The 136,266-nt window shown below is 33.0% G+C and overlaps 1 protein-coding gene across 1 annotated transcript; it reads left to right on the plus strand.

Annotated features, from left to right (window-relative positions):
* Positions 1 to 37,271: 37,271 nt before the first annotated feature.
* LOC118187858 (uncharacterized) lies at positions 37,272 to 119,407 on the plus strand. The gene is made up of 10 exons (XM_035358141.2): positions 37,272 to 37,574; positions 50,785 to 51,096; positions 66,135 to 66,519; positions 66,620 to 66,718; positions 68,885 to 69,119; positions 73,955 to 74,108; positions 83,173 to 83,258; positions 83,831 to 84,014; positions 101,114 to 101,292; positions 112,374 to 119,407. Exons 1-10 carry the CDS (start codon positions 37,400 to 37,402, stop codon positions 113,178 to 113,180), a joined length of 2,616 nt encoding a protein of 871 aa, XP_035214032.1. The 5' UTR covers positions 37,272 to 37,399; the 3' UTR covers positions 113,181 to 119,407.
* The last annotated feature ends 16,859 nt before the right edge of the window (positions 119,408 to 136,266 follow it).

Here is a 136,266-nt window from a genome sequence, read left to right on the forward strand (position 1 = left end):
AATTAACAAAACGTTAGGTTAGAATATCCGAAGGATGTTTGTGTTTTGCTCTAGGAAAAGGTAAGCATCGCAAAGAGAAAAAAAAAGGCTTAATATATATTTGTTTACTTTATTAAACATTTCTTTCAACGAGCGCATGCGTAAAGCATACATTACGCATAGTCGAAATTAGAAAATTGCAACCAGAAAACTATTTGATGTGTATTCGTCATATTTATAATGACGAGGAATTTGATTTAAATCATATCAAAGACGGAATACATCAAGATGAAATACTGCATTTAGTAAGGAATTATAAGCCGAACAAAATAAAAACATCTGCCCTGAAGATAAGGATAGTGCTGACACATCAACTTCCAGTTCATTGCGCGCAGCGACGTCCCCCCCCCCCGCAGAGCAGCGTGAAATTGATAAACAGATTTCGGAATGGTTAGAGATATGCCTTTACCCATTTTTTGCAGCAATTACCTTTATATATAATGATATGCCTTTACCCATTTTTTGCAGCAATTACACTTTTTGTTTGATGGATATCGAAACATGTTTTCGCTTTGTAGATCCTTTGGCAGCTCCAGAATCGGAAATTCTTTTTGACATAATCGAAAGTTCAAGCTTACTTTTATAAAATCGCTCTAACAGTGTGTAAAAAATAATAAGCCGGATCCAATTCGAAGATTAAGGAACAACGCAATCTGCAACTTTAACTGAAATAGATAATTAGATAATTTTAGCTTAGCTTATACCGTCCGTTATACATTAAACGCGCATGCGTGAACGTATTATGCACATGCGTTGACGCATGCGCAGAAAATTCGGAGCTTTGAAGTCCGGATTATAGATTATTCTGGATTAAAGACTTTTGACTGTATATTGGTCAGTCACAGAGGACTTCAACAAGTAAATATTTTTTCCGTTGTACATGCAGTGAATCTATGGATAAATCAGCAGTTTTCCTTTAAAATGCTAGTTTACAGTTACACAGATTTGAATGCTTAACTAAATAAAGCATATTAGTTGATTAATGATATTTCAATTATAGTACTACGGTTATAGGTATTTATAATGAACAATTCCATACGCTCTGTTGGCAATATTTGGCTTATTATTCTTTACTACTTAAAAAGAATCATGCATTTACCACAAATTGAGGCTTGTTGGTCCTTGGTATTTTTATATCTGCTCTCTATTTTAACCTTTATCCACAGCACTTTTTTTTCCAGCTTCTTAAGTATGGATCTTTGGTTATGCTTAAGTAATAAAAATGGAAAATATCTGCTTCACTACGATTAGTTTATGAATTTCAAGTTTACAACATCTATTTTTCCAGAATTACGGCATTGGTTTCCAGTGCTGTTACAAGTATTATTTGCATTTTCAGATTAAATCAAGAACTGACCTCCTTTGTTTGAGTGATCTCTGGTTTAATTATACTATTGAAAAGAGGGTCAGTTTGAACACCTAGCAAGCCCCGGGCTACGATTTAATTATACTAATAATATCTTCGATTCGATGATTATTTTCATTACATCCGTCCGAAACATATACAATCTCATATCTAATTTAATAAAAGTTCCCCCCTCCAATGTAATAAAATTTTTCTTCTGTTTAATTATTTTTAACTTTTTGCAGACAATCCTTTTATTTATTTATTTTTCTTTTCAAAGAGCAGTCAATGATTGAGAACACGGTCAATGACTTAGCAGTGTTTTCACAGAGATTTACTCTATGATTCAAAAACAAGAAATTGCAGAAAAGAAGCTGAAGTGTGGAAGCAGATAAGTAGAAGCACAGCAAGCTAATTATTCAAAAATTTTGAACACTGCAGTTTATAGAAACTGTGATTAAGGAGTTGAAATTTTGTAACTTTCGAGCAATAAAAGAAATTGCACGACGAACAAAATAGTAGATACTGAATCCTCGTTAACTGAGAACAAACACAAAATTAATGAAATATACAGGACAATTATAAATTCTTTTACAAATTAAGAGGGGTGATAGTATTCATCCAGATAAGCAATAATTACCATAGAACATAGGGTTGCATTCCCCTCTGAGAGGCAGAAAAGAGGAATATTAGAATTTCAACTTGAACTTACAACAGTGTTGGGAGAGCGAATGAGCGAGACCAAAAGTTGCGCAATCAGTTTAGTGAAAAACTCAGTGCACAAAAGGGATAAAACGGAAAACTTGGCATTGCAGTGTTAATTCGAGGTCAGACTTTGATGGCAAACACTCAAATGCACATCTTTGGTTCGCAAGGACTCAACCTCGCAAATAATTGGAGCAAGTTAATTATTTAATCAAGGACTGAATATTATCAACTAACTCCAACTTCCGCTCTACGCCGAGATTAGCATGAAAACTTCATGCTGTGTTCTGGCTATCCGAAATTCGTGTGCCGTTGAAGGGCGCTTCAAGTAGAATGAGCGCAGCACAGTAAGTCAGGAGGACAGGATAGAAGATGGCGAAGGAAAAAAAAAACTGTCACTTTGATATCAAAGCAGTTTAAATAGGTAAGTAGTAGTGATATCAAAGTATCAAAGTAGCAGTTTTTTTCCCCTTCGCCATCTTCTATCCTGTCCTCCTGGACTTACTGTGCTGCGCACATTCTACTTGAAGCACCCTTCTATGGCACACGAAGTTCTCACAGCCGGAACACAGCATGAACTAATCTCGGCATACAGCGGAAGTTGGAGCTAGTTGATAATATTGAGCCCTTGATTAGAAAATTAAGTTGTTGCAATCATTTGCGAGGTTAAGATCTTGCCAACCAAATATGTGCATTTGAGTGTTTGCCATCAAAGTCTGAGCTCGAATTAACACTCGAACGCCAATTTTTCGGTTTTATCCGTTTTATGCACTCTCTGTGTTTCACTAAACTGATTGCGCAACCTTTTGTCTCATTCATTCGCTCACTGAACACTGTTGTAAGTTCAGGTTGCAATTCTAATATTCCTCTTTTCTGCCTTTCAGAGTGGAATGCGACCTTATGTTCTATGGTAATTATTGCTCATCTGGCTGAGTACTATTACCCCTCTTAATTTGTAAAAATAATTTAGAATCGCCCTGTATATGAAAATTACCTGTGCCAATGTAAATTGTGATCAAAAGTACAAAAATATGTTGATGTCTTACGTGAGACAAAACAGCATGTGCATTTGCTACGGATGATAAAGCCATGTGCAGCTCAAGCATTTTCAGATCCTAGGCGGTCAGTAATGTTGACATCCCATATAAATTAAATTAAGTAGCTGGTTTCTTTTAAAAAATGGCACACTAGGTTACTTAGTGTTGGTTGCCTATCCTTAGAGCCCTCTAATACAATGGCCAGTGGTAGTTAAACTATCAAAAAAGAGTACAGAGAGAAGTATTAAAGAGTTTTAATAAAATAATTTTGTTGTTAGTATGCATGAAATATTAAAGAAATTAAGTAATTTGAATCATAAACACAAGCTTTAGCACTGTGTGACAATGTGCTTTAGAACCATGTGTAAATTCTAATTAAGATATGTCCTTAATGTAGTGATATCAACTTAACAGTTTTACTGTCATGGTTACATGTTCGTCAACAGAACCTACTATACTACCACAAGGGGCTTAATTTTTTAAATTAGAAGTGCTGGAGTGCTGTGGGAGACTATCAAGAAGCAGGAACAAGAATAAATAAATAAATAAAATGACTAATAAAATAATTAATTATTAAAAATTAAATAATTAATTATTAAAAAATTAAATAATGAATTATTAAAATAATTAAAGAAGGAATTATTAAATAATTACAAATAAAATTTAATAAAATGTAAAAAGATAAATAAAAATTTAAGAAATTATTTAATCAATGTTAAATAGTTAAATAATAAAATCAAGTACTTGACCTTGACTTATCTGGCGCTGCGGCTGGAATTTAAATTTCACACAAAAACCGAGAAACAGCTCAACCAAGGCTTAAATTACATGGAGCTCGGCTCCGGTACTTCTTAGTTTTGGGGATAATTCATAATTCCAGTCGGAACGCACCAGGCCCTAAATAAGAAGGCTCCGGCACTTCTTTTATATAACTGGAACAATAATTTCAGTAGAAATTTGATCTTGAAAATTTTATTTTTAGTAATAAAGTTATATTAAAAATTGCTTATTAAATTTTATTTAATTACTTTAATCATTAATAATTTTAATAATGAATTATTTATTTTTTTAATTATTAATAATTTCATAGTCATTTTATTTATTTATTTATTTATTTATTCTTTTTCCTGAAGTTCTTCTATAGGGCTCCGGTACTTCTACTTTTAGAAATTAAACCCCGAGCTCAACTGTTCTCCGGTTGAATTTAAGCCCTGAATATAATATACTATTTCAAGGGATGATAGAAATAAAGCCCATTGCTTTTTCGAGCACACCTATGAAAAACGCTAAAAATGGTGAAAGAGTCACTAATGAGACTAAAGATACTACTATAAACAGCAACAGAATATACAGATGATGTTGTAAGTATGAAAACAAAAATAATAATTCATATGAACAGAGAATTACACATTTGAAGTTACCAAAGAAGAAAATTTCAAAACTCAAACTGCCAGTTATTCACGAGCCACATGCTACATGACTGAAAATATAAACTTTTCTATAAAATTAGATAGAAACAAAACAAAATTGCCAATGGTACTCAGACGAGGTTTCAATGGCACTGGAGAAGGATATTTATACAGTGTAGATGATGAAGATAAAGAAATAAAACTCATAGAAATTTTATACATTTCCTAACCACGAAGAAAGAATAATATCCATATGAAAAAAGGGGGGAAAGGAATTTACAATTGCATTTGAAGAAAATACTTCCAAAATAAAGAAGAAAAATAAAATCATTGGAATTGCTAAAACAGAAGGAAATTCATATAAGATAATAGTATCACAAATGAAAAACGGCCCAAATTGCAGTTGCAAAAAGAAGTGAAAATAGCATGATCTTAGGCACAAAAGACTAGAAAACAGAAATCATGAAACAGTCAAGAGGCTGAAGAATGATGACCTGGAAACTGGAATAAGAATCAACCAAGAAATTAAAAAAGATAAAGAATGTGAATGTTACTTGTATCCCAAGCTAAATAACTACAGAGAAAAATCAATTCTGGACTTGATACATTCGGACGTTTGCGGACTGATTAGTATAAGATCACTACGCAGAAAGAAATACTTCATTTATCAATGATTATTTAAGATACACAACGGTCTACTTACTAGCTACAAAAGATGAAGCTATCTCCAAGCTAAAGGGATTTGTAACTAGAACAAAGAACAAATTTGGAAAGAAGGTAAAAGCCTTAAGAGTAGACAAGGAAGAAGAATACACAAACAATGAAACTGAAGAATACCTAAAGAAGAGGGAATTGAACATCAAGCCTCCATAGGCTATCCACCACAACAAGACTAGTCAAGCAGAAACAAAACATTAATACACAATAGAAATAACAAGATGCCTAGTACTCGATTCGGGATTCAAAAGAGAATTTTAGGATGCCACCTACCTACAAAAGAGACAGCCATCAAAATCAGTCGAAAAACCATTATACAAGCTTTGGAATAATAAAAACCCGAACATAAGCCATATCAGATTTTTCAGCAGCACAGATTTTTGCCTAGTTCCAAGGCAAGAAAGAAGTACACTGAGAGCAGAAAAATGAATTCTTGTTGGACACAGTGACTACATACAAAAGATATAAAACTTAATGCCATATACAAGCAGCGTTCTCATCAAAAGAAGAAGAATATTTAATGAAAACAAAAAGGAAGCCATACCTCATTAAATGATCAGAATGAGGAAATACAATGGCCTTTTAAAGAAAATGAATCAAGAGTATTATCTCCAAATACTACAATAGAAGGAAGAATTAACACAGAGAAAACTCCCTTATTACCAAGAATATCCCAAAGAATAACTAAGGGAATTTCACCAAACAGATTCTCATGCATGGCAAAAAATGAAGAAATCAAAATTCCTAAAGATTGGCAAGAAATGCAAACTTTTCCAAACAAAGAAAAGGAACTGTGGTTGAAACCTGTAAAAGAAGAAATGGAATCACTAAACAGAAATAAAACATGGGAACTAGTTTATCTTACAAAAGAAAAAAAGCAATTGGAAATAAATGGACATTCAAAACAAAATCCAATGCTTCAAGAAATATTATCAGATGTAAATTACATCTTGTAGCTAAAGGATATTGTCAAACATTTGGGGATGATTATAATAAAAAATTTGCACCAGTCGTAAAATACACTACCATAACGACTATCTTGGCAATAGCAGCTGAAAAGCACATGTATGTAAACCATTTCGACATAAAAACAGCTTTTCTATATGGAGACTGAAAAAAGGAATATATATGAGGCAACCAGAAGGTTACATTTCATCAGCAGAAGTAAATAACGTCTGTAAATTAGACAAAAGTATCTATGGACTAAAACAATGTAGCCAGAAACTGGAATCACAAAATAGCTGAAATCGTGTGCAAACAAGGATATACTCAACGAAGAGCTGATTCATGTTTCTTCGCATTAAACAAGCAAAATACAAGAACGTGTATAATCGTGTATGTTGATGATAGAGTAGTCGTAAGCGACAAGCGTGAATCAATTCAAGATATTGAATGAATTCTGAAAGAATATTTTGACATCTGAAATATTGCAGAATTACCTACATATATATTAATCAAAATTGAAAGAAGAGGAAATTATAGAAGATTCAAACTTTATCAAGCTAACAATGTTAAGAGTATAATTAAGAAATTTGATAGAAAATCAGGGAAAAAAACTAAGTTACACACAGGGTTCGTACATATATCTGTAACTAAATTAAATACTTTTAAGGAATTTTAAAGAGCATCAATGACAGAAGTTAAGCACCTATCAAGCAAATAGGAACTGAATAAACTAAATCAATTATCTACATTCAAACTTCACTTTTGCAGTACCTCTTTTGTAATTTGTAAGAAGAAAATAAATCTGTAAGTAAGATGCATTATTATTAAACATATTCTAATATTTAACTTAATTCTAAAACAAATTCAAGAATAAAATTAACTTCAATTTTTTTTTAAATCATTAGCATTAACTTATAAAATTTCTTGAAACATTTATATTTTAAGATTATAATAGTCCCACATATTTTAAAGCAGATTAATGACTTATTTAAACTTTGCTAATAATTAGCTTTACATTGCTACTTCCTTTTACGTCCCATTGCATCACCTACTTACTCGGTCCAGAGGTTTATGCAAATTTTATGTCAATCCACAATAAGGATTAAGGGAAGCCCATGTTCTGGCGATAATTCACCAGAACATAGACAGATAACTTCTAAGGGTGAGCAGTTCTAATAAATTTTGTGCATCTCCAAGTCAGATAATGGTGGTTCAGTGAGTTCACTAATTTTAACACTTTTACATTTTTAACAATATTTTAATTACTATATACAGAGCGTATTCTTAGGCCGCCGCCTTCAACATGAACAAACTTTATTCTCTTACAACTAAGCGAGCAACAACGCCCTCTAGCATTTTTCTTCAAATTACACAACACTCCCCACCTGAACTCGGTGGAGAGTTCATCTTTCAATAATATATTCTAGAATATTCAATTAATATTTCGACAATAAATCCTGGAGAAATGGTTAAATATAACAAACATGCATACATAATTATAAGCACATAAAATTTTACAAAACATTAAATGATACCTATCAGCAAGGTCAGGAGAATCAAACCTAAAAATACAAAATACAAACATTAGTTAAGTTCCATATTATATAACAATTGTATAGGCCTTTTTAAGGTACCAGTAGGTGTTTTAATCATGCAAGATCTTATTTTACCATCTCTGCCTGGCATTAATTCCAAAATTTGCCCTATTGTCCAGAGATTTCTGGGATGTTATTTGATTAGCAGGGCAGAGATAGTAATTGTCTACCAACCAGAAATTGAGAGGGCGTTAGTGGAGAAGATTTATTGAGATCGGTAAACACGTAGGTAATTGGTCTACAATTAATCATTGCCTGGATTTCAAGCTCTTTCACAGTAAGAGATGCTCGACCAATAATTTTGCATAAGCTGGATTTTATGGTTCGTACCATACGCTCCCAAAACCCTCCCCACCATGGACCCCTCTCAATAATAAAAATAATAAATTTCCAATTTATGCCTCTAGCAGAAAATAATTCTTTCACAGATGAGTCACTCAAAGTTTTAAAAATATGTTTTAGTTCTTTATCAGCTCTTTTAAAAGTCTTGGCATTATCGGAGTACACGGTGGTAAACAGTCCTCGGCGAGCTAAAAATCTTCGGAAAGCTAGCAAAAAACTTTCAGTGCTGAGATCAGTTACTATCTCTGTATGTAAGGCACGAGTGACCGCACACGTTAACAACAGAATGTAAACTTTACTTTGCCTGTCTTTCGTAAAAAATGGACCGGCGAAGTCCAACCCGGTCACAGCAAATGGAGGCGACTCTTGGATTCTGTCTGGAGGAAGTGGAACGATATCCTGTACCCAGGATGAGCACTATATCGTTTGCATATCCCACATTTGCTGATGATAGTCTTAACACGCTGTCTTCCCTTAATGATCCAATATTTGTCTCTGATCTGAGTTAGTGTCAAATTAACTCCAGCATGGAATACTCTTTCATGCGAGTCCATGATGATCAACTCTGTCCATGATGTCCATGATGATAAACTTGCATTTTGAGGGTAATAGAATAGGATGTTTTAAATTCTCGTGACAGTCTGCAAATTGAATGCGACCTTTCAACCGAAGAATTCCCTCCTCATCAAGCCTAGGATTAAGGGAGTAGATGGAAGAATCGAGAATTGATTTTTTATTTGATAACTTAATTATTTCCGCTTGATACGATTCTCGTTGCGTAATTTTTACCCAATAATGTTCAGCTGCTTTAATCTCAAAAGCACTTAAAGGTCCATTCCCTGTAGACCTTTTCCGAAGCCTCCCAATAAATCTAAATACATAGGCAGTAATTCGAAGTAATTTTCCTAAAGAACTGAATTTTTCTATATGCAAAATTGGGGATTCATTGTTAATTACAGGTGCAGTCAAAATAATACTTTTTCTTAACTCCAACGATTCTGAATTTGGTTTTAATTTCTTTTGTTTTGGAAAGTTTTCAGTAGGAAAACGTAACCAGTGTGACCCATGCCACCACAGATCATTCTTAATTAGTGACTGAGCACTAATTCCTCGAGTTAGTAAATCGGAAGGATTTTGTTTTCCTTCGCAGTGGTTCCACAATTTTTTGTTGCATATACTCTGTATTTCTGTAACACGATTGGCGATAAATGGTTTCCAATTATTTGGCGAACCTTTAATCCAAGTAATGGCGATTTCGGAATCACTCCAAAAATAAACATCTTCAATTAAATCACCAAACAATTTTTTTCAAATATTTATACATTCGAGCAGCCACGAGTGCTGCCATTAACTCTAAACGAGGAAGAGTGATTGCTCTTAAAGGTGCAACCCTGCATTTTGACATGATAAAGGAAGTGTCACATTCTTGCCACTAGGTGGCGGGCATCTCTTCCTTTACTTTTGCTGTAATTAAGTTCCGAGAAGCAGTCGAGATTGGAACCGCTCGGAGGAGCGTAAAGACTCAGAGTTAAAAATGTACTGTCTTAAAATAATTATCACTTACCTTGTAAATAGTGTATATTAGCTTTTCTTTTCAATAAATAATTAAAAGACAAGATGGCCTGCTAATTGTAATAGAAACTCTTACTGGAAAACGTGATTATTAGAAGCCTGGCGTCGAGAACACTGAAGATGCAGCAGGTAAGGAATTTTACATTAAATTTATTGTAAATAGAAGAACCTGATGCAACATTTTTATGGCGCCCGAACAGGGACGCCAGGTTTTTTGAAAAGTTCTAATAAAGTGAATTCAAAAGCTGAATATTAAAATTGAAGATTTTAACACTTGTTCTTGAAGTATTCAGCAAAAGAATAATTTTGTTTTCTAAGTAAGAGTTAAATATTTGTTTTTCATGAGACGTATATTTTTTGTGTAAGTGTTTGAATCTAAGAAAGATAATGGCTGAAGTAGAAAAATTAAAAAAGAAAAGAAGTATCTTAAGAACTGCCGTTACAAAACTATTTAAGAAAATCGAAAGTGAATTAAATAAATCTGAAGGTAGTATTAATGAGCTCGAAGAATTGTTAGAACAGCTTAATGCTAAAACCGAAACGCTATCTAATGCCGATGTGGAAGTTGAACCAATTCTGAGTGTAGATGAATTCGAAATTACAGAACAATATCGCGAGAAGATAACGTTATGGAAATTCAGGCTTAAGAAACGGATTAAGGAACTTATTCATGACTTAAGTGCACCGAACACACAGCAAAATATAAAAGATACACCTAATGTTAAATTACCAAAACTTTCGATTCCCGTATTTTATGGGAACAGTAGTCAATGGCTTACTTTTTGGAATAGTTTTGAGTCCTCAATATATAATAACGAATCATTGAACAAAGTAGACAAATTTAATTACCTGAAAGCATATTTAGGAGGAACAGCTTCTAGCTGCGTTCAAGGACTTCCGTTATCGCCAAAACATTATGATTCAGCAATTCAAATCTTACACGACCGGTTTGGAAGGAGAGACATTCTTATTAATGCGCACATGAATAATTTGCTGAATATTGAATCATTAAAAAATGCGAATGACATAAAAACATTTCGTAACTTGTATGATAAAGTACAAACGCAGATTAGATGTCTCGAAGCGTTAGATGTTGTATCGGAATCTTACAGCGTTTTGCTGTGTCCGATGATTTTGAAGTTATTGCCTTCAGAATTAACGCTTGAATTTCATAGAACACAAAATGTTGGCACCGATTATAACATAAAAGATTTAATGTCATTTTTACACGCAGAACTTTCATCCCGCGAACGCACAAGGTCAACGGTTTCGCAACAGCAAAAAGTATCAGATCGGCGACAGTCTTCTTCCCCCCCTGCAACGAAAAGCGCATATGGTCTCTCAAATAGACATAATAAACCAAAGATTCCGACCGCTACAGATTTGTTTACAAAATCCGAATGCAGAGAGGAAAATATGAACTGCGTCTTCTGTAATCAATTTCACAAGACTTATGACTGTAGTTTCGTTTCCGGCTTATCATTACAAGAAAAAAGGGACATTTTAAAAAGAAAATGTGCTTGCTATAAATGCCTAAAATTACACCATTTGGCTCAAAACTGCAGAACAAAAATAACTTGTTCTATTTGTAAAAAACAACATGCAACTATTATGTGTAATAAACAAAATCCTTCTGTCGAGGTTTCGGAAATTAAAAAAGACGAACAGATAGAAAATAAAGTACTTTCAAATCAAGCAGGATGTTCAGAAGTATATTTGCAAACTTTAATTGTTCGCATATATGAAAGAGGGAATAACCAATTTGTTCGAGCGATAATTGACACCGGAAGTCAAAACTCATACATAAGCAGGTATGCAGCAGAAAGGTTACAATTAAGAAGCTTAGGTGAACAAAGTGTAACCCACGGACTTTTCGGTGGCATAGAAGTTTCGGAAAAACATAAACGTTATAGAATAAAATTGGGTAGCGTAGATAAACGGTATAATTGCGAAATCAATGTATTGGATGAAAGAAAAATATGTTCTTCGGTCCCTAAAATCAAAAATATACACTGGATTAGGGAACTTAGAAGAAGAGGAATTTACGTCAGTGATGTTTTTGAAAATTGCAGATTATTTCAGGAGAACCCCCAAGAGATTCATTTGTTGTTAGGGGCAGATGTTGCTGCAAATTTATTTACAGGTAAAATCGAAGTTCTTCCTTGGGGAAGATTAGTTGCTGTAAGTACAAGACTTGGGTGGACAGTCATGGGGAAAGCGAACACTGACAATTATGAAATAGAAAATTCCTTTTCCACGCTTTCGTTATCTTTACATATTTCTGATGCCACTCTGTCAGAACTGTGGAGGCTTGATGTTATCGGAATAAAAGATCCAGTTACAAAGAAGGCTAGAGATGAAAGGGATTTGCAATCAAAATTGCAGTTCGAAAATTCTGTATCTCTAAACGAAGAGGGGCGTTATGAAGTCGCACTTCCGTGGGCGGAGAATCATGTACCACTTTCCACCCACAAGGATTTAGCGTTGAAACGTCTACAATCTACCACCCAGAAACTTTTATCTCAAAATTTATTTTCTTCATACAATGCAGTTTTTAATGACTGGTGTAACTTAGGAGTGATCGAAGAAGTTAAAGAAAATATTGCGGTTGACTATGGACATTATTTACCGCATAGACCGGTGATCAAAGAAAATAGCTCAACACCAATTCGACCGGTGTTTGATGCGTCTGCGAGGAAACAATCGTCTCCTTCTCTAAATCAGTGTTTGGAGTGTGGACCAAATTTGATAGAACTAATTCCATCTCTTTTGTTGAGATTTCGGGAAGGCAAGTTTGCTGCTATAGCAGACATTGAAAAGGCTTTCTTACAGATCAGTGTAAGGCCTCAAGATAGAGACTGGCTTCGGTTTTTCTGGTGGAATGATGTGGAAGAAAGGAAAACGAAAATATTTCGTCATACTAGGGTAGTATTTGGGGTTAAGAGTAGTCCTTTCCTTTTGGCAGCTGTTATAGAATTCCATCTACAAAAGTACATGAAAAATTCTTCATATGATACGGAGATAATAGCTAAACTCTTGCGTAGCTTCTACGTAGATAACGTTGTTGCCAGTTTTGACAAAGAATCCGAGATGATTCAGTTCATCGAAAAATCTCGAGAAATAATGAATGAAGGAAAGTTTAATCTTCGAGGTTGGTTACATAATGGAGATAACCTGAAACAGGAAACTATTTCACCCGTATTGGGTCTGTTATGGAACTGTCAGAAAGATAATTTAACTTTGAATCTGAATTGGCTAGAAGATTTTGAAATGGGTATAATAACGAAGAGAACAATTCTCGCTGTAACACACAAAATATTTGATCCTATTGGTATTGTGAGTCCTGTTCTCTTGTATCCTAAAATATTGTTGCAGAACCTATGGAAAACAGGAATTTCTTGGGATACTGAAGTTGACGAGAGTACAAAACAAAATTTTGTGAATTGGTATAAAAGCCTTTTTCTCTTAAAAGAAATATCCCTCCTACGTTGGATACATTCCAGCAAGGACAATAGGAAGTTCTGCAGCATTCACACATTCTGTGATGCCAGTAGTAATGCGTATGCTGCTGCAGTTTTCTTGAGAACTGTGACGAATTCTGGAGTTGAAGTTCATCTGTTGGCATCGAAGTCTAGAGTAGCTCCCGTAAAATCTATTACGATCCCTCGTCTGGAATTGATAGCTGCCACGATAGGTGCCAGACTATGCTCTTCTGTTTTAAATGGTTTGCAATGGCAAAATATGGAAACGCATTTTTGGACGGATTCTACAACAGTTTTGACATGGATTCAAAGGGAAGAGATTGTCTGGGTTGTCTTTGTGGAAAACAGAGTCAGGGAGATTAGGAAACTGACGGATCCAAAAACGTGGAAACATATTGCTGGAACAAAAAATCCAGCTGACCTCCCATCAAGAGGTTGCACCGCCAAACAACTTTTAGTAGTTAGATGGTGGGAGGGCCCCGACTGGCTGAAGAAAAATCAGGAAGAATGGCCAAGACAAAGGGAAATACCGGACATGGAAATAGTAAATTCAGAAAAAAGGAAATCAGTCATTTCTGCACTAAATACGCAAAGGGTAGAACATTTTTTTGAGAAATATTCATCTTACCATAAAATGTTAAGAATAACTGCTTGGATATGCAGATTTATCAACAACTGCAGAAGACCAGATTCTAAACAATCAGGAGAACTCACGGTCCCTGAAATAGAAACTGTAGAAAAGAGAATATGCAAGATAATACAAATAGAAGCATTTGGCAAAGAACTTAAAGTTAGCAACCTTTGTACCTTTTTTGACTCAGATGGCCTTATTCGGTTAAAGACCAAGATTACTAGAAGAAGAGAGGAAGAAGAAAATTTTCTCTGTCCAATTGTATTGCCCTCAAATCATGACTTAGTTCATAGGTTAATTTTAGATTACCATTTGCGACTATCCCACGCTGGTGTGCAATTCGTACTAGCCAATATTCGACAGAAATTCTGGGTCCTGAGAGGAAGAAAAACAGTACGTAAAGTTCTTATGAAGTGTGTTCGCTGTAGAAGATATAGCGCAAAGAATATAGAGACTGTTCCAGCACCTCTTCCTGAAGATCGAGTTCGAGATGCTCTGGTGTTTGAAGTGACCGGAGTCGATGTAGCCGATCCTCTTTATTTAAGAAAAGGAAAAAAGGCATGGATCTTGCTCTTTACTTGCGCGGTTTATCGCGCGATACATCTTGAACTGATAGAAAGTTTATCAACAAATGCGTTCATCTTGGGATTAAGGAGATTTATTGCCAGAAGAGGTCGTCCAAGTATTGTTTACAGCGACAATGGCACTAATTTCGTTGGAACTGAAAATCTTTTAAGATCGATAGATTGGAAAGAAATAGAATGTAATTCAACTAGTATGAGAATACAGTGGAAGTTTAATCCCCCAACTGCTTCATGGTGGGGCGGTTGGTGGGAGAGGTTGGTACAAACAGTGAAGAAGATGTTGAGAAATGTTCTCGGCAAGTCCTGTGTCTCTTATGAGGAAATGTTGACTATACTTTGTGATATCGAATCAGTAATCAACTCAAGACCCCTTACGTACCTTTCAGAAGATCCAAATGATCTTACGGCACTAACTCCTTCAATGTTTCTACAAAATGTGCACGACGTCGGAGTGCCTGACTTAGACTACCTGGATACCATTAATCTGACAAAAAGATACAAGTTCTTGCAGAACTTAAGAGAACATTTCCGCAAAAGATTTCGTGATGAATATTTAGCTATCCTAGTGCAAAAACCATCTAAACGATCTACTCGGACTATCAACAAAAATGACTTGGTGTTTGTCGGCAGCGACAACAAGAAGAGAATAGATTGGCCAATAGGTCGTGTTGTAGAACTATATCCTGGGAAAGACAACGAAGTACGTGTTGTCAAAGTGAAAACTGCAACGGGTGAACTCCTAAGACCTGTGAAACGTATTTATCCTCTCGAACTTGATAGACCTAACTTGTTTAGTAACTTCACCATGAACATAAAAAACTCTGCGGATAAGTGTTACAGTGATATGAACTATCAAACTAGATATGGACGTAAAACTGTAAAACCTCTTACATATTTTTAAATTGCTATACTAATTTTTGTTTCTTTTCAGTATTTTAGAAATTTAATTGTCCTAACAGTTGTCAATTGGAACATGTTATCTGGATATGGTATGAATGTAATGCAGAAAATGTTTAGATGTGTAATCCTTCTTTGTAAGTATTAATTTTAGAGCATTAGTTACTTTTCATATTTGTGAAAGTTGTACTTGAATTTTTGTTTGATTATTGATAAATTTTGTTTTGATTTTCCCATCTTATCGAGGTAAAATCAAAAGGTGGGAGGATGTCACATTCTTGCCACTAGGTGGCGGGCATCTCTTCCTTTACTTTTGCTGTAATTAAGTTCCGAGAAGCAGTCGAGATTGGAACCGCTCGGAGGAGCGTAAAGACTCAGAGTTAAAAATGTACTGTCTTAAAATAATTATCACTTACCTTGTAAATAGTGTATATTAGCTTTTCTTTTCAATAAATAATTAAAAGACAAGATGGCCTGCTAATTCTAATAGAAACTCTTACTGGAAAACGTGATTATTAGAAGCCTGGCGTCGAGAACACTGAAGATGCAGCAGGTAAGGAATTTTACATTAATTTTATTGTAAATAGAAGAACCTGATGCAACAGGAAGTTTTAATTTTAGAATCACTCGTACAATATCTGAAATATGCGATGGCCCCATATGCTTTAGGACTAGCGTCCGAAAATAGGTGAAGGCTTATATTCATTGGATCGTCATCAAAGAAATTTCGCTGTATCGATATTTCAGTTAAATCATTAAGTTCCTCCCGCCAAATGTTGAATTTGTCCTTAATCTTTGCAGGAAGGATCTCATCCCAGTCAGAAACGGAACATCAGATTCCTTGCATAATAATTTTCGCCCGAATAACAAAGGGTGCAATAAATCCAAATGGATCGTATATTTGGGCGATGCTTTGCAAAAGTTTCTTTTTTGTAGCAAAATCGTTTCCAGCAGAAATGTCAATTAATTTTTTTTAATTTAACTTTATATCGTCTTCAATGGAATTCCAAATCATGCCTAAGAAATTCGATTCACTAGTTAATTTTTTGTCTGATTCCTTAATCCCATCTGAGACCCATAAATCGTTTAATGCTTTAGAATTAGTTCTTAATTTTCTGAAATTCATCCCAGCATCCTTAAATATGTTAACCGCATCTACAGATAACCGATATGCATCTTCAACCGTTCCTGCTCCAAAATATAGGTTCCTGCTCCAAACATAGACAGAAGAATTTAACATTTGGAAACTGTCCTGCATTTTATCTTTATATTTTCGAATGTGATATTTTATAGTGGCGGCCAAAATGAAAGGAGATATAGTCAAACCGAAAGCTACGCGACACATTTGCATAATCTTAAAGGAGTCATTATTTTCATTAAACCAAAGAAATTTTAGAAATTTTCTATCACCTTCAGCAATTCCAATCATCAAAAACGCTTTTTCAACGTCTCCACAAAATGCTATCTTAAACTTACGAAAATTTAACATAATGTCCAGTATATTTGGATTTAGATTAGGTCCCGATTCAAGGCAGTCATTTAACGAATTCGTGTCCTCTGTCCTTGAGCTAGCATCGTACACAATTCTTACCTTAGTAGTTTCACTAGGTCGTATCACTGCTCGGTGAGGCATAAAATATCCCAAATTTGTATCATTATTCGGACATTCCTCCACAATTCCTTCTAATATCTGGTTCTCAATTATATTTTTATATTCCTGAAAAATCTCCGGAGTTTTAATTAGTTTATTGTGAAGGTTTGCGAATCGCTTCTTAGCTACCTCAAAATTATTTCCTAGATTATTCGGACTGTATTTCCAGATTAAATTTGCCTCATATCTTCCGTTTTTAAACTGCAAATTTCTTTCAAACTGGTCTACTATTTCGCAGTCAATATCGGAATAATCATCAGAATCATTAATTCCCATATGTTCTAATTCCCAAAAACCTCTTAAATCTTTCAACACAACAGTGTTTGTCATTACCGCTAAATTTTCAGAACAATTTTTGTTTGTTTTATTTTTCTCGATTCCTGCGGCAACCCAACCAAACACAGAACTGACTGCGTACAACCCTTCAGATATTTTAATTCTTTCAGAATAAACTACATTCCAGAATTCATCCCCCCCAATTAATATCTCAACATCTATGTTATTTTTTCTTGCGCAATCGGCGATCTGCAACCCCATATGCTCCATGAAGTCTGCAATTTGTTTACTAGGCACACTAATGGACGCCGAGGAAATAACATCCGAGATCAAACATTCAATTTTTATTTTATTATTTTGTTTCCAATTCTGAATTTCGATTTCAACGACCGGATAGGAATGATTCATTGCCTTCGTCGCACCAAATGAATAAACAGAAAGTCTTTCATAACGGATTGGAGTAAGTTTTAAATGGTCGGCCAATTTTTTTCGTTATAAAGGATTTGTGACTGCCTTGATCAAGAATTAATCTAGTTAATTTTGATTTAACTTAGAACAAGCATAAACTGTACAAATTTGTAATAACATTTCCGTGGCATTACAGTCATTATCATTATCACCTTGAGGAACAGAAGCAATCAATTTTAAGTTTTCAACTTTATTTCTTTCCTCAGAATTCAAAGTTAGAGATTCAGTTTCATTTTTGGAATAACCTTGTTCCGACGTTTTGTTTACAAGGGATTTATTAGTACAAATCGATTCATTGTGATACATACCGGCACATTTATTACATTTAGTTTTATTTCTGCACCTTTTCATGTATGGAATTTTTTAAAACAAGAATAGCAGCGGTTTTCGGATCTTAGTTTCTTTAATTTATCAGAAATTTTTTCGCATTTAAATGACTCGTGCAAATTATCACAAAAGATGCATTTTCGGTTAACTGCAGTATGAAATGCAGCCATGGGTGTATTTTTTACATATTTTCTAGTTTCATATTTTGATCGATCGACTCGCGGAGGCACAGGATTTTTCTTTTCGCTTAATACTAGATTTGAAACTTCCCTGCATTCTATTTCCGTTTTAATAAATTGTGTGAATTCCGAAACTTCAACTTTATCTTTCGATCCTCTTTGCCGATTAAATTCCAAAACTAAATCGTCCGGAATTAATTTTAATAATATTGGAATTAATAAATGTCCATATGAGCCAGAAGTTACTTCTAAAGTTTCCAAATTACGAATCGAAACTTCTAATTCGTCATATAATTTACGTAAAGCCTTTACGTCAGCAGAATTTTTAACAGCTTCTAAATTGAGAATTTTATTCATGAATGAATTAATGATCAGGTCTTTTCGACCATATCTGTCCTTTAGTAATGCTACACAACTATCATAATTACTTTCTGTTAACTCAAAGCCTGACACAACATTCGAAGCTTGTCCCGTTAAGAATGTTTTTAAGTATACAAATTTTTGTATTTTTGAAAGCGTTTCGTTTTTATGTATCGAATTTTCGAAACTATTCCAAAATTCATTCCATTGTTTGGGGTCTCTCCAAAATTTATCAATCATTAATTTTGGTAATTTCAGCGTACTACTCCCACTAGAACTGGAACTTACATGCAAAATTCCATTACCACTAGACTGGTTTAAATCAGAACTTTGGGGATTCCTCGCTGGCGGTACTGCGGTAACCGCACCTAGAAACTGCTTAATTTGACTACAAGCAATTATACATTTGTCATTGTATTCTTCGCTTATACTACAATCTTCTTCAATTAAGTTAACATCAATTAACTCTTGTATTTCATCATCAAGAGTTCTCAAATTATTTTTCTTTTCGGTTAATAATTCAAACAATTCTCGGAATTCTTTAATCGAATTTTCCTCTCCTTCAATTTTTAATTTATCTTCAATCACTTTAATTAACCTAGTAATAGACGATCTCAATGTGGAACGTGTACGTTTCAATCTATCTAACTTCTCTTCCATTTTATTTAATTTAAATACACCCACGACAGCAATAATAAATACTTACTAATGTACTACAAATAATCACTAAATAATTAATTTAAGATTTCCCTAACTTTATTTGGAATTCCATTGTTCCTTGAATATGAAATATCCATTGAAATCGAAACACTTGGATGGAACACCTAAAATCTTCACAAAGCCTTAATTCCTTACGCCGATGCACCATCTAATAATATTGTGCTTCTCCAAGTCAGATAATGGTGGTTCAGTGAGTTCATTAATTTTAACACTTTTACATTTTTAACAATATTTTAATTACTATATACAGAGCGTATTCTTAGGCCGCCGCCTTCAACATGAACAAACTTTATTCTCTTACAACTAAGCGAGCAACAACGCCCTCTAGCCTTTTTCTTCAAATTACACAACAGCAGTTAGTAACAAATAATTAAATTATGTAGTTAATCAATACATTGCATGGTTACAATTACAATTTTTTTATTTTTAAAAAATATTCATTAAAAAAGAGCTAAGAATATTTCACAGCAGTTATAATTTATGATATTTTTATGATACTGTTCCGGATTCAGAAATGTATGAATATATTGTGCGCGTGTATGTATGTATGTGTATATGTACACACACATACATTCATGCTTACATATATACATGAACACATACATCCATACATTTCTGTATCCGTTTTTCATATTAATTCTAAATTAATATTAGTAAAATTATAAGCTATAAAATTACAACAAACAAAATGTTTATGCATCTTTCTGAAAATTTTCCAGATATTTTAGCCAATTTACACGAATTCCCTTGTTTTTAGCATCTTTTCTAAGTTTATTTGTCTCAAAAACAAATCAATGTCTTACTAGTTTCTGCTTCATCTCCTAATTTATAAATGTTTCAACCATGCACCTTTGAAGAATAATTTTCTCTCTTTTTATAAAATCAATTTCTTCAATGTGTTTCTTTCTTTTAGAATTTTCATATTTAATTAAAGATTTCTGCTTTTCTAAAGAACTGATCATACTTAGAATGTATACGAAAAAACTGCTAATTTTATTTCTTTAATAATATGAGTACTAAGAAAGAATATATAATATAAGTACTGAGAAATTATATATAATGCGAACTGAAATTATATATAATGCTAACTGAGAAATTATATATAATTATTATAAATGGTGCTAGAGCCAGTGTGACAGAATTTTTTGAATTTAGTGAAGCACAGAGCAACAAAACTTAAGGATGGCAAAATTTTTAGAATTTAGAGCAGGCACTGAGACATATATGATAAATATTTTAATAAATTTTTTATTTTCAATTTCTTTGATTTCTTCAATGTTTGTGTCTGTCAGAAAGATTAAAAAATAAAGGAAAGCTAAACATGTAAAAAAAAAAAAAACTTCTGAGATCAAAAGGAGAAATTCATATTTTATTTTCACTGTTTTCTAAAAATTTTTCTAAAGATGAGATTCATCACAAATTTCTTATAAAACATGTCCATTACATGTTAATACAATGAAAATGCTTTTCATTTCATCACATTTTTCAGGAAAGCATAGGTCCAAAAACCTTGCCTTGAAATCCATCTAAATTTTCCAAGGTGCAAATCTAAAATCCGAAAGAAAAATAAAAAAAAAAGAAAAAGAAAGAAAGAAAGAAAAAGAAAAAAAAAGAAAAGCGTAAACATTTATCTTAATTATTTTTCAGAATCAAAATATTCCAAAGTCACCAAAATGGAAATTGTCACTTAAAAATATGGCAGGAGGGAAAAAAAATGTTTTACTTTAATTTCATTTCTTAGATATAATTTTAATATATTAACATTATTTTTAAGATATATATCAATGTTATTACGCTTGTAAAAAAATCATAAAACAATTCACAAATATCTGAATAAAAAATCTCGAATACAAACTGCTATTGAAATCACTAAAATGTTGATAAGCCACCAAATAATAAAAGAATTCATATCCCATAGAGGGAAAATTTGTTTTTGATGTAATATTTTATGAAAGCTTCATTTGCAAAAACAAAATTATTTTGAAATGTTTGTTTCATTTGAGGCAAGGTCTTGTATCAAGTCTCTACAGTTAACATTAAGTAGTAGTAAAGACTTCAAACATTAACCCATCAAATACATATTTATCAATACATCGCTAAAAATATTCCTCTAAAATATTAATTCAAACTCAAAATGGCAGTTAAAAAAAAAAAGACAGAAATGTAAAATGGGTAAAATTCAGGAACTTTTGCCAATTTTTCCTAAAATTCAGGACTTTTAAAGACCATGTGAACCCTGTACACACCCATGACAATGAATTTTATGAAGAAGAAAACAAACAAAACAGTTTTCCTGATAAGCAGAAATACAGGAAAGCAGTGGGAGCATTTTTATATTTAGCAAAAGTAGTATTAAGATGATATAGCGAATTCTGTGGGAACAGTTAACTGAAAAGTAGAAAATCTATCAACATTGGATTGGGATGGTATAATTAAAGTTGCATGATATTTAAGAGCTACATTACTTGCAAACTACATCTCAGATCTAATGGTGAACCAAAGGTTACAAAAACACTGGTTCGAAAGGAGACCTATATTGGAGAAAATCCACATCGAGATATATATTTCATATAGGAAACAGTACAGTATCATAGAGAAGCAAGAAACAAAATTACACAGCCTTATCTTCGACAGAAGCTCTAGCTTTAACTACACATTGATTCAAAATATCACTACATCAGCGATTTACTAAACCAAGGAACCGTTGAATACAAACAAGTTCACAAATTCTTTGCCTAGACCACAACTAGAATTTGTATTAAAAGGAATAGGTCTTACTTCAGATGGCGCAGCTCATAGAGTGGGATTTTATAAACCTCATTGAAAACAGAAGCAATTATGCTGCTAATCCAAAGTTGCTTTCCCTCATCCCCCTTAACTGAAAGTAGACATGATCTAAAAAAAAAAAAAAAAAAAAACTTTCTCTTCACGACTCAGTACACACTCTGCCATGGACAGCTGGTAATGATTGTACCATCGCTACATATTATTTCCTTTTTATAGCTAATCAATAAATTTGTACTTTCTATGTTTTTTGTATTTGGTAGTGTGGATTGAAGTGTCTGGTGTGCAAATATAGAAAAATAACACTTCTCTGACTCCTATGGAACCAATATTTTATTCCTTACGATGTTATACATTCTTATTCATAAGATTTATTTACATTTTACACGCACGTAGCATCGCGTGACAAAAACTCGAAGTTTGTTTACTTCGTTCTTCGCGGAGACTAGAAGGTGTTGCCATTCCGCTTTAACAAAATTTCATTAGAAACTTAACGGAACTGAAGCGACACTACACACCCCCTTCCTAGTGACAGCGATTATGGAAGATAATCTTTAAAGTGACTGGGGAACTTCACATGTCTACCGGTTCTAGTAGTCTTGGTTTCATGATGAGTTTCTGAATTTTCTTCAGTGTTCTTGAGTGCAGGTGTTTTCCCAAGTTCCGCTTTCTTGGAATGGGAGTTTTGAAAAGGAATATCAGAATCTTGCACTAGGAAACATGGCTTTAGTCTGTCTATAGAAACTCTTTTAACTTTTCCTTGGATTTCAATATCGAAGTACTTATCCTTTCTTGCTCTTACAGGATACGGTCCAAGATAGACAGGCTGTAGCGACGAATTATTAATGTTGTATAGGAATACGTGAGAACAGTTGGAGAGATGTTTAGAAACAAAGACTGTTCTATTTCCATGGGTGGTGGTAGAACTTGGCTTCATAGCTCTTATTATTTTCTGAAGGTTTTGAGAAAATTCAGACTGTTTCATATGAGGTACTGTTGAAAAGAATTCACCAGGTAATGCTAAAGGAGTTCCGTATACAAGTTCTGCGGATGTGCAACCTAAGTCTTCCTTGATGGCAGATCTTATGCCTAAAAGAACGAAAGGCAATGCTTCCAGCCATGATTTTGATTCGAGTAGATGACATTTGAGACTTGCTTTTAAAGTTCGGTAATGTCTTTCGATCAGGCCATTTGCCTATGGATGGTATGCAGTTGTAGTGTTTGTATGAAAACCAAGATATTTTCCTAAAGCTTGAAAAAGTTGGCTATCAAATTGCCGACCTTGGTCAGATGTTATGCGATTCGGAATTCCAAAGCGTGAAAACCAAGTATAAATCAAAGCTTTAGCAATAGATTCTTCTGATTGATCTTCTAACGGTACCGCTTCGATCCATCGTGTATAACGATCGATGATGGTTAGAAGGTATTTGAATCCTTTGCAAGGAGGTAGCGGACCCACCAGATCTATGTTTAAATGCTGGAATCTGTGTGGAGGTACTTTGAATTCTCCCAAAGATGAATGTGTATGTCTGTGAACTTTAGATCTTTGGCAAGATAAACATGCTCTAGTCCATAGTTGGCAGTCTTTATTCATATTGGGCCATATGAAATGTCGTGTTATCAATTTTATCGTGGATCTTATTCCCGGATGAGATAAATTATGGATTGAAGAAAATATTTTCTGCCGAAACTTTGCAGGGATGTATGGTCGATTATAATTTGTAGAAGTATCACAGTAAATTTTCTTGTCGCTGTCCGGTATAGGGATCTGTAGGATTTTTAAGTTTGGGTTGTTTTTTTAGTGTCTCCAAGTCGTCATCTTCTTGACAGTCTACTATAGTTTGTAAGTCTATTGCAGATGGTACATAAATGGTGTCTATGCGAGAGAGAGTGTCAGCGACGGTATTTTCATGCCCTTGTATGAATCGGATATCGGTTGAGAACTGGCCAATATATGACAGTTGTCTAGCTTGTCGTGGCGAAGCTTTTTCCGAATTTTGTTGGAAGGCAAATGTTAGTGGTTTGTGATCCGTGTATATTGCAAAAGTTCGCCCTTCTAAGATGTATTTGAAATGTTTTACTGCTGTATAGATGGCTAAGAGTTCTCTGTCGTAGGCACTATATTTTTGTTGTGCTGATGTCAAATTTCGGGGAAAAAAACTTAAGGGTTGTTTTGCATTATTCACAATCTAATGTAAAACGGCTCCAATGGCAGTATCGGAAGTATCAGTTGTTAGCGATATTTCAGCCTTTTCGGATGGGTGAGTTAAGTTTGTGGCATGAATAAGTGCATCTTTTAAGATCTGGAAGGCGTTTCTTGTTTCTGCCGTCCAGGCTATTTCTTTCCTGCAGTTCTTTTTAATACCACTGAGGAATGTTGTTAAAGGTTGTTGCAATTTCGCACAATTTGGTATGAATCTATGATAAAAATTCACCATACCTAAAAATCGTCTTAAACTAGTAAATGACTTTGGTTCTGGGAAATTTTTGATGGCATCAACTTTCGTTGAGAGAGGTTTAAGTCCTTTAGCTGACACTTCGTATCCCAGGAATGCAAGTTTTGTTTGACCAAATTTACACTTTGCCGCATTAATACACAGGCCATATTCGTTTAGTCTCTCGAGGACTGCTCGTATATGTTTTCGATGAGTTTCTTCATCTGGAGAGGCTATTAGAATGTCATCCAAATAGCAAAACACGAATTCTAGTCCATTCAACACACTGTTCATGAAACGTTGGAACGTTTGGGCCGCATTTCGTAGGCCGAACGTCACGAATGGGAACTCCAATAAGCCAAAGGGAGTGAGAATGGCCGTTTACGGTATATCTTCTTCGCGAACTGGAATTTGTTGGTACGCTCTAATGAGGTCTATGGTTGAGAAAACTTTTTTTCCAGCTAAAATGGAACTGCAATCTGTTAAAAAAATGGGAGAGGGTATCTATCAGGAATCATGACGTTGTTTAACGCTCGATAGTCTCCACAAGGTCTCCAATCACCTGATTTCTTCATAGCGAGATGTAGTGGGCTCTACCAGTTACTTTTGGATGGCCTGCATAAACTCGTTTGGAGCATAAATTCAAACTCCTTTTTAGCCGCTTTAAGTTTCTCAGCTGACAGTCTCCTGGCTTTAGCGAAAACTGGTGGACCTCTGGTTTCGATATAATGTTCGATGTTATGATTTTAACTTTATTATTAACTACATTCAGTTTTAACAAATCCGGAAAATCGTTAATTATACGTTTATATGGATCATTTACGGCATTTAAAATCGGAATATTATTATTGTTATTTTGAAAAGAAGGAGTTCATTGGTTGTTAAGAATGTAGTACCATCAATCAAGGTGCGATTTTTAGAATCTACCAAAAGGTTAAAATTTGCATGAAAATCCATGCCTATTATCGGTTTGTTTACGTCCGCAATTACAAAAGGCCATGTGAATGATCGTCTGAGTCCAAGATCAAGCTTGAGTAATTTTTGGCCATATGTTTTAATTTTCGTACCATTTGCAGCAAAGAGTTCTAATTTTGAGATGTTTTTTTTATTTGCAGGCAAGGGAGGAATGACAGAAATTTCTGCCCCAGTATCTATTAAAAATTGGGTAGCCGATTCTTTGTCGCTGATGAAAAGACGACTCAGCTGCACTCCTTGTCCCTCCGTCGTCAATGAGAGACGGGGAGCTGGTTTTCCGGACTATTTGTCTGTGATGTTGATGAGTAGTTGCAGGGTTGTTTACACTTAAATGACTTATCACCGAATTTTTTATGATAGTAACAAATATCACTAGATCTGTTACCACTGTAACTCCTATCTCGTGATTTGGATCAGTTACGACAATAGGGACGACTGTGGCGTTGCTTGTTTAAAGCAGAAACTTGTAAGCTAAGTTCACTAACCTGTTTTTGTAAACTTTCAATCACTTCCGTTTTTACCGTTATGGATGACGCAGCAGCTATTTGGGGAGTAACTGGGTTTAATTCGCAAATCTTATCGGCCATTGTAGCCACTTTTGACAAATCTTCACTACTAACAGATATAATGCTACGCATATGAACGGGTAAACGTTGTAGCCACAACGTTTTTAGGAAAGTATCTGTTACTTTATCGCCAGCCAAATTACGCATCTCACACAGTAATTGAGATGGCCAGTTCTAACTCACTCAGTAATTTTTGGGTTTTCTGAGTCTCTGAATCAGCATATAATGAAATTAGTCTATTTTTAATTGCCTCATATTTATTATCTTGTGGTGGACTTAGCAAAATATCAGATACCTGTGACAAAATATCGGGTTCAATGGACTTATAACATAATCATATTTTGTTTGATCTGCACTAATTTTTGCATTTCTAAATTGTGCTTCTAGTTGAATAAACCATATTTTAGGATCTGGCTTCCAAAAAGGAGGAACTTTAACGCTTACCTTGGCGACAGATGCAATTGTTGCTTTAATTTCGGTTTCGTCTTCGTCAGCCATTGTAGAATTCGATCACGCCGGGATACACCAGTGAAGTATCTGGTGTGCAAATATAGAAAAATAACACTTCTCTGACTCCTATGGAACCAATATTTTATTCCTTACGATGTTATAGATTCTTATTCATAAGATTTATTTACATTTTACATGCACGTAGCATCGCGTGACAAAAACTCGAAGTTCGTTCTTCGCGGAGACTAGAAGGTGTTGCCATTCCGCTTTAACTAAATTTCATTAGAAACTTAACGGAACTGAAGCGACACTACATGGATTATCCATTAATAAGGTAAAGAGACTCATTCTATTTCAATATTTGCACTTTTTACATCTGATGAATGAACTGTGCATTCCTTCAACAGCACACACATGTAGTATATAATCTAATTTGACTCTGACAACTCTTTCTTGGTGTTCAAATTTTCAATACAATAATATAAATACCCCACAGCTCATAATCATCCTTTAAACTTGGAAATCAAAGACACCAACAATTACTTTCGTTTAAAAAATTATCAATCAAGATATCTTGAGACAACCAAGTTTATGAAAATACCAAATCTTGAATAGAATTTAAACCAAGTGGATCATAAAACTGAAACATTTTATTTTGAATTCCTACTGCCAGTAAAGCTCAATGATTATCATTAATAAGAGCCAGGGAAAAAAATCAGTAGATGATAAGTCATCTCTTATCCATACATTTTGATGGAGGACTACTACAATGTGTATAAAAAGAAAAGCATTGATAACAATGTAATTGATTCAACCAGTCTGAAAAATAGAAACTGCAGCTTTCAATGCTACAATTTTCTTACTTAGAACATACGGATCCAGAAATTTTTATATAAAGAAATATTACAGGGATTTCTCCAACATGCAGAACACACTTTCATATATCTTCAACAATAAGTTTGGGAGTAAAAGTACATTTGTTAATTATGCATACTAAAAAACTGCCTTTATTTACATTTCAAAATTTTAGTTACAGTATCACTTGGTGGTAGCTCAGCTACATCTATGAATAGGATATTTGATATGCCTAATAAATCTTTTTTATTTTAAAAATACTAGGATAATTTGAAATGGACATATTATTCCATCGGCTGGCCCAGTAGCGTAATTTAATACTAGTTATGGATGGCTCACTTCTTTTAGAATTCCGCAGCAATGATTGCTGACCATTGATGAAATTTCTGCCAATAGTCGATAGAATAATACATAAGTACCCTAAAACTTTATGTTTTGTGTCTTTTAAATGATGAGTTGTATGAAACAAAGTCCAACATGATTATTTTTAATTTGGATACTTTTTCGTTATGCACCTACAACACTTTTGTTGCTTGTGATAGAGAACACAAATACATGCCGAGATCCAACGATAACACTATCTGTAGACCACGAGCATATCTAAGCAATAATAATTAAACACATGTATGCACATACTATTACAATACTACTGAAAAATGTGTGACACTGCACAACAAAAAAGTACCGTGAAACTGAGCAATATACGCATATGGTATATTTATCTGGAAATTCATTCAGATTGCTTGATTCTTTACACATTTATCATTAAAAATGATTTCTTTTAAACTTTTTGTTATATTAGCAATTATATCTTATTAACTGCTGGATTAGACAGCATAACTAGACACTCAGATATTAAAGATTTACAAACCAACTTTACATTCTAAGTTACATGGTGTGCTTGGAGTAACAGATTTTATAACCATTCCTACAGCTGAAGAAGAACTTTTAATTTTAACAGTATTATGATGGAGGATGGATCTCTGCCTAACTGAATGTAATTTACAGATAAACAATGGGCTGTAATCTACACATTTATAAAAATGACAGCATAAATTAAGATAAGCTAATATATTGAAAGTAAAAGGATTTAACTTTGATGACATAACACATGCAAACATTTAATCACATATTGAATTACATCACTATCCAATATTTTTAATTTGGATTCACATCACTTGCTGTAAGTTAGTGGACTGCTTATAAGTTGTTTTAATTTAGACATACTGCTTTGCCTCATTTTTTGCAACTTTTCGGCAGATGTGTAGGTACAGAAAAGATATCGCCAAAAAGTATTTATGTAGCAATGTACTTATAAGTGTAGCATATCTGTTTCGGCCAGCAAGCAATGATGAACTAAACGGATGCCAAGTTTGTGCAATTCAATGATGTTTTTCTAAGCGAAAACAGATCGTCATGTACATGGGAAGAACACACAAAAAAATATTTCTGAAAAAAAGGTTTTAGTTTTAATTTTATTGGTTGACTGTTCTTGTATGGAATTCTTAGTCGCTGCTATCTTAAAAGTGGTTGCTGCTTTTCATGCATAAGCTTGGCAAAAAATTAGTCGGCAACGAGTTTGCTCTCCAAGATGTGAATAATCAGCACCATTCCTTATCTGAAACCATTAAAAAAAGTACTGCAAAGCTTAATGCACATGCCATTTATATAATAAATGTGTAATAATAAGACTAAATTTTTTTTAGAAACACAGGATGGGTAAATTTATCATCATTCATCAAAAGACAATTAACATGAAGTTCAGATATTAAGCACAAAAGACAATTAACATACTGTTCAGATATTTGATACTGAGATAAGTAACTTGTAGGATACTTCACTATATCCCAATCTAATTGGTTTGTAATGAAATTAAGTATATGATAACCATTGATAAACTCATCAGGAACTGAGGTATATGACAACTACTGATAACTCATCATTCAGGAACCATTAAATTCAACAAATAGAAATCATACTACTATGTTTTGTGAGTAGAATAAATACATAAAATTCTTTAATAACATTTAATCATCATTTTCTTCTGCTCTTTAATCTGCAGTCTTAAAGCAAAAGACTTTCATGAAGTTCATCAAGCCCTTTTAGATCAAACATGTCAAATTCAGTATCTCATATTGGCTAAATAACTGTCAGTGTACAAAATAAATCACAAGGAGTAAAAAAAAAAAAAAAAAATTTCACACTTCATGATGTATTTAAAAAAATGCATAAAACCTTATCTGAAGCTGTAGTTTTTGAAAACATAAAAGTAACGCAAGAAAATCTGGATTCTCGAACACCTGGCATCTTTTTCTTGTAACCATATAACCTTTCGGCACAGCTTAGTATTAGTCCTTTTTGGTGAGAAATGTTTTTGGCGTGATAAATGAAAGATTATGATAACCTTGTTACTTATGGTAACCCTAAATACTGAACTGAAAAACATGCCGCCATTTCTGTCCACGTAACTTTTAACGAATTTGGTCAGAGCTTTGATGGCAGGAGGGAATTGCATGTTTTTCTTAGTTTCTTTCATGTTAGTAAAGCACAACATTTAAAATATTTTTATATGAGCCAAAATTTGATAGTTAAAACTGAATGTGAATATTACATCACATGAAAGACTCGTGATGTAATATTAAAAGCATCAATTTTAATATTACATCACATGAGTCTTGATAATTTTTCATATGTCAACTCTGCATATTATAAATTCCACCCCCCCCCAAAGAAAAAAAAAAAAAAACATTTTTAGTAACATGAGGTAAACTCTTGGTGTTTACTTTACTAAGGAACCACATGCAAATTTAGACTTTTTAAAGGTTTCTTAAAATGGGCAATGATCAAAATTACCATAGTCTAAAAATACTTTTTTGCCTCATTTCTTAAATTAGAACTATAGGGATATGTAATTGCATGAATTCATAGACCAAAATTAGGTTTCATTATTGCTTTTATAACATTTTTATAATTTGACTATAAAAGTATAATGTTGCTTAGATTATGGAATATATTGCTTATAATTTACAGTTCTGAAATTTTATAAATCTCACAGTCTAATAGCTACATATGAATAACCTTCACTGACAGTATTATTACTTTTATTAATAGTATGTTGACATAACATTCGACTTTTTATTTTAAATTTTATGCAAATTTTTTACATTACTTAAACATTTAATCTAACAAATCTGAATTTTTTGTAATAAAAATTCTATAATAAAAGTAAGTGTACAATTTACATATAAAATTTGACTACATGGCAAGCAATCAGATACTGATTTTAATGTCTTTAAATGTAATTATTATAAAGTTTAGATATATTTTTATTAAGTTAAGATATACTCTTATTCTATTAAAGAATTTACATGTACTGAACAAAAGGCACACTTTGTGCTTACGACTCAGTCAACCACTTGTGGCAAGATAACTTATGATAACAATAAAGTTCAAATGTAAAATTTTAATTCAAATAAATTTGTAGCCAAAGGCTACACAAATCAATTTAATGCAAAGTTGGTTCAAAACTTAACCGGCATGGAATTCAACTATCAGCAATTATAAAGCAGGACCGAAGACTACAAATCTTATCTCATCTAGCAACCTAGTAACATGGCCTCTAAAGGCAAAACACGGTTTGTTTTACAAACTAAAAACTTCATTTGGATTTTGGTGGGAAAGCGGATGTGGAAATTGACAGTAAAGATCCCAAACATAAAAAAACTCTGGTTACAAAATAAAAGAACGTTACATTTTACTTTGTTCCCTGATTAATTATTCACTACATGAAATAGTGTAATGCATTTTTATTTGCATCATATACAAATTATTTATTTTATTTAAATGCTGTCCAAAACTGAACAGGATTTTGCAAACATATTGACCATATTTTTCGACCTATAGATGCAACACTTCAGAAGTCAGAATTAGAATTAAGAAATAAGAAGAGAGAACAGTATTTATGAATAAAATATATATATATATGCTGGCTAGCAGAAGGGTGCCTTCATAAAGGACATTTTAAGAAAAACTGGCTCAGATTCACATTGCATGTAAGGAAAACCACAAAAACTCCCATATAGCCAGCCTGAACTACCACTGTTCAGTGGCTTATCACTCCACCTCTAGTGGATTCCAATGACTGTTCCAATCTTTCACAGAAATCTTCAGTTATGATGATTGTTGTTGTGTATGATTACCATTGGTACAAAACTTACTCATTATGATAATTTAATTTTAGCATTTAAATTATAATCATAAATTACTTGTAATAAATTGAGTGATTAAAAAATACACACTTCTTAATATTTTTACCATTTACAAAATTTAATCTTAAAGTATTTCTAATACTGATGCAGCCAGCCTGAACTACCACTGTTCAGTAGCTTATCACTCCACCTCTAGTGGATTCCAATGACTGTTCCAATCTTTCACAGAAATCTTCAGTTATGATGATTGTTGTTGTGTATGATTACCATTGGTACAAAACTTACTCATTATGATAATTTAATTTTAGCATTTAAATTATAATCATAAATTACTTGTAATAAATTGAGTGATTAAAAAATACACACTTCTTAATATTTTTACCATTTACAAAATTTAATCTTAAAGTATTTCTAATACTGATGCAAAATTTATTCATTATAATTTAATTTGATTTTGAAATATTTTTATTTTCTTTTAATAACAGAATCTAAGGAACTAAAGTAACATATACTAGTTTGAAATGCATTTATTAACCTTTTGTAAATTTCATTATTCATAACATAAAAATTAACCTTTTGTAAATTAAAAATATTAGCTAAATACTAATATAATATAATATAAATATTAACTAATTACTTAAAAATTAATATTTAATACATTAATATTATATTTTGTAATTTAAAATATTTAACTTTTGTAAATTTCATTACTCATAACATATTCACTGCCATAAATACATTTACGGTAGTGTTTCAAGAATTTATCATAGCAGTACTAGAAATGTTGAAAATTAGAGAAAGACTGTTTATTCTAATTAAGAGCTTATTTTTTAAGATTGTTATTTAGTCTAGATCGGGTTTTGTTGAGAATCCGCCATTTTTTCCGATTTTCAACGCCGGCTCTACCTTGGCGACCGAAGTTTGTTGCCAAATCAAAAAATCGCCAAAAGGACCAATACTAAAGCTGTTCCAACCTTTCTTTTTCTTTCATATTTTTGGAGACATGACACTCCTATTAGCAATTTTCAGAATACAAATCAGATGATTATCTATTAACATGGATCTAAATGGAAAAATTTTCCTACTTATAAGTGAGAAAAAGTTGCTCACACAGATCCATATTACCGAAGATGGAAATCCCGTTCAGCGCAATTTTGAGATTCTAGGAACTTTCAAGCAAATATTTGTAAAATTTGTAGATATTCTTTTCACTGAACTTTTGCATTAGAACTGAGTACATTTTGAATTTCTATTAATTCTATCTGTAAATGGGCTGGTACCTTCTTGGTGTCAATTTTAAACAAAAAGGAAACAAAGAAAATTTATCTTTGATATATCCAATATTGTGGAAACTTTCTTCGAATCCAGGCTTCAAATGCTGAAGCTTCTTAATACACATTTTGTACAAACCAAGCTCTCTTGAACTTGTTTTGTACCAAATGCAAACTGAGAAGAGTGACAAGTCTTTCTTTTTAACAGCTTCTTCTACGACAGTAAATAGAACTTGAATGTTTTAATTCGATCACTCCTTTTCATAATAATTATAAATTTTCTTTAGTCTCAAGTCTGTAAAAGAAAGATCTCATAACCACAGAGAACCCTTTAATTGGCTGGTGTCTTGTTCTTTCATTACCATAAACTGGTGAATTTCATCTCTTGTGTTCTAGAACATTTCGAGAAATGTAGAGCAAGAAACCTAGCACAATTCTGTGTAATAGGGAAGCTCAGAATATTTGAATTCTAAAGCTTCCAGGAAAACAGAAAACTGTCATTAGTTTAAGCCATGAAATCTTATGAAGTTGATTTTTTTCAACTATTTCATAACATTTCCAGTGAATATAATACCTTTTGCTATATAATGCAGAGGACATAATGATCCAAAGCATATATCCACTGCTATGTAATGCAGTAAACTCACTACCTGCCTTTTATTGTAAGAGTTTGTGATTCTTCAAGTTACAAAAGCATCTTTATCATTTAAGTCCTTTCAGTTATCATGTAGACCACTTCCATCTCTAATAAATTCTTGAATTTGATCTGTAAATATGCTAAGCACATAAGATTTAATTTTATTGTGACAATCCTGATTAAATTGTTGGAACATGCTGTTTTAAAGACAATTCAAGATTACAGCTTGATAAAATATGACTGTGGCAAGTTGAAGTTCCTCAAAAACTAAAATTTTTGACCGACACTTACAACTAGAAAATAAGGTATCTTATTTTTTTTTTTTTTTCAATTAGAAACTGGTACATATTTTTATTGCATAGCATTAGTTCCCAAGAATAATGATGAAACATTATATCATTCCTAAATGCAGTTCCAGAAGAATTTTTAAAATAACTGCATGTTTGCTTATAATGTAATTCTAACCAAAGCTAAAATTTTTCCATTGATGAAAATATACTTTCTTGTACAGCCATCTGATAACCATGATATTCAGTCGAATATTTACTACATTCACGAATAGAATAAAAAGATTTCTTAAAAATACCTGTCTTACATTTATTATATGCATGATGTTTGAGTAATACGATACTTTTAATGAAAGTTTATTACCAGTTTTATAGTCTTTCTCACAATGGTTGCAAATGTATGACTTTCGAACAAATTCAGTTGAAGGTGCTTTGCAGTTATTTTACAACAGAAAAATAACTGCACTGTAGAGTATAACTTAACTTCACACACTGAGATAGTTGATTTCTATAACATCTTTACAATTATATATATGACTAGATAACAATTTTTAGATTTCTTATAGCTAGGACACATTTTAGACTTGCAGTCACAATTTTCTTTTGCATAATCAATGCCACATTTACTCTCATTGCTTACATTATACATATTACTTTCGCATTTATTTTAAAAGTTACCACCTCTAAACTTAAAGTTAGAACATTGACCATCATCAAAAAAAAAAAAAAAAAAAGATATATTAGAAACTGGTGCAGTAGCATTAAAACTGCGTGAAGTGAAACTGACAGAACAATGTTAAAGAACTGCAAGGTTTGACAAAAAAAAAAAAAAAAAAAAACTGAATCAATGACAATTCAAGGAGTAGAACATAAAGAACTGGAAACTTAAGAGTCAGGTGCAGATGCAAAAACAGTAAATTGAAAACCAAATGCAACAGCTTCAAGATTATTTGAAGCAGTGCTGATAAAGCATTCAAAAAATGAAAAATCTGAAAGGTGGTATGAGAGGCAGAATGAGAAGCAGTAGTAGTTAATAGCAAGTTCAGGAACAACTGGAACAGGACTCGAAGAGCCAGATGACTGAAAACTGGATAACAGAAAACCAAGAAAACAGTGCAGTATTTACCTACGGAGAATTCATAGTCAAAACACTCTTTATGTCCTTAAGAAAAATTCTTCCAAGAAATATATTTCATTGTTAATTACTTTTTAGGAATAAATATTTTTAATTTATTATTCTGTGCATTATTTTTGCACAATCTAAACAGAAGCCTAACAATCCTCCACAGAATGTGCATACATAGCAATACTTTCTATTTGGTTATTTGGCCAGTATTTGATCTTGCCTATTTATTCCTGTTATGTCAATATTGCATTATTTTATTAGTAGTAGTTTTAATTTCATTTCATTTCTTTGCTTTGAGTTTCAACCATATCATTTTTCTATTCATTAATGATGTAAAAAACGTCTCTTATCTTTTAATTTTCCAATCATTACACCACTGGCATATTTTCCTGTAGTTTCCCCCTCTTTTTAGCTTCTTTTGGTAGAATTTTTCCATTACTTCTCATAGTACCAGTCTTTCTTTCAGCAAGGTATTTTGCAAGTTTAAAACAGTTATAATAACTGTCTATATACATACCAATACCATTATCTAAAATATCCAGTAAATCCATTAAAACTTTCTCAACATGCAGTGGCATAGCTAGGGTGGGGCAAGGGAGGACATCTGTCCCCGGGCGCAGCATTCAGGGGGCGCCAAATTGATGTACGAAATTTTAGAATGAAACGTTTTCCGTTCTTGGCACAGAGGAAAGGGGCGCAAAATCTTCAGTTGTCCTCGGGCACCCAAAACCCTAGCTACGCCTCTGTCAACATGCCCTTTTCCCTTAGAATCATCCAACATAGATGTATACACCAGACATTTTAAAACATTGCCAAGAGATGTCATGACCATGTACACTGTTATGCTCTATTTACGACATTCAGTAAATATAGTTGAAATGAAAGATTTGGAATATGGTAACAGGTAGTTTGGCGAAATTTTGGTAAGGCGATAAAAGTTACTAGCTAGGACTTTAGTATTGTACATGGATAAAGTCAAGAGTGTGCGCAATGCCATTTTTGTGTAATTCTGGGATGTTTTTTTAAGTGAAAATAGGTCAACGGGTACATGGATGATACCGTTTATGTGCAATTCTTAAAAACGCGGCAAGCAGTTTGCGATTCTGCACTTTCTTCCATTTTTGCACCTAATCTTTGTCATGATTAAGCATTTTTGTTCCATAAAAGTTCTAGTATAAGTGTAATTCGGCTAGCAGATTGTTGGAAAAAATGTTGAGTTAAAAAAAAACATGCCTTTACTTCGTGAAAACAAAATGGTGTCCAAAACAAAACTAGCAGGTTGCTGTAGCAGGGTAGGTTGCCAAATTTTGGCCAAAAAATCACCAAGTTACCATAATCCAAAGTTTAACCAAAAGGGCACCCTACCGTATCATAGATTCATTCAAGCTAACTTCATATCCTGGATAATACATTTTAGACATTCTTTACTTGGACAGATTTATTATATTCCTAATTTTATACAACTGATGAACTGGAGCTTCATCATTGTTTAGACTTTTTTGGAAACTGCAATGCTCACATTATTAATAAAAAAGCAATTTCTGCTCATGTTAGGGCAAAAAATACATAAACCAAACAATGAATTGTTTTCCCAGTAATTTTGTGTACGATTCAATCTTATTGTTCTCATATGCAAAATCAGTTCAAAAAATGCAATTTCTTCTTTGGTGATGTCTTTTCATGCAGTGATCATGGAATGTTGCATGACAAAACAGTATTTCACTAGTATAAGCATTTGCCTAAATAATTACTCTATTGAGAATATCATCTGTCAGTACACGTAAAAAATAATTCACAAGATCATATCCGGTAACAGATTGGAGTAATTATTCAGATTTTATAAATGCAAACTACATAGATGATGATTTGTCATCGCAAACTACATTTCCTAGCGTAAGTTTCTTTGCATTTTCGTCATATATATCCCTATCCGAATATTTAGAATCATCTGTGGGAGACGTGTACTTTTCTTTACTTGTAGAACTAAATTCACTCACATATCATCTCAAATGTTTCCTAAATATGCTGCAATTTCTTTATCTGTTGATGGTCTTAGACCAAGACTAAGATCTTGCTTGTTTCAAACGAGAAGGTCCTGGTAAACTGACATCTACATGGCTCATAATATGGAAAATTATTTGCATGAAAAACGTAAAATCAAAAGCCAAAAAGTTTAATTTCATAATATTAATACCGCATGTACACAACTTTAGGAACAATCCCCGCTACTAAAAGTACGCGCGCTAAACGTCATTTCCGTTTCAAAGAATCCGTTTCAGAAGAATCAAATACTGCCGGAAAGATCAGAGATACGACGAATCGTTTCTCTCATTGTTTTGATTGATTTTAAAAAAATTATTTTAACTGATTTTAAATTCTGATTCATTTTAGAAAATTCGAGCTCATAATCAAAAAAAACGGTTTTCTGATTATGAAATAGAATTTTCTTAAAAAATTTGGCAATACGGTGATTTGTTTCGCGCTTTTCAAGTAAATTTGAATCGTCGGCTGCATTAGTGATACAATGTCGAAAGATAAATTTTACATTTTATTAAATGAAGTATTTGACTTAATGTTAGATAACAAACTAAGAAAGGATATTGATGACACACTTTTAGAGAAATTAATATCGTTGTTGAAAGGAGGAGGAGTTATAAATACAAATAATCAAAATTCAGATCCGAAATCCACTGACGCAGGTAGTAACATAATACTTTTATATTCCTAATGTAAGAAATAGCATAACATTCCTTTTTAAATGCATAAATGTTGTGTCTGAAATATATACTACTACTACCCTGATGTTGTAAATAAATCTAAATGTAAAAATTTATAAAAATCATTAATTCATAGTTTTAAGTACTAAAAGGGAATAGTTTGAAGGATTTAAATATATTTTAGATAAGAATTAGGAGAGAAGAGAAATACACTAAAGTAAAACAAGAATTAGGCAAAGGAACAGCGTTCTATTTGGCGTCAATTTTGCTCAAGACTTGATTTCGAAGGCAGATGCAGGTCCCTCGTCATCAGGAGCAAAGATATCTGCAACAACGGAAAAGCCACCATGTTATTTATAAGGCGAATGGCACTACCTTTTCGTGCACTTACTTCTTTTGGGTGTAAATCCAACCCTGGTTTTCCCTTCATTGCAGATTTGTTTGCTCCTGTTGAAGAAGGACCTATACCTGTTTGCTGTTGAAATACATGGAGTTTTGATTAAAACAACAAACATAAGGTTGTTGCTTTACCTAATTTTATGTCTTAGATACTTTCATTTTATCCTGTGACTGCATGTGTTTTACTCTTGATTTGGCTCCAAAGATTGCATAAATAATATATTATCATCAGGACATTAGTCATGGTATTTTGAATTGTTACTAGAATATGGATCATATGAAAACAAATTTATTGTCACTAGCAGTTAAATGCAAGTAATGTGAATGCAAGATTTATTTATTCAGCAGTTTTTACTATATGCCTTTGTAATAATGCTATGCTTGCAATGCTCAGCAAATTCATTAGTCGAAAGAAGCAAAGATCAGCAATACAACGATTAAGATTTCGAGAGATTGAAGGGTGCCCCTTGTACAGTCAGAAGTCTTTAATCCGGACTCATTGGGACTTCGGCGATTTCGGATTATCGGTTTTTCCAGATTAAAAATCATCAGTTTAAATCTGGTAAGATACCATGCAGAAATTATAATATAAAAAATATGAAACCGTAATTTATGAAATAAAGAGCAATTATGATCTAAAGGGTATCAAAATTTACAAAAAAAAAGCTTAATATTTATTTGTTTACTTTATTAAACATTTCTTTCAACACGCGCATGCGTAAAGCATACATTACGCAGGCGAAATTAGAAAAGTCAAAATAGAAAATCGAAATTAGAAAATTGCAACCAGAAAACTATTTGATGTGTATTCGTGATATTTATAATGACGAGGAATTTGATTTAAATCATATCTAAGACAGAGTACATGGAGATGAAATACTACATTTAGTAAGGAATTATTAACCGAGTAAAATAAAAATATCTGCCCTGAAGATAAGGATAATGAACTGGAAGTTGATCTGTCAGCACGACAGATCAACTTCCAGTTCATTTAACGCAGCGCATCCCCCCTCCCAGAGCAGCGTGAAATTGATAAACAGATTTCGGAATGGTTAGAGAAACAAAGGATATGCCTTTATCCATTTTTTGCAGCAATTCCACTTTTTGTGTGATGGACATCGAAACATGCTTTCGCTTTGTAGATCTTTTGGTAGCTCCAGAATCGGAAATTCGGTTAATCTTCGGATTATGGTAACTTGGCGATTTTTTGGTGAAAATTTGGCGACCAACCCTGCTACAGCAACCTGCTAGTTTTTGTTTGGACGCCATTTTGTTTTCACAAAGTAAAGGCATGTTTTTTTTTACTCAACATTTTTTTTCCAACAATCTGCTGGCCGAATTACGCTTATGCTAGAACTTTTATAGAACAAAAGTGCTTAATCATGACGAAGATTATGTGTGAAATCGGGAGAAAGTGCAGAATCGCAAACTGCTTGGTGTGTTTTTAAGAATATCACATACACGGTATCCACATACCCGTCGACCTATTTTCACTTAAAAAAACATCCCAGAATTGCACAAAAATGGCATTGCGCACACTCTTGACTTTATCCATGTACATTGCTAAAGTCCTAGCTAGTAACCTTTATCGCCTTACCAAAATGTCGCCAAACTACCTGTTACCTGTGCCATATGCCAAAGATTGGCAGGAAATTCTTTTTGACATAATCGAAAGTTCAAGCTTACTTTTATAAAATTGCTCTAACAGTCTGCAAAAAATAATAAGCCATATTAAATTCGAAGATTAAGGAACAACACAATCTGCAACATTAACTGAAATAGATAATTAGATAATTTTAGCTTAGCTTATACTGTCTGTTATACATTAAATGCACATGAGTAAACGTATTATGCGCATGCATAAAGGTATTATGCGCATGCGTAAACGCATTATGTGCATGCACAGAAAGTTTGTAGCTTTGAGGTGTGGATCATAGATCATTCCGGATTATGGATGTCCAGATTAAAGTCTTTTGACTGTATCATCGTGAAGTTGTTTCGTTTATAGCCAAGTTGTTCTTTCATTTTCGCCAAGTTGTTGTTTCATTTATGGTAACCTGAGTAGTTGAGTGTTATAGTAGAAACCCTATGACATAATCGATTGCGTTTTGCCATAAATTTTGAATGACAGGAAAAAGATTTGAAAGGGCTTGTGGTGGGTGTTGGTTAGGAAATGTTATGAAAACCCTATTATGACGTAATTAATTGCGTATTACCATAAATTTTAAATGACGGGAAAAAGATTTGTAAGGGCTTGTGGTGCGTGTTGGTTAGAAAGTACATTGCTTGTTTTGTGGTTTAAATGGTAGAATGGCTGAATGTTGTAAGATTAATTTGAATTTCTATACGATTTGGAATGAAAGGGGAAAAGTGCATTAATTGACTGGTGTGTAAATGAAGATTTACTTAGTAGCCATTACAGTGTCCTGTTTGTAGGAAGGAAATACGTATGGTTGAACTTCAGAGGATATCGGCCGTACGGGGGATATTTTTGACTCAATTTTGTGAATTTATGTGGCAATGTCGATATATGGATTCTAGTTCAGATAATTTTAGGAAGTTATTAGATGATGTTAAGGAATTTTGTGCGCCACAGTTTGAAGGATTCAGAAATTTCTAAATAAGGTAAGTGGGTACTTGCTTTGTGTACTGCTTAGATGCATAAGATGAATTTCCTTTTTTATGTTATTTTATTGTTTGATTTAAAATGTAGTTTATTGAGATTATTTATTTTTTGTTTTGTTCTACTGTAGAATTGGGTGCTTCTTTGATTTAAGTGAAAATAGATCAGTGTGTACATGGACAAAGTCGAGGGAGTGAGCAATGTCAAGTTTGTGCAATTCTCTGATATTTTTTTTAAGTGAAAATAGGTTGATGTGTACATTGATTAACCAAAGGAGTGCGCAATGCCAAGTTTGTGCAATTCTCTGATGCTTTTTTAAGTGAAAATAGGTCAATGTGTACATGGACACCAAGTTTGTGCAATTCTTTGACTTGTTATCTTGTCTTTGTGTAGTGGCGATTTTTGGTGAAAAAATCACCCCTACACAAAGCCAAAATAACAAGTCAAAGAACTGCACAAGCTCGGTATCCATGTACTGCCAAAAATCGCCAATTTTGGCAAAGGGGCACTTGTAAATATATTTGGTACTTTTCCGGGTTAGAGTTGACTTTAAGATACTCCTTGTATTATCATGAAGTTGTTGTTTCATTTATCGCCAATTTTTTGTTTCGTTTATCCCCAAGTTGTTGTATCATTTATGGTAACCTGAATAGCTGAATGTTATGGAAATCGTATTATGATGTAATCGTTTGCATTATTCTGGGAAAATGTGAATCATGGGATGTTTTGCAAGGGCTTTTGTGGTGTTGCTTAGAAAGTACATTGCTTGTTTCATTGTTTAGACTATACAATGGCTGAATGTAGTAGGATTAAATTGAAGTTTCTGTACGTTTTAGAACGAAAGAGGAAAAGGGCATTAATTGAGTGAATTGATTGTGTAAATAAAGGTTTACTTAATAGCCATAGTCCGAAACTACGTTGTATATTTTTTACTCTTATTTTTGTGAATATCTGTGGTGATTGTAGTTCAGATCATTTTAGGAAGTTTTTGGATGCTGTTAAGGAATTTTGTGTGCCACAGACTGAAGATGAATGAATTTCTATATAAGGTAAGGGGATTTTTGCTTTGTTTAGTGCTAAAATACATAACAGGTTTTTCCTTTTGTATGTTATTTTATTGTTTGGCTTATAATGTAGTTTATTGAGATTATGCATTTTTTGTTTGCCTCTACTGTAGAATTGGGTGCTCCTTTGACTTTTTAACTGAAAATATATCGATGTGTACATGGAAAACTCAAGGGAGTGCATAAAGCATAGTTTGTGCAATTCTCTGATTTTTTTAAGTGAAAATAGGTCGATGTGTACATGCATAATGTCAAGGGAGTGCACAATGCCATTTTTGTGCAATTCAGAGTTTTTTTTTTTTTAAGTGAAAATAGGTTGATGTGTACATGGATACCAAGTTTGTGCAATTCTTTGACTTGTTATTTAGGCTTGTGTAGTGGCAATTTTTTTTTGCCAAAAATCATCGCTACACAGGCCAAAATAACATGTCAAATAATTGCACAAACTCGGTATCCATAAACCACCAAGTTTCACCAAGGGTGAACAGAAGAAGGCTTTTTATGTCTCTTAACGCTAGGAAATTTTTCACAACCCCTTAACAAGGTTGGGTGACCCTCTTTTCCGCAGTTGCAGCACTTCGGGACGTCTAAGCGTCCTTTATTACAGTCCTGAGTCTTATCATGTCCAGCGCATTTCACGCATCATGGGGAAACATGACAGTTCTCCGAGGAGTGGTGCCATTTCTGGCAGTTAAAACACTGCGGAACTTGGAATTTCGAAACATATTTTTTCACCATAATTGAAAATAGGCACAGGTCAGTCAGTTTATGGATTCAATCAATTACTTCATTTTTAAATAACTGTACTTGAAGAGTTCGAGTTCTATTTTTTGTCAGCTGGACTACTTTGGGAACCTTGAATCCTTGCTTAACTAACTCATCTTTGATTTCAGAGACCTCCATATCAGAAGGTAGACCTCTCAGTAGCAGCTTAACAGGCTTTTCATGCCTAAGATTGACTACAAAATTATCAATGCCTTTTTTGAGAAAGTAACGGGTGGCCATAATTAAACTGACAGTGCTCACGGTGTTCTGTAGAGCGATCTATTTGCAAGAACGACGCCACATTTTGTAGGAAGATTAAACAAGACGGGGGGACGAAGGATTCCTCGAAAAAAATTAGTTCCAAAAGTCACCGCTAGGGGAATATTTGGCGCTGTGTAATAGAAAATAGAGTGTTAACAAATGCAAATCAATACGGAAATTACCTTTTATTTTGCATTCAAATGAGGTTCAATCTGGCTGCCGTTGTTATGGACCACATATTGCATTCTGTGCACAGTATGCACAACAGCAGAAAGTAACATGTCTGCAGGAATCTCCCGTACAGTCCGTGATATGTTATCATTCAACGTAGCCAGGTCCTGGACCACTGCTTGATAGACCTTGGACTTAAGGTAACCCCATAGCCAGAAGTCGCATCGGGTAAGATCAGGCGACCGAGGGGGCCCATTGAGTTGGAAAGTAGCAGCTAATGACTCTTTCTGTTGTCAATTTCTGTCGTAGCATCTGTTGCACCCGTACAGCAACGTGTGGAGGGGCTCGATCTTGCATAAAAATGATTTCCCCCAGGCATTGTCTTTGCTGAAGTGCCGGAATGACAAAGCTGTTCAACATGTGGCGATATTTGTGTAACAGAACAGGTTTCCGGTCCTGTCCGGGTAAAGTTCTCATAGAAGAATGGACCTACAATAAATTCCGCTGTGAACCCACACCAAACAGTTACCTTTGGTGAATGTAAGGTAATTGCTGTGACTGCATGTGGTGATTTGTCATCCAAAATTCGGCAGTTCTGGGTATTGATAGTTCCATTCAGGTAAAAGTGGGCCTCGTCTCCCCATAAAATTTTCCACAGCCAAGCATCATCCACCACCATTCTGGCAAGAAAGGTGAGAGCAAAAGTCAATCACTTATCATGGTCGGGGTACAGTAACTCCTGTACACGGCTTATCTTGTACGGATAGAAGTTGATAATTTTTCGTAAGATTTTCCATACCGTAGTGTAAGGCATATCCATATTCCATAAAGCATATCCATAATAAAACGTAATTTTATTCCATATTAATTTGCATTTGTTAACACTCTATTTTCTATTACACAACGCCAAATATTCCCCTAGCGGTGACTTTTGGAACTAATTTTTTTTCGCGGAATCCTTCGTTCCCCATCTTGTTTAATCTTCCCACAAAATATGGCGTCATTCTCGCAAATAGATCGCGCTACAAAACACTGTGAGCACTGTCAATTTAATTATGGCCACCCGGTATTTACTCAGAGTCCTATGATCATTATCAGTGCGGGGTAGAACCTTTAGAAATTCGCCACTCAGACGGAATAAAAACTTGACATCCGGAAGTTTAACGACTAAGTCCTTAGCAAAATCATTAAACTTTACATTTGCCTCAGACCTTACCGTTATGGGGGAAATACACGTTGAACAAGAGTAGGGGCGTGCTGTTGAGAACTACTAGCATTTACATTTATATTATAAATATTATTAGATGAAATATTTGCAGATACCTTTGAGTTTGAATTAGCTACATCTTTATTTTCAGGGTGAGAATTGCTATCACAGTCTGGAGTTACACTGTTATCAACAATATTTGCATGACTTAATACTTCAAATTTATTAGATGTAGTTGCACAAAATTTAGTCTTAGCTTTAGGAGCTCTAGCAGTTTTATTAGGTTGCTTAAACATATTATCATTTTCAGAAAGATCAGAGTCACTTACATTACTTTTTCTCTTAGGTGTGTTGCCCAGTCCAGAACCACATGGAACAGAATCAGGCTTGACACTTATGGTACCATCATTACAGTTATCAGAGGTTGATATGGAACGACCTGCTAGGTATAAATAGCACTTACATTCTAATTCGGAGATTTGTCTGTTGAACAGCTTTATTCCATCAAGAAATCCCATCGTGAAATTGTCCGGTTCAGTACAGTCCCTTTTAGCCCATCTTTCATGCAAAGTACTTTTCACAATATCGCGTTGATGTTTTAGTTTAGCAATTTTAGCTTCTGCAACATCATAGTCAAAATTCTCTAAATGACAAGCAGAACCCTGGTCTGCAACTACTCATTCATAATTTGAACTAGATCCACTGGTATTGGCAGTTGGAGAACCCGTATAAAGTTCATATCGAAATTCACCTGAGCAGAGGTAGCGAGATCGACACGAGGTAACGCGGGAAGGTCATCCCCATCTGCCGCGTCTGAATCAGAATCCATCCTACAGGCAGAAGCTCAGAAAGCACACACCTTCACGCTAGACAACTAACACATGACTCCCTTGTCTACAGTTACTTCAGGAACTGAAGCCGCAATAAATCTCGTAAGAGATATGGTCCCAAAGGCAAATTGTGTTTTTATCATTTTCGTTTTGATAAAAAGTGTTTCCCTGAGAAATGTTGACATGAGAAATCCCCTGCAGTTGGAACGAGTCGGAAAACCGACCCCAGCAGTAAATGGGGTGGTAAGTTCTGCTGCAGAGGAATCCAATTGCCGCAAATTCCATCTATTTGTAAAAGACAAAAATATGAGTTGCCAGTTCCTCGTCAATAGTGGTGCTGATGTATCAATTGTACCCCCTTCTAAAACTGACTCCAATGTTTCTGACTACAAAATATCTGCTCTATATTAATATGAAAATTAACTTCAGTGTCCAAGATCATAACTATTGATTGTATTAAGAAAGTCATGCTTCATTGTATAGTAACTAATGTTACTGGTAAGGGAGTAATGTTAAACAACAAATATTTTAAAATCCCTCAACAGATGGCGGCACCAGCCAACAGCATTTTATTCCCTAAATTAGGCTTGACAATAGCACATGCTAAGTTTAAAAATAAGACATAAATAATGTATAAAAAAGTTTGGGAATAAAATTAACATTTAAATAATAGTGTATAATTTTCAAGATTTAGTTCATAAATTTGATAATTTTAAACACATTTCATATTTAATTATATGTATTCAGTGTAAACTTGGCTCTACTCTTATATGCACCCTAATTTCACCGAATGCGGCGATATGTGTTCTGACCTGGTTTTTGGCACGATTGCGTGTTGTATGGCAACCCTGTTGACGTTGAAAAATCTTTTGCTGGAGTGGTTTAATTGCTTGTTGGTTTATGTCATGAATGTTTTGAAATGGGACATGTTGCAATGGTAGATGTGGTAGCAAGATTTCAGTCGCGTATTTTAGATTGTGTGGAAAGTAAATTTAGTATTAAAAGGTACAATGTTTTAGTTGTTAATGAGTCTTTTGTTCACGGGTGTGTTTATGAGGATTGAAGTGTATTTTTAGAATTTCTGCGGGACTTTTAAAATGGAGTCCAAAAACTCGAACAAAGAAGGGCATTTCTGATAGTTTTTGTGTGGAATTTCATTCAAATGATTGCTGGTAAAGTATATGGCTGTCAGCGAAGTTTAAGATTTGGATTGTGGTTTTGGTGTAGTAAGTTAACTTTGGAGGAAGTTTTTGTCGTTACTTTCGAGATTTAGAATCTCATAAAGACATGTGATATAGCAAAATCATGGCTCTTTTGTTCAGAGATGTTGTGTGACTGGCGAAATTTTATTCAGGAATGTATTATGGTAAGTGCATTTTATTTACTGATTTTATTTTGTAGAATGTTATGTTCATTGTTTTTTTACTATGACATTTTGTTGTTATTGTTTTTTGAATTGTTTGTAATTTAGTTTAGTTTATTTGGTTGATTTGTGCGCAATGCCTAGATTGGGCAATTCGCAGATGATTTTTTTAATTTAAACAGAATGCTGTGTACATGGTAGTCTTTGAAATTTATTGTTGTTATGTTAATTTATTGAAGCAAGGTGTTCGTAGATTCCTTCGCTGCCTAGAATGTGCAATATAAAACATACCGCTGTGTATGTGGATTCTTGTCAAATATTTTTGGTTAAAAACTTTACGCTTTTACTATCTAAATTTTTTGTTTTTGTTTCGGAATTTTAGCTTAAATTGTGTCTTCAAAACGTGGTTTTTGCATGTGTAAAAACCACATTTTTTAGAGACATTTCAGGCTTAAAATTCGAAATTTAGACAAAAAATTTAGGTAGTAATATGGTGGCATTGGCAAGAAATTTGGCGACCTGAGGGCGCATATAAGAGTAGATCCATAAACTTGATCTATGAACAAGCTGTGTGAAGTAATGCCTCCTGTTCTTGTTGATGAAATAGTAGCACATGGAACTTGAGGATTGATGCTGGTGTGTTTTATCTTATTATGTATTTACCAAAATAAGATGGACCTGTAATAAAATAATAATTAAACCTAGATTAGTTGAGTGCTGACTTGACAGTGAGAAAGATACACGCAACCTAAGAACGTAAAATACCAATAGATATATTTGAAATTTTCCAGAAGATCCAAAATTATTGAAAGTTATAATATCATATATCTATTTGTGGGTATTGGCAAATATCAGTTTAAAATTAGTTTTGTCCAAAGACTGCTGAAATTGATAATTTTGTTAGTAAATATTAATTGCAGACTTGTGAAGAGAAATAGGTTTTCGTAGGGATCCCATTGATTTGTTTAAAAATATTGTCATTAAGTTTAATATAGTTGTGTAAAAGTGTGTAGGACCAGCCCGTACGTTGTTGTGATTTTTGACTAATAGCAGACCGCTATTTATTTTATTTTATTTTTCTACTTTGATTTTGATTTTGATTTTACATTACTCGGAATTACAATAGCTTTTGACACCTTAATGTGTATTTCAGCGGACGCGTCAGGAAAAAGGAACAGAGCAGTGGAGCTCCAAAAAAGGATTTATTCCAAAAAATTTTTTCGGAAATACTAATATTCTTTTATAAAAAATTTTTTCACATTAAACAAGAGCTTCAATGGTCTGTTTCGGCGAAACGCGTAATGGTATTTAACCTAGTTCGTAGAACAGTTTTTTTCCCTTGAAAAGCCAACTGAGAGTACGAGTAGGTTAATTTACCATTTTTCCGCTATTTAATTATTGTTTATTGTATATTGTTTTGATGCATTTTGTGTCTTCATTTTATTTTTTAATTTTTTATGTATAGGCATTTTATATATTGGCATTTTATAATCTATGTTTTTTATACTTTCCTTATATATTTTTTTCCGTCGATCTATTTTTCATGTGAGTTAACTTTTCACATTTCACAATGGTCAGATTAATTAATTTTTTCCGTGCATTAGCAAGTCTTCCAGCACTAAATTTGGCTGTTTTATCGCGTGTTTACAGTTTTTTCCAGTTTTTACAGACAAATTTCTTATTATTTATGTAGTACTGTGTTATAATATTTCGTGGAGCTACAGCTCCTGGTAACTTTTTAGCAAGTTCGCTGCAATGTTACTACCTACTACTATTCTTTCAAATCTTTTTGCAGCATTATGCGCATAAGTTTTTGAGACCAGATAGGTCTTACGTCTAATTACCAGTTATCTTTACTTTTTCTTTTTCAATTATATATATATATAGTGTTCCTTGTTCGTGTTGTACAGTCAAAAGTCCATAATCCGTAATGATCTATAATCTGGACCTCAAAGCTACAAACTTTATGTGCATGCGTCAACGCATAATGTGTTAACGCATGTGCATAATACCTTTATGTATGCGCATATGCATCTACGCATGTGCATAATACGTTTGCGCATGCAAGTTTAATGTATAACGAACGGTATAAGCTAAGCTAAAATTATCTAATTATCTATTTCAGTTAATGTTGCAGATTGCGTTGTTCCTTAATCTTCTAATTGGATATGGCTTATTATTTTTTGCAGACTATTAGAGCAATTTTATAAAAGTAAGTTTGAACTTTCGATTATGTCAAAAAAAATTTCTGATTCTGGATCTACCAAAGGATCTACAAAATGGAAGCATTTTTCGATGTCCATCAAACAGAAAGTAGAATTGCTGCAAAAAATGGATAAAGGCATATCCTTTGTTTCTCTGACCATTCTGAAATCTGTTTATCAATTTCATGCTGCTCTGCGGGGGGGGGGGGGGGGGGGCGGCGCGCAATGAACTGGAAGTTCATCTGTCAGCACTATCCTCATCTTCAGGGCAGATGCTTTTATTTTATTTGGCTTATAATTCCTTACTAAATGTAGTATTTCATCTCAATGTACTCTGTCTTTGATATGATGTAAATCAAATTCCTCGTCGTTATAAATATCATGAATACACATCAAATAGTTTTCTGGTTGCAATTTTCTAATTTCGACTAATTTCAATTTTCTATTTCGACTTTTCTAATTTCGCATGCGTAATGTATGCTTTACGCATGCGCGCGTTGAAAAAAATGTTTAATAAAGTGAACAAATAAATATTAAATTTTTTTTTGTAATTTTTGATACCCTTTAGATCATAATTGGTCTTTATTTCATAAATTACGGTTTCACGTTTTTAATTTTATAATTTCTGGATGCCATCTTACCAGATTTAAATTGGTGATCTGTAATCTGGAATCTCCGAAATCCCAACGATTCCGGATTAAAGACTTTTGACTGTATTTCATCTAGTATTGAATCAAAAATGTGAGGAAGGAAGTGTACCATATGATGGTAAAAAAGTATAGTATGAATTTAATGGAAAAGTAATGTAATTTAAATTAAAAGCATATTGCATAATTATTGTTTAAAGAACTTGCTTCCTCCTTCATTTTTCATATGATCCTTACTAGGAATCTTTCAAATCTGTATATTTAATGTGTATTGGCAAAATGGTTGCAAAGCTTTACCTAGAATTATAGTCAACCTCTCAGCATTTTACCTGCCTCTGCTTTACCATAGTATTAATTAGGTAAATTTCAGTAAAATGCTTATATCTTTACATGTTGGCAAGGAAATTATGTTAACCTACAGAAATTTAAGGAGTAGTATAGCAAGATTTTTCATGTTGGCTTATAGAGACATTAGGTTATTTCAAAGCAGGAGAGATGAAAAATGAGCAATGCCGTTGCCGGGAATCAAACCAAGGACCTCTTGAATACATGGTGACCACTACACTACAATGCTAAGTAGGCAGGAGAAAGACCTTATATACTCCCCCTTTTAAAGGATGACTGGGAGTAGAGAATCGTCATCCACCACCTTTTTTTAGTTTGGGCACCACTGTAGAGTCATTATTTTGTTCCTAAGCAAGAGATGTGAAATAAGCAATGCCCTCACGCGATTCAAGCCCTGAACCTCTCGAATGCACGTCGAGTGTGCTGACCACTACACTTCAAAGGCTTGCTAAGAAGCCGGGAGAAATACCTTATAGGCTGTTTACTCACATTTTAAGAACACAAAGCTCTTTGAACAGGGGTAGCTTCAAATATAGGCCCTATAATTTAAATAAGTCATTTTCACAAGTAATAATGAAATAAATGTAGATTTTATTTAGATAAAACACTAACTGTACTGACGGCTTATAACACTGAAGATGCTGGAACCAGGTTTGACCTCAAACAATATAATATACTGCAAGCATCTTCATGTTGGAGACTTACTCCCATTCTAAGAATGAAAAATACCTAACATAAAAGAAAATTTATATACAGGTTTTCATTTGTAGAAGATAAATTTTGTAATGCCTTGGAGAGCGTAGGAAATTTTTTAAGTCTTTTCCAGTAGAAAAGAACACCAACACAATTTTTCAATCTCTGCATAGTAAAATGCTGATATATTATTTGTATTGCCATTACATGCTTCATTTAAAAATAGATTAAATTTACTTTTTATATTTGTTCAACTTCATTCCGGAGAAAATGAATTTAAAGAAGATTCGACATCAGTATGAAGTCATGGAAATTTATTGACTGAAAACATCAGTGAAGCATGTATGCCAACAGATGTTCTCTATAACATTTAAAATAAATAAATAAAATAAAATAAAATAAAATAAACACCTTTTATTTCTTCTTTTACATTTTTCTTAAAAAGGACTTTTGAATTCTTTAAAAGTACTGGTTCCATAAAAAATTAATAGCCTTTCTTGCTTGCATATATCATTTTATGAAATTATGTATCTGCAGCTGTGTACTTCTTTAATTGTGAATTTTTCCCTTTAATTTTGCTATTTGCATTATTTGCACTTATTTCTTTTGCATTTTTCCAGATTTCCTTCAGGATCTTTTGACAAAGACAAAGGCTTTAGATCTTATTGAAAGAGCTGTTTTTTCACTGACAGAGAAAAAAGAAAATCTTTGTATTCCAGTGAAAGTTTTTGCTGTTAGACTTTTAGGATTGCTATTTGAGGAAGAAATCATATTTGTCTCAAACAAAGCTTCATTACTTCTGCAGAAACTTCCAAGTGTTTGTGACAGTACTATGTATGAGACATATTCTCCATCAGTACAAGATGCAGTACTTTCCTCTTTGTTATCCATTGCAAAGCATGCTGAAGGGGCTATTTGGCTCATTAAACAGAGTAAGTATTGCTTGAGAGATTTTCCCTGTGTATTTATTAATTTATTAGTTGAGTAAGTAGGCTTCTGAAGAAGTAAGTACTGCAATTCCACATCATTTAGTTGCTTCTAATAAACTAATAAGAGCTCTAATTTAAGTTTTAATAAAAAATTTGGGAGAATCTTTGATGTTTGTAAAAATCAATGTTTTAATCTCATTGTCACTGTAGTGAATTTAACAGAAATAATCATTGATTTTTACAATAGTATTTTTTTCTATTTTTCAAATTTATACAATAGAAAGGCTTCCTCTTCAGGGAATTACCATTCTTTCTTATTATATCATATACTATGGTTTTCAAGCGTGTTTAGTGAAAGCCCTGCCTTAGATTTTTAAATATTGTTCTGTTTTGAATGAGTATTGTTTCATTGAAAAAATTAACTGTTAACTAGAAAGAAAAAATAATTAATGGTAGTTATTGAATTTCTGAAAATTAGGCATGATCAAAAGATCATATTAGTGTACCTGATACATTAGTGAAATAAGATTTTTTTAATTTATTTATTCCTTGATTTTCAAGATTTCAACATAAAGGTTAGCAGCTCAATCAAAGCTATATAAAATTTGATAAAATATTCCTTGGGAGTTTAAATTTCATTATTTCTGTGCCTTATAATCAAATTTCTCAAACTGTTATATGATTATCAAATTTTCGGTACTACAGTCAAAAGTCTTTAATCCAGACGTCCATAATCCGGAATGATCTATAATCCGTACCTCAAAGTTACAAACTTTCTGCACATGCGTAAACGCATAATGCTGTTGGCAGTGGTGATGATAAAGGCAAAGCTTATTTTGCTTCCCTTAAATAAAGCTAAGACTAATCTAAATAAAATTCATGCTTTATTCCGTAAATTAAAAGAGCTAACACTGTAGCCTTTACATTTAAAATTGTTTGATTGAAAGCAAACTAGCATTATGCTAACTCATAATAACACAAAAGAACAAGACATTCACCGATACCGGCGTACATATATATAATACTCGGCCAACCCGCCGATCTTGACGTCATCGGCCAATCAGCGGCAACCACATTAGCTTACCGCCGATTGACCTCCGATCAAAATTTGCATGTGGAAAACTAAAGCCAACAAACGGCCCTCTTTTCCTCATGCAAAGACAAAAACAAAACTTACACAGAAGTTCATAGTTCAATTCTATTATACGAAAACACTTATTGTCTTTAAACACTGAAAACATCTAAACAAAACTTTCTTAAATTAACAGCAGTCGCTGCTTTTGTAAATAAGTCCACAGTATTTAATTTACTGGTGATAAATTCATGGTCAAACACTCCATCATTTACTAGTCTTCTAACAAAGTGATATTTTATGTCTATATGCTTAGTTCGGCAATTTTCTATTGGCGATCTAGAAAAATCAATGGCAGACTTGTTATCACAAAATTGTTTACATTCTCTTAAATTAAACTTTAAAATTTCATCTTGTAAGACATTTTTAATCCACATTAACTCCTTCGCTGCTTCAGATAAGGCGATATACTCTGCTTCCGTGGCTGATAAACTTACACATTTTTGTTTAACAGTTTTCCAGATTACCGGTACTTCATCTAAATATAATATAAATCCTCCCGTGGACACGCGGTCATCTCTATTACTTGCATAATCAGCATCTGAATAACAATATAAATTTAGATGTTTAATCTTCGATAAGTTTAACTTATATAATTTAGTACTATTGAGATAACCAAGCAATTTCAACAATGCTTCCCAATGCCTAATTCCAGAATTCTCTTGAAATTGTGATAAGATATTCACTGCATATGTAATATCAGGTCTTGTCCTGTGAGCTACAAAAACTAAGCATCCTAACAGATTTCTAAAGGGTAATGTATGCATTTCCGCAGTTTCTGAACTTGTAGATGGACAATCTAATTTTGTAAGAATAGGGCCTTTAGCTGTGGGAAGTGAAGTTATTGGTATCTGGAAATGTTTAAATTTTTCAAAAATTTCTTCGATATATTTTTGCTGATGTATAAAAACCCCATTCTCATTCTCTAAGAATTCAATTCCAAGTAACGTTTTAGTTTTGACTAATACTTTAAGATCAAAAAACTTACTCAACTGTGAAATTACTTTATCTATACTATATTGATCTTTACTAAAAATCACAATATCATCTACATATAACAAGAGAATTACATTTGAACTCTTATAAACACAATTACACCATTGTATTTTCTTAAAATGTAAATTTTCTAAAGAACTTTCAGATTCACACCGCTTTGATGTAGACCATAAATGGCCTTGTGTATTAAACACACTTTATTTTCCTCTTCGATAAATCCCTCTGTTTGGGTCATATATATTTTTTCATTTAGGTTTGCATATAAATATGCGTTCTTTACATCTAACTGACAATTAGTCCATCCATACAAACATACCAGGATAGTGAAAAATATTCTTATGATTGAAAAATTTACTACAGGACTGTAAATGTCATCAAAATCTTCACCTCTTTTCTGCCTGAATCCCTGTGCTACTAAACGTGCTTTGTACCTAACCACTTGATTCTTTTCATTTCTTTTTAGTGTAAAGACCCATTTGTTTCCTATCGTAGTTTTATTTTCTGGCTTTTTGACTAATTTCCAAACCTTTCTTTTCTTCATTGTGTCAATTTCTTCTTTCATTGCCTTATCCCATTCTTCGGCATTTACTGATTTTCGTGCTTCTTTAAAATTTTGTGGGATAACTATTTCTACGGAATTTGCCTCTTCAGACACGGAGCTAGTCTCCTGTTCTACAAAATTAACTTTCCCCGAGTATTAGTTTTTTCTACTAAAATCAAACTTACCTTTTTCAAATTTAATATTTCTTGCCTCACAATACTTTTCAATATCATTATAGGATCTAAAACGGGTGTCTGTTCCCTCTACATAATAATATATGTCTGTACGTGTTCCGTCTGGTCTTTTAACTGCTTTTCTTTGCCAGTTTAAGTCTGATACTTCTTTCGGAGTAGATTTGTCATCTGACAACTTTATTTCTTCTCTAGAAGTTTCATGTTCTTCATCTGATTCTGTTAATAGCTCAAATCGCTCTAATCTTTTAAATTTAGGTTTTGATTTCTGTTCCAGGATGCCATTTGCTGCATACAGTTTTTCATCGAACTTCACATTACAGGTTTCTATTAATCTGCGTTCTTCTGGCAGCCATATCCTATAACCCCTAGTTTCCTTCGCATATCCTACCATGATTCCTTCTTTGCACCTCATTTGTAATTTATTTCTAATCTGTTTTGGCACGCCAACATAGGCTTTACAACCAAATATTTTAAAATAAACAACACTGGGTTTTCTATTTAGAAATATTTCATAAGGGGTTCTGTTACTTTTATGACATACTCTGTTCCACGTATGTACGAAACAGCCAAGAGCTTCTGCCCACCATTCTTTTCCCATTTTACCATCATTAAGCATAGCTTTAACTGCGTCTAATGCCGTTTGGTTAAAACGTTCACACACACCGTTCTCTTCTGGGGTGTACGTGTTTGTGCATTCAACACTAATTCCATTTTCAGCTAAGTACCCTTCGAATTGCCTGTTACAGAATTCCCCACCATTATCAGCGCGTATACTTATTAACTTTCTATTCGTCAGTCTTTCCATTTGCCTATGATAATTCTTAAAGTTGTAGAACGATTCATTTTTATTTTTCATACAATACACTGTTACTAATCTACTATAGTCATCCACAATAGCAAGACAATATTTACTCCCACCCTTAGATAGAACTGGTAGTGGGCCACAAACGTCTAAATAAACCAACTGCAATGGTTTGTTTATCCAATCTCTTTGAAACATTTTTAAAAGTTATTCTACTAGATTTAGCAATAATACACGGTTCACACCTCTCCATTGGTTTTCGTATTTCTGATAACCCTTTCACACTTTGATTCTTACTAGTTTTCTTAATATAATCAAAATTTACGTGGCTAAATCTCCGATGCCATAGCAATTCATCGTCTGCTTTATTTAACCTTCCAATTTCTGTACCGCAACCAACCTCCTTTTTATCTCTTGCATATCTAAATGGTTTTACATGATAAAGTCCGTCATATCGTTTAGCGTAGCATAATCTATCCCAATTATTAAAGTATATCCATATCTTCCCTTTTGAAATCACAAAATGAGCACCTGCCTAACCTTGCTCCTGATAATACCTTGCTCCCGATAATAAATTTCTTCTTAGATTTGGATTATATAACACATTATCTAACTCAATCCAATTTATTCGATTGCCTACTTTCACTGCAAATTTGACGGTACCCTTTCCTAGTACAGTCAAAAGTCGTTAATCCGGACTCGTCGGGACTTCGGCGATTCCAGATTATAGATCATCAGTTTAAATCTCGTAAGATGGCATGCAGAAATTCTAAAATTAAAAATATGAAACCGTAATTTATGAAATAAAGAGCAGTTATGATCTAAAGGGTATCAAAATTTGCAAAAAGAAAAAGCTTAATATTTATTTGTTTACTTAAATAAACATTTCTTTCAATGTAAGTTGTTTAAGTTTTGCTTCGTTTCATGTGATAATACTTTCTCTTTAATTCTATTAAACAGACATAATTTCTTGTTCAGTTACAAAGTTCTGCTGTTCAAGTCCTATAATTGCTGTGTCAAGAACACCGACTAATTTGTCAATCGAAATTTTTTCGTTTTCAATAACCTCTGTCACTTTTCTTTGCTATCGGAAGCGAATTATAATGACGAGGAACTTGTTTTAAATCATATCAAAGACGAAGCATATCGAGATGAAATACTACATTTGGTAAGGAATTATAAGCCAAATAAAATAAAAACATCTGCGCTGAAGATAAGGATAGTGCTGACACATCAACTTCCAATTCATTACGCTCCCGCCGCGGCGTTCCCCCCGCCGAGCAGCGTGAAATTGATAAACAGATTTCGGATTTCAAAACATACTTTCGCTTTAGATCCTTTACATATTAACAAATATATATCGGAAATTCTATTTGATATAATCGAAAATTTAAGCTTACCTTTATAAAATTGCTCTTACAGTCTGCAGAAAATAATAAGCCGGATCCAATTCAAAAATTAAGGATAATAAGCCGGATCCAATTCAAAAATTAAGGAACAACACAGTCATCAACATTAACTGAAATAGATAATTAGATAATTTTAGCTTATACGTCCATTATACATAAAACGCGCACGCGAAAACGTATTCTGCACTTGCGCACACTCATATGCGCAGTCGTAAAAGGTCTTACGCGCACGCGTAAACGCCTATGCGCATGTGTCAACGCGGCGCATGCGCAGAAAGTTTTTAGTTTTGAGGTCTGGATTATAGATCATTCCGAATTATGGGTGTCAGAATTAAAGAATTTTGACTGTACTTTACTTTCACAATTTCCTTCAGCTAAAGACATACGTATATTGTTTATTTCTTCGAAATTTGTCATTAAATTTCTATTATTACAGAAATGAGTTGTAGCTGCAGTATCTACGACCCAATTAAATTTATCTGCATTACCTCCTTTATCTGTAGTTGTTACATAATTTTCTACTAACATTAATTCTTTATCTTTAAACTGTCCATTTTTATCGTCTATTTTAAACTTCTGATTTTTACTTACATTTTCTTTACATTGAGCGATTAAGTGCCCAAATTTATGACATCTGAAACAAGGTTCTATTCTCATATTCCCCATCTTTTTCTTAGATTTAGTTTTATTTTCAACTTTATCTTTCCCTGCATTTGAATCAGTAGTATTAAACATGCTTACCTTGCTGTCTTCTAAAATGGCATTTACCTGGCGAAGTCTGCTTTCTTCCCTTACCAGTTCTTCAGCAATTCTTTCCAGCGTAAAATCTTCATCCTTCCACCTATAGATCAACTGTACAATGCCCGAAGTATTCCGGGGGTAATCTCCTTATTGCCTGAAATCCTTTAAAAAGATCTGCCAAGTTGTGACCAGCTTCAGCCAACTTCTTCGCAGTCATTCTTATCCTCGCGATGAATAATCCTATTTCTTCATTTGGTGTATATCTAATACTAAAAAATTCATCCAGTAACTGAATTATCCTTGCTCTAGTTTTGGGTTCGAATTGCTTCTGTAGAACTTCCCATGCTTCTTTACCACTTGAACATTCTTGTATCAACGGCCTGAACTCAGTTTTAATTCCATAATATAATGTAGTGAAGGCTCTGTTCTCTCTCAGTGTGAACTCCTGCTTTTCACGCCTTGTTGCACTTTTATCTAATTCTTCTTCTTTGTCCTCTATGAAGCTCCAACAATTTCTATCCAGTAACAGCATTTTCATGTCGACTTTCCATCGATCCCAGTTGTCATGGTTTAACAGCTCAAAACCTTCAGGTAGTAATGACATCTTCAATTAAGTGTGAGCAAAACAACTTGAACAAACTTCTAAGACAGGTCAGCTTCTTTTCGTGGATAACGGCCTTCTTCACCTACATTCCTTCAATGCTGAGTTGAACTGGATGACCGATTAGCTGTTGGCGCTGGGCCCATAACCCTGTTGGCAGTGGTGATGATAAAGGCAAAGCATATTTTGCTTCCCTTAAATAAAGCTAAGACTAATCTAAATAAAATTTATGCTTTATTCCGTAAATTAAAATAAAAGAGCTAACACTGTAGTCTTTACATTTAAAATCATTTGATTGAAAGCAAACTAGCATTATGCTAACTCATAATAGCACAAGACAACAAGACATTCGCCGATACCGGCATACATATATATAGTACTCGGCCAACCCGCTGATCTTGACGTCATCGGCCAGTCAGCGGCAACCACGTTAGCTTACCGCCGATTGACCTCCGATCAAAATTTGCATGTGGAAAACTAAAGCCAACAAATGCGTCTACACATGCGCATAAAACGTTTACGCATGCGAGTTTAATGTATAACGGACGGTATAAGCTAAGCTAAAATTATCTAATTATCTATTTCAGTTAATGTTGCAAATAGCGTTGTTCCTTAATCTTCTAATTGGGTCCGACTTATTATTTTTTGCAAACTGTTAGAGCAATCTTATAAAAGTAAGCTTCAACTTTCAACTATGTCAAAAAGAATTTCCGATTCTGGAGCTGCCGAAGGATCTACAAAGCGAAAGCATGTTTCGATGTCCATTAAACAAAAAGTTGAATTGCTACAAAAAATAAATAAAGGCATAACCTTTGTTTCTCTGACCATTCCGAAATCTGTTTATCAATTTCACGCTGATCTGTGGAGGGGGGGAATTAATTAATAATTAATTCTTATTAATTAATTTCCATTCACTAGTTAGTATATTCAAAATTTTAACAGACGTTTTTCACTCGCATAAGAACTCCGTAACAAACCTCCCTCCAGCATTCCTAGTCCCTGCCACGTCCCAAAAATAGCTTCTCAAAAGTTTCGCCGCCTGTAATAGTTCAAAGTATCCCCACTGCCGATAACGGAATTTCGGACACGCACCCCTTCTGAGTAAGACACAGAAGAGAACACTTTACTGAGATCCCACTAGAAAGAACGTAAGTTAATTAATGCATTTTCTGGCCTTTTATATTTTCATGTACATTTCACGTTTTACTTTCTTATTATATATAATTCAATTTTTCAACTTTTATTTGATTTGTTTTTGTAAATATAGCACAGTTATGTTTCTTATTTTTCTCATGTTTCTTTCAATTTCATAATTCCAGTTAAGATTACTACTGTTTATTATGTTTATTTTTATAAAAAATAGTCTTGAATTAACATGCATAAAAGCGAAGGTGTCGGGGGACATTTACTCAAGTATCTTGTAAATTTTACTAAATTGGCTTTTCACTCAAAATTTCTAAAGAATCTTGTATTAGCAAAAATGCTTCATTCAGAATGAGTTATTTGATACTCTACTTTGGCTATATTCCCATCACTTCATGGAACTACAATTTTGGCCTAACTTAATTTGCCAGTTTGGCATCATCATTCTTACTTGAGTAAAAGAGGAAACACCTTCACATTTATTAATTATTGTTCATAGAACAGGAGTTGGTTTGTTCCCCTTGAAAAGTCAACTAATTTCTGATCAATAGCAATAATTACTTGTTTTTTAATTTTTTGTTTACAGTGTAAAATTGTGTTATTCATGATTTAATTTCAAGTACAGTAAGACCCCGCTTAACGCTGTTTCGGTTTAGCGCTCTTTTATTTCAACCCGGGGATTCCACGAAATCGCTCGCAGCATACGGGGATTCCCCGAAATATTATGCAGCGATAGGTTTCAAATACATATCCGAAAGAGTGTACTTGTATTTCTTGTTTGGTGCGGTATTATACAGACATATTTTGAAGAGGTAAATGTGGAAGATGTCGAAGAAATAATTCAAGAAGCAGCGGCTAGTCTTTCTAATGATGAGCTCAAGGAATTAACTGAACAAGAAGAAAACAAAAATGTTGACAGCAGTGATTCAGAAGAAGAGCAAAAAGAACTTTCGATGGCGTTTGTAAAAAGGAGTTTGTCTACCTTAACTGAAATAATGGATCAATTCATTGAAAATGATCCGAATTTTGACAGGAGCTCAAAAGTAAGGCGTGGTGTTAGAGATGCTCTATCCGTTTATGAAGACCTTTTAAGAGAACAACGCAAAAGAAAAAGGCAAACAACATTAGATGCTTTTGTCACAAAAAGGCAGAACACTGAAAACGCGGAAGGCTAACTAAATATGACTGACTTAGAATTTTATTTGTTTTTTTTTTTTTTAAGAATATTCGTTTTGTTATTTATATTTTGTTTTTATTTTTGCAAGAAATAATAATGTGGTATTAATTTGGGCTTTAAGAAATAAATGTTTGGTTTTTATTTTTATTAAAAAAACATACTTTTTAAATTTAATACCTAACCAATTTCCTAGCCATCTTCCCCTAACCCCAATATTTACATGTAAAGATAGCCTCGTTTAGCGCTGTTTCGCATTACGCTCTACTTTGATGGAACGTATCCCCCCGCGTTAAGCGGGGTCTTACTGTACCCTTAAAAAGTTTTTTTCATGATTTACATTCAAGTTCCTTTAAAACACAATTTTCGGAATTAACCTTCCTACATATGGGTTCCCTCTTTTTGATACATTCTACTAAATTTATATTAGGAGATAATATAATCAATATTTCTTTAGTGAATAAATTATTATTATCCTACTTTGCAGCTATTGCACAAGTATTAGAAAAACTTGTTTTTGAATTCAATGAATTTTAGATCATTCAATGTGTGTGTGTGTATATATATATATTCAAAAGGAAACATAATAATAGGCTAAAAATTAAAACAAAATTTTTTAAACATGTCCTGCACTGCAGCTGCAGGATTGAAATAAAAAGAAACTTAAAGCATCTAAAGTTAAAATTGAATTAGAATCAAAGCAAAGCAATTCCTCAACAATATTAATACAGTCAAAAGTCTTTAATTCGGACTCTTTGGGACTTCGGGGATTCCAGATTATCAGTTTTTCCGGATTATAGATCATCAGTTTAAATCTGGTAAGATGGCATGCAGAAATTATAAAATTAAAAATATGAAACTGTAATTTATGAAATAAAGAACAATTATGGTCTAAAGGGTATCAAAATTTACAAAAAAAAGCTTAATATTTATTTGTTTACTTTATTAAACATTTCTTTCAACGCCCGTATGCATAAAGCATACCTTACGCATAGCCGAAATTAGAAAATTGCACCCAGAAAACTATTTCATGTGTGTTCGTGATATTTATAATGACGAGGAATTTGATTTAAATCATAACAAAGACGGAGTACATGCAGATGAAATACTACATTTAGTAAGGAATTATAAGCCGAATAAAATAAAAACATCTGCCCTGAAGATAAGGATGGTGCTGACAGATCAACTTCTAGTTCATTGCGCGCTGCGTCGTCCCCCCCCCCACAGAGCAGTGTGAAATTCATAAACATATTTCAGAATTATTTGAGAATCAAAGGATATGCCTTTATCCATTTTTTGCAGCAATTCCACTTTTTTTTTTTTTTTTTTTTTTTTTTTTTTTTTTTTTTGATGGACATCGGAACATGCTTTCGCTTTGTAGATCCTTTGGTAGCTCCAGAATCGGAAATTCTTTTTGACATAATCGAAAGTTCAAGCTTACTTTTATAAAATTGCTCTAACAGTCTGCAAAAAATAATAAGCTGGATCCAATTAGAAGATTAAGGAACAACAAAATCTGCAACATTAACTGAAATAGATAATTAGATACTTTTAGTTTAACTTGTATTGTCTGTTATACATTAAACGCGCATGCATAAACGTATTATGCGCATGCGTAGATTCATATGCGCGTACATAAAGGTATTATGCACATGTGTTAACGCATTATGCGTTGACGCATGCGCAGAGAGTTTGTAGCTTTGAGGTCCGGATTATAGACCATTCCGGATTATGGACTTCTGGATTAAAGACTCTTGACTGTAATTGCAACCGTGTATAAGAGATTTGACACAATTTCTAAACATATCAAAATTAAAATAAGAATTCATTAGTAGAACAAAGTCAAAAAAAAAATATGCAAAAAGGAAAAATATGTAGAATTATAAAAATATAAAAATTGTCTTTTACTGAAACTCCAAATCAGAACTCATCAATGTAAAATGAATTACAGTTTCATACATATTGTTGCATGCGTACGGGTTCATAATAAATTGAATGCACAAGTCCGATGAAAAGTAAATAAAATTTATTCTTATCACAACAAATAAAAACAAAATGCTTAAATTTCCTTAGAGATATTTGTACAATATCCTAATATCTCACAGTAGTTATCTTTTAAACTACTAAAACGTTCAACAGAACTTAATTCAAAACAGAGAAAGCTAATCCGATTTTACCACTAATTCGCTAAAATCATTAACAGCAATATGTAAACAAACACTGAATTGAGATGTTTTCCTCCAGGTCTTATAAGCTTTTTAAATGCTCGAGATCATTTTCGTATTTCGATTTTTCTGGATAGCAAGAGTACGTTTACGAGATATCTATTTATTAAAAATGCACGTGCTCCTGTATTTTAACTTTTCCAGCATAGCTTTCTCTTCAAATAAGTCTCGTACAGCATTGTACGGGATATAAAACAATTTAATAACAATTCTACTAAAAATTAGCAAATTAAATACAAAATCCGTAACAATATTTCGAAACATATTTAATTGACTTTTATGAAACTTTAATTCATATTCTCCTGATGAGTTCTAAAGTTTCAGTAAAAGGAGATTAATTTTTATAATTTTATATATTTTTCCTTTTTGTATTTTTATTTTTCAAGTTTGTTCTACTAATGAATTCTTATTTTAAATTTGATGTGTTTAGATATTGTGTTACACCTCTTATACATAGGTATAATAATTAATATTGTTGAGGAATTGCTTTGTTTTGATTCCAATTTAATTTTAACTTTAGATGCTTTAAGTTTATATATCATATATATATATATATATATATGATATAATATAAACTTAAAACATCTAAAATTAAAATTATAATTGGAGTCAAAGCAAAATATATATATAAATATTACTTCCAATGGCTGGGCAAAAAGTTACGAAGAACTAAAGTCTTAAATTAGAAATCAGATAACAAAAATCAGCGTTATATCTGTAAATTTCACAGGACTAGTTTCGATGGTTTACCGAACCATAATCCTCAGCTGCCAAAGTGCAAATGAACGATATAAGATATAGTGATAAGACAAAACATTTTTGTTTGACTTCTAAATTGATATTTGTTTGGCATGTTATTTTACCTTAATTAAAATCTTATCAACAGTGGTTACAAACAATAGAGCTAAGAACAAAAAGGACGAAGTCATACTTTGATATGTGTAATATATATCATATGCATGTTTAAATGTGAAGGCTCCCAAATTTAATTCATGCAATAAATGTTGAAAATTAAGAACTGTATGGCATTATACATAGTATAATTTAAATAAATATGCTATTATATATACTTTCATGTAACTCTTTTTAACTTTATGTAAAAGCAAGCAAATATTAGCATCATTTAGTAAGAGTTTATAGACCATGGTTATTCAGCAAATCATTCGATAATCATTTAGTATGCAATCAACCACTTTTCAGTTAGTTATTTATATCTTAAATGGCAACAATAAAATACTTTTTTAAATTCCAGCTTGCAATAAAATGTTGTCGAAAGAAACTGTTAAAGCAATAACCAATTTTAGTGCCACAAGATCGCATACTACATGATTACTAGTCACTTGATGCAACATTTTTTTACCTTTCAAAATTGATGTTACTGATGAGAACATAAACATCCTTCTCGTGTAATTACAAAATTTATGTTTTTGTATTTATAAATTAACAGATTATTCCACCTTTAGGAAATATTTTGTCTTTTTAAAATGCAGTACAAAATCCAAAATCCAGACCTCTAAATTACAAGAAACCTTTTATTATTATTGATTTTTTGTACGTTTTATACATGTGCATTTGATTTTTATTCATAACAAAAAAAAATGTGCCCACCAGTGGCCGAGCGGTAAAGTCACTGAACACTGGCAGTTCGGTCCAAGGTTCGAATCCCGCAAACGGGCTGGCTGCATGGGTGTTTTCGGGGTTTTCCCCATGTGTAACGTGTATACGAGCCAGTTTCCCTTAGAAAGTCCTCCACGAAGGCATCCCTCCCCTTAGGCAGACAGACCTAGTGTGCTTTGCCATAATTAAATACACCACACCATAATAAAAAATGTGGAGAGTTCTGTATCTTAATTTCATTTTGGCACTAATGAAATATACCTGCCTATTGAAGAAACAATCATTTATTAGTAAAAAAATCTGTTTGATCAATGATTTGACTCCACTTATTGCTTGGCCTTCATCTCAGACTGAATCATTCTGCATTGAAACATCATTGAATGGTTCTAAATCAAGAAAAAAAATCGCTGCCAATAGTGAAGAAAGTAACAGAAATCAGGATTTAAGCAATGCAACTTTGTAACTGAACAAGAAATTATGCCTATCTGTAAAATTAAAGAAAAAATATTTTCTCAAAAAAAGCAGTTTCTTTCCGTGTAGGTTGTTTAACTTAAACGGAGAGAAATGTTAATAAAGCAAAACGAATAAATATTGAGGTTTTTTTCATATGCATGTGTATAAATTTTGATTCCCTTAAGGTCATTTATGCTTCATTATTTTATAAGCCACTATTACGTATTGTTGCGTGCGTACGGATTCGTTACTAAATGAATGCACAAGTCCGATGAAAAATGAACAAAAATTTATTATTATCACAACAAAAATGCTTAAATTTTCTCAAATTATCATGCAGTATTACAATATCTCACAGTAGTTATCTTTTAACTACTCAAATGTCCATTAGAACGTAATTCAAAACAGCTAAAGAACGCTAATCCGCGAATTCGCTACAATCAACAAGAGCAGTTTTCTAAACAACAGTAAATTAAGCAACTACTACTAACTGAGATGTTTTCCTCCTTTTATAAGATTTTAAAATCACGCGCTAGAATTTTCCAGCACTTTCTCGAAATCAAAAAGAGATATTTATTTATTTAACGCACGCGCTCTTGTATTTTTAATTTTTCCGGCTTAGCTTTCTCTTAATATTCGTCACGCGCTGCACTGCACGAGAAATAAAACCATTTAATTTATAATTGAACTAACATTAGCTTTTTAAATACCAAATTCGTAACAGTATTTTTAATTTTATAATTTCTATATGTTGTCTTACTAGATTTAAACTCATAATCCAGAAAAATCCCAAATCCAGAATCACCGAATGAGTCAGTCTCAACAAGTCAGTTTTTGGACCTTATACTGTATTTTCAAAGATTTTTTTTTTTTTTTTTTTTTTTTTTTTTTTTTTTTTTTTTTTAAGGTACTTTTCCATTTTGCTGGCACAGATGATAAAGTCACCAATAATGATACAACTGATGCCAAACAGAATATCCTCCCTGGTAACCTTTTAAGCCTCATTTTCCAAACAAATAGCAGCCATTTCTTATCAGATTGATTGTTTCTTTCAATATTGGTTTACAAATTACACAGAAATTTTTACCAGATAATTCAATTTTATGCCAAGGCCATTTGCAGTAATTAAGTCAATTAGGATGCAATCACACCGTTCACCCAAAGGCGAAAATATAGAAAAGGCAAAGTCAAGCGTTAAATTCATCAATTCTAATGAGAATGCACTAGCAAAATAAAGCACTGCAATTTTGCATAATTTCTGAGTAAGCTATTTGTATTAATTGAAATAATTCTTGCATTTAAACTTGTATTCCAAATTAAGATTTAACTTGCAGTTAATGTAGATAATTACTGAGAAAATTAGATTTTTGTTGTGTAGTTTATGTGAGATGAGATCATTTGGGGTCACATCATATGAACCGCCGAATCAGAATGTTGAACCATGAAAGCATAGTAAAATCTTAAATTAATGTCTTTTTACAAATTTATTGGCTTTTTACAAAATTTTAAACGATATTAAAAGGTTTAAGCCTTCAAAATAAAAAATTCTTAGAACTAACATTTTTTATGTGTATACTGTATGTTCTCGCCATTAAAGTCTGCTTGGCAAGATTTGCTCCTGCAAAACAGAAAAGTACTAAAAAAAGAACCTATATTCTTGTCTGGGATTAAAAATTAAGTGGTATTTTACTGCCAGCATTTTCAGTAAAATAAAATAAAGCAAAGTATCTAACCAAGTAAGAAAAGTAAATTAGTTTTTTTTTTTTAGTAGTAACAGTTCGTGGAACCAAACAGCTGTGCATTAAAAGCTAAAGCAGAAAGTTCCTAACATGCTGTGCTTTCAAGCCGACTCAAAGAATGACTTTATATGTTGTTAACTAATATATATTAACCAATTAATACTATTATATTAGATTATTGCTTTTTATATAAATGAAATTGCATACATATTCATAACTATGTTCATTTACATTGTGTAAAGGTACTAATTACTTTTATTTATTAAATTTTTAGATCTCATTGATTTTGTACTGTCAAGTTTTTCGTGCACCAGTTTTTATGTTAGAAAGCGAGCAGTGAATTTTTTCAACACTTCAGTACCATTGTGGACATCTTCAAAATTCTCATCAATACCTCAGAAGGAAGTGCTTAACAAATCAACCAGGAATATAATGAATCAAATTATTTCTGGAATTCAGATTACAGATATGCAAGAGATGACTGTTAGTGAATGCTGTATTATGGTTTTAAAAGAATTCTTGAATTTTCCGTATCTTAGAGTTCTTCTTTGTAATGATTTTGATTTAATTCAAAGACTTTGTGATGATATCTCACAATCATTAGAAGAAAGTGAAATGTGTGAAAAGATTGCTGACATTCTTCTAGTTGTCTTCTCTAGGTATTTATTTATGAGTTACTAACACATAAGTCTTCTAGAAATACATATATTTTCTTTACATTATTTTGTGAAATTTTTTATTTTCTTTGTATATTCATAGTGATCCTAGCATAGAGCCAGCTATAAAAGAAGTAATCAGGTTACTAGCAAATCACCAACTGTTTGTACCTAGTATACATCTCACATCATCACTTTTAAGGTATTTGAGAAATTTCATGAATTTAAAATAATGATATAATTTTTCACTAATTCAAAGCATGTTTTAAGAGTAGTTTCATTATTTAATGTATTTACTTTAATTTTGAATTATATTAAAGTTATTAAGATCATTTGATGTTTTTAGACTCTTCATAAAAGTATTCTTTTCATTCCATTCCATCATTAAACCTCTGTGTTAATATTTTTATCTCGTGTTCTGTTACATCCTCAGTGCTTGCCGATAAGATCAGGCATCTGGTCCATTAAGTTTTAAGATTTTCTTATTATTGAATACAATTCTATCAATTGATGTATCAAATTCTTACTATTTTCATTGTATATGAATGGATATATCCATTTTAATCAACAGATTTGACATATTTAATAGATTTTTTTTGTGCTAGGTAAAAATCACAAGGCGTTTGATTTTGAGCATAAAAATTTCTTATTGTGTATGTTAATGTGATGATATATTTTTGTTTGTTTTCTTTGCAATATATAGTCACTCCTAAAATGGAGTAGTTTCTACAGATGTTTTCATTTTAAAATTTTTTTTCAACATTCCTATTTGGAAAGGTGCAGGCTGAACTAACAGACTCAAAAATTAATCTTCATTTATTCTAAAAGCTCGCAAATATTTGTTACCAGCATTTTTGTATGTACAGTAATGCACCAACTCATGCAGAGATGAAGTTATGCAGCTACTCCCTTTTTTTTTTTTTTTTTTTGGCACAATTATGTTTGTAATTAAATTGCTTTTGAAATTATTATTAGTTATTCAGAAGCTGGTAAATAAAGCATTACTTTATATATATATATATATATATATATTAGAACTGGCTTTAAAGAAATAATATGTATCAAAGCATAATAATTTATGCCAAATACTCTAAATCTTTTCTCTACTCCAAGAAAAACATTAAATTATAATTGTGTTCACAATGTTCTGTTCACAGACAGTGTTGTGTTTTTTGGTGCAAAAAAAGCAAAGAACAATGTTTGACATTCTTTTTTCCCACTTTGTAATTGTAAACTGAGTCATTAGAAGAATTTGTTAAATTTTATGAAGCCAACAGGATTGAAGTAACATGTTGCATATTTATTTTAATAATGTTTTGTTTTGATATGCATGGAAACTACATTCTTTACTATATACCTTCTCTTCTAAACAATCCCCCTCCCCCAGTCTTTGCACCTATTTACTTAAAATAATATCCAAGGAAAAGTTAGATTCTGCCTTTTTTGCTTTTTATCAATCTCACCTCTCATGTAACTTCAGGGTAATAGAGTACATAATTTTTGGCCTTTTTTTAAAGTTTAATATAGTCCATCAGTAGAGAGGGAGCAGGTAGAATAGTGCAGTGGGTTTTATGGGATATTACATGAATACACATTTAGACCGATATGCGAACATTATATATCTTTTCTGTATTTGAAATGGGAAAAGTAGATAATTAGTTAATTTGGTAAAGATATTTACTGTTTTTATTAAATATATTGTAAATAAAATGCATTTTTATTTAAATCAGTGAGTTAAAAAAAGTAAAATAATAATAATCTTAAGAACTGCATCTTTGCTTTTAGGTAGCTTAGTTTGTTAATTGATAACAGACATTAAATTTGAAAAGTAAATATCTTTACTTTGGCAAGCGACTTGAATGAAATGGGAAACAATGCATTTATAGTGACTCATTGCAAAATCATGTTTTCTTTTTAGCCTTTTTGCTAAAGGTAATGAAGAAAAATTCTGCACATGGAAGTTTAATGTGTCTAAGAGTGAGAAAGTTATCTTGTTTAGAGTATGAATTTGTAAATTTGTTGACAAAAGAAGCATTTCATCTAAATAAATATAAGATTATCTTCAATCCATGTCAAAAATAAATATTTTTAAAACCATATGACATCTTTTGAAAGCTTTTTATTTTTCAAGCTTTTATTTGTTGTTAGTAGTAATTTAATTTATTTGCAAGTGCAGGAATAAGTATATAAAAACTATTCGTGTTTTTCATGTAAATTTTTCGGTTTCTCAAATAGTATGAAACATACCTTTTCATTAAAAATTTCTTGTTTATATAAGTCTGTATATTGTTAGAATTGCATATATTTTTTGTTCTTCTATTTGAATATTGCGTTCCTTATTAAACAAGAATACTGTGAATATTTTTAGGCTATCAGAGAAATATAAACCTCTCACCAAAGAGCATCTCTGTTTCATCCTCATGCCTTTGCATATTTTGTCCAGTAGCAGATCTGCCATCCCTGCAGAAGATTTACTTCCCATTTTTAACAGCACATTGTACTTCTCCATTTTAAACCTAATGAAAGTGAAATCAAATTGCATTTTATTCCTAAATTCTTGTCTTACTGCTTTATCAGAACTTTCATGTTTTATGGATCCCCAGGTTAGTAATTTAATAATTTTTTATCCAACAGTTGATGTTACATTTTTATCATTATTTTGATGTAAACTCATCTTAGTATTGCTATTACTTATTTATAAGTCTCACATTATTATTCTATTGCATATTTGAATTTTTAGATGAATTAAAATATGTATACTGCTAAACTTTTCTTTAACCCTTCTGAGTTGGTGCACGTTTGTTTAACATGCTCCCTCAGGATGGATGGGAGTTGCAGCGAATTGTCCCACGGTATGGGGAATTTTGCATCGCTAAGTCTAACTTTAGAAACAAAAAGGGTTTAAATCCTAACATCATAATTTTTGTACTGTTTTAGATTATTAATTAAGCTATCATATATGTTAAAATTAGCATTTAATAAATTTTTTCCTTTCATGAAAATGTATTAAAAAATCGCTCACCTTGAGAAATAATTTTCAGATGCACTATTCAAATTATTCTGAAATTTCAACTGACAAAATAATGACTTGTCTTGACTTGTGAAGATGTCTGTAAACTGTTTTTAGAAACATTTATCTTAAAAACTATGGAAAGTACCGCTGCAGTTCTTTAGGCATTTTTTATGTATTCCTAATGAAGAATTGGGCCGTGCAGAATTTGGGCTGTACTGATGTAACACCTAGTAAGTATATATGTGTATACATATATATATATATATATATATATACAGTAGAAGTCCAGAAATCCATAAAGCTTGGGACCAGAGGTTGTGCGCATTTTAGGATTTTGCGGATTTCAGGACAGGAAAGATAAATCATGATATTCAGACTAAAAGTGCAAAATAAATAAGGCGTATTAGATATATTTAATTAAATTATTATATATATTATTGCAATAACTTATTATGTGCATCAAATTATTATTACATATATAAATTGATTATATTATTCATTGTATTATATATACACAGCATCGAGATTTGCCGTTTTCGCCTCATGCAAAGATTTCCGGTTTTGAATTCCGGTGTTAGAATCACTGTTGCTGTAAAATTTCAACAGCTTTTCTTTATTTTTCTCTATATCATACACAATTGTATCGCAATTCCATACGATTCTGCTATAAACCGAGGAGTAGCGCCTGTCTCCATCTTTTGCAGAATTTGCACTTTTTGCACTACCGTCAATACAACGTGTTTACTTTTTTAAACATTGCAAGCAGTAAAATCATGAGTGCGTTTCTTATCTGTAATTGTATTAAAAAAGGCTGAAATTAAAAATATTCTTATTTTATCCACAAAATATCTGGATTAAAAAAAAGGCAGCACTAAATAATCTTGTGAAATAACAAAGCTCAGAAAATACAACAATGTGAATCATGAACTTGAAAGAAGAGTTGACTGAATCGTCTGCTTTTTTACCTCGATGCAAATTAGAGGGGAGAAAACTTTAAAGTCAATAATTTGGTATTTCCGTTATGACTCATTATTATTTGGTAATTATGATGTCATTATTCAGTAAGTATTTTTTCTTCGATATTTTGTACTCAATGTTGCGGTTTCCGGAACCTATAAACTGAGAGAGAGAGAGACGATTTCAAAACATAACTTTATTCCATGATGATGCACATCAAATCAGTTTTTTTTTTTTTTTAGATGAAATAGTTCTAGATCATAATTAGCAATAATATGTTTTATGAACATGGGCTCTTAGATACAGAATAAGAAAGACAATTACGCATGGCAGGAGAAGTTAACCCATTTATGCCTACTGTTCCATTTTTGGAAGCATATATACAGCTAAGCTGTGATTGGTTAATTTTAGGTTTTAGTTCCCTTTGCAAGCAGCGTTATGTAATTTGGAAAGATCTTGAATTTGAGAGGGAAAATGAACTTAAGGGGAGAACATAAAATTTAGAATAGTCAATTGAGGTTGCTAACTATTTTTAATGTAGCCATCATATTTTATTATATCTTACACATATTTATTATATGTATATAAGTTGAAGGGAAACTCAACCATACATATTTAGAGAGAACTGTTATTAATACTGTACTTAACTCATCAACAATCACTTGTAGTTCAGCATTTCTTTCTTTTATTTCACACTAACAAGGTGCACAATATGAAAGTCATTATTTAAAAGCTTTTCATGGGAAGACTGGTACCTAATACCAATATGATTCTGAAATTTTGAATGCTTAAGAAAACAAACAGCATTATCATCATCAACTTGTATGGAAATGTCATTTAGTGAAGCAGTGTCATCAAATAACTACAGTCAAAAGTCGTTAATCCGGAATGATCTATAATCCGGACCTCAAAGCTACAAACTTTCTCCGCGCGTAAGACCTTTATGGCTGTGAATATGCGTGTGCGCATGCGCAAAATAAGTTTGAGCATGCACGTTTAATGTATAACGGACGGTATAAGCTAAGCTAAAATTATCTAATTCAGTTAATGTTGCAGATTGCGTTGTTCCTTAATCTTCGAATTAGATCCGGCTTATTATTTTTTGCAGACTGTTAGAGCAATTTTATAAAAGTAAGCTTGAACTTTCGATTATGTCAAATAGAATTTCCGATATATATTTACTAATATGTAAAGGATCTACCAAAGCAAAAGTATGTTTTGATGTCCATTAAACAAAAGTGGAATTGCTGCAAAAAATGACCTAACCATTCCAAAATCTGTTTATCAATTTCACACTGCTCTGCGGCGGAGGATGGGGGGGACCGGCACGCAATGAATAGGAAGTTGATCTGTCACCACTATCCGTATCTTCAGGGCAGATGTTTTCAACGCCGCAGCGCGCAATAAATTGGAAGTTGATCTGTCAGCACTATCCTTATCTTCAGGGCAGATGTTTTCATTTTATTTGGCTTATAATTCCTTACTAAATGTAGTATTTCATCTCGATGTATTTCGTCTTTGATATGATTTAAATCAAATTCCTCGTCATTATAATTTGCTTCCGATAGTGAAGAAAGTGACATAGAAGTTATTGAAAACGAAAAAATTTCGATTGACAAATTAGTCAGTATTCTCGACACAGCAATTATGGGACTTGAACAGCGGAACTCTGTAACTGAACAAGAAATTATGTCTGTTTATAGAATTAAAGAGAAAGTATTATCACAGAAAACGAAGCAAACAACTTACATTGAAACAAATGTTTAATAAAGTAAACAAATAAATATTAAGCTTTTTTTTTTGTAAATTTTGATACCCTTTAGATCATAATTGTTCTTTATTTCATAAATTACGGTTTCATATTTTTAATTTTATAATTTCTGCATGCCATCTTACCAGATTTAAACTGATGATCTACAATCTGGAAAAATCGATAATCCGGAATCGCCAAAGTCCCGACGAGTCTGGATTAACGACTTTTGACTGTATTTCAGTTGGGTGACTTCCTTAACAGCCTCGCTGTCTTCAACGTACTCTGCCTCTGCCTAAGTGGTACTCAATATCACATGTTGTTGATGAGTTGCCCAACCTATTACTCCTGCACTGTGTTTAAACACCATTCCAGATACTGCCTTTCCAGTTGTTAAATTACTGCATAATCAGCATCAAGTATGTTTTCATATTTATAGGCTGATGTATATTTGAAGAGAGTTCTAAAGCTGTACCCTTTATATACATAAACAAATTTTTAATAACTGACCAATGCCTCTGTTCAGCTGTACTAAAAAGTTGTGGGGAAAATGATACAGTAAAATAAATATCTGTCTGGGTGGTAACTGCCATATAAATCAAGCATCATGTATTCTGAAATAGCCTTTGCTTCATCTTTCATAAACTGATCCTTTTCTGTAGGTGTACACACAAGATTAGCATCACTTATGTTTTACATAGTATTAAATTTAGCTGATATATAAGAAATGTATTATTAAAACTGTTTCTTACTGAAGCCGGTGTGTTTTTAAATTAAGAGAAAATAAATTGCTCTCAGTATCAAACATGTATAATATACACAAGAATGTTTGATATTTACGTATTAGCACAATGCATATTATGTAGATATTTTATGATTTAATTAGGTGTTTATCCCAAAAATGAATCAATAAACCTACTTCTGAACATGTTTTATTTCCTTTGTTCCAATGAAAATTGCTTTAAAAATTGATTCAAAGTAGAATTTCTTATGAGTGATTTATCTTAAAATACTGTGCTTGTGCAGAATTTTACTGCAGTTTTTTCATTGCAGGCAAATTCTGCAGCATGTTTTAAAACTGTATTTAGATTAAAAATATCAAAATTTATCTACAACAACAAAAAAAAACTTTAGAAATGGAATATGACAAATAGAATGCATAGAACAGTGTTACTTATTAAAACTGAAAACTTTTTATGCGTATGATTATCTGAGTTTGGAACATTCTGAAAATTTGACAGTTTACTTAGTTGGTTGAAATGGTACCTGGAGTAAAAAATATTAATGCAGAATATATATAAAAATGTGTCATTTTTTCCTCTGGTATCTTGTTTGTTCTTAAATTCTAACATTTTGTTAAGTTCTTAAAAATGAAAATAAAATTCAGATTTAAAACTTCGCAAATGCAGTCAATAGTGGTAATGAAAATATTTTGCCTATTTAAATCTTATGTATTGACATGGCAGTATACTTGTAATAAATTTGTTAAATAATTGAAATATGTATTTGCCATTATTGTGAAAATTATTTAACCTAAATTCTGTTTTTCTAGTAAATAAAGTAAAATGAAAAGGGGGGCATTCTGAACAGAGTCTCATCAAATTTTTAAAAAACATTCCTTATTAAAAAATGTCTCAGGATGTTTAAAATTATCAAATGTAAATGTTTTATAATAAAAAATGTGAGCCTTCTGTGATAAAAGAAGTTTTTTTTTATAGGCTCTCGAATCTGTTATATCAGCCATCCATATTTTAACAAAAAAACGTGTTGAGAATGCATCAGAACTTCATCCTTGGTTGCATGCATGTTTAGAAAATCGAACAATTCTTCTTTCTCTTCTACAGCTATTCAAATCTTTTTTTCCAATCCCAGGTATGTATGCTCATTTCTTTATACATCATGTTCTATTTTCAAATATTTAAATCTTATATTCAAGTTATTTTTGTCTATTGAATAAATAACCTATAATATCTGAGGCAAAGTTTTAAATACAAATAGTAATTTTGAAATGTATTCTACAAATTAAATGCATACATTATAGATGAAAGTACCAGCACTTGAGTAAATGGCAACTATCTATGCATTAATGATGAGAATCACTATAGAAGGGCAGCATTTATGCAGCTCTTATTTATGGGGTTCAATCTTGAAACATAGGTTATTAGAATTTGGCAAAGCATATGAGGGTTGTCTGCATAAGGGTAGGGATGCCTTTGTGGTAGGCTTTATAAGGAAATTGATTCATATTCATATGCCAGAGCAGAAAAGCCATGCAGCCAGCCACTTTGCCTTCGATTGAACCCTGGTCTATGGATAGGTTATTTATTGTTGCTATCTTCAAGCAATCAGTGGTCTTAACCACTTGCTAGCTGGTGGTACCAGGAACCCTAGGGATGTCAGTTAATGCACAATACAGTACATACTAAAGACAAGCTGTAGTCTTATTCATGTGCCATTAATAAATGCTCGTTGTCAGCAATTTTTACCTTCTGTGATACAGGAACATCAGAAGTGAACTTTGCAATATAATGCCAAGCTGCCAAATCAGGGGTTCTCAGTCAGGGGGTAATTTATAATTTCAGGGGGTATGCAGTCAGCCTTTTATTTAGCTGTTAAGTATTAAGCTTTAGCTTACAAATACAAAAAAACTACTTTTGTTCAAGGTTTGGTATTCATCAACATTTTCCATACTTTTTGTTGTTTAATTTGTAAAAACACGTGAAAAAGTAATATAAATCTAAATAAATATTTATATATTTTTTGAGTTTTGTAAAAAAAAGAGGAGACTGATCTAGCAATGGTGAAAGTGGTACAGAGCAAAACAGGTTGAGAACTGCTGATATAATCAAACATGTCCTTTTTTCTTCTACACTTAGCATCTGGGAGGATACCTTTGTGGCATTTATAACATGGATCATAGTTCCGGCTTGCCTTATCGGTTTTGTTCCAAGCAGTGGTAGGTTTTCGAAAAATATGGGATACTTTTCAGAAGCATGCACTATGTTTTTAAAAAGGTTCTTAAATATTGTTATGAAATACAGGATTTTGGGTACTTGCATATTATTGCAAACACCTTAGTAGAAATTGTGAAATTTTCAAAACTCGCCAAACTCTGGCAACCAGGCATGTAACAGTTCTTTAGGTATCCACATCTGTAAGTTGCGGTCTGAAAATTCACGCTATCCCCTTTTTCTTCCGTAAAAATCACCAAACTGTGTCAAGGTCATTGTGCTAATACATAAGTACTGAATGTTAATGTGTCTTTAAATAGTAAGTCGAGATAAACAGGAAGAAATGGTAATTTATTACGAAAATAGATGCAATGAATAGAACATGCAGCATGGTAATATCAGGAAATAACTCGAGCAAAATGCAGCTATTTAGCATTGCCTCCTTAGCACAAGAAATAAACCATAAAGTTTCTTAAATCGCTCTCAGAGTAAACCCTAACTCATAGTTCAGCTAACCAGCAACTCTCGCAGCTGATTCACAGATGATCTCCTTAGCTCATTGATGTGTATTTATACTCTGCCACATGGGCTCTAGAAACTTCTGAAAGAATCAGTCATAGGCTTTGAAAATGTGTTTTCGCAAATCTTCCAGAAAATCACTGAGTTGGCTAGAAATTGACAAGTGTCGCAAATTTGATGATGAAAATCGTCACCAACACCCTTTATTAATGAAATTGCCTTGTATCTCTTCTTCTAATTGAGTTATTTTTAGACATCAAAAGCCCTTGCACTCAGAATTAAAAAATCTAAAATTCTACATCTCTACATATAATAAAAGAAAGAGTCTGTCTGTGTGTCTTTCGTCCATGCTGCGCGTAAGCTAATAGACCCACGGCTACGAAATTTGGTACATAGGTGCATCTAGACAAGAGCCAGTGCACCTCGAAGCAATCTTTTCGAAATTCGAATTTGAATTTTTTTTATTTTATGTTTTGTGACGAAATCGCGTCATTTTGAGACATAATGGACTGTAGGAAAGTGAGATTTTACTCTACACACTCCATTTTCACATCGTCATGAAACGTAGGCACTTAGTTATTTTAGGGACTTAAAAGAAATTTCTTGTTTCAATAAATCGACTAAATACCAATTTATTTAACAAAGTGAGCTTAACACCTTTACAACAGGATTTTTTCTAAAAAAGTTTATTTTATTTTATTTTATTTATTTATTTATTTATTTTTTTTGGACACGTTAAACTTTCATCCTTGCGACTGCTTTTACAAAAGGAATTTTCGGAAAATGATAATATTTTGTATTTTTTAAATTTTTTTTTAATGAAGCTTCTGAGTACACTTCTCACATCTTTAAAAATGTGATTTTGGCAACAATTTTCCTTTCTTATTGTTGTTGATAGATTTTTGATGAAATTGCATCATTTTGAATAGTTTCATTCTTTTAGAAATATGGCTTTGGCAACAATTTTTCATTCTATTTCTTATGTCACTGTTTATATATATATATATATATATATGTTCTGCAGAGTAAAATTCTGTGCGGAATTTTTTGTTTTTTGGGTACTATTCTGTTTTGAGGGTCGTAAGAAAATTGCAGCGAAAATGTATGCGTAAAGGCGCCAAATCTAGCAAACGCACCCATTTAACAGCGCGCCAAATCTAGCATATGCGTTGATTTCAGATTGCGTATGTTTATATAGTTCTATACTTCTTAAGATGCCATTGAAATATTAGTTTCATTTTTAAATCCCTTTTTGATATTCTATGGATTTAACAGTTTGGGAATTGCCCATGACGAAAAGTCGGCAATAGAATTTTGGGTAAAATGCAGAATCTTTTCCACTGCTTGACTCGTTTTTAAGAATTGCACATACTCGGTATCCATGTGCGCATCAACCTATTTTCACTTAAAAAAATCCTAGAATTGCAGAAAAATGGCACTGTGCACGCCCTTGACTTTATCTATGTACACATCGACCTATTTTCACTTAAAAAGTAAAAGAAAATTGACAAAAATTCAATTGTTTTTACCCTTGTAAAAAGCGGCAAACAAATAAGTGAGCGATTCTGCACTCTACCGAGAATATTTTCAAAGAAAAGGCATCATTCATTATAGAAAATTACGTTAGAACAACCAACGAGATGAAATTATGCTTTAGCGATATGTCGGTAGCGAAATAGCAATGCAGGCATCCATTCAGTTATGTTTAGCAATTTTTCTATAAATTATAATAATGGTCTGAAATAGTTATTTACTTTTATGCTTCCATTCAGTCATGTTTAGCCTTTTTCATATAAATTATAATAATAAAAATGTATTATATGAAATTAACCTTTCATCTAAATTAAAACATCAATCTTAGATAGTTATTTACTATTATACTTCTTTTCTTGCCACAATTATTAGGTTTGCCACAATTCTTTTTGGCAGCATTGGCATCAATGATAATTTGATGATTTATTTACGGCCCTCGAAACAGATTAGTACCGATTTTTGAGTTCCTTTCATGTTATTTTCTGCTTATTTCACTATTTGTAAGGTATTGAAAAGTTTTGCATGATTTTTTTTCTTCAACGGAAAGTTGGTTAATTTTTTTATTAGGATAATTAATATTTGTATTAAGGGATATTGCTTATTTCATTGTAATTTTGTTATATGTAATAACTTTTTTTTTTTTTTTTTTTTTTTTGTGAAGTTGTTCTGCAGAGTAAAATTCTACGCAGTTTTTAAATTTAATGTTTGGTGTTCCCTTCAGCCATTTTTCCGGTACATTTAAAAGCCAGACAAATGAATACTTATATACATGCATGTGACCAAAAATTAGATTAAATCCATAATAAATCATAAAATGAATTCTGAAAGCAATAAAAAAGTAAAGTAATGAAATAAAACAATACAAAATACTATAACAATACTGAAAAAATACAATCAAAAATTTAAAACATTTTCAAATGCTTACATTAATATTGTATCTTACCTAAGTACGCTGATCGAATCTGCATGCTTTTATATACAGTCAAAAGTCGTTAATCCGGACTCGTCGGGACTTCGGCGATTCCGGATTATCGATTTTTCCGGATTATAGATCATCAGTTTAAATCTGGTAAGATGGCATGCAAAAATTACAAAATTAAAAATATGAAACCATAATTTATGAAATAAAGAACAATTATGATCTAAAGGGTATCAAAATTTACAAAAAGAAAAAACTTAATATTTATTTGTTTACTTTATTAAACATTTCCTTCAATGTAAGTTGCTTCGTTTCATGTGATAATACTTTCTCTTTAATTCCATTAAACAGACATAATTTCTTGTTTAGTTACAAAGTTCCGCTGTTCAAGTCCTATAATTGCTGTGTTGAGAATACCGACTAATTTGTCAATCGAAATGTTTTCGTTTTCAATAACCTCTGGGTCACTTTCTTCACTATCGGAAGCGAATTATAATGACGAGGAACTTGATTTAAATCATATCAAAGACGGAGTACATCGAGATGAAATACTAAACTTAGTACTGAATTATAATCCAAATAAAATAAAAACATCTGCTCTGAAGATAAAGGATAGTGTTGACAGATCAACTTCCAATCCGCGGCGTGAAGTTGATAAACAGATTTCGGATTTCAAAACATACTTTCGCTTTGTAGATACAAATTACATATTAGTAAATATATATTGGAAATTCTATTTGACATAATCTTTCTAATCTATCATAATCTAATAATGACGTTTCTCCCCCCCCCCTCTGCCGCAGAGCAGCGTGAAATTGATAAACAGATTTCGGATTTCAAAACATACTTTCGCTTTGTAGTAAATATATATCGGAAATTCTATTTGACATAATCGAAAGTTCAAGCTTACTTTTATAAAACTGCTCTAACAGTCTGCAAAAAATAATAAGCCGGATCCAATTCGAAGATTAAGGAACAACGCAATCTGCAACATTAACTGAATTAGATAACTTTAGCTTAGCGTAGAACTCCGTTACACATTAAACGCGCATGCGCACAAACATATTCGCAGCCGTAAGGGTCTTACGCGCTCTCGTAAACGCCTGTGCGCATGCGTGAACGCGACGCATGCGCAGAAAGTTTGTAGCTTTGAGGTCCGGATTATAGATCATTCCGGATTATGGGTGTCCGAATTAACGACTTTTGACTGTACTCATGCATTCTGACAACAAGGATTTAATTACACTAGGACAGAATACAGCTCCACTGGTCTATCTAGGTATGGCTTAAATATTCATCTGGGTTGCAGACCATTGAGTGTCCTTGGGTTTAAATCTCACTAAATCTCCTAGAGAACTATTGAGCAGTGATACAGACCTATGAATCAGGTTCAAAGTGCTTGACTAGAATTATTGATAGTATTAAATTGACCAGCAACTTCCTAGCGATTGATGGAGTTGATGCCTTAGGTATGTAGATTGTCATTTGCATCAGAACAGTAGTGAACAGTAGCTCAAAGTGGGAGTCTTGAGAAGAGTTCCAAAGTAAAGCAAAAAAATGCCTTATTAAATCATTTATTTCAATACTGTAAATAAAATTATTGCAAACAGAAAAGTGGTGTATCACTCAATCATTAATTCAACAGTTTCATTGGGAGCAGTTCGATCACCCGCCGTACAGCCCGGACTTGGTGCCGTCCGACTATCACTTGTTCCTGCACATGAAGCGCGAGCTTGGTGGCAATCGCTTTGGATCTGACAATGACACGAAAAATGCTGTGGAGTTGTGGTTATCGAAACTGGCGGGAAGTTTCTTTGACGATGGTATACAAAAACTGGTCACCCGCTATGACAAGTGTTTGATCGTTGGCGGAAACTGTGTTGAAAAATAGTTTAAGACATGTATTTTCATGTAAAAATAAAATTTGATTCGAAAAATTGTTTTACTATTTTTTTTTTTTTTTTTTTTTTTTTTTTTTCCCAAAACGGTACTTAGTTTCCGAATACGCCTCGTAAATAGTAGTATAGCAAAGCTACTAGTAGGACGGACTGCATCAAAATTATTCTTTAATTTTCAGTGGTTTAAAGTTAAATAAGATTTGGAAAAAATAAATAAATTTATTTAAGCCATTTCTGTTGTCACTATTTTATTTCGAGTGAAGAGTTAGGAGAAATTGGGGGACCCAAACAGATTTTTTGTCAAAAGGTAATCATGCTTTAGGTAACCTTAGGAACCACTGCACTAGAGGAACATTTGTATGCTATTAAAGAATTATTCAGAAAATGAGAATCATTTATCACGTTCTTTTACATAGATCAGTAATATAAGATCTCCAAAAGCGTTTGTACGGTATAATTGATTCTAACTGTGTTTGTGTAATTTTTATGTCTCTCTTTATACTGACTGTGTATAAACATAGGTTTATAGCATGATAGTTTTCTCATCATTGTACAGGATAATACAGAATGATTCATTTGACTTTTGGAAGTTGCTGATGCAAGAAAATCAGCAGTATGTCTAATAGGGAAAAAAAATTGGTCAGGTTTCATTATTAACTTTAAAAGTGTTGTCTGGCTTATTATTTTTACACAAACAATTTTTCAGGACAATATTCAAATACATCTCATGTTCACTCTAGCCTGTACTTCAGGGCTCAATTCAGTTTTATGATTTTTAAGCTTGTGCAGTTTTTGCAGTGCCCAGCTGTATACATACTTTTTCTCCTTACAGATCTATATGAACTTAAAAATTGCATTTTTACTGCTGTAGAGTCAATGAAAGGTACATACTTGAGTAAATAAGGAATGAGTTTGAATATTTCTTAGACATTGCTTATCTGTAAAAAAACTACATAGAGTATGCATAAACTGAAAGGCAAGATTTGTTATAGTTCTTTTCCTGCACTTTGTTTATTGTTATTGTTATTGTTATAGTAAAAACTATGATCTTCAATATGTTGTTGTTACATATGGCTTTATTGTAAAAATCATTCCAAACATATAAAACAGCTCAAGTATCACACAAGAACAATGATATATGATTAAAAAAAAAAAAAAAAAAAAAAAAAAAAGAACAAGCATTAAAGTAAGAATAAGAATAAATGAACATGGGAGCAAAAGTAAAAAGTTAAAAAGTTAAACAACAAGGAAAAGAACATAAGAGATGTAGTCTTTACAATGAGTTCATGAAAACTCTGGCATTCCAGTATAGTTTACTTATCTCATCATGTTTCTGAGACTCTTTATCTAGTTCTGGGCGTATAAGAAGATCTTCAGCATTTATGATGCCCGAATTGCAAATTTGGCATATACTAGATGGAAAGATGCCAATTTTATTAATATGATGTGCCATGCAATCGTGGCCTGTTTGCAGTCTGAAGCTTGCCACAGCCTCTTAAAACTTTTTCCATGTGTATTGAATGTTAGCCCAGGATTTGCTTGTTGATTTTGTTGCCTGGTCAGATTTCAGAGTATCCATTAATTTCTCAAAAATATCCTTTTTAAGGGACTGGGGAGGACTCTGGTTTGCTGTCTTGTGGCTCAAGTATTCCTCTCTGGGCTAGTCTTTTCATTACCATGGGTACTTACATGTGAAGGGATCCATTGAAAAGCGATTTTTTTGTTATGTTTATTAAGAAAGTTCAAGGTCTGTCTTATTTCTGAGATAATCTGGGTATCTGGGTCATGATTTATATCTACAGCCTGGATGGCTGCTTTGGACTCGACTAGAATAACTGCTTTAGAGAAACAGTCGATCTTTACCTTGAGGTTTTCCAGAACCAGTTAGATTTCAATGATTTCTGCATCAAAATTTGACATCAAGTGTCCCACAAGAGTATATTGGGAAAAAAGTTTATTATATACACCAGCCACAGTGTTGTCTTGTATTTTAGAGCCATCAGTGTATACTCTAGTCCAGGTTCAAGGAATTGTTCATATAGCATACATGTTTGATTTTAATATTGCATCAGGAATATTTTTCTTTCCCAAATCATTAATATCTAGCTGATATTTGATATCAATATATTCAAGGGGATTAACCATGACCTTGTTACAATTCAGTGGTTTGTTTTCATCTATTTCTTGTAATAATTTCTAACAAGCCTCTTTGGGAAACATTTAGGTCTTCGTAGTACTTGGTTTGCATTCATTCATCCATTGCGCTCTATGCAATGTTTTCATTTTAACGAATGTACCAACTGTTTGTTTCTTGATTTCAGTAACAATTCGTGGGTTGGAAGTATAGCTTTGCGTAGCTACAATCGAGGTAGTTTTCACTGCTTGTGTGATAATCCGAAGAGCTTTGCTTTGGGCTCTTTCCAAAGAGTCAATCTTCTCTCGTGTGGTAGAGATTAACACCTTGCTTCCATATTTGAAAATAGGTTTAATATAAGTGTTGTATGTTTTACTTATGGTAGTCTCTGAGCTTCCTCATATGGGCTAGTCCTTTCAAAATTGAGGATCTTTTCACTACTTTTTTATAACAATATTCACATGATTAGTAAAGTTTAATTTGTTGTCCAGCAGTACACCTAGATATGTGATACTAGCGCTTTCTTGAAGAGTAGCATTGTCTATTTTTAATTCAAAGTCTCTATTCACGTGTCTAAGAACTGGTAAACTTTTTTTGTTTTTATTTATAATCATATTGTTTCTCTTTGGACTAGGTCTGCAGGACTTTTTTCATTATAACTTCAATTTTTTTCCTTTGGTCTTCGTATTTTCTGGAATTTTCAGCTTCTGTCCAAATAACATCGTCTTCAAATATACAGGCGTTAATGCCTTATGGGGTAGACAATGTTACTCATGTCCGTCATATCCTTAATTCACACGTGCCTCTTGTGTGGTGCTAAATGAGTAACAGCTATGGCTAAGGTGGCACGGAGTAATGGTCTTCAATATCAGCTGAATCATTCTAAATTCCTTGTTTATTTTTGGTTTATCAATGATGTTTTTAATCACATTTTTTGTCTGCTGTGTAGTGATTATTATGATGTTTTATTTTGTTCTTACAGTTTTTTCAAAAATGAATATAACTACACAACTGTTAATTTTTGAATACTTACTGAACTTTTTAGAAACTCCATCAAATGATAGCAATGTAAGTTGCCTTTTTTATATTATATTTTTTCATTTATGTGCTACTTTTGTTCATTTATTTTATGCATATTTTATCTCCATAGCTTTTTATGAATTTTTTTAAAGTTTTCCACCATTGGCAGTTAAGTTTGTTCAATTAAAATTTAGTGGGGAGGGAGATTTTGTTAAATGGTTAGAGTAAGATTATGATCTACTAGTTAAAAACGATTTTACAGTTTTGCAGATTTTTGTAATTTAACTGTAAAATGTAGTTTCTAATCAATAAATTTTATGAATTGAAGAAGGGAAAGTCAAGTAATAAAAGAATTCAAAATTTTCTTCCAACCTAGTTGCTAGCATAGTATTTCATACATCGTTTAAAATTATTCCTATTTAAACCTTTTATTAATATTATTGCGAAATAAAGGGCTGAATCAGTTTCTCACATCTGTAGTCTATATCATAATATTATCTATATGTGTAATCCATCATAGAAAATGCATGATTGAAAGTGCTGTGTCATGTTAACTGATCAAAAAATACCTTAAAATTAATAACTTATGTTAAGAGTTTTTATTTATTTATTTATTTCAGTTTCTATCAGAAGTCATAAATCATCTGAAATGCATAGTAAATTTGAATAATGATTACCCTTTCCATATGGCTGATGATCTTATTGAACGGTTTGCTCAAGTATTATGCCGAAAACTGCTGGACAAGAAAGAACCTGTTGTTGATAATTCAATACATCTTGTAAATGAAATGATAAGTGGAAAAGGTGAATCTTATTAACTTTTTTTTTTCTATCACTGAATGACATTCTTAGGATTGCTATGCATTAAATTTTTTCCTTGAATTAAATATGCGCTTATTTTTAGTGTAATTCCATAGCATTATTTAATTATGGATTTTAATTAATATGTGCTTATTTTTAATATAATAAATAAAGGATTTCTTTATGTTTGAAATATTAATATCAATTCACTAAAAGCCAAGTAATGAATACTGAATTAAATTTTTTTTTGTTGTTCTGTGACAAGGATTTGACCATGTTTAGTTGCTTTAGCTAATCTATTAGTTAAATAAAAAGTAATGTAGGATTAATTTATATGTATTCTAAATTTAATATATGATATTGGTTAATGCTATATTTCTCATATTGTGGTTCTTAACCCAGCACTAATTTTGAGAAATGAACTTCCTAAGTATGGAAATATTTAAAATATCGTATAAATATCTACATGAATGGTTTGTTATATTTGTATATACCATTATTGTTTATGTATGTGTGCATGGTTTGATAATATGGATGAGAAGTCACAAATACTTTCGTATATGGCAGATGGTGATATTAATGATAGTGATGGCATTTAAATGTGTAGTTATAGTGAAATATAGTCACTGTGAAAAATTAATGCATTTTATTTCTTAATAAAAGAGTTCTTTGAATGGCACATTCTTATAAATTGCATATCAGAATGAACATGATCTACACCCTTCTTTATTACGTTTGTGTCTATAATCATATAGGAATTGCTCATTTTTATTATTATTTTGCAATTTGGACACATAATGCTGTTTTATTTTATTGGATTTTAAAAATTTATCATTAGGAAAAAAGATTTAATATTTAATTATATATAGTAAATTAAATAATGAATTTAAAACTCTGTAATTATTTTGTTTAGGGAAGATTATTAAAAATTACTCTACTAATAATTATATTTCTGAGTTATTTTAATAATTATTTTGAGTGATGGAAAATGAATGAAAAAAATTTGAAAAATTGATAGAGAATATGGTAAACATAAAGTTTTTCAAGCATAATATAAAAAATATATAATATTTAGAATATTGAGTATTGTTATGATAAATAATGAATAACTTATAATGCCACTTATATGGTATAGTGATTAGGGGATCCTACTGCGGTACCGAAAGGCCTGAATTCTGGAAAGAAATGGTTTTAACTATCCATCCCTTCATAGGAGACAATGGCCACCACTTCTGGCTTTAAGAGTGGCCAGTGCTAAACAGCCAAGTACCAACCATTAGGGGGGAGTATATCTGTATATAAACTATATTATACACAAAAATATATTATATATGTGTGTGTATGTGTAAACTATAACAAAATATGATAGCTGCTTTAAAAAAATAATTGCCAACCTCAGAATTAACATTCTAGATTTGGTGCTCTCCCCCTAAATTCATCTGTTCTTCCAAATTCGAAATCTTTTTACATTATATAATGCTACTGAAAAAGGGCAACTAAAACTAATATTAACCAATCATAGCTTGTCTCTAGAATCACACCTACTTTGGTATAACTACCTTGGCAAGCTAATTACGTTATTCTTCTGCTAGCTTCTATACTGCTAATATCTCTCCACTTCGCTTCTTAATAATGCCTGCATCATTTCTTTTAAAAGACCAGTGTACATTGAAATTTATCATATTTCATTATGATTGAATCATAGAAATGTATCAGATTTTATTATGATTGGATAAATATCTACTGAGGTGATTTTATATATGTGGAAATAAAAACTAGAAATTCTTCAAAAGGAAAAACTTTTTTTCTTAAAGTAGTTATTTATCCAATATACTACTTTATGAACTAATGAAGCATTTATGACTTTAAGGGAATCAAAATTTACAAAATAAACTTCAGTATTTATTTATTTGCTTTAAACATTTGCTATTAAGCATTCTTTCTGTTTAATATGTTTAATTCACTTCGTTTTTTGTGCTAATACTTTCTGTTTAATTCTAAATAGACATAATATCATGTTCAATTACAAAGTTGCATTGTTCAAGTCCTGTAATTGCTGTGTCGAGAATTCCCACTAAATTGTCAATCTAAATTATTTCTTTCTCGAGTATATCTCTATCTTTTTCTTCACTATCAGTAGTGATATTTTCTGAATTTAGAACCGTAAAAAAGATCTTGCAGTCCATTAATTGATTGGGACATTGCTATGCAATAAAAAACTTCTCTTATCACCTTCATTTATTACCACTTCTCCACATTTCTTCAAAAATTCCATTAATTGGAAAATTTCACTTATTGTTTGGAATATCTCAACAACTTTGAGGCAATCTTCACAGAGACACTCTACACTGTTGACGAGGTATCATGGATTTGTATGGGATTGGATTATTTAATTATGGCAAAGCACACGAGAGCTATCTGCCTAAAGGGAGGGATGCCTTCGTGGAGGACTTTCTAAGGGAAACTGGCTCGTATACACATTACACATTGAGAAAACCACGAAAACGCCCATGCAGCCAGCCTGTTCGCTGGATTCAAACCTCGGACCGAACTACTAGTGTTCAGCGCCTTTACCGCTCGGCCGCTGGTGGACGACGATGTATCATGAGATTAACGACTAAAGACATATTGTTCCAATAAATTTTGTCTTGCTTCTATCACCCTCTAACAGAGTTAAGCCTGGAAATAACTCCCTAAATTTTAAAAATTTTGCATCCCATTGCCTTTCCTAAATTCTGAAGATTTTGCCATCCCCTAATTTTCTTGCTCGATGCTTTTCTAAATTCTAAAAATGTTACCTTCCTTAAATTTGCCCCCCTCCCTCCTGTGCAGCTGCATCAACTCTGGCACTGTTCTTGGGCTTAACTCGATAACAAATTCAGTTATTTTCAATGAAACAGCATTAAATGTAATCTTTTGGCCTATGAGTATCATTTACAAAATTTATTTCTTGCACATGTTAAAGTCTATAATAGTCTATAATCATTGCCAAGTCCAATGTCAATATAAAAGATTACCATGCTCTTTGGTATTCATTTATTTATATTTTGTAAAAAAAATTGTTTAGACATAGCTGCATGAGTCATTTCTCAAGCTGCATTTTGTTGATAGACATGTGATGATAAAAGAAAAACAATAAATAATGATTTGCCAGGTTATCATCAGTGCTGAAGTTAAATTAAGAATATGGGCTCTCCATATGTTTTATTATGAAAAAATATCTAATGCTTAAGCATGAAGTGTAGGTTTTTTTTTTTTTTTTTTTTTTTTTAAGAAAGCCTGCTGGTGATCCAGAGGTCCAAATATTAGGTCATTCTGGAATACTGGACATCCAGATTTTGGATTTTGTACCGTATAAATATTGTACTTTTCATGTAATTTGATAGATGAAAATTTGTAGTTGATATTTATTGTACTGTAAATTAAATGCTGCAAAACTTTTAGGTATGAGCATAATTAGTATTTTCATATGGCCTACCATATACTTAATAATGTGCTATTTTATCAAATTTGGAACTGTATATAGGGAAAATGAAACACTTTTGTTATCTAGTTTCTCCCTAAATTTGATTGGAGATGGACATCAAAAAGTGATCAAATTCTCAAATATTTCTACAAATTTTGCAGATAAATGTATGGAGCATCTTATTTTTATTTATTTAAATATTAAAGCATAATAAATGCTTTCATACTGAAATTTTTACTTTGGGTAAACCGTATGAAAACTTGGATTTTTTGCTTACATAAGCATCCCACCCACTACATAGAAAATTGTTCTCATAAACTTCTTTACCTTATGAGAAGGTATGTAATATAAAAATCTGATGTGTACACCACATGACTTTCTTGTACAGAATATTAAATTATACGCATTTTTTTCTTGCATTTCATTTAAACTTATTGGATTGAATTAAATCTACTTCACCGACAGCGCATAAACCACAATAGAATAAATGCATTCTTTAAAATTCACTCTAGTATTTATTTACCATAGCGACACTCTTCGGCTAGATTCACTTAACAGTATTAATAATTATATAACAGTTAACTTATATAATAATCATGTAATGGAAACCAAGGTAACTGTTATATATTCAAATAATTATATAACAGGAATAATATATAAAATAAAATTCAAATAATTATATAATAATTATATAACGGAAACTAAGTTAACTGTTATATAATCCAATAATTATATAACAGTTAACTTATATATTTCGTTCATATTATAACGCATTATGCACAAAATTTATATCATTTAAAGAATAGAATTATCTAATTGTTGCCGCATGTTCTATTGAAATACTATAATAAAGCTAGAATGATGTATAAAAGAAATTAAGCAAACAAAACAAAAAAGAAATAGTTTTTCACAGACGATTGAGTATTTCTCATTTAATTAATTCAGTTCTCACTTCGCGAGAAGGCAAAAATACATAAATCTCAAAATATCTATATTAAAAATTACGAAGTAAATCTTAAACGCTTATTTCCTCGAAAAATTCCAGAAAGAATTAAGCATGATTTAATTGGCAATAATAAATGAATGCGTTATCTTTGTTGTTTCGAAACTAAGTTTCACTGGATTGGCAACAAATCCACTAGTCTCCTGTTTCAAATCTAAACATCAATGGCCGCCATAATAAAAAGGCTTAGCGGCACTTAGACAACTTTAAAATTGTTAATAATTCTAACAATATTGCATACAGATTTACTAAAGGCATAAAAACCTTAACCGGAAGATAAAAACAACATAATACAATCATTTTTAAAGCAAAAAATGTACAGTTTACAAACATATAAGAGTAATGAAACTGAGATCACTGAGCTGGGTAACAGAGTGGATATATATATATATATACATATTTATATACATTTGGTGCAGCCGATTGCAACCAAAATACGAGAGGCACATCTACATGTTATAGCAGTCCTATATACAAAATTTTGAGTTATGCGAGATACGTACGTACATACGTTCGTACAGACGCCACGAAAAATTCTCTTCAGAATTCATTTTAAAGCAGTTTTATAATTTTTTTTGAGGAAGAGAGTATTTTATTCTGTCCTTACGTACAGATATCATGCAAGAACATCGTTAAATTGCATTCGATAGCGGTCAAAATGGATATTTTCATTGAAATATGCTGCCTGAAACTTTTCGCGATTACAATACTTCCTTTTTACTTCGTACAATGAAGTAAAAATTATATTTAGGACAGAATTTAAGGAAATAAAACCTGTAGTGACCTTTCTAAACATATTATATATGTAGGAAAATTGAACTAATATAATCTCAAAGAAAAATCGTACACTTACCAATCATCAAGGTTTAAGAAGAATTAAATTATTAAAATGTTAATATGAAAAGTTTTAATGAGTATTTTCTCTGGGTATTATAATCTACTCGCTATCTATTATTCTAAGTACTCTCTATCTTTTTAAGTGTCTATTTATTTTTAAATAGAGATGAAATTTATGGTTAAAAATATATTTGGTGAAAATCAAAAATATAGAACTATTACGAGTTTAAAAATACTTTCTAGTTATCCGCATACACTTCCTGAAAAATTGTTAAATTGTTAGTTGGTGACTTATTTTTTTCCTAAGCTAAGATGCAGAAGACAACAGCCATTTTACAAAATGATGCCTCATAAGAATTACAATTACAGCTTCACTCAATGTGATGTTTGTCCAAGACTACTTGATAACATTAACTGAATGATAATACACTGATGGACAGTTGCTGAAGACAGATCACAAAAAGCTGTATAGTGCAGAAAAACATAAGTGTGGCTGGATGCCAATTGAAATAAAATAATGTCAGAATACTAGAACATATGAATAAAGATAAATTATCCACACATCATGTCATGCTTTGCACAAGATTATTCAGCAGCTGATGGGTTAAATGATCCCATTTCTCTGTCAGTGCTCGGATGAGCATGTCCTTGTTTAATCGTGGGCATTGTCGACCAGCAAGACTTCTCCCCAAAGCATCAAAGACATTTCAGTGTGGTTCAAATCTGAAGAACATACTGGAAACGCATATAGCGATGTATGGCCATTGATCATGATCCGAGCCCATACTATGACACTACATGTAAAATATCAGTCCCATTCTTGTATGTTTGCCAGATTATATGCAGTACCTCTCTCACACCAGATCAACTGGTGTCTACAATATAATGAGAGATTGAAACTACTATCATCTGAAAATAGTACAGAAGCCCAGTATTCTTTCTTCCAGTTGCGATTCTGATGATACTATGGCAAACAGATGGAATGGTGATGTCTAGCATAATGAATGGAACACAGAAAGGCACACAACAGGATGGCACATATATAGTTCTCCTTGATGCAAATATCTGGCTGCAGTTTTTTTGGAAGATATACAGGCCAGTATCAGCAACTAACTGATTTGCTACCTTAGTTAGTTGTGATATATTAGTTCCTTTTTGTTGATAGCAAGATATATCTATCTTCTGTATGCATCACACTGTGGACACGACCTGCCCCGGGATGTTTGCTACATATTTCATTTGTTTGAAATGATCTCCAAAGCCTTGAAACAACACTGTGGCTAATGTCAAACTCCTTAGCAACATTTGTTATTTTTTGGCCTTCATCAATCTTGCCAATAATATGGCCATACATAAAGTCATCCAAATCATGTCAGAAAGACATACTGAAAATTGCAAGTTTGTCAATTTATCCTTTCCCATTAAATTTTGCTTTTGAAGGACACTGGTCAATACTGGTCATCAAGTACTTTATATCTCTCAATACAATACAATTTAAACAGATTTTTTATAGTGCTATTGCATTGTGAATAACTTCGGTAATCCAAAATCTGCATGCATGCAGCACATGTTATTGTATGCCACACTTATGCTAATTTCCACATTTTCCTCCCTTCCATTTTATGGTTGCTATCCCTGCTACTGTCATCCATCCTTAGCAATTGTCGATCAGTGTATTAAATGATGACGGAAAAAATTCTTTTAAATATCAATGAGATAAGTTAATTTCACTAAACTCTTTTACAGCATTTTAAGTGGAAAAAAAGCTGTTAATAGTAGATTGTATGCAGTTGTATGCAAAAATTCATTTATGAACTTATTTGATTAAAACTGTACCCTTAATCTTAATTCATTAACAACCCTTGCATTTTACAACTAATAGCTAATTCTTCAGGTGTCTGCTGTAGCAAGGGACTGTTGATTTCTACATCTTTTTCGCGAACATTTGTGATCTTTCCAGCTATCTGTTTTGTGTTTATGTTTTATTTTTGCTTTGATTTGCAAATGATATTTTCACTATCCTTAAAATCTTGCATAAGAATAGTTGATAAATATTAACTGGAGAAATTTAAAAGCAGCATTCCATTTACTCATTTTTGGAAGTCTCATATTCTCTAACAAGTCAACTTTATCCCTTAAGGGCCATTCACAATAAGGTTTATCTGAGCTGATAGAGACATCTGGCACAGCTGGCATTTCTTTATGGTAGTGTGAAAACCAGTTTTTCTTCATTTGGAAAATATGAATTCCGAAGCTAGTTGACATAGGTAACTGAATTAAAAGGAAACCAAAAACATTCTTGAAATTTTGGACAGTCAGAAAGAAAAAGTCTTAAAACAAATAATAATCAGCACTAATCCTCAAAGTAATCACCATCGGCATCCAGTGCCTTTTGCCAATGAATGGTTAGCTGTGCGATGCCAGCGTAGATAAACTCAGGAGTCTTGGATGCAAAGAAGTCCGTGAGAGCCTTTTCAAGGTCTGGCCAGTTGTTGAAGGATTTCCCATTGAAGATGTTTGTCCAGGAAATGGAAAAGGTGATAGTCTGTTGGTGCTAGGTCTGGGGAGTATGATGCATTGGGTAGTGTTTCCCAGCCCAGTTGCTAGATGGTGTTCCTGTCCTTCCGAACCACATGCAACCCCGCATTGTCATGGAGGAGGAGTACACCCTTACGATTGACCAATGATGGCTCTTTATGCACGTGTATCAACTGCTACATGTACAGGTGTGCCGTGAAGGTTTGGCCCACTGGCAGGAGTTCATAGTGTACCACTTGGTGACTAATCCACCAGGTACAGAGCATAATCTTGCATGAGTGGAGAGAAAGTCTCGCAGTGTGATGCAGAAGGTCCCGTGGTGACAACCAATGTCTGGAAAGCCTGAGTGTGTCATACTGGACCCACTTTCCGCTGTTGATCAGTACTCAATCAAATATGGATGCATTGTGGTGCCAAATAAGCAATGACAAACAGGCACACTGTTGCTTATTTGCATCAGACAGTAAGTGGGGTACCCACTTGCTCAGTTTGTATGCCTTTCCTATGCAGTGCAAATGGAGTATGATCATTTCATCAGATACCTGGAAGTGTGCAGCAAGCTCACCACATGTTTGCTATTGTCACTGTCTATGGCTGCTCTCAGGGCCTCATCGTCCAGCGCTTGTGGCCGACCGCTGCGGGGTGCATAACTAAGAGACATATCCCCTGACCTGAATTTTCTGGAACCTGCTAGGAACTGCCTAGCAGTTCGTTCGCTAACAGCATCATCCCCAAAAGCCGGGAAAATTCGGTGACTTGATTCTGCTGCTGACAGGCCTACTTTAAAATCATACAGCAAACAACTCCGAACAAGCGCCTTTGACGCTTCCATTTCAATTACTGTGTAAGTTATGTTTGAAGTATCGATGCAACACCCTTTTGTACTCTTGGTCAATGTCCGGACTCCCATCCTAACCACTTCATCGCCAGGTTTAGCTACTATTTTTATGTTGGGGTCGCTGTTCCAATGTCATATCAGAAATAGCAAGAACTTTTTTGGTTACCTTGTAGCTTAGATAATTCCCAGTGTGAATGTCTCTTTAAACTCAGATCCTTTTACTAATCTCTATGATAAAATTGACCAAACAGATTTTTTTTTTTTTAAATGAGTAGTTCCTTGAACAGAATGTTGATAACCATCTAAAGATTACAAAGTACACCAAAGAAAGTTTTTGCCATGAAAAAGGCAAGTTAATCTAGAATGCAAATTTGTTAAACAGTCTATGTTCCTAAAACTTGGAAAGGGGCTTATTTGTGCATTGTTGACTTAATCAAGCTATTTGGGAACTTTATCCCTTGCACGAATAATTTTTCTGTCCTTTGGCAACTTCTCTATTTTGAACTCATTTCGTGATTTTATCCTTTATTGGTGAATTTAATTCATTTAAAAAAATTATTCTTTAATTTTAGATTACACTGACCTGTTGAGTACCATAAATGATGCATATTCCACATTTTTGTATGCAAATGGATGAGACTTCAGTAATTCAGTAACAATATCTAAATGATAACATTAGCCATGGTCACATTAAATGGTGGCTACTGTATATAAAACTGCAAACAATTTTAAAAATTATGAAATGCAGTATCACCCATGATAAAACATTTACCTTCATCCTCCCCTTGTTCTTCCCATGTACACAGGTATCTGTTATAGCTTCAAGAGGTATCAGAGAGTTGCTAAAATTCAGCATCACACACAACTTGGTACTGTGCATACTGCTAGTTCGTCCCATACACCATGATCTGGTTTTGCTTACAAAATTGCATTAATTTGGCATTTCATACATTGGTGTTTTCCCATGTTCAGAGACATATGTTTTAGTTTTAAAAAAATCGCTGTGGAACAGAAATTTAGTTGCCTTACATCTGTCACTTGTTTATGACTAATTTTTGGTCTCTAAATCCAAAAATAACCTCAGTTTAGTGTATTATGTCAACTTTTTAAACTACAGGATACCATCCCTTTGTCTTTAAAGTCATACAAAATATGCATATAAAGGGGAATTTTATCAAATATACTTTTCACATAATAGTTTCATTCATACGAAGCCTATATGGTTACTGCAAATTAAATTTTGTTCATACAAATAGTAATTTTTTTTTTTTTTACCAAACAGCAGATATACATATTAAGATAAAAAGTTTTCTCATGGCTTTTTCTGGAACGTTTATTCAGAGGACATTCTAACTTCATGCTGCAACAATAGTCAGCCATTGTGTGTGTATCCATCTACTTTGGTGTAGTACCTCCATAACCTTCAAATCTTTGTGGAATTGCTCATCCTGTTCATTAAAGACTGAAGTTTTTTCAGAAAGTTATCAAGATAGCTATGTAAAAAATGCAGCTTGATGCTCTTGTTGCAACCAAGTATTCTAAAGCTCTCCAAAATATGCTGAACTATTTTGCTGTAATTCTGTGCTCATGTATTTTTAAAGAAGTCTTTGACAATATTTTTGAATGCCAACCAAGCATTCTTTTGAAGTTCTGTCATTGTTCTGATAAAATGTTCATCTTTAAGGAGCTGCTAAATCTGTGGACTATCAAACACATCGATCTTTATCTTTTCAAACGACAGGCTGGGAAATGCCGAAATGAGATACTCGAAGCAATCTCCTTCAGTTGGCAAAACTTTACCTAATTTCTTCATGAGACCCAGTTTTATATGCAAAAGTGGAAATACAGTACAAGTCTGAAATCCAGATGTCCATTATCCAGAAAGATCTAAAATTCGGACCTCAAAAGCACCAACAACGTTTTTTCTCGTAGGCTTTACGCATGCACATTTGATTCCCCCTCCGCACATAATAAAACATCTGGAGAGTCCCGATTATTAATTTCACTTCAACACTAAATAAAATACCTTGTTATTGAAGAAACAATCATTTTAGCATAAATTTTTACAATCAGTAAGTTGGCTCTGTTGCTGCGTATCCGCTTGACACGTATCTCAAACCGAAAAATTCCACATAGATACATCGTTGATCTGACGCCAACCTGGCAAATCATTATTTATTATACTTTCCTTTCATCACCGCATGTTTATTAAAATATGGCAACTTGTGCTGGCCCTCAATAAGGCTTAAGTATATGTGAGAATTTATTTATTCAGAACTCTGATAAGCCTTAAGCATGTGCAAGAAATAGACATAAGTAAAATAAGTAACTAAACTAATACAATTCAGGCTTAATTGTCTCAGTGTGAGATAAAATTTAACGGAACAACTTGTCGTTAGTCGCCAAACTCATGATGTATTGCCAAATATATATAGTGAAGGATAGCTAAATTTGATGATGATAGCCGCTAATTTTAAAAGTTTTCAGATATCGCCAAAAAAAGGTGAAATTTTCCAATTAATGAATTTTATAAAGAAATGTGGAGAAGCGGTAATAAATAACGATGATATAAAAGAAGTTTTTCTTTGTGATGACAATGCTTCTCAATCATCAATCAATTAATGAATGGTGAAATTTGTAGTATGGTTCTAGATCCATAAAATACCTCTACCGTTAGTGAAGAAAGTGACAGAGAAGTTACTGAAAACGAGAAAATTTAGATTGACAAGTTAGTCGGAATTCTCGAAACAGCAGTTAAAAGACTTCAACAATGTAACTGAACAAAAAATTATGTCTGTCTACAGAATTAAAAAGAAAGTATTATCACAAAATCGAAGCAACTTAAACAACTTGCATTGAAATAAATTTTTAATAAGCAAATAAATATGAAGCTTTTATTTTGTAAACTTAGATACCCTTTAGATCATAAATAATTCGTTATTTCATAAATCATGATTTCATATTTTTAATTTTATAATTTCTACATGCCATCTTACTAGATTTAAACTGATGATCTAACATCCAGAAAAATCCCAAATCCAGAATTGCCGAAGTCCTGACGACTCCGGATTTCTGACTTTGTACTGTATAATGTTCTTTCTGTTGACAAATCTCATGTAAAATGTTTGGATCATCAGGTTTCATGTCAGATCTTCGTGGCCAATTCGATCTCACCCAATGCTTCTCACAAGCTCTGCTGTCGTACATACACAAAAAACAGGAATACGTTGTATATCCAAGTTGCTGACTAAGGCGGAAGCAGACCATTTTAAAGTCAACGCAGTTAATCCATTAGTGCATATGATATTGCAACAAATTGATGACTTTCTGTACGTGTTCATATTCTTTGCGCAATTGAAGGGCCTATTGGGATTGTACCAAGTAAATCTTCCTTGTTGAGGAGGACAAACTACATGCTCCGCTTTGAGCTATCGATGAACGGTTAATTTGCATTATAGGGTGAAATTCCCAACTCTTCCATTAAACCATGTTCATTGTGGCAATGCACAAAGCCATCATCACTTTGAAAGTATTGCAGATATGACCTTTCTGTTGATCGAAAGTAGGTATAGTGTCTTCTTAGGTTTTTTTTTTTTTTTTTTTTTTTTTTTTTTTCATGCAATCTTAATGCTAACAGCTCTGAAGCTTTTTTGGATAGTTCTAAATCATTCAGCTCAGGCTGGTCAAATTTCGTATAAATGGCATCATCTTCAATTTCAAAATTTTCCTCGTTGGGAGTCAGTTCGATAATCATCAGAATTGTATTCTTTTATTTCCAAAGAAGGTAATTTTTTTAAAACTGGTACTGGGAAATCAGCTAAGTGAACCACTGGGCATGTAGCTGATAGTAAACTAGAATATTGTATTTTACATTTGTTTACCTTGTTATTTCCTGATGTTTCTCACTACATAAAAGTAACAATCACTTGAGTGAGCTTTGCGCTCTTGCTAAATCATAGGTATACCAAATGGAAATTTAAAACATCTTCCCTTCATCCACATCAGGGTTTATGTCAGCCAGTAGGAGTATTTCCCATGAAATACCAGCATATTTATTTAATTCTAAAACAGCTCAAAAATCAAATTCAACAGAAACTGTGTTACAAATTGTTCCCCAGTGATATCAGAGCACTGCAGAAATTCAGCATCAGTTCATAAAGAAGAGTATTAGATATGATTTTCTAAAATGAGACCACCTTCACAAAAGATCAAACTCCTCTGGAATCATAGGTGGTCATCTTAGAGAAGGTGTACAAATTTTGAACTATACTAGTGTGCCAAACTTAAGCAACAAATTCATTTTTCAACATGATGTGAACAGAGCTGAAAAAGACTTATTGCAATCAGTACAGTGAAAAGCTAAATAGAAAAGAGCATGTGTATGCTGATAACAGCACCATGATATCAAAGGATACATCAGGGCACATATAACATAAGGAGTCAGTTCGTGCAGTGTAAGGCAACTTAAGAGTAAGTAAGAAAGGCACGTTTCCAAGCATTCTTCTGCAACTGAAAGTGAGATTGTATGGCTACAAGACGACATCAGGAGGCCTTTACGCATTGTACAATGATTGGCAGTCTTGAGGAGGGGCATAGTTTGATGTGTGTCGCCCATAGTTCGGATTCAATAAAAATTGTTGTTTCATGTGCTTAGAATAAAAAGCCTTCCAAATGGCAGGTACAGCTGTAAGAAAGGTTGGGCGTGGTCAGCGAAGGAAAACAACAATGACTGATGGCTGATATATTGTCTTGTAGGTGAAAAGAGATCGAAACCAGACAACAAGCAGCATTGCTTAACAGTTGTACAAGCAACAAGATGACAGTTGTCTCTGTTTACTTGGCCAGATGACTTCATGAAGGTGACCTATTCACCCACTATCCTGAATGCTGTATACCCTTGACAGCACCTCATCAGGGGCACCGTTTTTGGTGGTGTAAAGAACACTTCTTTATCAGTGAGAGTCATTTCAGTCTGACAAATGAATCTCGGCCCCATATAATGTGGAAAGAGGTAGGATCAAGCTTTTATCCCACTAACATCAGGGAAAGAGACTATTAAGTTGGTCCCGGCATGCTTATATGGGAAAGCATTGTGATGGACGGAGCTCCACATTTTTGACAGAGGCTTTACTGGTGATCATTACTGGATGAAATTATCCTTCCTTGCATTTTTCCAGGAGAGCCACTAGTTCCAATTTTGTTTTTATATTCCAACTTTGTTCTTGTCATTGGCAGTGTGTAGCCAGAGCTTTTGCTTCCCACGGCAATTCTTTAGTTTATCACTTGGGCAGTATCTGAATTTCCACTTATGAAAATATCTGTTTTAATAAATGAGAAAAAAAGAGTTAGGGAAAAAAGATAATTCAAACAAGAGGATGGGAATAGCAAGTACTTGATTATGATATACACACATGGCATGTATATAGTTTTCCTTAATTTTGTAATTATAGTGAACCTTCTCTAAGATGACCCCCTATGATTCCAGAGGAGTTTGATCTTTTGTGAAGGTGGTCTCATTTTAGAAAATCATATCTAATACTCTTCTTTATTTATGTTCTTAGAAATATTGGTCGCTTCTCAGGTGGCTACCACAAGAAAATTTGCTATATATTTAAAAATGTATATATGCTGAAAGTTTTTACTAATAGCTTTTCAGTACACACTGTCCGTTAATTTATCTGCTTATGCATAAAAATTCCAGAAATTAAGAAATTCGTATAATTTTGTGTTGATGTTGAATTTTTGCTGAAAAATTTTCTTTTAATTCTATGATCTGTATCATGTGATACCTGCAGGAAGGTAACAAAAAACCTTTCTTACAATAAAACCTTCTAGCAACACAAACATTATAACACTGATAATAGCTGTACTATATAATTGAAAAATTAATAACTGTGGGAAATTTCATACCACCTGTAAGGAATATTTTTTACATGGTTTTGCTGATAAGAGAAGATTAGATAGTATTCATTTGAACCTTTTAATACAATTTTTACCTCCTTTTATTTTTTTCTTAAAACACTTGCTGAGCCTGTTTGACAGTGCTGGGTTAAGCTCATTTTGGGCCCTGGGCTCAAAAGATCTAAGAGCCCCCCTTGGCACTGGCTGATCCAAGGAGGGCTTTTGGATTTGCTAACAAATGAAGCAAAATTTTAATGTTTAATTTTTATTGTAAAAATATGTATAAAAGTAAAAAACAAAACAGTATTCTTATAAAAAAAATGATTGGATCCCGCCTATCCGGGCGCCCGCCCCAAGCACCCAATGATAAACCTGCATTGCTGTTTGATGTCATTCTTTGTTGAAAATCATTGTGCCCCACTAGTACACATTTTTATTATCTCTCAGTATACCTTGAATGAATCCGACTGAAAGAAGTAAATTTTTACTCAAATTTCATATGGATAATTCTTCTAAATATGATGGCTCTTCTCATAAAATATGTGCATTGTAAATTTCTGTGAAATGTCATATCAAACAGAAAACCAGTATGAAAGGAAAAGGACTGGGCTCTAAAGTTTAAAGTATTTTATTCTCTAAAGTTTAAAGTAATTACTCAAAAGTATTTTATTTTACTTTTGTAACTATCAGAAGTACATTTATTAAAAGCCTGAAAAATTGATCAAAATATATATTAATATTAAATCAAAAATTTTAATTAATGTGTAGTAGTTCTAAATAATGCACTCTGATTTTCTTCCCTCATTATTCAGCATCTTCTCAGTTCTTAAGCAAAAATCATTAATTCTCCAACTTTTGCAAAATATTTGTTTAGATAATTACATATATGTTTTATTGTAGTTTATTGTTAATATATGTAAAAATTTTATTTTGATTTTTGACAATGCTCTAATCATATTAAATTGACAATGTGTATCTGAAAGTTGTAGTTATTATTTGTAGTCAACAAATTATGAGATTTCAGGCTAAGTGTGAGTGTGTTAGTTCTTAGTATTTATATAATACAGTCAAAAGTCGTTAATTCGGGCACCCATAATTCGGAATGATCTATAATCCGGACCTCAAAACTAAAAACTTTCTGCACATGCGCCGCGTTGACACATGCGCATAGGCGTTTACGCGTGCGCGTAAGACCTTTTACGACTGCGCATATGAGTGTGCGCAAGTGCAGAATACGTTTTCGCGTGCGCGTTTTATGTATAATGGACATATAAGCTAAAATTATCTAATTATCTATTTCAGTTAATGTTGATGATTGCGTTGTTCCTTAATTTTCGAATTGGATCCGGCTTATTATTTTTTGCAGACTGTAAGAGCAATTTTATAAAAGTAAGCTTAAACTTTCGATTATATCAAATAGAATTTCCGATATATATTTGTTAATATGTAAAGGATCTAAAGCGAAAGTATGTTTTGAAATCCGAAATCTGTTTATCAATTTCACGCTGCTCGGCGGGGGGAACGCCGCGGCGGGAGCGTAATGAATTGGAAGTTGATCTGTCAGCACTATCCTTATCTTCAGCGCAGATGTTTTTATTTTATTTGGCTTATAATTCCTTACCAAATGTAGTATTTCATCTCGATATGCTCCGTCTTTGATATGATTTAAAACAAGTTCCTCGTCATTATAATTCGCTTCCGATAGCGAAGAAAAGTGACAGAGGTTATTGAAAACGAAAAAAATTCGATTGACAAATTAGTCGGTGTTCTTGACACAGCAATTATAGGACTTGAACAGCGGAACTTTGTAACTGAACAAGAAATTATGTCTGTTTAATAGAATTAAAGAGAAAGTATTATCACATGAAACGAAGCAAAACTTAAACAACTTACATTGAAAGAAATGTTTATTTAAGTAAACAAATAAATATTAAGCTTTTTCTTTTTGCAAATTTTGATACCCTTTAGATCATAACTGTTCTTTATTTCATAAATTACGGTTTCATATTTTTAATTTTAGAATTTCTGCATGCCATCTTACGAGATTTAAACTGATGATCTATAATCCGGAATCGCCGAAGTCCCAACGAGTCCGGATTAACGACTTTTGACTGTATTTGTCATCATGTAAATAACTCATTAATATTGAATTTCATCTGTAAAAATAGGGTGAACTTCATGTATATTAAATTTAAGGAGTGTAGAAAAATAACAAACAGGTGTAAATAATTATTTTTGAGCTAATTACGCATATTAGTTTTTGCACTGCTTCTATATTTTTGTTCTGTAAGGTTGTTGATTTAAATTCTTTTTTCGTCAAGTTTTTGCTTTTCTTATATCAACATAATGTAAGAGCATTAATCATTAATAAATAATGAGTATATTATCTACTTAAATTTGAGTTTGAGTGTGATTTTGAGATTTTATATAGAGCATGTGTTATATTCAACAGCTTTTGAAACTAGTAAATATGTATTATGTAAAATAAAGTTTATTCTCTTTTAAAACATGCTTCAAAGGCAGTCAGCAGTGGACTGAGATTCTTCGCAAATTTGAAATATTAAGCATTATTTGGGATATAGCTATTGAAGGAAATCATGATGGTCCAATTAAAGCATCTGCTCTTCATGTTATTATTGAAGCATGCTTACAGATACAGTTTTGGGAGGATATAAAATCTTTAAAGAAAGTCACAGAAGTAAGTTTTCTTTAACTCCAATGTATACTATTTACAGTCATGTGGTAATCTAGTTACTTAGTGAAAAATAAGGAATGAATGCTTTTCAAATACGAGGCACGTCCAGAAAGTAAGTTCTGTTTCAATTTATCTCCGCTGCAGCTCTGCGATCGCAGTTCCGCACATGCGCAGTAGACGCTCTGTATCAAGAAGAAGAAACGTGCGCCATTTGGAGCACGTACGCTTTGTTGTGCTTGTTTACAATGTCGGTGTTGATTGAAAATCCCGCCGCTTGTGAAATCAGATCTGTGATTCGTTTTCTGAATGCGAGGAAAGTGAAACCTAGTGAAATTTATCGGCAAATTTGCGATGTTTACGGACCAAAAGCGATGATTGATTCAATGGTGAGAAGATGAGTTCGAAAGTTCAATGACAGACGTAGTGATGTGCACGATGAAGAATGAAGTGGGCGTCCATCTTTGGTTACAGAAGAACTGGTTCACGCGATTGATGACAAGATCCATGGAAACCGAAGGTTTACACTTAGTGCTCACGCTATGGAATTTCCCCAAATTTCACGATCACTAATGCATGAAATTGTTACCGAAAAACTGAAATTTCGTAAACTTTGCTCACATTGGGTACCAAAGATTCTTACTGAGCAACACAAAACAAAACGGATGGGTAGTGCACTTCAGTTTTTGACCCGTTATACTGAAAGCGGCGAAGAATTTCTGACACAGATGGTCACAGGAGATGAAACTTGGGTTTCTTACGACACCCCTGAAAGTAAGCGGCAATCAATGGAATGGGGGCACACTTCATCCCCAGCAAAGGTTAAGCCGAAGCAAATCTTGACACCTCGAAAAATGATGTGCACAGTGTTCTGGGACTTGAAAGGCATCTTACTCATTGATTTCTTACCGCGTGGTCAAACAATCAGAGCAGATGCTTATTGCGAGACACTTCGGAAATTGCGCCGCGCAATACAGAATAAGTGCCGAGGATTGCTGTCAAAAGGTATTGTTTTTCTTCACGACAACGCACGACCACACACTGCAAATGTGACGAAACACCTCCTACAGGGATTTGGCTGGGACGTGTTTGACCATCCTCCGTACAGCCCTGACCTCGCTCCTAGCGACTTTCATCTGTTCTTACATCTTAAGTCTTTCCTTGGCAGTCAACACTTCAACAATGACGACAAGCTGAAAGAAACTGTTTCCAACTGGTTGAAGACACAGGCGGCAAATTTCTATGAAGAAGGTATACAAAAACTTGTGCCACGCTATGACAAATGTCTGCAATATTTCGGTAGTTATGTGGAAAAGTAGTTTAAGAGTTGTTGAATTTTGTGCAATAAATTTTCTGTAGCTGTACACAATTTACTTTTATTACCAAATGGAACTTACTTTCTGGACGTACATTGTATTTAAAAAATTCCTTGGCTGAATTAAGACTTTTAGAGGTTCTAAGCCTTTAAAGAAGTTTGGTGCCTCCATTTTCATTTACAGTGTAGTGCCTCTTTTCTCCCCTTCTTTCTCACTTGGTATTTGTTTAGCTGCATCAATAATGGTAAAACCAGCATTGGGAAATTTTCATGGTGCCCCCTTAACTTAATACCATAAGCAGATACTTATTTTGCTTAATGGTTAATCCAAGTCTAAAAAATATGTAATGTACTGATTTGTTACAATTAATTAATTTAGTGCTTTGCTTGCTTGACTTCATTATTGTAAGAGATGTGATAGATGATATCTGGCTGGAACTTTAATATTTGAGTGTAAATTGGTTGATGTACAGGTTCGTACGGTCCTTAAAAGTCCTTAAATTTTTTGAAATCCATTTTTGATCCTTAAAAATCCTTAATTTTGGCCAAAATCAGTAGAAGATCCTCAATTTTAATCATCTGAAATTTCTCTCTGTTTTTACGACTGCTATTTTGAGTGTGAATTAGCATTTTGGAGGAATATTTTTGGCAATTCACTGATGTATATATGGTTATCTTTTGAATGGGTTCATGGGTTATAATTTGTTTCTATTTCTAATATAAATGATGGGATACTCGAGTTTCTAAGCAAGAAGTGAAACATAAGCATTTCGAAATTCATTTTTTCTAATAAAGAGCTCATAAACAACTTTTTGCTTTTGGGGTTATGAATTCTTTTATTAAATGGTTCTAAATTTGACAACTTGTCAACATTTTGGCGATTTTAAGATCAGTTTCTATTGAGAATTTTTCGGCGATTTTTTTAAAACATCATAACATTGATAAATTTCATTAAAGTAATGGTAATATATTAGAATTATATTTAAAAAATAACATTAAAATAAAACATTTTTATTTTGCGCTGTCATTATAAAGTTTCATTTTGGCATCTTACTATACAATATTTTAAATCTGAAAAATAAACAAGTTATATAGCTATAAAGGATAATTTACGAAACCACTCTTAGTAAAAGCAAAATTAGCTATGTAATTAATTAAAATGTCTTCTTTTTAATTTTTTCATAGTAAGCGTTTTTCCCATGTAATTGTCTCAGATTATTCAAAATTCTCAGAATATGCATTAGTTTTCTCTATAAAATTAATTTTACACTTTTTCCTTCCCCCCCCCCTTTTTTTTTTTTTTTTTTTTTCAAACTATTTCTGGCTTTTTGCTGTTACAGAATTCGTTGGGATAATTTTTCTTTAGTATTTTTGACATTGCAGCATGGAAAGTTTAAAAGGATTTGAAGCCAAGATTTATAGACCCACGATACTAGAAGATTCAAGAAATATGTGACAAAATGAAAAATGTCTCCATGGTATCAACATGTAATAGATACATTTTACAGAAAGTTTGTGATGAATTTCTTACTTTTTGGAGAACGTCTGGAAGAACAATGGAAACATAATATTTAAATGTTTTACTTCTGATACCAGAATCTTTTTTCTTAACATGTTTATCTTCCCTTTATTTTCTCTACTTTTCACTAGACAAAAGCTTGGAAAATATCAAAAATGCTTCTAATCTTATCACTTTGGCAGGCATTATAGAAAGAGATTTTTTTATTAATAAAAAAATTGAAAACTTACAATTTAAAAGATTCATCTAATGTGTCTAAATGCATCATACACAGAGCTGGTGCTATGCATTTTCCCACCTGATACAATCTCTGTGTATCCTAAATTCTGCTGCCTAGTGCCTATCTAAATTCTGCTTCCAATGCCTGCTCTAAATTCTAAAAGTTTTGCCATTTCTAGATTTTGTTGTTCTGTGTATCACTAAATTCTAAAAATTCTGCCACACCTCCTCTGTAACCGGCCTTTACCATATATATTTCATATTACTAAAGAAATAAAATTAGCCTCTTTTTCTATACATTCTAAATGCATTTAGTGTTTTTTAGAATAATACAAATCCTTAATTAAATCCAAAAATTCTTAAATTAAAAGGAAACACGTTGAAAAAAGAAACCGAATACACAAAGAAAATTATTCTTCAAATATATGTGCAGTTATTATTATGTAAATTACCCAATTGTTTATCATTTCAGCCTTTACTATAACTTTCCATTTCTGTTTCCTCATATGATGAGTTACTGAGCCAGATTAAATTAAAATTAAATTGTATTATCTTTGACCACTAGTCCACATTTTTAGTTTGAATTTGACTGTTCTTGTTTAATTATGTCACCGTGAGCTGTAATTGACTTTGTGCCTTTATGTTCTAAGTTCCTTGTCTGATATTGTAGTTACTTTCAGATACAGTGATAATTTGCTTCACGTCTGTCGGGGGTGGGACTATTTAACTTTAACCAGATGAAGTAAACCTTCATAGGTACATTGTGGAGAGGTTGACAAGTTAGGAGATAAAGCACACAGAAACTAGCGAGAACATTGGTTTGCATAGAAACAAATTTCTAATTATTGTCAGAAAAGATCGATAATTAAAGAGAAGAAAATCGATATAAACTAACCAAAATGTTTGGGAAGGCCTTGTAGAGACATTAAGTATTTTTGAAAGCAGGAACGATAGAAAATTAACAACGTCTTCGCCGGGAATCTAAACGCGAACCTCTGGAATACTGCTAGCAGTGTGCAAACCACTACACCACAAAGGGTCACCAAGAAGGTGGGAGAAATACCTTATATACTCCCCCTTTTAAACGGCGACTGGGGTTTTTAGGGAATCCAGTCGCCAAATCCTTTGTGTGGAGAACCCATCAAGTAACCATCAACACCATCAAGTAAAACTTATTCTTTGCATCTACTGAGACTTATATATAAAACAACTTATCACCTCTGGCACTTTAATGGCTTATTGGAACCTTAAAGTACGTATATTAACTGGGTTACAACCCCTAGAACTCTACATAAAGCTATGAAATTAACTGCATTAAGCAGAGCTTGACTAACTTTTCAACACTTACCAATTGTGCCTACATCAGGCCTTTCAGGTTTGTTCCAATCAGCAGGTCTCTCTATAGACAACATTCAGTCTTTTGTTATGAATCATGCTGATTATGATCTCACTTCTCATTTTAACCTATGCCATTTGACATAAAATCTCCCTACTATTTTTAAACCTCTATACTGACCAAGTATGTGACAAAATGAGACATTAAAGAAAAAAAAAAAAAAACGTAAAGCTAACTATTAGTAAAACGTAAATGTCACTTATCTTCTTTTAAATATGTCCAACTATTATAAGTGTAAAATATTTAATGCTATTTGATAAACTGCATGAAATTTATTTTATTCTCAAACCTATTAATAATTATGTTAGTTAATTCTAGTAATAATGCATACTACTTAGGGATCTATTTTATTTTTGGGATGGTATTACAAAAGTGAAATATTTATAGAATAATATTTTTAATTGAATTTATTCAGTTTCCATTTGCTCATAGGTCCTTAATTTTTTTCATTAATGGTCCTTAAAAGTACTTAATTTTCGTGTGCAGAAATGTGTACGAACCCTGATGTACTATTAGCACACTGTTGTTCTTTACTTTTATTTGTTTATTTTTATATGGAAAGCGGGCAGACCAAATTTACTTATCTAAACAATCATTTCATTTTTCCTTGTAAATTTAACCCAAACTAAGTAAAATTACATGGAGGAAAATTTTTGTCCCTTTTCCATTAAATATTCCATTTAAATTATAATTTATTCATACTTTTTTGTACAGTTAATTTACAAATCCTAATTTATATCATTTTAGTTGACAGTGTAAGATATATAAAACTGACTAGTTTTAAAGGAATTGCACAATGGTAATTCTGCATTAATAATAACCAGCTAACTACCAATCACAACTTGAATACTTTTTGCTACCAGAAATGCCTCAGCAACTTGAATCAATAGTGCTCACTTCAGACATCCGTGGCCTGAAAATATATCTTTATGTAATACTATGAAATGCATTCACGTAATCTAAGAAAATAATGGAAAATTATCAAAATATTTTACTGTATTTACAATAGCTAACTAAGAAACTAGTGTAAGATATTTTTAGATATGAAAAGTATTTTTGTAACTTAAAATGTGATGCAGATATGTATAAAGGCAGATTTCCATCAATGTTCAAAATTGGTAGGTAAAACTTTTTCTTGAACATTGATGCTACCTATGTGCTTACTTCCAAAGCAAAATAAATTCTCAGTATCAGGTAAAAAATTTTATGAGAACAATTTTGATGTAAGTGGTATGCAAAAGCTTCCTAAATATAAAATCTAATGTTATATGGCCCTCATCAAATAGAAATATATTCATTGCCCATTAGAATCTATTCATCGTGTTTTAATAAGTTAATACAACATGTTCCACATTTTCACATTCAAGACTTGTAGATGTATCAGAAAGCAAGTATACTGATTACTGACTTTTTAGTAGTTTCAGTGCATACTTTCGGCTCAATTGTTTTGTGTTGTTGTTTCCTCATCTCTGAAGTGCTCCAACATTTTTTGACCAATTCCATGAGTCCAAATACCTCTAAAAAGAGAAAAGGAACCTCGTCCAAGGTAAAATCAAGACAAAATAAAATATTATCAGGTGATACATGAGCAGCATTATACTTGGTGCAAAAAACTTTTTGCCCTTTTTCATAGGAGAGACTCTTCCAAAGTCCACTGGTAAAACGTGATATGCAACTCTGTGGCCACTGGTAAAACTATGCTGCCTTCTGTGACCCCCAAAATTAGGGCTGTACCAGGGTGAACACTCGAGTACCAGTCATTTACTGGAGGAAAACTCCAGAGATCCTTAAGTTATTTCTTAACTCGGAAAACATCTCACTGTAGGTGCAAAGCTTATCTAAGAAGTCTGTAAAGCAGCAGTCTTTGCCAGGCAGTGTGCGGTCTTATTGCCACTAATGGCCACATGGGAGGGAATCTAATGCACATGCACCTCAGAGTTAACTGAAAGCCTAGAAAGTAAGTTCAGGATAGATATGCCAGCCCTGTCCCCAACCTCTGTCCAATCATTTGGATGTTAAACTGATGATCAGCTGTCAGTTAAATTCATATATTCACAAAATCAGGTTCAACATTATTCTCCACATAGCTGAGGCCTCTTTCGATAGCGATGAGCTCAGATCTGAACACAGACCAAGAATTTTTATTTTTAATTCGAAGTAGAAGTAGAAGTCCTGATGAAGGTACCACTAAATCAAAATGGCCATGATCACTTTTTCTGCCATCTGTATATGTTTGAGGAGCATCTTTAGCTATATGATTGAAAGTGTCCAGAGAAATCTTTCACGTGAATTCAGGGTTGTCAGCATTTTTATGAACTTGGTTCAAAAGTTCAGTGTAAAAATGGATGCCATTAAAGTCATAGACAGGGTTAAAGCATGACCTCCGAGAATGACTTTCAATCCAACAATGGGAGAGCAAATTAACAAAACTTTACAAAGCTGCTTGAGAAAACTGACTGCTTCTCTTCAGTCTTTGGTTATTGACCCAATTCTCTAGATAGGAAGATATTTTATTCTGGTCATCATAAAAAAGCTTATTATAATATTTAACAAGACATGATTTTCTTCTAGTACTCAGTGGCTGGAGGAAATTATTTTTTCCGCACTGACTTTGAACTCTTTCCAGCTTACTGAGATTAGAATCTGAAGCACAGGAATAAATAGGGCAGCCATATTCCAAGATGGATCTAATAAGGGAAGTATAAATTATATTAAGATTTGGGGCATCTGCTCCCCAGTTTTGCCCAGAAATGTATTTTACTAGATTTAGCCTTTTCCTGCAACTTCCCTCCAGAGTGTGGATGTGCCTATTGCTAAGAATCTCTTCATCCGTTGTATGGTCCAAGTACTTAGCATTCTTTTCATAAGGTTTGACAATAGTAAGTTTATAATTATACTTGTGTCTATTAACCTCTTCATCGTCCGGAACGCGTCTAGCGTGTTCAAGTGAAACTTCCGCAGGACGGCCGTAACGCGCTTCAAGCATTCTTCTACATTGTAAAACTGTTAAACGTTTTAAAATGCTTTCTAAATGTTTACTTGTTTGAGTTATTATTTTTGTTTGTTCTAATACCTTTTAGAGGGCAGCACTAGTCAGGCATTCTATTTCTAATTGAATTTGCCCTGGGTTTTATGAATATTCGTGCCATTTTATATAAGATACAAGACAGTGAGAGATGGCTTCAATGTCTACTTAGCAGAAAAAGATAAGAAATGAGGTTGTGAATTGGAATGACAATAAGGATATATGTTTGATGAGTACAGTCCATAATAACTCGATGATTGATGTTGGAACACGGAAAAGAACTGTAAAAAAAAAAAAAAAAAAAAAAAACAATAATTGTAAAAGATTACAACAACAAAATGGGAGGAGTGCACCGCCTGGGTCAGATGTTATCAAATTGTCCTGCTGTTCGAAATAAGCAGAGATATTATTATTTTTCCATTATGCTTTATTTCCTTATAATTTTACTTAGTATTCATTGGCATTCATCCACTACAAAAATCATGTATGGAAAGTTATGATGTACAGAGAAAACAACGTTACGAAAAACAGACGGCCGCTGGGGGAATTTTCGCGGACAGGAGTGGACGGCAAAAGGGTTAATAGTAGTATAAAAACTATTCACAGATTTGGAAGTACTGAAAGTCAACTTGTGCACATCAGTGAAAGCACTCACATCTTTAAGAGTGAAGTTAATGTTAGCTTCAATGCTTTTGATAACAGAGCTAGAGTGCCAGAGGGCAGCATCGTCGGCAAAAATGCCAACTTAACTTCTCATATAGATATCACCTTTTTGATTCCAGCAAAGAAAAGGGGGAAAATTAAAGGGCTCATGACTGAGCCTTGGGGTAAACCCTGACTAAGTCTGAAGTCTTCAGATAGGGTCTTATTAAATTAACCCTGATTGTTCTGGCTTTCAGAAAATTAGAAATCCAGGGTAAAGCATTGCCTCTCACACCATAATCATCAAAAATATTAACAATAAGTTTATTATGCCATACCCTATAAACTTATTGTTAATATCAAAAATATTAACAATAAGTTTATCATACCCTACCCTATCTATCTTTATTATGCCTATATCATATCATCCTTGGTAAGTCCAGGAAGACAGCCACTATATGAATAGTAGGCCTTAAATTATGGGCGTTTCTAATACTCTGGCAAATATTTGATCAATGGTACAATGTCCTTTCCTGTAACCGTATTGTTCCTTTGAAAGCAGGTTATTTGACTGAAGATAGTAATTCAGTTTATTTAGCAATATCTTTACCATAATTTTACATGGAATACAGGTCAAGGAGACAGATCGGTAACTATCAAGTGAGCTAGGAACTTTATCTGTCTTCCTAATTGGATTAACGATAGCTGTTTTCCAATTAAGTAGTAGACGACCCCTCCTCCATGACTGTTTAAAGATATCCAACAGTCTAAGTTTACCATTAGGGTACAGATGCAAAAGCATTTGGCCATTTATGTTATCAGGCCCCGGGGATCTTTGGATTGACATTTCTCAAGACAACATCCAGCTCATGCATTATGAAATCAATTCTAAAAATCAAGTCCCCAATGCCTGAGCTGCAGCATTAATGAGGCATAAGTCTCTCAATCCTTTCGATCAGTTTTTCATTTTTTTTTAACGTCAGTTTGGTCATTAACTTGTAATAGCCATCTAGAATATCAGCAGCAGCTTATCATTGTGCGGTAATTGTCCATTTGGATCAATTATAGTATTACAGACTTCCATTTGACAACATTTTTTACATAGAGCTTTTACAAGGTTTCACAGCTGTGAGTTAGATGCTCTAGCCTCAACATCACTGCACATTTCACTCCAAGCTTCCTTTTATTGATAGCATAGGCTCATTTAAGCTCTGCATTACTTTTGTTAAATTTGATTCTATGGTCGCTACTATTAGAATTTTTAAGGTCCTGTGAAACAGCAAATTCCTTTGTTCAAATTAAAGCTGTGATTTCAGAGGAACCAAATGAGTACAAGTTCCTAGGCTGTATAAAATTACCTCTAGGAATAGACTGTTTAGCACAATGAATAACAATGTCTTTAAAGAAATTTCAATCAGCCTTAAGGTCATCATTAAAACTGATATCGCAAAAATCCTGTTCAGTCAATTCCAAAATAGCCAGCCAGTTTACTCTATAAAATTCCAAAAACTTTCTTTAACAGTAGGAATCAATCCTTTACTCTTAATCTCAATCAGTATTGGTATATGATCTCTGCCTATGATATTTAGGACAGTCCACTAGCATATTGAGTATAAATCAGCATTTACAAATGTGGATGTCCAGGGTTTCAGCACTATTGTTGCTGAATGAGCAATAAATATAAGAGTTGTTATTCAAAAACAAGTGGGATCTGTTATCTGCTGAGAGACTGTTTTAAGAGATCATCAACTCTATTATTAGTAACTGAACACCTCCATAAATGGTGTTGGGCATTGAGGTCACCTAGAAAAATGCTTGAAATATTGTCATGCCTCAGATCTAAAAATGATTCTGGCAGACATCCTTGGTTAGGAGAGTGATACATATTAAAACGTTTTGTGACAATTATAGAGCAGCTACAAAACAAAAGTTGTGTTTTTGGTGATTATAGACTTTATATTGAAGTTATTAAATTTTTGCTGTCCCAGAGAAAATATTAATTTTGATACTTCTGTAAATTTTGCTTTAAAGGTATAAAACATTATGTATTTAATTAATGAAAATATAATGAATATTTTTCTGATTAAACTTGTTGTATTGCTATCATAAAAAAAGTTCAGATTTTGTATTTATGGAATCTTTGCCAAAAAATGACAAGAATTCTCTACCTTATTTTAACCAAATTTATAACTGGAAATACATGTCTAGAATCAATATATAAGAAAATAAGCCTGTAGCTGCCATTTAATTAGGTGAACTTTTAAATCTGACAGTTTTTGCCTTTATATCTGTAAAATCAATGAACCTAGTAATTAATTTGAAGTTCTATGTTGTCAAAAAGATGAAATATCCATAAACTGAAATTGGCTCACAATTATAACATATGTGCTAAATTTAGATAATTGGCGGTGGTAGGAAAATATTAAAAACTACCAGAGTTCTTTATGTCATTAATAGCTATCTTAATCTCACACCTGATATTTGTGTCATGTTTATTCATTGGTAGCCAGCCTAAAGAGTAGACATGGATGTGATTAATTGGTTCTCATATTCTAAATTTAATTCTGTTCTTTGTACCCTGAACTTCTTTACCCCTGATTAATTTGTACCTTGTATGTTTTTTCTCTTTTCAAAATTTATACGTTTTTATATTTTTTCTTCCACTAATTGTAAAGGCTTGTTTTGGTTTATGATTTATTGAGTGGGAAAGTACATGGGAAGTTTAAATGTCAAAAAACATAAATTATAAAATCATGCCTTTCAAGTAAAAAAAAAAAAAGTTTCACATTATACAAGTTATGTCAAAGAACTGTAACTCTCTGACTCGCTTATAAATTATTATTTTATAAAGGGCAAAAGCGTACTCAAAACAATTATTTTTGATTTTATAAAAAATTGAAATTTTGTTGTAAATGTCAAAAAAAATCTTGATGTTGGTGTACAAAATTAAATCTTAATTTTTCTTTTTCAGATTAATATTGTAAAGATTTTATATAATTATGCTTATGATCCAGATTTCTTTGTCCAGAGGGAATCTGTGGTATGTTTATTTCACTGGATGCGTTCTAAATGGGATGATATGCCATTAATATGCAAAGAAAGGTTGTTCTGTATTTTTACTTTTTCTGTTAAAAGCTTAGATTTAGAACTAAAACTCATTGCATTAGACTCGTGGAAATCTCTAATGGACTGCAATATGTATTTTCCACTTGTATCATCTCCTGAGGATGTACTTAATTATATAAAATGTCTGTGTCAGTCAGGGTTTGGTTCATCATTATTATTTGCTATACATGATTATGATCCATCTGTGCAATATAAAGCTGCTACAATTATGCATGAGCTTCGTAAGAAACTGCTGGGCTTAGGACTTACACAAGATTTCATATCATTTGAAGAAGAAAATGTGATACTGCCTAATGAAAACCCTTCAGGTATTATGCTTAAATTTAGTGAGGAGGAGAAAATTGCAGGAATTGATAATGTGATGAATTCAACAACAGCTCAGTTGATTACAAGCATATCAAGACCACCAGACTATGATAAAATCTCTGATTGTAAATTTAGTAATTCTTCTGCAGAGTTAAAAACAATATCTTGTCCCATTAATTCATTCTGGATTCATCTTTGGTCTGTAAAGATTGATTCTCTTTTGTTTAATGATGATAAATCATTAGAAAATTTTTCGGATTGTTCAATATCTTTGTTAGAAGACATAATTGCTGCTAAAGAAACTGACATTAAGAATTCTATGAATGATACACCTGATTGTTATTGAAATTCTCTATTCTACCTTGCATTCAAATATATTTTTTTATCTGTTTAAGCGTATGTGTATTTTAAATTGGAAAATATATAAGTATTTTGAAGATATTTTGCCATAATTTAATTCCGTTATCCATGGAATTATTAAAAAATTGAGTGTATATATATATATATGTAAAAGATGAAGAGTGAAGGGATTATTGCAAATTTAAGTTAGTATTCGGATTTACATGTTTTTTATATGATTGCAAGTTCTTCGTTATGCATCAACTACAACATCAACATTTCTAAATTATTACATATATGTATTAAATTCAAGAGAGTTTTGATTGAATTTTCGATGTATATTTTCAGTCTAATATTTATATCTTGGAAATAATATTTAACTTTTGAGATTTTAAAACTCATTTGTTTCATCACTGACATGATTTTATTGTTGCTTCTATGAACTTTGATAGTGTCCAGTCCTACCACTCCCTTATTGATAGGTTTGAACCTGATTAAAGTAAGTATTTTTAAGAGAAGTATACCACACTTTTAAGTATGTGAAATTTCTTGAGTAACAAATTTTATGTTTGGTGAAATACCTCGATTTGGTATTAATTTAAATTGCGAAAACTAAATACATTTTGTGAGATAGATAAAAAAAATTTCATGGGCTTAATGACGACCTGATAAGTTTGTGTAACCATATCCATGTATCTGTTTTCCGAGTTTTTCTAAATGTTTTCTGATTATTATGTAATTAACAACCATTTAATATGAGAAACCTAACTGAAGAAACTGAGGCTTTGAAGCCTATTTACAAAATAAGCCTTTTTACATTTTTAAATTCTTCAGTCATTTTACAAATAGAGAGCATAAAATGTTCTTGAAAAGAATTTTTGCACTAAATAAATTTCTAGTGAAATTTCTGATAGTGTTAAATTTGTGTACTTCAAAAATTCATTTAAAAAATACTGCATTTGATGTAAATTCTCTCCTTAATCATATATTGTTCCTCTATTTTAAGGCATTCAGTTTGTGTTTAGAGCTGAAACTTTGTATTTGTTGTCACCAGTGGGCAGCAACCTGTAAGTGCAATACATATCATATTTTTGCTGGTTTATTATTTATTGCAACTCATTGTATTTTACAATGAGTTTATTGCAACTCATTGTATTTTGTTATTCTTTTTAATACAAATTTGATTCACATGAATGAAATGCTGGCAAAAATATATGAAGCTGTGAATATATTAATAAAAGATTAGAAGTATTAAATGCATTTATTTAACATAAATACTTGCACTTGATTTACATATGCTCTCAGAATTTAAATGATATTGTAGATTAGTTTGCAGCAATCTACAATATCATTTAAATTCATTTATTTGTTTGCAATTAAATTTCATTATTTAAAATGTAATTAACTTTAATTTGCTTTTTACGAATAGAGAATGTTTGTTAAATTCAAATTTCATTCCTTGCAGAACTGGCACAAGAGAATTATTTAAATTTAATTTAACTTTACTATTTATTCTTTTGAAACAATGATTGTATATAAGCATATTTTCACAATTATGTTAAATAATGTTTAAACATTTTTAGAAAAATTTCTTAGTACATAGTACTTATGTTAAACATCTTGGATTAAAAGGATCTCTTGTATTCTCTTAAAGACAGATAAAAGAAATAAATTATTTTTATAGTCCTTATATTCACATTGATGAATCTTCGCAAAATGAAAATTATTTTGTTTAATATGAATGTTACGGTGAAACACCGAAATCTAGAGAATGTTGACTTTCACCAGTGAATGTCAACATTCACATAGTTGCTTGGTGTATATCCAAATATTTTCCAAATACTCTTATTTCTGACTTACACCAGTAAATGTTGACATTCACCATGTACTAATGGTGAATGTTGAACATATGAGAATATTATGTTTTCTTCTCCTTAATTCAGTAGCGAGAAAACACGCTTGAGACTTATAATAAGAACTTAAAACACACAGTACATTCAAAATGTGAAAGGAAAATAATAGAAGTTAAAAACTTACTTAATATACAATACGTTCTAAATAAGAAAATAAAATAATAGTAATAAAAACTTACTAAACTATGTGATTCAAATCTTATTTATTGCAACAACTTAAACTATTGTGACACTTTGAATTTTACAAGAGGAACTTGCTTTTACAACTGCATTTATTTGTAAAACACTTCCTTTTACAATGACAGCGTGTATAGCCTTGCTTTTCATCTATGGAAAGTAGCTTTTCTTTACAAATTATGAGCTGCTTTTGTGTGCAAAGCTGCTTAAGGGTTCCATTTTTGTTTGCAAGTTTACAGAAGTCGGAGTCTTCTATTCTAACAACAACCGCTAATACACTGTGGTTATCTGTGCAACCACGGTCGAAATCTTGGACTTGTATTCATACAGTATCACTAATTTGAGCAGGAGGAAATTGTTTTTGTGAGGTTCGTAACATTTTTGTTGCTTGCAGTTGAAGATTCTCTTTCACAGCCACTCTTTTTATAGAAATCAACTCGTGTTTTTCAGTCAGAACTTGATGTGAAGACGTGGTAGATTGCAAGTTCTCTTCTTTGGAATATGGTTTTTGGTATGACCGCCGCTCAAATTTTTTTCAGAAATATTACTAACTTCTTCAAGCTGTTCTTCGGTTTCAAAAGTATTGGCAATTTCTTTGAGTTATTCTTCGGTTTCGATATTTGCGATTTGTATGCTAGGCAAAAAGACGATGCTATGCCTCTTTTTGCTTTAATGCCAAACATGGCTTCATAAGGACTTTGGCGTATTCTTATGTAGTGTTCTTGCCAAATTGAACAAAGGGTAAACCTTCTCTCCATTTATTTGTATCGTTATTGTTCATCAGTGCAGTTAGCATATTCTGTATATCCTGATTGGCCCTTTCAACTGAGCCTTGTGTTTGACTGTGACGAGGCTTTCCATGAACTATCTTAACATCTTTCCACATAGCGCGCATTTGGGATATGACTTGATTACTGAATTCGCTACCATTATCTGATTGCAATATTGCTGTAGTGCCAAATGTTAAAAATATTGCAAGAACGTGATACACTACTTCTTCAGATCTCTTAGTTTTCAAAGGTCGTAGCTGAGCAAACTTAGTTAAATGATCTTGATACACCATTATGAACTTATACAGTCAAAAGTCGTTAATCCGGACTCTTCGGGACTTTGGCGATTCTGGATTATAGGTCATCAGTTTAAATCTGGTAAGATTGCATGCAGAAATTATAAAATTAAAAATATGAAACTGTAATTTATGAAATAAAGAACAATTATGATCTAAAGGGTATCAAAATTTACCAAAAAAAAGCTTAATATTTATTTGTTTACTTTACTTTCTTTGCTATCGGAAGTGAATTATAATGACGAGGAATTTGATTTAAATCATACAAAGACAGAGTACATCAAGATGAAATACTACATTTAGTAAGGAATTATAAGCCAAATAAAATAAAAACATCTGCCCTGAAGATAAGGATAGTGCTGACAGATCAACTTCCAATTCATTGCGTGCCGCGGCGTCCCCCCCCCACGGCCACAGAGCAGCGTGAAATTGATAAGCAGATTTCGGAATGGTTAAATAAACAAAGGATATGCCTTTATCCATTTTTTGCAGCAATTGCACTTTTTGTTTAATGGACTTCAAAACATACTTTCGCTTTGTAGATCCTTTACATATTAGTAAATATATATCAGAAATTCTATTTGACATAATCGAAAGTTCAAGCTTACTTTTATAAAATTGCTCTAACAGTCTGCAAAAAATAATAAGCCGGATCCAATTCGAAGATTAAGGAACAACACAATCTGCAACATTAACTGAATTAGATAATTTTAGCTTATACCATCCGTTATACATTAACGCATACATTCTGCGCATGCGTAAACATATTTTGGGCATGTGCAGACGCATATTCGCAGCCGTAAAGGTCTTACGTGCATGACTCATGCGCAGAAAGTTTGTAGCTTTGAGGTCCGGATTATGGGTGTCCGAATTAATGACTTTTGACTGTATTTGCCATGTCTGTTTGACTGCAGATCTATCAGATCAACTTGACATCTTGAGTTTAACTCAGAACTGATCATTGAGTTCACAATAATACCTTTCTTAGGTGCACTGTGTTTCATTTGACACTATTTGCATAAATTTAATTATAACTTCATATGTAATATTTTTTTATTTAATTTGCAACTCTTTAAGCATACGTGTTCTTCCTCCGTGGCCTATTCTGGTGTGAGTTTCATATAGTATACTGAACAATTCCTCATTGGTAACATAATACTATATATTCGTTTCTCCTGGTTTTAATGGTACAAATAACTTCTCTTCGTCATTAATTTTTAAAATGTCAAAACGTTTTAATCGTCTGTAATCCAAAGATGTGTTGCACTTAGTTTTTAGAGTATTTTAGAGTACTTTTCTTGAGAAAAATAAAAACAATTGTCTTCTCGTTTACCAACAATTAATGCATTTAACTTTTCAAGAAAAAGATCACGATTCACTGCTGTATCCATTCTGTATAAATTAGGATATCCTGGGGGGGAATTAAAAAAATGTTGCTTGCACCATCAAACCTTGCGTAAGACTGACAAAGTTGACTGACTTCCCCCCCCCCCTCCCGAGAACAAAGGATTTGGCGGGAAACAGCCAGTTGCCTCTTTGTCTACTCCTTCCCTTTCGACCTACACCAGAGCATATTTGTGATTGTCGACATACACCAGTGAGGGTCCAAATGTACAAAAATGTAATACAATATTTGATCTTTCACCGACATTTTGATAAATGTTGACATTCTCCGGTGAAAGTCGAAATTCTCCAGTTTTGGTCTTTCACGGTAACATGAATATTGCATGCATATAACAAATTAAAAACTTTTGCAAATATATAACTTGATGCAAAGTTGTCACTCACATTTTCACCTTTATTTTTGAAAACTGCACTTATTAAAAATTATTGAATGGGAGCATTTTTGCAAATAATTTTTTTGAAAGCTAAATAAATTACAACTTTAGTTTTGTAAAAAAAATCTCTACATTTCAAAGGATGCAGATCTCCCTTTTTTCAAGGAATATAAGTATTCTTTTACCCTCTTAATCAGAATTAAATTTACTGTTTGTAGAAGAATTTGTCTCTTTTTAAAATTGTACACTTCCTTCCTATACACAGCATATTAAAAAAATTAGATGGCTGTGGATTTTATTTTTTCAAATATTACTTCTATATTCCTAGTCCTAAGTTCTCTCAAGATAAGGTAATTTTTATGGGATAGAGGATTCTGTAAACATAAAATTTAACTTTTTATATGGATTTGGTGTAACAAAAAGTCCAACTAATAAAGTGTTCTTTAATAAGGTAATTAATAAAGTATCCTTTAATAAGCTATGGATAATAAACTTCTTGATTTTATATGAAAAATATTTCTATATTTAAATATTTTCAGAAGCAGCCAAATTCTGTTCCTAGCAGTGATGAAAATCTTGTTCTCCCGATTTTCTTGAATATGAGATAGGAACTGTCTCTTTAAAATCAATTAAATTTGTCTAATGCTTCACTCTGTTTTATATTTCCAAAATAACTGGCAATTGTACAGCAAACCTGGAACAGCTGAAGGATATTGTGTGTGTTTAAACCTCCTATAAAGAAAAACAAATTCAGTATCTTAATTACTGGGGATTTTATTAGTAAAAATGAACTCAAATAGCTGACTCAACTTTAACACTTTTGTCTGATAAAAATATGTTTTTATGTAAATAAATATTAAATGTTAATGATTGAATTTTGTATGTATTTATATTAATTTTGTATATCAAATGCATAAGTTTTCATTAATTCTGTAAAATTTGAAAGTCAATTTCTGAATCATTTTAAATTATCAGTGTTTATTTATTTGAGGCATATGTACAAGATAATAAAACACCTCTGCATTAATTTTTATCGCTTATACTTTTGTTGCTCTTTTCATTTAGATAAATTCATAATGCATAATAATCATACATATTACCTGAATTAAAAAACCCAATTTTCATTATTTGAGCAATGAAGTTTAGTAAAAGTGATGCCATTATAAATGTATTTTATTTGTTACTGATGAATATTAAATTATATTATATAAAAAATCTTATTATAAGTATGAATTAAAAAGTAAATATGGGAATAAGCAGTGCACAGATTTCAAATATAAAAGCATTCATTTAATAAAAGCTCATGCTCTTTTTTTCTTCCGTATGTACATTGTTATAACAATGCAAATTTCTTCAGTCACTTTGAGCATGTGTGATTAAACTTTTGAATAAGAACAGTAAAGATATAGTTTAAATAAAAAATTATCGAGCAAATTTTATTAAGAAAAAAAATTGTTAGGTAAATATGTGAACCTAAATTATAATGTAAATGAAAATCAGACTTCCATAAAGGTGTTCACACTCTAATTTAATTTGCTTTTTTTCAAGTTAGAAAGTGGTCTTCATAATTTTGCTAGCACTTTATGGTGGGGCACCCTTATGAAGGTTTCTATTATTTTGAATTGTGAGCACCCTGCGTAAGGGTGAGGCCTCCTTTATAATGGCGTTTTCTTATAAAGGCATCCCATAGAAAATTTAGTGTGGATTACCTACAAAGCTTCAGAAAATCCACGTATCATGCCAGCAAACAACTTAATGCACTGTACACATTATTGTAGCATGTGTTATACATGCTAAAAACTACCAACAAACTAAAACAAAGATTTCTGCTGAATTTGCAAGCATGCTGATAGATTTGCAGAAAGACTCATGCTCACTGATAAAGCCAAGTTTTTAGCTACAAGGCAGTGTGTACAGGCATAATTTGAAGTTCTGGATCACAGAAGTCCAAAAGCCACACTCTAATAGGAATGTGAATCTCTGAAGTTAAATGTTTCTACACTATAACCAAGTGCTGTACGTTTGACTTCTTCATAGGATCCCAGTTACAGGGCTCATTCATTCTGATATGCTGTCTGTATGGTTGTTGAGATTCAACTGGGAAGACAAGTTCTTGATTTCATTTTATAGCAAGATGGTGCTTTGCTATACTGACCACATGTGATTACCATACTGGCCATTTTGTTATGAAGATTAGAATGGAGTACCATTGATATGCTGGAATGATACACCATTGATGTTCTGGAATGCTATGCCATTAATGTTAATTGGTTGTGATGATTTAAATAATATGCCTCTGATGTTCTCTCAGGTAACATAACATAACATTACAATTTTTTCTTTTGGGGTAGATAAAAGGGCAAGACATTTGTATCATCCTAAACAGTAGTTAAAGCAGTGAATAGGTGACACTGTTGAGTCTCAATGTGATCTCAAAAAAATGTGCTCACATCAAACATCTATCAATGCCCATGAAGATTTGGAAAAATAAACTTTCATATAATATCTGTGTTCATGGGATGCATGTGTTTTTATGACCAAAAAATTATGTTAACTTGTATTGATGTTATCCATGATTGGCTGAAGGTTCATATGGCTGTTAATGCTCCATAATCCAGAATTTTAAATCTAGACTACCAGTATTTGAAGATGGTCCAAGATTTTCTTTTTTCTAAACCATATAAAAACCTTTGCAGCACCTGGATGTAGCTAGGATAGCTATGTAAAATGTAGTCATAATAATCCTGTATTGATACATTTTAGGAATTTATTTATTGTTATTTTGGGGCTTGGGAACTTTTTTTAAAGCTGCTGTGATTAGTAGTATGTTATCATTCATGATTTGCTTATTTAATGGCTTTTAGATAGTTTGGAGCATTTGTTTATCCTTGAGGTACCAAGAGCCGTGTCTACAGGCTGCTTGACCATGGGGAAATCCATCACTTGGAGACCACGACAATCCATGAGGAATTTAAATTATACAGCTTCTCACCTTTTATTATCAATTAGAAAAAAATTTTCATATTAAGATGATGAGTATTTCCAAGTCTGGAATTAGAATCTATAATTATAATTATTTAGGATTTAGGAACGGGGAAGACAGGCACCACACCTTTACCTTTTGGTTAATTGGTTTAGCGCCATCTCCCCACTATGTGATCCCAGCCGTTTATTGATATTAGCAAACAGATACATAATTTGAAATGAATACAAAATTTGGAATGATACATAACTGAAATAAATACATAATTTGAAATGAATACATAATTTGAAATGATGCATGGTTTGGAATGTAATAAAAAAATTGAAGCCTAGTGTATAAAATAGCATAATTATGAATGTACAGAATTTTGAATGTAATAAAAAAATTTTAAACATAATATATGACATAACTCTTTAAAATATATGCGGAATTTTGAACATAATATGCGACGAAAAGAAATAGTAGTGATGAAGAGTAGTTTGTAGTTCCAACAAAAATCTATATTCAGAATTCACAGTTAAAAGTCTATAGTCCATAATCTATAGATATAGCACAAAATCTATAGATCAAAGTCTGCAAGTTAAATATTTTGTTTATGTAATTCGTGTATATAGCTCAAATTTGCAGATTTTGCAAGTCAGTAGGATGTAGTCGGCTCAGTAGGATAAGGTTCTTACATTCATTAAAAAAAAAAAAAAAAATTGTACAATACAAACTGGCTAAATAGTTGGGAGCCCAATGCAGGCTAACGTGACAAATTCTTACTACATTAGATAAGTTCAAAATAAATAACTAACATGATGCCATCAAACTAACATTTACAATTTTTCTGGTATGGTAAAGAGCTGACAGAAATAAGACAGTTGAACATATAGTACAATAGAACATAGTAACATAGTGTACTGATAATGCTAGATTTGTTGACTGGATGATAATGCCTGCTAATATAATATAAAAAGAAAAGCATACAACAATTATTTTCTTATAAACAAGTAGATAAATGAAAAATGCGTAAGAACAGTAGAAAATACAGTACAGTACAAACAAATCAACATAAAAACTGTATAAATGCTTGGCTCAAAATTCGATAGGTAAACAAGAACATATACAAATGCTATGTGCTATATAATATATGTGGTAATTCGCTCCTAGAACTCGTCCTCCTTTTCCTAAATCTGGCAACAGCGACAGCAGCGAGATACTTCTTCAAGCTGTGTGAGGAAATGGACAGACTTGCATTCCGATGATGTGAGAACGTGGTGTTGGATGGAGCTGAACCATGCCGCTCAAGAACATTGATTGACGATATAATTTCGTTTCATGATGAATCAAACTTTTTATCTTACTTCCTTTCATTTTGTATATACCACAGTCATGTTTATTCTTTCATTATTAAATAACTTTAAAATGTCACTGCCTTCCCCTATTTTAATTCTAACTTCATCCTACATATATATAATATTTACTTTTTAATTAAAAATTTGACAGATTCATACAGCAATAGATAGTACAATGCAATTAACTAACATGATTCCAAACTAACATTTACAATTTCTGGTATGTTAAAGAGCTGCCCTAACATACAGTACAATAGAACTTAGTAACATAGTATATGGATAATGCTATATTTGCTGACTGAATAATAATGCTTGCTATTATAAAATTAAGGGAGAGGAAAAAAAAACAAGTAACTGCATATGAACAGTAGGAGAGTACGGTACAAACAAACAAGTTATCTGTAAAAATACTAGGCTCAAATATGCAATAGTTAAACAAAAACATATACAAAGGCAGAAAGTTGCTTACAAACAAAGAAGAATTTGCGGAAAAAGCTATACTGGCTGACTGAAACTATCCATATTGTCAACGATAGCTATAGTACCGATAGAACTATAATTATAATTATTATAGTGCAGATAATAGTAAATGGCTTATGGCAATATTAAATCCCAGCATTGTAGCAGAAATTTAATTACTTATATTATTTGTGTGGCTTTCCATATGCGCGATAGCTTTCCCTTATTTCTTTAAATATCTAGTCACTTCTTTTATAACCTGAAATATAATTAATTAAAAAATTAATAATACCTATAATTATTAGATCATTCATCAAAGTTAATTTGGAATTTATTCGATTATGGGTAGGGTCTCAAACCTAGGCTAACCTCGTGTCTAACGCTGTTCCACACAGGAGTTAGAGCAGTCTGCTTTTACGCCAAATTACGAATGCCTCTTTGTACGTACATAACAGCTAGGTCCATGAAGAATTAAATTGTTGTCAAATTAGAACTTATTTCTGTTGCCTTGCAAAAAATTTTCTTATCAAGCAGCGAAGCTTATTAAATACAGCTATCAACATTTATAATTATGATTTTAATTGATGTAAAAAATAGTAAAAGACCTATGTCTTCTTAGCAAAGAATCGTTGTAAATTATAGCTGTATATTTCTGTGCTTATGGTTATTCATTTTGTTCTGTTTTATTATATTTATTGTTATACCAATACCGGCTTTTGGTAACTTGCACTTGTTACCAGCTCGTCAGCTTTCTGATTAAATTCGCTGATTATCTTATTATTCTGCTTTAACATATAAATTTTTACCTTGCATTTAAGTATTTTTCAAAAATTATAACTTACCTGTATAAGTTCCGTTTTCAGAATTTAATTAGTAACTTTTAAAAATAGTTCTAGAAGGGGCAGGGCATTGTGCTGGTCATTAACGCCATTATTCCGGAGGTCTTTGCCGTCTCATCAAAATCTTTTCGAAATGTCCACCGCTCGCAGTATAGAGGTGGCGCAAAGGAACAATGAAATTTGCTATAAAATCCTGTAGTATCTCAATGGAAATGGATTAAGATGTCACACGGATGTTTCAAGCTCGTCCAGAGTGTTGGAAGGGTTCCGGTAAACAGTGTTTCTAAATGTAGCCCACAGAAAGGAGTCAAAATCGAGCGAATATGGAAGCCAATTCATGCCTGCGTCAACAAATTTGGAATAATCCCGCACAATGACTATGTTCTCGAAGTATGCATCGAGAAAGCGAAGCCCCAGTTTTTTGCGATGTCGTCGGGCTCTCTCTTGCATAAACTGGTTGATACTCTGTCAATCCTCCAACGCTAGCTGATGACAAATTCTTCCAAAACTGCAATGTAAAATTCACTAGTGATTGTTTCTAGCATGAATAATGGGTAGATAATGCTTCTTCTTCTTATCACTTTAAAATATTAAATAGTGAACCCTTAGATTAACAGTTTATTTTCCTTTTCAAAAGGAAAGTTTTTTTTTTTTTCAAAAGTTTTGAAAATACGTATTACAAAAGGAACGTAAACGAATGAATGACACATGGAAGTGTTTCATTGCATAAAAAATAGTTTTAAGCATGCAGTTTAAATCTTATAATTATGTAAAGTACAGTCCAGGATCTACGGGGGGGCAAGCCGGGGTTTGTGCCCCGGGCGGCAAATCCAAGCGTTGCGCTGGATCGTATTTGGAATGTTATCAAATTTTGATACAACATTAGTAGTTTTAAAGCCAGGTTTAAAACCTTTTTTAAGAATATTTACGAGTATAATTAATTACTCGGAAACCTTAACTTACTTTTAACAGCCAAATAAGATCAGAGAGGACAATAGAGGGACTCCAGGCGTCATTGACAAGGTGAGATGACCTTGTCCCTCTGCCAACCCAACATGTAAATTTATTACAAAGGTTCTCCGTAAACGCCTTTGGTCCCTATAAGTGACGCCTAGAATCCCTCTGTTATCCACTCTCTAGGCGGGGATATTCTTATGAGAAACAGAACAAGCATAAAGAGCCTTGTTTTCATACCGACGCCTCTTGCGAAATAAATGGGGAAGCATTGTAAATTGTAACTCTTTCCTAATACCGAATACAAATTAACCTTGAACCAATGAAATAATTCAAATGAATGTACATCGAGAATATCAACAGGAATGATTTTTTGCAGCTAGTCGGCAACTTAGGTTTTAAAAACGGATTTATTATTTTAATAGTGTTTAAAGTTTTTCAGTTTGGAGGGTTTATTTGTTCTCTTATTTTCTTTTAATATATTTGCTTCCAATATTCCTCGCCATATTTAGCGAGACACAACCATTTAGTTAGCGCGGCCCTAAGACTTGGGTGTAATTACGTCAATTTTTAGCTTTTCTTATTAAGGCAAGTTATTATATTTAGGCTAAAAGAAATCACGAGAGCGTCTAGAAAAAGCTCTCAGGAGCAGAGTATAGAAAAAGAGCAAAAGATGAGACCAAACAGAGAAAACAAATTGCAGCTAAAATGACAAAAAAAAAAAAAAAAAAAGGCTTCACGGAAAAGACGAACCAGACCCTGCCGCAACTTCCGATGGTGCTGAGATTCTAAAGGATGCTGGTATTTCTTGCAATTTGAATGACCAAGATGAAGAATCTTCATCTACCATCCTCAAACAGACTACATTTCAGCAACTCAGAGAGCAACCTTCTTCATCGACCTCAAACGAGCATCTAGAGGACATGAAATTAGGATATAAAGAATCTTTTGATTTAGATGCGTGTGGGCAGCAGAAAGAAGACTTAAAAACTTTTCATTTATCAGACCCAGGCAGTTTGTCAATCACAGAAAAAAATTAGCGATTAGCAACGATCTTTCGTAAGCAATCAAGCTTGTGGCGTTCTGACAGATACTTCAACTTCTATTCATGAGATGGCGCCACGTGTAAAATCCAGTTCTTAATCGAAGCAGCAAAGCGACGTCATTACTCACTCAGACTTCTCGTCAGACAACTGTACGCGACGGTAGTATGAACTGTGTTCCCAGCTCTGCGTTGATCTCTGCAATGTAATTTAAATTGTAATTCAGTACTTAATATATTCTTTTGTTATAGGAGATTGTCTACTCTTATTTTCTTTAATTATATCATGCATTAAGCACGCGACCACCAAAAGTGGTGACCTTTTGACTGAGCACGCTACTGACAATGGATTTTCAACGACCCTAAGCCACGTGCATCCAAGGCATTCTGAAGAACTGACTAAAAATAACAACGAATATGGACATTAAACGTATGCTACAACTTCAATTATTTCTAGAAGTATTGATGTATATTGCTTGTGTTTTTTTTTTTTTTTTTTTTTTTTTTTTTTTTTTTTTTTTTCAAAGTCGTGCATATCATCGCAAGGAGCTTCAGCAAATCGTCAATGTGATCTGTTCCGTTCCGCTGACTTCGCCAGTCGTGCAATAATTCTTCGATCATTCAACTTTTGTGACAAATGTGATACAATAGTGATTTTCGCTAAATGTGCTACATCAGTAATTTTCTGCAACGTGCTACGGCAAAATTCTTCCCTCAGTGTTCGAAAGTAGTGATTGTTTTCCCATGTGCTACAGGAGTGATTTCCTTTTTCCTTCGAAAGTGCCTTAGCAGTGTGAAGTGGTGATTTTGTGTGCGCGATACAAAATGAACGCATCATTTTTTTTTTCTCAAATAGGGGTTTCTTTTCAAATGCATTTCGGTAAAATATTATTTGTGTAATTGCTGACCTGTCTTATTTGTGTGTGTATCGTTACGTAAATATTTTCTGCATGGTTAAAATATTTATTGTTATCATGGCAAAATATCAATAGTGTATCCTCTTGCTACAATATTTGTGCTGTTAAGTGTTTATTAATTAAAGTGAAAATTATCTATCAGTATGCCCGACGATATTCCACCAGAGCCACAAATCACACGCGTTGCGGTGAAGCCACCGCCTTTCTGGAAAAATAATCCTTCATTGTGGTTCGCTCAGATCGAAGCACAATTTTCTATCGCTCGCATTAGTGAGGATTCTACAAAATTCAACCGTGTAGTTGCAGCAATTGAGTCTGATATTCTGAATTCAGTGCATGACTTAATTCTCAAACCACCTGATTGTGATAAATACTGCAAACTGAAACAGCGGCTCATTGAAATCTATTCAGAAAGTGAATCTTCAAAAATACGTACTTTACTACAAGGACTTGAACTTGGAGATCAGCGACCTTCATACTTGCTGTCACGAATGCGTGATCTAGCAGGAAGCCATTTTAGTGACGACTTGTTGAAGTCACTATGGCTTTCGCGTCTTCCTAATAACATACAAATAATTCTTGCTGCTTCCAATGAAGATCTAACCCGTTTAGTAGCAATGGCTGACAAAATTAATGAACTTGTTACTCCAGCTTATGTCAGTGCTGCTAATGCTGCACCTTCCAGTTCATCCCTCGAACAACAAGTGGCTGAGTTGACCAAAAAAGTATCTGAACTCTCTACAAGTCTTCATGCTTCACGGAGATACAATCGATCAAATCAGGGCCCACGTAATAAATTTCGTGCCCGAAGAAGGAGTCGATCTCGTCACAATACTTGAACGCAGTACAAAGAACCCACAAGTGGCATATGTTTTTATCATATGAATTTTGGCGCTCAAGCTCGCAAGTGTGCCCCTCCATGCACTTTTGAACAAGCGGGAAACTAAATGGGCGGTCTTCTGCTGGCCAACAGAATGTCCGCCACATCGACAGAATAGTACTGGCTGATCGTTCAACTCAGTTATGTTTTCTAGTAGATACTGGAGCTGACATATCAGTGCTCCCGAGAACTAAAACAAATGCTTACCAACTTAATAAACTTGTACTGTATGCAGCCAATGGTACCCAAATTGCAACCTACGGCACCAAACTATTGACACTTGATTTAAACTTGCGCCGGACTTTCAACTGGCCTTTTATTATTGCGGATGTAACTCAAGCAATTATTGGTGTCGACTTCTTGATACATTTCCATCTTCTAGTGGATGTCAAAAATAATTGCTTAATTGATGCTACAACTCAGCTGACATCACAGGGCCAAGCTTCTCACATATCGAACGTACCTACCAACATAAGTGTTGTATCGGGCAGCACACGGTTTCATCGGCTATTAGCAGAATTCCCTGACATTTTAAACCCATCCAAATCAGGGCAGCATACTCATCAGCCAGAAGTGTATCATCACATTGAAACACATGGCCCACCTGTATTTTCCAAGCCTCGTCGTCTTTCTCCAGAGATGCTAAAAGCTGCTCGCAAAGAATTTGAATTCATGTTAGCACAGGGAACCATTCGCCCATCTAAAAGTCCATGGGCCAGTCCACTTCACATGGTTAAAAAGTCTAATGGTGACTGGCGGCCTTGTGGAGATTATCGTCGACTTAATGCCGTCACAGTCCCTGACAGATATCCAGTCCCACATATCCAAGACTGTACCCATCTTTTTCATGGAACAAACATATTTTCTACCCTCGATCTTGCCAGAGCATATCATCAGATCCAAGTGCATGCTGAAGATGTGCCCAAGACCGCAGTGACTACACCATTTGGTCTCTTTGAATACTTATATATGCCATTTGGCCTTCGCAATGCTGGCCAAACATTTCAGCGTTTCATACACCAAGTACTGTCTGGCCTCGATTTCTGCATCCCATATTTTGATGATATCTTGGTTGCATCTACAGATGCGGAAGAACATTTTCAACATCTGCGTCAGATTTTCACTCGCCTTAAAGATCATGGATTAAAACTAAATCCATCCAAATGTGTACTTGGTCAACCCTCAGTTTCCTTTCTTGGATGTCTTATCACCCAGAATGGAGTCAAACCTTTACCGGAAAGAATCAAAGCAATTAACGACCTACCTCAGCCCAAAACCATCTCTGAACTGAAGCGTTTTCTAGCAATGTTAAATTTCTGCCGACGCTTTCTGCCAAATGCCGCAAAAAGACAAGCCTGCCTACATGAGTTTCTGAAGAATAGCAAAACAAACGATCAACGAGCTGTCCCTTGGACTGAATCTGCATCTGCAGCATTCGTGCAATGCAAACACGATTTGGAAAATGCAGCCAGACTTTCTTATCACTCACCTAGAGATCAGCTCTCTATAATGGTAGATGCATCTGACACGGCCATAGGAGCAGTGCTTCAAGCCCATACCACTAAAGGACTTTCCCCAATGGCATTCTTCTCCAGAAAACTTACTACTGCAGAAAGGAAATACAGCACATATGACAGGGAGCTACTTGCTGTGTACTGTGCTGTTAAATACTTCCGGCACAACTTGGAAGGACACGACTTCATCATTTTCACCGATCATCGACCATTAACCTTCGCTTTTAGAAAAAACTCTGACTCATGTTCTCCTCGTCAGCTTCGACATCTGGATTTCATTGCCCAGTTTAGTACAGATATCAGATATGTCTCTGGTACTGATAATTGTGTCGCTGATGCCTTGTCTCGGGTAAACAATATCAACCTCACTACCCCAGATTTCTCTGAAATTGCAAAAGCTCAATTGCATGATGAGGAACTCAAGAACCTAATCTCAAATCCACAAACCTCCCTTCAGTTACAACCGCTGCACATTGATCCAACGCTTAAAATTTACTGTGACATACAGAACAATAGAATACGTCCCTATATTCCTGTCAATTTTAGACGTGAAGTGTTTAATGCCTTGCACAATTTGGCACATCCTGGAATCCGTGCCACCAAAAAGCTGATCGCAGACAGATTTGTCTGGCCAGCAATGAATCAAGACATCACAGAATGGACTCGTTCATGTATTAGATGTCAACGGTGTAAAGTATCCCGTCACACTCACATTCCCATTCAACAATTTAACCTTCCAGCAAGACGCTTTGATCATGTGCACTTAGACTTGGTTGGCCCATTGCCTCCTTCAAATGGTTACACTTACCTCCTCACTTGTATTGATCGGTACACAAGATGGCCTGAAGCCATTCCTATTGAAAATATATCCGCTGAAACTAGCTCGAGCATTCATCTCCTAGTGGCTTTCAAGATTTGGCATGCCTACCACCATCACTACTGACCAAGGCCGACAATTTCAATGTCACTTGTTCGCATCCCTCACCTCTCTTCTTGGCATTTGCCATATTCGCACAACACCATACCATCCATCTGGAAATGGGATGGTGGAACGCTTTCACCGATCTCTCAAACAAGGTCTGAAGTGCCACAGTAGCACACACTGGACAGAAGCCTTACCCCTAGTCTTGCTTGGTCTTCGCACAGCATTCAAAGAAGACATTGGTAGCACTTGTGCTGAAATGTTATATGGTGCAACCCTCCGTCTGCCAGGTGAATTCTTTCACCCAGAATCTACTCCAGTTATCGATCCTCCAACATTCCTTCAACGTTTACGTGAGACCATGAGCAATATCTCGCCAACCCCAGCATCTTCGCATAACCAGCCAAGCTATTTTGTACATCCTGCGCTTGTATTCGTGCGCAACGATGCAATTAAGCCAACTTTAACACCTTCATATGATGGTCCATTCAAAGTTGTCAAACGAACACAGAAATATTTCACCATCATCTGCAATGGCAAACAATCAGTGATTGGAATCGATCGTCTCAAACCAGCATTTCTAATGCAAGATCCAACAACTTCCTCATCAACATCACTCCCGGAAGAAAGCTTACATCCCGTTAAAGAGCAACCTAAAACTACCAGATCTGGAAGAAAGGTTAAATTTAACCCAAAGTACTTATAACGTACCGATGGTACTTGGGGGGGGGGAGTACTGTGGCGTTCCGACAGATACTTCAACTTCTATTCATGAGATGGCGCCACGTGTAAAATCCAGTTCTTAATCAAAGCAGCAAAGCGACGTCGTTACTCACTCAGACTTCTCGTCAGACAACTGCACGCGACGGTAGCATGAACTGTGTTCCGAGCTCTGCGTTGATCTCTGCAATGTAATTTAAATTGTAATTCAGTACTTAATATATTCTTTTGTTATAGGAGATTGTCTACTCATATTTTCTTTAATTATATCATGCATTAAGCACGCGACCACCGAAAGCTGTATTATTAGCCGAAACGACCACCGATAGGAGCGAAAGCTGTATTATTAGCCGAAAAACAGCCAGAAAACGTAGACCTTAGGTCCACTGAAAGTGGTGGAAGACATTTGACATCTTCATTGTGGCACAGAACATTAACAAATAATGAAAAGATTAATAGATCTTGGCTTATATATTCTAAAACTAAAAAAGGAAATTTTTGTGCACCCTGTGAGATTTACCAGAAACATGCCACATCCGCTGCAGGATTCATTAACGGGAAAATAGCTTCAGAAAGGTTAATTGAGCACGAAGCATCTGAAATCCACAGAGAGTGCATGATTAAGTGGAGTGAATTCTGTTGTAGTCGAAAGACAACAACAAATGAAATCGTGTCAAGGCATCGAGCATGACATTAAGCGACTAATTCACACAGAGAAAGAAAAATGGAGAGATCCTACAGGTAGTTATGAATGCTGTATTGTATCTTTCAACAAATTGTCTTTCTTTCCGTGGATCTGATGAAACACCTAGCAGTCTGCTGACAACGTATCCTCGGCCTAATGAAGGCAAATTTTTTAATTTAACCAGTTAACTGTGATTGACGAGTATACTCGTCATGGAGAAGCGGCACAATTTTGTGTATTGACGAGTATACTCGTCGTGCGTATAATAGAATGGAAAGGTAAGAGGGAAGTTTATTTAGTAAGTACTGTACATAATGACAACGTAATACAAACAGAGAAAAGAAAAATAATAACAAAGAAACCGGAGTTAGTGATTGATTATAATAAAAAAAATGGGTGGGGTGGATAGAAGCGATGGAGTTATCATAGCGTACTCCATAGCAAGAAAACGACTCAAAAAGTACTACAAAAAGATATTTCTCCATTTCTTAGACATTATGTGTCTGAATGCATTCATATTATGTAAAAAAAAAATAATGGAAAATTATCGCGTATCAACTTTTTACTCAAATGTATTGAAGACACTTTTGCGACGTATCCAGTTGAAAGAAATAAATCGACACAAACTCCACCATTTACACCTAATATAAGCCAGTTAGGCGGGAATCATGCTCCGGGTTATATATCCGGAACATCGAAAAAAAACAATCCTACGCGAAGGTGTTCGCATTGCTACAAACGTAAGGTCAGGAAGGAATCGCGTTACTGGTATTCGATTTGCAAAGTCCCTACTTGTGTCTAGTACCCTGTTTCGCTGAATATCACTCCACAGCAGGAATTCAAATTCTTACTTTTATATGTATAATATTTAATTTAATTTATTGCGTTTTTAGTTTAATATGCATGTAATATATGCTTATGTTAAACAAATAAGTAAATATTAGTAAAAAATTTTCAATTTAATAAAATAAATCCATCTTTTTCATCAAATATCTTACCAGCACAACTTACTCTTTGATTGACGAATATACTCGTCAGGGTTCAATTCTGGCGACACAAAACGGCGCACTCTTAAACGAGGGCGCTACAGTTAACTGGTTAATGACTCTGCTAGCCAAACATAACTCTTAAGTACCAGTTAGAATACCTATAAAGGGGACAAGTATCACACTTAACAAAGATAATTCAAAATGAAGTTACTGATATAATGGCGAAAACAGTTCGCAATAGCATTTAAAATGATATTAAAGAAGCAAAATATACAATAATGTTCGATTGCATTCCACATGTGTCGCATACGGAACAAACGAGCCAGTTGATTCGATACGTAAAAAATATGTATGAAATAAAGGAGAGCTTTATTGATTTCATAGAAGTTGGTGGAAAGACAGGAGAATGCATTTCCCAACAGGTTGTGGGAAAACTGACACTTTGATGGTTTGGATATTGGACAATGTGGTGGTCAATTTGACGATAACGGACTTAAAAATGGCCGGTACTTTTAAAGGGGTACAAGCCAGAATTACAGAAATGAATAAGCTGGCCGAATACATGCGATGTTTGGCTCAGTCTTGTCGGTGTGCATTCTGCCTCATCTTGCCCCGAAGCAGTTAACTTATTTGGAATTATCCAGGAGATATTTAGCTTTTTTGTCGGATCCATTATTCGATGGGATATTACGAAAAGATGTACAAAAACCAACTTAAAAGGAAGCAGCCAGACGAGATGGTCGGCAAAATATGTGGCTGTGAAAGCCCATCTAACGAATTTACCAGAAGTAGTAAAATCCTTGAAAGAAATTATCTTTCTCTTAATGCGGAATCAAAGTACGAAGCGAGACATCTGCTACATGTTCTAAACAATTTTGAATTTATCATCAACCTGACAATTTGGGCTAGTTTTCTTCGATAAATCAATCGAATAAATATTGAAATTCAAAAGGAAGATACTATTCTTGCGCGTTCCGTTGCAATATTGAATATGTCAACTGAAGAATTGCAAAAGAATGGAGCAGATCTTGCACGAAAATATGAGCGAGATCTAAACGCATTTGAGTTCTGCCAGGAACTTGCCGTTTTTAAACAACAAGCCTATTTGTCGACATAAAAAAGGCTAGAGCTTTTTATATCTTTCAACAGATCTCCACCTATGATTTTCAGGATGCCTTTGACAATATTGTATTGCGCCTTTGACAATATTGTCTTGCCCTGCAGATTTACGCTATGTTTTCAATTACATCCGCAAGCTGTGAGCAAAAGCTATCTGAGATCATCGATAAACCAGGAGCGTTTTTCAAGTCACGCAGTTCTGCCAATCGAAAATCAAATAGCACATCAAGTTGCTTATGACAATGGCATAAATTTATTTACAGAAAATAAGACTCGCAGAGTAAAATTTTAATTTCATAATATTTTAAGAACGTTAGGTAAGAACTTAAAATTATTAATGAAATGAGAATTATAAAAAGAGGTACAAATACTAACCTTTTCCTTTCAGCAGTAGCCCGTATTGTTGTTATGTATAGCTAATGAAAGCTAGTTACGTAATTAATCAGCACATCTATTGTCCCCACTTGTGTAATCTATTGTTGGTAACTAAAGATTATTTTTATTACCGAGTGCATATTTGATGGAATGTTAGGACTTACTTATTTAAGTATGTTATTGAAAAAAAGGAATTTGATTACTCATTGCATTAGTGATTTGTAAATTGTATATATATGTTTAAGCTATTATTAGTAATGTGCCATTTCTATTTTTCGTATTATGCTGAACTGCTTTAGTATTTAGTACTGAATTACTTTCCATTCGTATGGCTAGTTATTGTTGCAAATACTACAAAACTGCATATTTCAGAGAAAACGTAAATTTGATTATTACAGTGCAAAAATAGTCTTTTGTATGAATATGTAAATATTTATTACGTTATCGAGCTGTGTGAGGATGATAGTAGAGTTCTTGAGTAGCCTAAATAAAGGCATTACAGTGAAATGGAATTTCAAGTGCCAGGTTAAAGTTTCTGTTAATTTAGAGAAATTGGTGTATTTATTATTGAATCCACTTAATTCGTGATTTGTAAATTATATATATTTGTCTAAGATATTAACTAGTAATGTGTCATTTCTATTTTTTGTACTATCCTGAACTGCTTTAGTATTTAATATTGAATCATTTTTCATTGGTCTGGCTAGTTATTGTCGCAAATATTGAAAAATTGTGTATTTCAGAGAAAATGTAAATTTTATTATTACAGTACAAAAATATACTTTTGTGTGAATATGTAAGTATTTGTTATGTTATCGGGCTTTGTGAGAACGATAGTAGAGTTCTTGAGTAGGCTACAGGAAGGCGTTATTGTGAAATAAATTTTTAACATGCTAGGTTAAAGTTATTCTTAGTATCGAGATATTGGTATAAAATTATTCAATCCATTACATTAGTGATTTGTAATTTGCTTATATTTGTTTAAAGGAAATTTTTTATTATTTAGTAATGCGTGATTCCCATTTTTGTACTGTGCCGAACTATTTTAGTATTTAGTACTGAATCGGTTTCTATTAGTATTATTTATTAGTATGACTACTGAACACTGGCAGTTCGGTCGGAGGTTAGAATCCAGCGAATTCGCGGGCTGGGTGTTTCTGTCGTTTCGCTCATACGTAACTTGCATATAAGCCAGTTACTCTTAGGAAGACTTTAGCGGTCTCTCCTCTTAGGCAGGTTCTTATGCTTTGCCATAAGTAAAGAAACAAAACCATTTATTACGTATATTTCTTTTATAACTAAAATGACACATAAAGAATTTCTTTTTATAAAATGGATTTTACATTACTTACTTCTATGTTTATTTAAAAAATTAAACTTTGTTAGAGAAACTTAAAGGAAGAGGGGGGAGGCGGCACTTTTATGTTTTTGCCCCACCTAGAAAAATTGCTAAATTCGGCGCTGGTAAAGTATTAATAACTACGGATATTTGTAAAGAGGAATCATAAAAATCAGACATTAAAAAAAAAAAAAAAAAAAAAAAAAAAAAACTTGTTTTTAATTTTTGAAAAAGTAATTTTATTTATTATTTCTTCTATAATGTTATTTTATGCATAATAACTTACAGCTGAGGATCAAAATAATTTAGCAAACATGAATGTTGAAATTGTCGGTATAATTTACTAAAATATTTAACTTACTTAGAGTCACTTTTTATTTGCTGTAAGAAAATGTAGATGTCGCTAGTAGTCTGGAAATGTTCCTATTTTTTTTGTTAAACAAATTTTTTTCTGTAGTATCTTATGATATGGTAAATTATATCGGATTTTATTATAAATTTGAACGCAAAACAACAAATAAAATTAACTTTTTTACTGTGTGAAATGTTTGTAGGAATTAATAAAATTCAATATTTCTTACTGGTTTAATCGCTCACGACCTGCACAAATCGAAAAGCAGAAATATTTCCGAGCAAAGAAATATTCATTGCTTGGACGGGTAACAGCATTTTGTACAATAAAGCGTCACTTCCACATAAATCACATCTGCTTGATTATCTCCGGATAACTTACAACAATGACTTGATTTTTACAAAATTTTAAGCTGCCGAACTGAACAAGTATAAATTTTAATAATTTAACACAATATTTGTTAAGAATGATAAATACCTTAAGAAGTCAGGTATCTTTAAAATTTCAAAATATGCCAAAAATATAACGCATTTTAAAGCTTTATTACTTATTTATTTAACCTTTATTACTGACTCGTTTATGGTCGTAAAAATTTTTACATTTATTTCGATAGCCTTGATTTTGTATTTGCTACTTTTATTCTATATTCGAAATATTAAAATATTTTAAATAAAATACTTTCTGTGTCATCCACAGTGCTGAATAAAAGTAGAAATTCTGTGAATTCGAAAGA

This window comes from Stegodyphus dumicola, chromosome 3 (assembly GCF_044657685.1).
Source record: "Stegodyphus dumicola isolate Sdum_Otavi_A_Nest chromosome 3, ASM4465768v1".
In the NCBI taxonomy this organism is placed as follows: Eukaryota; Metazoa; Arthropoda; class Arachnida; order Araneae; family Eresidae; genus Stegodyphus; species Stegodyphus dumicola.

What these genes read in the sequence shown, in the direction of transcription:
- LOC118187858 (XM_035358141.2), top strand. Translation starts at nt 37,400, where the DNA reads ATGTCGAAAGATAAATTTTACATTTTATTAAATGAAGTATTTGACTTA. An exon ending in TATTTGGCTCATTAAACAGA is followed by an intron (nt 51,097 to 66,134) that starts GTAAGTATTGCT and finishes TTAAATTTTTAG; the next exon opens with ATCTCATTGATTTTGTACTG. An exon ending in TGAAATGATAAGTGGAAAAG is followed by an intron (nt 84,015 to 101,113) that starts GTGAATCTTATT and finishes CATGCTTCAAAG; the next exon opens with GCAGTCAGCAGTGGACTGAG.